The sequence below is a fragment of the Thamnophis elegans genome, chromosome 5 (genome assembly GCF_009769535.1).
Source record: "Thamnophis elegans isolate rThaEle1 chromosome 5, rThaEle1.pri, whole genome shotgun sequence".
Classification (NCBI taxonomy): Eukaryota; Metazoa; Chordata; class Lepidosauria; order Squamata; family Colubridae; genus Thamnophis; species Thamnophis elegans.
In genome coordinates this window covers 91,498,935-91,643,113 of record NC_045545.1, presented here as the reverse complement: position 1 = coordinate 91,643,113, position 144,179 = coordinate 91,498,935, and the positions used below count along the sequence as shown (strand labels likewise).

General features: G+C 45.0%; 1 protein-coding gene across 1 annotated transcript; it reads right to left on the bottom strand.

Moving 5' to 3' along the window:
- Nucleotides 1-56,024: 56,024 nt before the first annotated feature.
- SLCO4A1 (solute carrier organic anion transporter family member 4A1) lies at nt 56,025-90,750 on the bottom strand. Its single transcript, XM_032219025.1, has 11 exons — nt 89,937-90,750; nt 85,492-85,582; nt 80,030-80,151; nt 75,685-75,796; nt 70,464-70,618; nt 69,172-69,367; nt 65,889-66,054; nt 63,515-63,687; nt 60,845-60,909; nt 58,271-58,419; nt 56,025-56,177 (listed from the first exon to the last, which is right to left on the bottom strand). Exons 1-11 carry the CDS (start codon nt 90,748-90,750, stop codon nt 56,025-56,027), a joined length of 2,196 nt encoding a protein of 731 aa, XP_032074916.1.
- Nucleotides 90,751-144,179: the final 53,429 nt, after the last annotated feature.

The following is a 144,179-nucleotide window of genomic DNA, read 5'->3' as shown; positions in this document are numbered from 1 at the left end:
GAATAGATGGGAGCGAGGGCAATCAGAGGTGGTATTTACTGGTTTTCTGAACTACTCAAATATTTCTGCCACCTATTCTCCAGAACTGGTCAGAACCTGGGTACTGATCTGGGAACTTGAGAGACCGCCTGCTGCCAATTACCTCCCACAGACCCATTAGATCTCACAGGGTTGGCCTCCTCCGGGTGCCATCTACTAGCCAATGCCACCTGGCTATTACCCGGGGGAGGGCCTTCTCTGTGGCAGCTCCGGCCCTCTGGAATGAACTCCCCGCAGGGGTTCGGACCCTCACCTCTCTCCAGGCCTTCCGAAAAGCCGTCAAAACCTGGCTTTGCCGGCAGGCCTGGGGGTGATGAGTTCCCTCCCCTCTCGATATGTATGGCTGTGCGACTGTTGTCTACTTTTATTATTTGTATTTTTTCTTTTTATGTTCCCCTTTTTTCCCCCCTTGAATTGTTCGCCGCCCGCGAATGCTGGCTGGGGAATTCTGGGAGTTGAAGTCCAGACATCTTCAAGTGGCCAAGGTTGAGAAACACTGTCCTAGATGCCTGAAATCTAAGATACAGGAAGTGGGTGGAAATTTGTGACTCATCAAAATAACCACTTCATTAACTCATGGCACAACATAGGAGAACAAAGCCTTCCCGACAAGATTCCGCAGTCCACATGCATTTAAAAGACAAAGGCCACTCTTTTGAAAACAGCAAAATCCACATTTTGGGCAGAGAGGACCGCTGGTTTTGAAGAGGCCATCTATGTCAAAATTGAACAGCCCTCTCTCAACAGAGGTGGAGGGATACAACATCATCTGTCTCCAGGCTACAACACAGTCCTTTCAGCAGTTCCAAGAAGGCTCCACACCCATTTGCACCACTCCGGTGACCCTGAGGACACAAGTAAACCTCCAAGTGCTTCAACGACCCTCTAAAAGGATGCAAATGACCAGCTATCAGCAAGGAGTATAAATCCTTCCATGCAGAGACAGGTTTCACATAATTTTACCACCGATTCGCCGTGCACTGAAAATGTAAGCTTGCTTTGCTCGTGTGTGTGCCTTCCATGCATGCACCTAGCCTTCTATGCATGCACTGTGCTCTCGCGCGCATGCGTGCAGCTTAAAAAATGTGGCTAAATAGGATGCATAGTGCCACGGCAGGTAGGTGGCCACCCGCAGGTCGCCACTAACAGTTCACCCAAACTGATTCGAACCGGCTGAATACTACCACTGCTTTCATTCCCCCACCATCCAGTTGGAGGTGAAGAAGCTTCTTGGATGAGAAGAAAAAGGTCTTCAAAGAAAAACTAGAATGTCCAGTTCCCTCTTGAAAAAACACCATTGGGAAAACCAGGACCTGGATAACTGAGAATCTCCATAGACAAATGACTTCTGCTTCACATGTCTTCATCTCTCTCTCTTTCTCTTGCCATTGACTTTGAGGAAATCAACTCTGTTTCCAGACAAGGGATTCTTGGTTTAGAAGGTTGGTTCGATGACCACTGTCTTCTTCTTGCCTTCTTTTTATATCCCTCAAACTATAAAAACAAAATAGCAGTATTGAATGGAAATCCCCTTTGCTAAGTCTTCATGTCCCCCTCTTCTTTGCAGTTGGGGTACACACGACCGTTTGTGCTTCATTACACTGTCAGTCACTTGGATTTCATCCTCCTTTCTAATTCCGATTTGATTTATTTATGTTACTTAGGTAGGCAAGAAAGGCAGTCCCCTCTTCATAAATGCTGGGTTATGTCATATTGTGTGGAAACTCTATCTTATCAGGAATTGTAATTGCAAAAATTGTGTTATGTTTTACTCTGATGATTATTTTTCTTTTAGTCTCTGGTAATTATCTGTCTGTCTGTCTGTCTGTCTCTCTCTCTCTCTCTCTGTCTCTCTCTCTCTTACCTTTTAACCTCCACTAGATTCTCTCCTCTTCACTGTTAGAGGACTACAAATCATTTTATTTCCGTTGCCAGTTGAATTCCACACATTGATTTAAGGTTGATCCAAAGCGAACACGCAATCCACCGAGTCCCTAAATCAGTTTGAAGGGTTCAGGATTGATGTGCTGAAGTGATTCAGTGTTTCAATTATAGATTCAATGCATGGGGGTAAATTGACTGAATGCCCATCAAATCTTCCGATGGAAGGCTCTCACAGCCCTCAGAAGGGGAGATAACACAATAAAGGGACATTTTCTTTTGATGGCAGAGGAGGACCAAAAGGATAACTGAAAATAAAATAAAAGGTTTGATATTGAAAGAAGAGAGAAAGCCAGTTTGGTCTAATGGTTAAGGAACGAGTTTTTTTAAAAAAAAGGAGTCTCTTAGGTACGAAAGCCAGCTGGGTGACTTTGGATCAATCACTAGGAGAATGTGAGTTCTAGACTCGCCCTAGGCATGAAAGCCAGCTGGGTGACTTTGGGTTAATCCCAGGAGACTGTGAGTTCTAGACTTGTTTTAGGCACAAAAGCCAGCTGGTGACTTTGCACCAATCACCAGGAGACTGTGAGTTCTAGACTTGCCCTAGGCATAAAAGCCAGCTGGGTGACTTTGGGTTAATCACCAGGAGACTGTGAGTTCTAGACTCGCCTTAGGTACGAAATCCAGCTGGGTGTCTTTGGGTCATTAGCAGGCATGAAATGCTCTAATCTTCACTACTGGTTCGGAACTGGGAGTGCGCCTGTGCATGCGCAGAGCATCCTGATGATGTTTGGGTGGGTGGGCGGAGCCTCCCGCCGCCACCACTACTGGTTCGCGAATCAGCAGAATACCACCTCTGGTCATTAGCCAGGAGATTGGGAGTTCTAGTTCTGCCTAAGCCATGAAAGCCATGTTCTAGATGACCTTGGGCTGGTCACTTTTTCTCAGCTCAATCCACCTCCTAGGCAGTGGTGAAATTCAAATTATTTTACTACTGGTTCTGTGGGCGCGGCTTGGTGGATGTGGCAGGGGAAGGATACAACCAATTTTGTTGTATTTATTTTGTACAATGACAATAAAGATTATTATTATTATTTTACTGCAAAATCCCCATTTCCTCCCAGTCAGCTGGGACTCGGGAGGCAGAGAATAGATGGGGGTGGGGCCAGCCAGTGGTGGTTTTTGCCGGTTCTCCGAACTACTCAAAATTTCCGCTACTGGTTCTCCAGAACCTGTCAGAACCTTCTGGATTTCACCCCTGTTCCTAGGGTTGTATTGGGAAAAATAGAAGGAGGAAGGTATGTTGGATTTGTACATTTGCCACCTTGAGTTATTTATAAAAATAATAAAAGTGGGGAATAAATAAATAAAATAAAGAGCAGAACAGACATCGTAGGAAGAGAACCATGACGGTCTATGGTAGCCAACCCCCCTCCTTAAATAAAAATTAAAAACTACAAGGACGCTGATACCATGAACAGTGATACTTTTCCATAAAATTAGCTAGTTGGAAAAGGTGCCATCCAGTTCCTGAATGTTTGCCAGAAGTTTTCCAATAATGAGACCTACAATATTCTCTAGCAGATGTTAACACTGTACCTTTTACTTACTTAATTAGTGTGATTTATTTTGAATGTTAGAAATAAATGTTCTCCACTTGACTTTTTAGCTTTTGTGTATCTGGAGCTTATGGAACAAGCCTGGGACATCTGGAGCTTATAGAACAAGCTTTCTCAAAATGTTACCTTGACTCAGAATCTTAGGAAAATATCACCCGGAAATTGTAATCTGATTTATTAACATTGCTGGGATTTGTTTGAGAGCTAAGGGAAAAGCTTACTGTATGTAAATGAAATTCTGAAATGCGCTACAATCTGATACACTTTATCCAGCAATGGCTTTCACATTTTGTTACCACAGCTTCACAGGAGCATGTGCCCCTTCGGTCCATGTGCCCGGCCTTCTGCGCATGTGTTCTGACCCAAGGCTTCCCCCAAAAGCACGAGGCAGACGCCTGGTCCCGACAAAACCCCTTTTATTAAACAAATGTGAATTCCTCTCATTCACATTCAGCCAAGGCCTGGCAAACAGTCTTTCAAAGGTGGATTTATGACCACAGATCTTATCTATCTGGGAAAGCTGCCATGTCAATATTTTCCAAATGAGGTGCTGTGCAAGGAAAGGCTGGGCACAGAGTCTCTGAGATTCACAGACAGATCTTCACACTCCTGGAATGAATCTAATGAACAAACGAACGAATTGTTTCCTGCAAAAGCCCACTCCCCTTTCACTCCTCTTTTATTTCCTATATGAGGGGCCAATTACCTTCCATCTGTGACTTTACTCCCAAGTCTATCCTGATTTCTGAATTGTTCTTTTCTTCTCGCAGCTCTGCGCATGCGCACACTGCGAACAGGCTCTAACTGTTCCTCTGCCTCACTGCTGTCTAGCTCCACAGGCACCTGATCACTGCCAGACGGCCTCGGCCCTGTCTCTGCCTCCGACACAGAGTCCTTGTCCGAGCCTTCCCCAGCCTCCAGGACTGGCCCATGCTCCTCCCCAACCTCCTCACTGCCTGACTCTGCTGCCAGCTCTGCTGGCTGCTGGTGGGTCATAACAGCATGCGCTTTGCTCACACATGCACATGTGCCCGGCCTCAAAAATGTGCCTAAATAGGTGAACCAGTCCGAACCAGCTGAATACCACCTCTGACTTTATTCCTGTGAATGAAGCTTTTATTTCCTATCCAGGAGAATATTGAAGCATTCTGCAGCCTTAAAGTATTGTGCATCTTACGACCACAACTGAGCACAAAATTTGCGTTGTTAAGCAAGACAGTTGTTGAGTGAGTTTTGCCCCATTTTACCACTTTTCTTGCCACAGTTGTTGAGGGAATCACTGCAGTTCTTTAAGTTAGAAACACGGTTGTTAAGTGAATCCGACTTGCCCATTGACTTTGCTTGTGAAAAGGTTGCAAAAAGAGAAAAAAAAGAATCGTATGACTGTGGGACACTGCAACAATTTGTCAATATCAATCAATTGGAAAGTGTCTGAATTTTGATCAGGTGATCATGGACATGCCACGATGGTCATAAGTATAAAAAATGATCCTGTCAGGTTCCGAAGGGTTAAGGAAACAGCCAAACACAGATAGGGTTTGAAAATGCAGTTTATCTCCTCCATCATGAACTGAACAACAAAGCACTAAGACAATGAATAAAATTGTCAGAGCTGACATCTGGTGTTCCCCACCACTTTTTTATTTTATTTGGTAATTAGGCTGAACCCCAACCCTGCGCTCACACATACCCATCATGACCCAGAGTGAAAACAAGCCGGCAATCAGTCATGGATTGTTCTCAGTCAGTTTTCAGTCATGGATTGTTCTCAGTCAGTTCTCAATCATGGATTGTTCTCAGTCAGTTCTCAGTCATGATGGATTGTTTTCAGTCAGTTCTCAGTCATGGGTTGTTCTCAGTCAGTTTTCAGTCGTGGATTGTTGTATTGTATTGTATTTTATTATTTGTATGCCGCCCTTCTCTGGGAGGACTCAGGGCGGCGAACAATTCAAGGGGGAAAAAGGGGAACATAAAAAGACAAAATACAAATAATAAAAGTAAACCACATTCGCACAACCATACATGTCGAGAGGGGAGGGAACTCATCACCCCCAGGCCTGCCAGCAAAGCCAGGTTTTGACGGCTTTTCGGAAGGCCTGGAGAGAGGTGAAGGTCCGAATCCCTCTGAGAAGTTCATTCCAGAGGGCCGGAGCTGCCACAGAGAAGGCCCTCCCCCGGGTAATAGCCAGGTGGCATTGGCTGGTAGATGGCACCCGGAGGAGGCCATCCCTGTGAGATCTAATGGGTCTGTGGGAGGTAATTGGCAGCAGGCGGTCTCTCAAGTACCCAGATCCAATACCATGAAGGGCTTTATAAGTTACGACTAGCACCTTTAAGCGTATCCGGAGACTGATCGGTAACCGTCAGTTCTCAGTCAGGATTGTTCTCAGTCAGTTTTCAGTTGTGGATTGTTCTCAGTCAGTTCTCAGTCAGGATTGTTCTCAGTCAGTTCTCAGTCGTGGATTGTTCTCAGTCAGTTTTCAGTCGTGGATTGTTCTCAGTCAGTTTTCAGTCGTGGATTGTTCTCAGTCAGTTTTCAGTCGTGGATTGTTCTCAGTCAGTTCTCAGTCAGGATTGTTCTCAGTCACTTTTCAGTCGTGGATTGTTCTCAGTCAGTTCTCAGTCAGGATTGTTCTCAGTCAGTTCTCAGTCATGGGTTGTTCTCAGTCAGTTCCCAGTTGTGGATTGTTCTCAGTCAGTTTTCAGTCGTGGATTGTTCTCAGTCAGTTCTCAGTCATGGGTTGTTCTCAGTCAGTTTTCAGTCGTGGATTCTCAGTCGTGGATTGTTCTCAGTCAGTTCTCAGTCATTGATTGTTCTCAGTCAGTTCTCTGTCATGGATTGTTCTCAGTCAGTTCTCAGTTGTGGATTGTTCTCAGTCAGTTCTCAGTCATGGGTTGTTCTCAGTCAGTTTTCAGTCATGGATTCTCAGTCATGGATTGTTCTCAGTCAGTTCTCGGTCATGGATTGTTCTCAGTCAGTTCTCTGTCATGGATTGTTCTCAGTCAGTTCTCAGTCATGGATTGTTCTTAGTCAGTTCTCAGTCATGGATTGTTCTCAGTCAGTTCTCAGTCGTGGATTGTTCTCAGTCAGTTCCCAGTTGTGGATTGTTCTCAGTCAGTTTTCAGTCGTGGATTGTTCTCAGTCAGTTCTCAGTCAGTTCTCAGTCGTGGATTGTTCTCAGTCAGTTTTCAGTCGTGAATTGTTCTCAGTCAGTTCCCAGTCAGGATTGTTCTCAGTCAGTTCTCAGTCAGGATTGTTCTCAGTCAGTTCCCAGTCAGGATTGTTCTCAGTCAGTTCTCAGTCGTGGATTGTTCTCAGTCAGTTCTCAGTCAGGATTGTTCTCAGTCAGTTCCCAGTCATTTATTTATTTTATCTATTTATTTTATTTATTTGTATGCCGCCCTTTTCCCTGAGGGGACTCAGGGCGGCTCACAAGTTAGGGGAAGGGGAGGACAAAACAAGTTATGAACATAAAACAATACATTGTTAAAAGAGAACACAACAATCATACCATTTGGGTGGGGTTAGGGTCTTTAGCCCCAGGCCTGCTGGGACAGCCAGATTTTAAGGGCAGTGCGGAAGGTCTGGAGGGTGGTGAGGGTACGAATCTCCACGGGGAGTTCGTTCCAGAGGGTTGGAGCAGCCACCGAGAAGGCTCTCCTCCGGGTAGTTGCCAGATGACATTGGCTCGTTGATGGAATTCGGAGGAGGCCTAATCTATGCGATCGGATCGGTCTAGTGGAGGTAATTGGCAGTAGGCGGTCTCTCAAGTACCCAGACCCAATACCATGAAGGGCTTTGTAGGTGACAAGTAGCACCTTGAAGCGCACCCGGAGAGCAACAGGTAGCCAGTGCAGCTCGCTGAGGATAGGTGTTACGTGGGTGAAGCGAGGTGCACCCACGATCACTTGCGTGGCCGCATTCTGGACCAGCTGAAGTCGCCGGATACTCTTCAAGGGCAGCCCCATGTAGAGCACATTGCAGTACTCCAGCCTAGAGGTCACAAGGGCATGAGGATTGTTCTCAGTGAGTTCTCAGTCAGGATTGTTCTCAGTCAGTTCCCAGTCAGGATTGTTCTCAGTCAGTTCTCAGTCGTGGATTGTTCTCAGTCAGTTCTCAGTCATGGATTGTTCTCAGTCAGTTCTCGGTCATGGATTGTTCTCAGTCAGTTCTCTGTCATGGATTGTTCTCAGTCAGTTCTCAGTCATGGATTGTTCTTAGTCAGTTCTCAGTCATGGATTGTTCTCAGTCAGTTCTCAGTCGTGGATTGTTCTCAGTCAGTTTTCAGTCGTGGATTGTTCTCACTCAGTTCTCAGTCAGGATTTTTCTCAGTCAGTTCCCAGTCAGGATTGTTCTCAGTCAGTTCTCAGTCAGGATTGTTCTCAGTCAGTTCCCAGTCAGGATTGTTCTCAGTCAGTTCTCAGTCAGGATTGTTCTCAGTCAGTTCCCAGTCAGGATTGTTCTCAGTCAGTTCTCAGTCGTGGATTGTTCTCAGTCAGTTCTCAGTCAGGATTGTTCTCAGTCAGTTCCCAGTCAGGATTGTTCTCAGTCAGTTCTCAGTCAGGATTGTTCTCAGTCAGTTCCCAGTCAGGATTGTTCTCAGTCAGTTCTCAGTCATGGATTGTTCTCAGTCAGTTCTCAGTCAGGATTGTTCTCAGTCAGTTCCCAGTCAGGATTGTTCTCAGTCAGTTCTCAGTCAGGATTGTTCTCAGTCAGTTCTCAGTCAGGATTGTTCTCAGTCAGTTCTCAGTCAGGATTGTTCTCAGTCAGTTCTCAGTCATGGATTGTTCTCAGTCAGTTCTCAGTCAGGATTGTTCTCAGTCAGTTCTCAGTCGTGGATTGTTCTCAGTCAGTTCTCAGTCAGGATTGTTCTCAGTCAGTTCCCAGTCGTGGATTGTTCTCAGTCAGTTCTCAGTCGTGGATTGTTCTCAGTCAGTTCTCAGTCGTGAATTGTTCTCAGTCAATTCTCAGTCATGGGTTGTTCTCAGTCAGTTCTCAGTCATGGGTTGTTCTCAGTCAGTTCTCAGTCATGGGTTGTTCTCAGTCAGTTCTCAGTCATGGATTGTTCTCAGTCAGTTCTCAGTCATGGATTGTTCTCAGTCAGTTCCCAGTCATGGATTGTTCTCAGTCAGTTCTCAGTCGTGGATTGTTCTCAATCAGTTCTCAGTCAGGATTGTTCTCAGTCAGTTCCCAGTTGTGAATTGTTTTCAGTCAATTCTCAGTCATGGGTTGTTCTCAGTCAGTTCTCAGTCATGGGTTGTTCTCAGTCAGTTCTCAGTCATGGATTGTTCTCAGATGCTACACTGCAGGTGCTGCTGTGCCCGCTTCACCAGTGTCTCACTGTTGAGTGACCAAGCCAGCCTATTCACTAGTTACACACCCAGGAATTTCATCCTGCCAACCACCTCCACAGGCGAACCATTAATAAGGAGAGGTGTGTGGCTCTACCTGCCTTTTCTGAAATTGACTAAACGAATGGTTGTAAGTCAAAGAAGAGGGAGTCAAGCTATCCTCCAAAGCACCTGAGGGCAGGACAAGAAGCAATGGGTGGAAACTAATCAAGGACAGAAGGAACTTAGAAGTAAGGAGAAACAGTTAGAACAATTTATCAGTGGAAAAACTCCAGAAGTTGTGAATTCTAAAACACTGGGAGTTTTAAAGAAGAGATTGGACAACCATTTGTCTGAAATGGTATAGGGCAATAATGGTGAACCTTTTCCGCACTGAGTGCCCAAACCAGAAAATGCATGGTCGTTGGAGTGCCAGAAACCCGAAGACCAGCTGGCCTGGGTTTTTTGTGATGTTTTGGGGGGGCGTTTTCCGGCCATTTTGGGACCATTTTCTGGCTGGTTTGGGGCGGTTTGTAGGCCGTTTTTCAGGCAAAAACAAATGTTTTTCGGGCCAAAAAACCCCAAGTATTTTGGGCCAAAGAAAACATCCATAAAACATCCAAAAAACAGCCTGAAAATCACCCCCAAAAGAGCCTGAAAATGGCCTGGAAAATGGCCTGGAAAGGCCCTGAAAATGGCCCGCTTTTCCGCCATTTTTCTGGCTGTTTCCAGGTCGTTTTCCAATGCTCTGGCACCCGCAAAGATGAGCGGAAACCAGAAGAGCAGGTGGGCATGGTGTATGTGCCCCAAGAGAGGGCTCTGCATGCCACCTCTGGCACGAGTGCCATAGGTTCGCCATCACGGGCACAGGATTTCCTGTCTGAGCAGGGGGTTGGACTAGAAGACCTCCAAGGTCCCTTCCAACACTGTTCTATCCTATTTCTATTTGTATTCTAAATCAAGGATTACCTGCAACTCCTGGCAGAGACTTAATTTTCCTTGGAAGACTGCCCATAAACCGGAAGCAAATCCTCGATGTGCTTCTTAAGCTTGTGATACCTTCAGCTGATCTATAGCTACACAAGCGAATTGTTAATGCACCCCCAATTTGTTCTCACCTCCATAGCAGTAGTATAGATCTACCAGTCTTGAGTTGGAAACCAAGCCAACAAAGTGCCTTACTTTCTGATGAACGCCCCATATACGCCCCATAAACCACCAGTGTTGTAATTGCATTCTTGACTACGCATCATTTCTCCTTGTGATTTCTTCTCATTTCCCTATCGTCTTTGCGCTAAGGGACCGGTGCAGAATTCAAGTGATTGCAGGGTAGTGATTTACAGCATTGATTTATGCGCTTAATCACACATGCCCTCGTAAAACCGATACGGCTTTTTCAGCAAGTGCTGTACGAAGAGAAACGGGGTGTGTTACACATGAGTCTTGCGGTGGGTAGTTTAATCGTTCCTGAAAACCTGTAGCCATTCATGGAAAGGCAGGTTTTACAGGGCTGAACAGATGCTTGGTTCGACAATCCTTTGAATCAAGCCCACTTGCGGTGTTGCAAAGCAACTTAAAGGAAGAAAGTGAACTAAGGGTTGGACTGGATGACTTCTGGGGTCCCCTCCCACTCTGTTATTCTGTTCTGTTATTCTTTCTATGATCATCTGTATCCATCCTATCAAGCTCGAAGAAAATCCAGAACGCTATAGGACAGTGGTGGCAAACCTATGCCATGTGTGCCGGAAGTGGCATGCAGAGTCATCTCTCTGGGCTTGAACCGTTGCCGGTGGTTGTTCTGGATTCTGGTGCATGGCTGCATGCCAGCTAGCTGGTTTTCGCACTTGTGGGAATGCCAGAAACCCGAGGAGAAGCGTCCCAGTGTCGATGCGTGCACCGTCCTCCTGGACTTCCAGTTTGCAGCATGCGTGCTGGCCAGCTGGTTTCCACATGCACGTGCATGCCAGAAACTGGAAGGCCAAGTGGCCATTGCACATGCACGCGCCTGAAACTGGAAGCAGAGCTTCATGGCACACGCATGCGTGCCAGGTATCTCCTCTTCCGGTTTGCGGTGCTTCCTTTTTGGAACTTGGTGCTGAAAAAATTCACCAACACTGGTATAGGATCACATGCCATGGGCCGGGAGTTGGACTAGAAGACCTTCAAGGTCCCTTCCAACCAGGGGTGGGTTCCTGCCAGTTCTAACCTCTTCTGTAGAAGAGGTTCCACAAATCTACAGTGCCGTTTAGAACCGATTCCAGCTCCCTCCCCTCGTCCGTCTGCCCATCTTCAAAATGAAGAGCGAGAGGAGGAATTCTGGGAGTTGAAGTCCACAAGTCTTAAAGCTGTCAAGTTTGAACACCCCTGGGTTTTTTTTTCCTAAAGGGTTAGGGGTGCAAGGGTCTTGTAACTTGACAGCTTTAAGACTTGCGTGCTTCAAATGCCAGAGTTTCTGAGCCAACATTTTGGTTGCTAAGCAAGAGTGTTGTTAAGTGAGTTTCACCACATTTTACAAGTTGGCCATGCCCACCCAGTCACATGACTGCCAAGCCACTCCCACTCAGTCACATGTCTGGCAAGCCACTCCCACACAGTCACATGGCTGGCAAGCCACTCCCAACCAGTCACATTGCTGGCAAGCCACTCCCAACCAGTCACATTGCTGGCAAGCTACTCCCACAAAGCAGGCCACACCTACAAAAGAGGTTCTGAAAATTTTTGAAACCCACCACTGCTTCCAACTTTCATATACTATGTCCTAAATCCATGATGGCATGTGGAGCCATTTGTTAGGGCACGCGAGGCATTGCCCTGTCAGCTCCAGCGCGCATGCGTAAGCTGGCCAGCTGAATTTAGCCTTCATTTTCGGCCATTTTACGCCTTCCAGAGGCTCTGGGCATCTGGTGGGGAGGCTGTTTTCACCCTCCCCAGGCTCCTAGAAAGCCTCTGGAGCCTGGGGAGGGCGAAAAATGGGTCCATCACTTGCCAAAAGCGCGGGGGAAGATGGGGCTCGCGCACGCATACGTGCGTGGTGGCTCGCGCACATAGAATTATGAGTGTGGGCTTACCTGCACACGTCCCCCTGCACTCCCCCCGCTTTTGGCACGCCATGGCAAAAAGCTTGATGTGCTTAGTATTCTGATGATACTTCCAGCAATTAAGGGGACCATTTTGCCCACTACACCCATTGCAAATTTTCAGATATCTCCTCTGGTACGTCTAGCAAGCTATTGTAAGTGGTTGGAGTCAGGTGACAAATACCTTGATTTTTGTAACATAACAGGTTTCCTCAAAGGTGCTTTTTCAGGAGGCAACTGAGACTTTCTTGTTTTTTTTCTTTTGAAGTCATTTCGCTTCTCATCCAAGGAGCTTCTTCAGCTCTGACAGGATGGCAGGGATCTTTCGATTTCTCACTATCCTGCTAGAGCTGAAGAGGCTTCTTGGATGAGATGTGAAATATCTTCAAAAGAAAAAGGAAGATAGTCCAGTTGCCTCCTGAAAAAGCCCCTTTGGGACAATGCGCTCTACGTGGGGCAGCCCTTGAAGAGTATTCGGAGACTTCAACTCGTCCAGAACGCAGCCGCGCGAGCGATTGTGGGTGCACCTTGGTACACCCACGTTACACCTATCCTCCGCGAGCTGCACTGGTTACCGATCAGTCTCCGGATACGCTTCAAAGTACTAGTCGTAACTTATAAAGCCCTTCATGGTATTGGATCTGGGTACTTGAGAGACCGCCTGCTGCCAATTACCTCCCAAAGACCCATTAGATCACACAGGGTTGGCCTCCTCCGGGTTCCGTCTACCAGCCAATGCCACCTGGCTACTACCTGGGGGAGGGCCTTCTCTGTGGCAGCTCCGGCCCTCTGGAACGAACTCCCCGCAGGGATTTGGACCCTCACCTCACTCCAGGCCTTCCGAAAAGCCGTCAAAACCTGGCTTTGCCGGCAGGCCTGGGGTTGATGAGTTCCCCTCCCCTCTCGACTTGTATGGTTGTGTGATTCTTGGTTATTTTAATTACTTGGATTCTGTTCTATGTTCCCCTTTTCCCCTTTTGAGTTGTTCGCCACCCTGAGTCCCTCCCGGAGAAGGGCGGCATACAAATAATAAAATTCAATTCAATTCAATCATGACCAGGATGACTAGGAATCTCTACTGACCAGAGGTGGGTTTCTGCCAGTTCGGCCCCCGCATTGAGCAAACTTGTAGTGACAATGGTGGGAGCTGATGAGAAGTGAAATTTTGCACTGTTTTACACTTTTTCTTGCCACAGTTATAATGTGAATCTCTGCAGCTGTTACGTTGCAGACGTCATGGTTGTTAAGTGAATCTGGCTTCTCCATTGCTTGTTGGAGTCTTTCATGAAAGTTCACAACTATAGACCTTTATCCGGCTTGGAGAGCTGCCAGGCCGATATCTTCCAAACTCCATGCTGTAGCAGCAATTACTTAGCAAGAAGTCAGGAACAGATCTTCATTCTAATGAGTTGAACTAATTGTCTCCTGCAAACTCCACTCACCTTTCACTCCTCTTTATTCCCTATGGGAGGGGCCATTCACCGTCCACCTGTGGCCTTACTCTCGAGTTGGCCCTTGTTCCTTAGCTGTTCCCTTCTCCTGGCAGCTCTGTTTATGCACACATTGGGAACAGGCTCCAGCTGTTCTTCTGCCCCACTGATCTCCGACTTTGAAGGCAGCTGATAACTGTCGGACGGCCCTGGCTCCCTCTCTGCCTCTGATGCAGAGCCCTCATCAGAGCCTTCCCCAGACTCCAAGACTGGCCCATGTTCCTCCCAAGCTCCTCACTATCTTGAGTCTGCCGCCAGATCTGCTGGCGGGCCACAACACTTGGACTGAAAAAAAACTTTGATTTGATCTGGAATTATTCTTTTTATGTTCCTCTCATGCTGGGAGGGTCTTCCGTTGTTGAAAAATCAAAGAATATTGAGAAAAGTTAAGAAACCCGCTTCCAAGATTATTGGCAAATTTGCATGACTCAAACTGTGAAAATACTAATTTAAGTTGTTAGATTGCGAAGTGCGTCTCCTCTGATTCACTGTAAGGAACTGCTTTGCTGAACTAATCTAAAAACTCTTGCTAAACAGTTGGAGATTTTGAAATGTTTTGTTTGTCCTGCTAGGAACCTCAACATGTTTTTTTTCTTGAACATTAATAAGGCGATGCAATTTCTGCGAATAAACTCCCAAGCCTTCTTAAATTTGGGGAATTCCTTCACCAGTTTTCAGACTGAAGGCTACATTTGGCTCTTGAGTAGCATGTTGACAATTAAGCTTCAGGCACAGGAAGGCAAAACAAAAAATATTTTCCTTTAATTATTGTATTTGGATTTAGATGTATTTAGATTGAGAAGGATGCCCACGTACAGACAAAACTGGGCACCTTACCCAATTAAAGTCATGAAGAATGAAAAACAGAACAAAAAGATTAGGAATGTCTAGGGTAGCAGCACACAATAGCCATAAATGAAACAAAACAACACATCCATTTACATATTTGCAATTGTAATTCAGTTTTAATTATATTAATATGAACACAGTTAATACGATTATCCCAGAAGGATTTAATACTTTTCTTCTCTCATATTAAAAAAACCGTCAACATTATGAATTGAAACTCAACATTAAAAAAACTAAAATCATGACTCTACAGTTATAGAGACTAACTTGATTTTGCATTTAATAACGGCAGCAAGACTGTTGGTGGCGCAATACTGGAAGAAGGAAGACTTGCCTACTATTCAAGAATGGACATTAAAGGTAACAAACCTAGCATAGATGGCTAAAATATCAGCATATCTCAAGGATCACTCAAATGACAGATATAAACTGGAGTGGAGAAGATGGATTGACTATACTCAAAATAAATATGGGACTAAGAAATTCCAGATAGTTTATGACTGAAAAAACAAGGAATGATATAATCTTTTTAGAGTTAGCCTAGCAAAGAGGAGTTAAAGCTCAAATGAAAGACGATACTAACTTTCTTTAAGTTTATTTTAGAATATGTTTGTTAAAGATTTATACCCTGTATTGGTTCTGGGAAGTTCGGGGGGGGAGGTTGGGGGGGGTTCAGGTGGGGAGGGCAGAGGTGGAGGTAAACATTTGTAAAAGTTTTTTTTCTAAATTTTTTAATAAAAAACATAACAGAATCATAAACAAACAAACAAACAAACAAATAAAACTAAAATCATGACATCTGTCCCTCTTCAATTCTTGGCAAATAGATGGGGAAGAAATGGAGGTAGTAACAGATTTTATTTTCCTCGGCTACAAGATCACTGCAGATGGAGACTGGAACCAAGAAATTAAAAGATGCTTGCTTCTGGAGAGGAAAGTTATGGGAAATCTAGACAGCATGCCAAAAAGCAAAGACATCACCCTGCCAACAAAAGTGTGTGTAGTCAAGGCTATGGTTTTCCCAGTTGCAATGTATGGCTGTGAAAGTTGGACCATAAGGAAGGCTGATTACTAAAGAACTGAGTCCTTTGAACTCTGGTGCTGGAGAAGACTCCTGCGAGTCCCTTGGAGTGCAAGGTGATCAAACCAGTCAGTCCTAGAGGAGATCAACCCTGACTGCTCTTTAGAAGGCCAGATCCTGAAAAGGAAACTCAAATGCTTTGGCCACCTAATGAGAAGGAAGGACTCACTGGAGAAGAGCCTCATGCTGGGAACGATGGAGGGCAAAAGAAGGGGAAGGCAGAGAATGTGGTGGCTGGATGGAGTCACCAAAGCAGTTGGCATGAGCTTAAACGGACTCTATAGGATGGTAGAGGACAGGAAATCCTGGAGGAACATTGTCCAAGGGGTTGCGATTGGTTAGACATGAGAAGACCAGATAGATAGTGTTACCAGTTAAGAATAAACTTAACTAAGTTTACTTAATTCCTTGTAACCTCTTGGAGATGTTGATATGGTTTTCATGGGATAATACAGAAGTGATTTCCCATTGTCGTCTTCTGGGATTTTTGTTGTTGTACTTCCAGGCTATGCAACAGACTTCCCAAATAATCAGCTATCCAAATACTACAACATACAATAGAACAATAAAGTTGGAAAGGACATTGGAAGTCTTCTAGTCCAACAGCTCTAACTCAAGCAGGAAACCTTATACCCTTTGAGACAAGTGGCTTGGCCAGTCTCTTCTTTTAAAAAAATTACAACAGTGATGGAGCATCCACAACCTCTGAAGGCAAGCTGTTCCACTTAATTGTCCTCACATGCATGCACGGAAGCATTTTTTAAAAATATTGTGCATGTGCGTGTAGTGCGCATTAAGTATGCCTCCACATGGCGCGTCTGCACAGCATGTCCCTGAGTAAACTGGCAGGAGGAGCAGCAGCAGCCGGAACCCATCACTGAGCTTCAACCTTAAACTGTCCACCATGGACCTCAACCCTTTCCTAAGAGGTCTGCAAGGGGGCGTGCATAAGCGCACCAGTGTGCCTAACATCCCTGTCCTAATGTCCCCATTTATTTGTACCCATTTCCTGTGTTCATGCTGTGTTTATACTTATGCCTGTTATTGCATACATGTTTGACAATGAATATATAAACACCGTCTTTTTCAGAGTATAAGGCGCGCCTTTTTCCCTCAAAAAGAGGCTGAAAATCTGGGTGCGTCTTATACACTGAATACAGAATTTTTGGCCTCCCCAAACTCCACCCCCTTTTCAAAAATGGCCGTGCATAGCCTTTAGGAGGCTTCCAGAGTTCTCCTGGGGGCTGGGGAGGGCAGAAACGAGTGAAAAATGGGCCATTTTTTGCTCAATGTTGCCCCCCAATCCCCAGGACCACTCTATAAGCTTCCTAATGCACTTTTTTGATAAAAAAAACCCAGGCCCGTTTTCATGAAAAACAGACCTTTTTTTGCTTGTTTTTGCCCGCCCCCACAGGAATACTCTTCAAGCTTCGTAAGGGGTATTCATGCCCTTTTTGAAAAATGGGCCCGTTTTCATGAAAAACGGGCTGTTTTGGGGAGGTTTGCAGAGTGCAAAAGCTTTTTTTTTTAATTTGCCTCTTCAAAACCTTGGTGCGTCTAATACACCAGTGCATCTTATGCTCTGAAAAATATGGTGAATAAAAATGGAGCACAGGAGGGTCACATGCGGCCTTCGCAAACTCCGTTTTAGCTGGGAGAGGCACCCCAGGCCAGTCCTTCCCTGTTTCCAGGGAAGTCCCCCAGGTCAGATCTAAGCATCACACGGGCTGGTATCCGGACCTCGGGCATTGAGTTTGACACCCCTGATCTAATTCCTAATCAGGGCCAACCTTGTTTAGCTTTATAGATCTGCCCAGGTTGGCACAAGGGCACATACTTTGTAAAGTTACAACGGTGGCCCAGACTGATAAATATAATGCATTGCCCTTCTTGAAATTAAAGATGCCGCTTTCCAGGTGATGTGCCAACATGGATGAGCCAGGTTTGAACTAAGTTTACGACAAAGGCACTTAGATATGCGGGGCTGCATTTTATCATCTGCAGCAGCCAGTACATTTCCAATGGTGCTATTTCATATTCCTCTCTCAAAATGTCACTTTGGCTTCGTTTGTGAGGAGCGCAGATGTGACTGAAGATTGCCTGTAGCACCACTCAGTGGCCAGCTGCTGATGTCTCCCTTTCTCATTTAAGCCCATTTCAAAAACTTAGCCGTAATGAAATTGGAAAGGGACATTCTTGAGAGCACCCATAATTCCAGAGCATTAAAAACAATCTGAATCCATCCATCCATCCTCCTAAATTGCATCTTTTTAATGGTTTAATTCTGAATATGTTCTGGATGGACCTGAGTTGTGGGGTTCTAGGCACACTTTCCAGTTGAAAGGACAGGAAAAAAACAGAAATTGCAATCGGAACATCTATCTTTTGAATATTCTGATAGTGAAATGCAGGGGCCTCCAAACTTGACAACTTGAAGACTTCTGGACTTCAGCTCCTAGAATTCCTCAGCCAATCATGCTGAGGAATTCTTGGGAATTCTGGGGGTTGAAGTCCACAAGTCTTAAAGTCTCCATGTTTGGAAACCCTTAGTGCAGTAGAATGTATTCTGTTCGCATATTTTTATTTCCGTTTTCATAACATACAATCACATGTATACTATACATAGCCAGTATCATATAGTATTAAATAATGATTACATCAGTTCTTCTTGTCCTCAACACCCCAAAAAGATTAACACCCCTTATTAGCTCTTCTACTCTCCATACACCTCTTTCTTCTACCTCTCTCTTACTTCCTATCTTCCCTCCATCTTCCTTTCCTACTCCACTTCCCCTTCCTTTCTCCTTCTCCTTTCTCTACATTCCACTCCTCCTTATCCTCATCCTCCTCATCTTCCCCCCTTACCCTCTCTCCTATCCCTCTCTTCCCATCTTTCTTCTCCCTTCTGCTTCCCAGTCTTCCTCTCATTAGTGTATTTCCGCTTCCATACTATTCTACTTCCCCTTCCTTTCTCCTTCTCCTCTCTCCCCTTACCACTCCTCCTTATACACCTCATCTTCCCCCTTCACCCTCTCTCCTATCCCTCTCTTCCTATCTTCTTCTCCCCTCTACTTCCGACTCTTCTACATCCTGTCTTCCCTCCATCATTTTCTACTCTACTTCCCCTTCCTTTCTCCTTCTCCTCTCCACCCTTACCACTCCTCCTTATACACCTCATCTTCCCCCTTCACCCTCTCTCCTATCCCTCTCTTCCTATCTTTCTTCTCTCCTCTACTTCCCACTCTTCCTCTAATTCACTTGGTGTGTTTCAGCATCTGAGCAAAACCCCATTTGTGTTGATGGTATTTATAATTCCATTTCAATATACATAAAAAAAGAAAAAATAGCAGTATACATGTACAGTCATCCAACATCCTCCTCCAACTTGGTAAACTCCACTCCCTCCCACCCTCCCCCCAACCCCCCCACCCTGACTTCCCAGAACCAATACAAGGTATAAATCTTTAACAAAAACAGTTTAAGATATCCTTAAGAGAAAACGTAGAAAGTTAATAACATCTCTGAATTGATCTTAGCTCCTCCTTGCTAGGCTAACTATAAACAATTTGTACCGTTTCTGATCTTAGTCATAAACTATCTGAAATTTCCTAGACCCAGATTTATTTTGAATATAGTCAATCCATTTTTCCCAGTCTCGTTTACATCTCTCATTTGAATTATCCTTGAGATATGCAACTATTTTAGCCATCTCTGCTAAGTTTGTGATATTCAATATCCATTCCTAGATAGTAAACAAATCTTCCTTCTTCCAGTATTATGCCACCAACAATCTAGCTGCAGTTATCAAATGCAAAGTCAGGTTGATCTCTACTGCTGTACAGTCAGTGATTATACATAACAGAGAATAGGTGGGTTTGTTTGTTTTTTTTTGAGAGAGAGAGCATTTTACATAATCCATCATATTTTTGTCCAGAATACCTTGACCTTTTTATAAATCTACCATGTAATTAATATTAATATTTTTCCCCAACCCGTAGCAAGGCATTCCCCAGAACATAACTTTTAAAGTTCTCAACCACCTCTTTATTATACAGCAAACAAGCAGCCATATACCAGATCAAACCCTTCAATACTGAGCACTCCATTTCCTGCTAAATTAATCCATTCGCTTAATATTCCATATTAGAGATTTAGTTACCATCATTAGCCCCCTGAAACTTTTTAATAGCCATCTGAATCTCTTGATATTTAATCTTTGGCCTGGCTCCTCCCACTGTTTCTGATGTAACACCTGTATGCTCCTGAACGGTGGCTTGTGTACGTAGCTTTCTTAATTCCTGTTCCATTTGTCTGGTAACCATGCGGTCATGTCTTTGTTCTTTAGCTTCTTGTACCTCTGAAAGAACAAGTTGATCCCCCCTTGTTAAAACCTGAGTGGCTTGCTTTCCATCATACCCTTCTTGTTCTCTTTGTCTAGATCTAGAGGAAGAGGGTTGTCTGCCGTTAGTGTAGAAATCTTGAGCTTTCCATACTGTATTGAGGCGATGTCTTTTTCCAAGATAGCTGAAAGCGATGCCAGTTGGTACGTCCAGTGGTGGGTTTCAAAAATTGTTCGAACCTACTCTGTGGGTGTGGCCTCCTTTGTGGGAGTGGCTTGCTGCCCATGTGACCGGATGGGAGTGGCTTGCCGCCCATGTGACCGGATATGAAGATGCCGACGACACTTGTCAGAACCACCTTAAATTGCCTCACACCCAGCACTGGCATACATAAGAATATGAGGTAAAGTTGTTTTTTAAAAGGCATCTTTGGTTTGCGTTAAAACAACTTCAACACACGCAATGTTCTGATTGCCCCACAAACGCAGTAGTCATCCTTACTTTTCACAGAGGCCCTGAGTTTTATAAATATGAGCATGATAGTGTAGAATAATCACATCCAAGGACCAGGGGTGGGTTTCAAAAATTTTTGGAGCCTCTTCTGTAGGTGTGGCCTGCTTTCCGGGTCCACTGGTGGAACCTCTTCTAACCGGTTCAGTAGATTTGACGAACCGGTTCTACCGAATAGGTGCGAACTGGTAGGAACCCACCTCTGGGTGCGTCCCATCTAAACTGTATCTGGCGATTTTTGAGCTCTTCCACTAGAAAGGCATAGTCTTTCCTAGATCTCAGCATTTTAGGTGGTATCTCCTTCAAGACAGTCACCTCCCGACCCCGGATTTGAAGCTTATTTTTGTAGGATTCCTGTAATATCGTATTTCTCACATCTCTAGTGGCGAAGTAGACCACTATATCTCTCGGTAATTGTTTTTGTTTTGCCAGCGAGGAATTAACGCGATAAACCTTTTCGATTTGCCAGTCAAGATTCCCTCCTGACCTTCCCGCCATCAGGTCGAAGGCTTCAGAGAGAGTCTGTTTCAGGTTCTCTTGTGTATGTATTCTGGAGTCCAAAGAGGAAGGGGCTTTTCCCAGAGGGCAAAGAGGCAGCAGAGCATGGAATGTCTGGTAGGCAGAAAAGAGGGCTAAGATGGCCCCTTCCTAGCAGTTCACTGAGCATACTTATAATTATGGAGATAGTTGCTTTACTCTGGTAAGATTCTGTCTGTAGAATTTATTTTTACTGACAAAGAAATAAAGGGAGACTACTATAGATCTATTTCAAGCTATTTATCTCTCATCAGCTAGCCATACCTTTCTGGTATTCGAACCTGGGCTACTTGCATATTAGGTAAATGTATTACCTCTAAGCCACAGGCTCTCCTTGCTTTGTCAGCTATACCAGGGGAGAGATTGAGCCAAAGCAGTATGTCCCTCTTGTTGTCCCCAATTTGGGTCTGAGTGGTGCTGAAGCCAATGATGGATGCCAGACATGAGGTGCAGGTTTTCTGATAGCTTTTTATTGGAGTACTCTCAAGGAAAAAGGTTCCTGGTCAAAAGGCCAAGAACCAAGAACAAAGGATGAAGAAAGCTTTATACATTTTCACCAAAGGAGAAGGCGGGATAAGGTGAAATAATAAGAAATATCCTCTAATAAACATTTTAGCAATAATTTTACAATTTTTTCTATTGGTCTGTAGCTGTCTGTTCTGACTCCCCTCGTTCCACACCAAAGCACACTCCGAGTCAGAGATAAATTACGGCATATAATTAACAGACAAACAGCTCCTTGGCAGCGACCCGGCATGGGTTTGGGCAGCAAGAAACACAGTTAAGGCTTGGCAGCAATCCAGCCTGCCAAGCTCACAGTAATGTCCTCCGACATTCAAGCCTGCGTTGACTTCTACAAAGAGGGGCCTGTGCACAAGTAGCTTTTTATAGTCTGGAGAGGAGCCTAATGACCACCAGCTGAGTGCAATCACCTCCTGTAATTGCGTAATTGTTCCTGATGCCTAGTAGCTCTTCGATGGTGTGCATACAGGAACAACTCACTACTGGCTTCCGGCTCACTCTCCCTTGCCTCCTCCCCACTGGTCCAAGGCTCAGGTGCCTCCTGGTGGCCAACCAGCCTCTCTGCGCCCTGCTCGGAGTCTGAACCCTCTCCAGGGTCTTCCACATCCTCCAGAGCCGACTCAGAGGGCCCCTCGCTGTCGGAGTCTGGCGGCAGCTCCAACGGCACCTGCTGGGCCACAACAGCTGTCCATATTCCTAAGCCTTGGCTAATGAATGCGCCAGGAGTTATCTAATAGATGTTTCATTTGCTGCAGGCCATCTCTATTCCTAACTTTTAGCTGAGGTCTGCAAGTTGTTTAATTCTTGTTACTTTTATCAACTTTCTAGCTACCCATAATTGCTGCAAGTTTTGCACATGCATATTTCCTGTTGATAAGCATTATTTGTTCTTGCCAGACAGAGCCCCCCATTACAGTCCTCCTGATTTACTTTCAAGTGTGTGCCATGACCTTACTTTAGCAGCCAGCCCCTCACTCCCATCTCTGTTATTATCTCCATTTTATAAGGGGAATGCTCTGAATAGGATGAAGGTAAATATCATGGCATCTTTAAAAGAAAAAAACCAGGAATTTTAGTTACAAGCATCCATTCCTCAACATGATTGCTCAACCACTTTGAACTCCCTCTTTCCTCCCCCACCCCATGATTTTAATAGGCAGTTGCCACTTCCAAACTTCTGCACAAAAGGCAAAAAAGTTCCAGTGTTGCTGCTATTAAAAGTTTTGGGATAAAGAGAAGTGGAGGGGAAACCCCTCACCCAGAAAACAAAATGGTTCTTAGAAATATTTTCTGAAACAGGAAAACAAGTCCTGGCCAAATTCGTTTGCAGAGGGCATCTTGCATTATCCAGAGATAAGCTTTGATGGTGGGATCAAGGATTTTCACAGACATTTTCCATGAAAGGCTACACAAAATGTTTAGGGTCATAGGAGTGGAAGGAAAAGAAAACAAGTAGAATGAGAAGAAATGTTCCCAATTAAGCAACCAGAAGCAAGAATATCGATCAGATATTTTCTTTCCAATGACATCTTGATGTCAACTCGCAAAGCATCCCTAGCCTGCTCTCGAGTTGCCATAGGCAAGGGGGATGGGAAGCTGATGAAATAGCATGGCAACCACAAACAGAAGCACATTCCAGACATACCTTTCTCAAGGCTGTATCCCGGGGTTACCCATAGTGGCCAGAGGAGAGTGATCTCTACAACCCATGAATATGATCTTTCCACCACCAACTCCCATCCTGTCAGAACTAATTTCTCCATAGCCCCCACCATCCTGCCAGAACTGATGAAACTGCTTGGATGAGAAGCAAAGCAGCTGCTGCTGCTACTACTACTACTACTACTACTACTACTACTACTACTACTACTACTACTCTTCTTCTTCTTCTTCTTCTTCTTCTTCTTCTTCTTCTCCTCCTCCTCCTCCTCCTCCTCCTCCTCCTCCTCCTCCTCCCCTCCTCCTCCTCTTCTTCTCCTCCTCCTCCTCTTCCTCCTCCTCCTCCTCTTTTTCTCCTCCCCTCCTGCTCCCCTCCTCCTCCTCTCCTCCTCCTCTTCCTCTTCCTCCTTCTCTTCCTCTTCCTCTTCCTCTTCCACTTCCGCTTCTGCTTCTCCTCCTCCTTGGAAAAAAAGTCCACTTGCCTTTTGAAAAAAACACCTTTGGGTAACTGTTGCATTACTTGTCCAAAATATATTTATGCATATTTAAACTTTAGCTTCATTGTCAGACCTGTGTTTCAGTGTGTTTTTACTTCACCTGATAGTGAATCCTAGGCCCTTCTTACAGTCCAAGTTATTTTCAATCAGTTTTTAACCAGTATAACCCCTTGACTAGAAGAGCATGCTCAGTTTGGGATCTCCCTGCTCTTGCCGGTGAGAAATAACAAGGTTTTCCGCTTCTTGATATTGTTGACAAATGGATTTGTACGAAAGGAGCATGAGAAAGATGAAAACACATCAAAGAGAAGCTGGATTTTCCTTTGATGGAGCTGAAGTTCATGCTAGTAGCTGAATTGCTATCTTTACAGTCAGTAATGGTATTCTATTCTCTTCACTACCAGTTTGGTAGCGGGAGCATGCACACATCTGGGCACATCTGGGCATGTGCAGAATGTCCAGCGCATGCGCAGAAGATCCGTGATGACGTCAGGGTGGGTAGGCGGAGCCTCGCGCCACCGTCACTATCAGTTTGCCCGAATCGGTCCGAACCGTCTGCATACTACCTCTGATTACAGTACTCTACAACAGTGTTTCTCAACCTTGGCAACTTGAAGATGTCTGGACTTCAACTCCCAGAATTTCCCAGCCAGCGAATGCATTCGCTGGCTGGGGAATTCTGGGAGTTGAAGTCCGGACATCTTCAAGTTGCCAAGGTTGCCAAGGTTGAGAAACACTGCTCTACAAGACTTGAATATATAAGAAAAAGGCAGAGGGTTTTTATTTCAGCTCTCTAAAGATGTTTCAGGAAAATGAAATGTGTTTCAACAGTGGAAACTGTGCTTTTGAGTTAGAAGTGCACAGAACTGAGATTATTGCATCTTAAGTCTGGTTAACTGTCCATGAGATTATATTTGTGCCACCTATATCATGTTGCTTCATAAAATAGATTTTGCCAGTTGGCTGTTTCATCCTTTGCTGTAAATAAGAATAAGATTAAGATTAAGATTTAGTTTATTTGTATGCCGCCCTTCTCCGGGAGGGACTCAGGGCGGCGAACAACTCAAAGGGGGAAAAAGGGAACATAAAACACAATACACGTGATTAAAATAAACAAGAATCATACAACCATACAAGTCGAGAGGGGAGGGGAACTCATCACCCCCAGGCCTGCCGGCAAAGCCAGGTTTTGATGGCTTTCCGGAAGGCCTGGAGAGAGGTGAGGGTCCGAATCTTCACGGGGAGTTCATTCCAAAGGGCCGGAGCTGCCACAGAGAAGGCCCTCCCCCGGGTAGTAGCCAGGTGGCATTGGCTGGTGGACGGAACCCGGAAGAGGCCGACCCTATGTGATCTAACGGGTCTTTGGGAGGTAATTGGCAGCAGGAGGTCTCTCAAGTACCCAGGTCCAATACCATGAAGGGCTTTATAAGTTACGACTAGTACTTTGAAGCGTATCCGGAGACCGATCGGTAGCCAGTGCAGCTCGCAGAGGATAGGTGTACCGAGGTGCACCCACAATCGCTCGTGTGGCTGCATTCTGGACGAGTTGGAGTCTCCGAATAAAACTACCACATGATTGAAACTAATTCTTGCAAAGACTAATGGCTTTATCTGAATTCAAGAATAGCATTCTTTTACAAGTTAATGAAGAACGCAACTTGTCTCTTTTTCTTTCTGCTACTACTTTGCAGAAAGCCACTCCTCTTCAGAGGAACATGATATGTATGTTTCTTCGGGACTCACAACTTGCTGTTTCATATTGGAGAGGAAGTCATATGGAGCGATGCCCTTATTAAAATCATATCCGGGGGGAAAATAAAGAAGATAATAATATATGTATATATTCAAAAGTAAGATTCAAAGAGGGAAAAACATAATCAGGATAGATTGGAGAAGGAAAGGGAACAAGAAATGATATTTAACAATATTTGGGTCTGCGGAAATACCACCCCAAGAAAATAAAAAGTAAGAGCTGGAAGAGACAACAATAGAAAAAGAAAGGAAGAGAGGAGGAGAGGAGAGGAGAGAAAGAGGAGGGAAGGAAGATAGATGTGAGGACAGGAATGTTAGGTAAGCTCCCCGTTGGGAGAGCGAGTGCATTCAGAGAAGCGTTGTGAGAGTGGTGTTGGAGAACACACAAACCAGCATACAGAGACACTGCAGTTTAAATAGGTTTTTACTTTTGTGGAAATAGAGGTATCAGAGTCCATCAAATGGTCCAAGTTATACACGGTTAAGACAGTCAGTCATCAACATCTTTCAGTTAAGGGATAATCCAAATAAAATAGTCCATAATCATACAAACAGTCCGATACACAAAGGTTGCTAGCAATTGCAAAACTTACAATAGCTCACGCTGATCACTATACGACACTTCTAACAGCCAGCTTCCAAACACTCAGATCAGATCAGCATCTAACAGTCATTGTGGCTCCCTCTTATGGCTGATTGAGGAAACAGCAACCAATCACATTTACAGCATGATTTAAAGAAACAGGTACAGCATTGTTACATGATTTATATATTGCCAACCCAACCGTTAGATTATAATCCTAACAAGGAAGATGGAAGGGAGAAGGAGAGAGGGTATGAAGGGGAAGAGGTATATAAGTCTAAGTGCTATTGCTGTTCGTAATAGATAAATATCAATAAATATTCACAGTGAAAATGGACCCACATCGTTCCTTGTGCATCTCTATTCCTTTTACAAATCCATCCACACATATTTTATCCAGCAGAGAACGTTTCCTCTGTCTAATGACAGCCTCAAGGCAAACTGACAACTGCAGTCAGTTTCTAGGAGCCTGGGGAGAGGGAAAAAATGGCCCAACAGGCAAACCGGAAGTTTGTGAATGGATTTGGGGTTGCATGTTGGGCCGTTTTTCTCTCTCTGGAGACTTGAAAAACAACCCAATCCGCAGTTCTGTTCCCGAACTTCCGGTTTGCGCATTGGGAGGTTTTTCGCCCTCCCCTGAAGCCTCCGGAGGGCGAAAAACAGTCGAAAATCAGTTGGCCAGCACTGGAGTTGACAGGTCAACGCCTCACGGGCCCTCAGAAATGGCTCTGTGTGCCACCTGTGGCACGTGTGCCATAGATTCGCCATCACGGGGGCTAGGCCTTATCTTCCACTGTAGAATTGCATCTCCAACAAGACTGCTTTTTACACTTTCTGTAAAAATCCCAAAGGGAGATTGCTGGAGGTCTGAATTCAGCAGGAGTCCTTGTTAAAAGGAATGTTGCTAACGAACTGCAGAATGTTAAAAAAGAGTACCAAGTAATTAAACAGCAGAGCATTCCACTGACAAAGTAAAATGCTTCTACCTCACCGCCCCCTTTGTAGAAAGTTAGCATCCTTCCCTTTCCTAGAAGAAGGAAATATTTTTTTAAAGGCAGAATATTATATTTCCCCGGATGAGAAATGGAGAAATGTGGTTTTGGAAAGCAGCCCCCACCCTCCTTAATAGCCCACAGCAGATGCCGGCTCTTAAGAGATAGATAGCTCTATTCATAAGCAAATTCCCTGCAGCAAGTCTGAACAAAGGTAGGATTAGCCCTCAACCACAATAGGAATTGCCCAACAAAGCCCTTTATTGCATCAGCCGACCAAACCTCAACCAAACTCAGCTCTGACAAACTCCTAGGATTTGTACATGGCCCTGTGGGAGTCTGACAACAGACAATAGAATACATGTTCTTGCACAGGAACAGGAAGCTCAAGTGCAAAGCCCAAGATAAAGTTTACAAACTAGAGGTGGTATGTTGCCGATTTGCACCGGTTTGGGCAAACCAGTAGTGACGGTGGTACGAGGCTCTGCCCACCCACCCTGACATCATCAAGAACCTTCTGTGCACACTCCCGCTACCGAACTGGTAGTGAAGAAAATAGAATACCATCTCAGATACAACGTGACCCGACAAATGCGCACTCAACAACAGCGCGCCCAACAAAACCGTGGCAATAAAACCGCGACGTCGACAAAAGAGCGCCGACAGAAGCACGATTACGGTTAAGGTAAGGGTTAGGTTTAGGGTTAGGTTTAGTGTTAGGGTTAGGGTTAGGTTTAGGGTTAGGGTTAGGTTTAGGTTTAGGTTTAGGGTTAGGGTTAGGGTTAGTGTTAGGGTTAGGGTTAGTGTTAGTGTTAGTGTTAGGGTTAGCGTTAGCGTTAGGATTAGCGTTAGGGTTAGGGTTAGGGTTAGGGTTAGGGTTAGGGTTAGTGTTAGGGTTAGGGTTAGGGTTAGGGTTAGGGTTAGGGTTAGTGTTAGTGTTAGTGTTAGGGTTAGGGTTAGGGTTAGCGTTAGCGTTAGGATTAGCGTTAGGGTTAGGGTTAGGGTTAGGTTTAGTGTTAGTGTTAGGGTTAGGGTTAGTGTTAGGGTTAGTGTTAGCGTTAGGATTAGCGTTAGGGTTAGGGTTAGGTTTAGTGTTAGTGTTAGTGTTAGTGTTAGTGTTAGTGTTAGTGTTAGTGTTAGGGTTAGGATTAGGTTTAGGGTTAGGGTTAGGGTTAGGGCTAGGTTTAGGGTTAGGTTTAGAGCGCGCTTCTATTGGCGCGCTGTTGTCAGCGCGCTTCTGCACTCATTCGTAGGTGCAATTTCGAACTCGCATTTTTTCCCCAGCGGTTTTGTCTGTGCGCTTTTGTCGAGCGCGCATTTGTCGGTGAACCCAGATACAAACCCCTTCACTCAGACTGCCAACTGCAAGGATGGAGGTGTCCACCATGGGGACATCAGAAAGTCAAGATGGCAGCCATGATGGTACAGAAGAGGCTTTATCCTTTCGATGTGCAACCCCTGTAGTTGACAAGGAGTTCCCACATGCTGCTTTAAATTCTTTTTTTTTTTTTAAAGCAATGCCTGTAACCTGGTTGTTTTCTTTTAAGGCACAGTGGGATAAGATTGGCAGCGACAGGAGCTGCCTTGATAGGTGCTAGCTGGGTCATATCGAAGAGGCTGAATGTTTCTTAAGCACTTTTCTGATTTTCCCATCTACCTGGGAGAAGTGACCGTGTGCTGGTCTGACTGTTCCTCCAGGCGAGCTGCTGCTGATTGTGATTTTGTGAAAGTGATGGATAGACTCCTGGAGTTTTAAATTAGATGTCACCAAGAACGAATAAATGTAAAACCTTCGCTATGCTGCCTACTTAATGCAGTTCAGATATTCCTCGCACACAGTTGCCTCCCGGAGAACACGCTGGGGTCAATGGGTTTTAACAAGATTTTCTCCAGCTCAGGGTTACGGTTAGAGTTTACAGGTGTTCCTCGAGTTACAAGGGTTCATTTAATGACCATTCAAAGTTACCACAGCACTATGAAAATGAGAGAGACTTATGACCATTTTTCACAGCTGCAATTGTTTGTCTTACTAGTGTCAGGGTTTCAAATAGCATCCAAAATTAAATCAGAGTCCAAGGCAAAGTATTCCTCAAAGTTCCAATTTATTAAGAGAGACATGTTGGCACATCTGGGAAAACCCGAATCTGAAAGCTTCCCGGTTTTCCCCACCCAGTTGAAAGTTCAAGATCTTGCCCCCACACCCACAAGTCCATCACGTGGTCCAATCTTCCACTGCCACACTGGCAGCTTCCACCCATCCAGTTCCGGTCAGGTGCAGAGGTGCAGAGACAAAGGATGACCTTGGCTTTCTAGAAAGAATTTTGCTGTGGCTACATTGGATCTCACTCCGTACAATTCCCTCCTTCCATTTTTCCACAATAGAAAATGCATAGTAGAATAATAGAAAGTGTGGCAGACCAAAGACCCAAAGGAAAAAAATGGCTGCAGGACTGACGGATCTTTACAAATAATGAGCTCTCCTTGGCTTATTAATTCTACACCAGAAGCCAACTGCCTGTTGCTGCTTTGATGCCACATACAGATCATGGTATGAAACCCAAAACCACAGCAGGGAATTTTACATAAACATCTAGATAGCACACAGAGTTATGGCAACTAAATCTAATTAACGTCTGTAACGAGGAGAGGAAAACAGATTTCTGGGGTTTGTGCTGGCTTTTGCCCTGCATAGAATCCTGACTTGAGATCTGTTCTCTCCCCCCGCCCCCAATATATGGGACCAGATGCAACATTGCACCGTAAGACACCAGCATAACAAAACATTTCTGAGAAGTATTCCATGGAGATGTATTTATTTATTTTATGCCCTGCCTTTATTATTTTTATGAAGATTTCAAGGCAGCTAACCTATCTGGCACGCTTTCCATTCTCACATTTTTCCCACAACAACAACAACCCTGTAAGGTGGGTTAGGCTGAGAGAGAGGACTTGGCTCAAAGTCACAAGTCACCCAGCCAGCTTTCATGCCTAAGGTGGTACTAGAATTCACAGTCTCCTCGTGATTGGCTCAGTCACCCAGCTGGCTTTAATACAATACAATACAATACAATACAATACAATACAATACAATACAATACAATACAATACAATACAATGCAATACAATACCAGAGTTGGAAGGGACCTTGGAGGTCTTCTAGTCCAACCTCCTGCCTAGGCAGGAAACCCTGTACCATTCCAGACAAATGGCTATCCAACATCTTCTTAAAGACTTCCAGTGTTGGGACATTCACAACTTCTGGAGGCAAGTTCTGTTCCACTGATTAATTGTTCTAACTGTCAGGAAATTTCTCCTCAGTTCTAAGTTGCTTCTCTCCTGGATTAGTTTCCACCCATTGCTTCTTGTTCTACCCTCAGGTGCTTTGGAGAATAGTTTGACTTCCTCTTCTTTGTGGCAACCCCTGAGATATTGGAAGACTGCTATCATGTCTCCCCTGGTCCTTCTTTCTATTAAACTTGAGAGACCGCCTCCTGCCAATTACCTCCTTGCGACCTATTAGATCACACAGATTAGGCCTCCTCCGAGTTCCATCTGCCAGTCAGTGTCGACTGGCAACTACGCGGAGGAGAGCCTTTTCAGTAGTAGCTCCGACCCTTTGGAACGATCTCCCCGTGGAGATTCGTACCCTCACCACCCTCCAGACCTTCCGCACAGCCCTCAAGATCTGGCTATCCTGTCAGGCCTGGGGTTGAAGATTATAATCCGTCCCCTCCCGAATGATGAATGTTGCTTTCACTTTTAATTATGTACTGTTTTTATATGTCATTGTGTGTACTCCCTTCCCTATACGTTGTAAGCCGCCCTGAGTCCCCTCAGGGAAAAGGGCGGCCTATAAATAAATTTATCTAAATCTAAATCTAAACTAGACATACCCAGTTCCTGCAACCGTTCTTCATATGTTTTAGTCTCCAGTCCCTTAATCATGTATGTTGCTCTTCTCTGCACTCTTTCTAGAGTCTCCACATCTTTTCTACATCGTGGTGACCAAAACTGAATGCAGTATTCCAAGTGTGGCCTTACCAAGGCATTATAAAGTGGTATTAACACTTCACGTGATCTTGATTCTATCCCTCTGTTTATGCAGCCTAGAACTGTGTTGGCTTTTCTGGCAGCTGCTGCACACGGATGGCTCCTATTTAAGTGATTGTCATTTAGGACAACAAAATCCCTCTCACAGTTACTACTGTTGAGCAAGGTACCACCTATGCTGTACCTGTGCATTTTGTTTTTGTTGCCTAAATGTAGAACCTTACCCTTTTCACCATTGATTACTCTTTTCACTATTGAATACCTAAGATGGTACTAGAACTCAGTCTCCTGGTGATTGGCCCAAAGTCATCCAACTGGCTTTCATACCTAAGGTGGGACTAGAACTCACAGTCTCCTGGTTTCTAGCCTGGTGCCTTAACCATTAGAACCAAGCTGATTCACTACAAATCACCAAGTGAATTAGAAGTTTCCATTTCAGAGATTTGGCTAAATGAGTGTCAAGTTGAAACTCCAAATCAAAACATGTCATCATGGGTCTATGGAGATTCTCTGACATCCAGATCATGGTTGTCACACAGGTGCTTTTTCAAGAAGCAAGTGGACTTTCCTGTTTTTTTTTTCTTTGAAGATGTTTTGCTTCTCATCCAAGAAGCTTCTTCAGCTCCAGGAAAGCTTCAAGAGTTGAAGATTTTTCTTGGATGAGAAGCAAAATGTCTTAAAAAAAAAAAAAACCAACCAGAATGTCCACTTGCCTCTTGAAAAAAGCACTTTTGGGATGTGGTCACAGGGTTTTGGATTTTGGCATAAGATGGTTTTGCCCATATAGTTTATTTTTCAACCGTCACACAGTGTTGGAAGAAATGCCCTTCTGGGTTCAGTTCCAAGTGGGGAAAAAGACACTGGAAATATGGAGGCTGTTTGGAAAGGTGGTTTAATGATGGCTTGGGCTCCTTCCAGATGTTGATTGAAGAAGAAAAAGAGACTGAGATGGTGAAAGTTCCTGGTTTTATGCCTTCTCTGGCCTTTGATCTTGATCTTGTATTCTGATTGGTTATCAGACTCCCAGGGGGCCATGCAGGGGCAGCTCTTTAGGTTGTGCTTTGAGTCCAAGTTTGGTTGAGCATTGCTTCTTCCCAGGTGCCCTGCGGTAAGTTTCTGTAGAAGGCTAATCCTACCTGTGTTGTGTAGAGTAGAATAGCTCAGGCTTTTTAATGGCCCATTGACAAAGGTGGGGGATATTAAGGGTGAGTCTGTTTCCTGCCTAAAACATGTTTCTCCATTTCGCATCCAGGGAAATATAATATTCAGCCTTTTTCAATGTTTCCCAAGATAATTCATTTTTCTAGAAGAGGGGTGGATTTTAACTTCCTACAACAGGTAGCCTTTTAATTTTAGTTTATTTCTTCTTGACTCTCCAAATCAATGCATCAACTGAACTTGAAAAGATAGTGTCTGTTCAAGAAATTTCCCATTAAGCGAGTGTCATTGTTCCTTTAATATTATTGTTTCTTTTTATAAGAAGAAGCTTAAATGATGAATATCACAGCAGCCTTTTGCTAAGGGCTTCCTTTATATGTTAGCATGCAGCTACATGATGAATTTATTTTTCTTCCTTATCAAGAGCTTTTCCTCCCCTTAATTAGGTTTAGCCCTCAAGCAGCATCGCAGATCAAAGCAAGGGAATGAGCAGGGAGCAAGTTCTCCCAATTTGAACACAGGAGTATCTTCCCCAACAGGATATTAAAGCTACAATTGCAATGGCACTGATTTTGACAAGGGCTTCAGACTTAATCCAGTTTAGTCATTGGATATTCTCAGCAGCCTTCTGCATAATTAGACTTATCTTCAGTTGGCAAGACACTTGTCAGTGCTAAAGTATCTCCCCCCCCCTTTCCTTTTTGACACATCCTGGTGTTTTTATTCAGCACATGTAAAAGTACATGTAATATTTAAACATGATTGGAAGGGGGCCTTTAAAATTACAGTTCTGCCTCCATGTGATCTTAGATTTAACAGAATAACGGAGTTGGAAGGGACCTCGGAGGTCTTTTAGTCCAACCCCCTGCTCAAGCAGGGAGCTGAGGTGGCGCAGTGGTTAAATGCAGCACTGCAGGCTACTTCAGCTGACTGCTAGATCAGCAGTTCAGCGGTTCAAATCTCACCGGCTCAGGGTTGACTCAGCCTTCCATCCTTCCGAGGTGGGTAAAATGAGGACCCGGATTGTTGTTGGGGGCAATATGCTGACTCTGTAAACCACTTAGAGAGGGCTGAAAGCCCTATGAAGCGGTATATAAGTCTACTGCTATTGCTTGCTATTGCTTAAGCAGGAGACCCTCTACCGTTTCAGACAAATGTTGTCCAATCTCTTCTTAAAAACCTCCATTGATGGAACATTCACAACTTCTGGAGGCAAGTTGTTCCACTGATTATATTGTTCTGACTGTCAGGAAATTTCTCCTTAGTTCCAGATTGCTTCTCTCCTTGATTAGTTTCCATCCATTGCTTCTTGTCCTGCCTTCAGATGCTTTGGAGAATAGGTTGACTCCCTCTTCTTTGTGGTAGCCCCTCAGATAGCACTTAGCAATAGCACTTAGACTTATATACCGCTTCACAGTGCTTTACAGCCTTGTCTAAGCAGTTTGCAGAGTCAGCCTATTGCCCCTAACAATCTGGGTCCTCATTTTACCAATCTCAGAAGGGTGGAAGGCTGAGTCAACCTTGAGCCTGGTGAGATTTGAACTGCCATATATTGGAAGACTGCTATCATGTTTCCCCTGGTCCTTCTTTTCATTAAACTAGACAAACCCAGTTCCTGCAACCGTTCTTCATATGTCTTCGCTTCCAGTCTCCTAATGTTCTTGGTTGATTTTATTTTTTACATTTTTTTTATTTTTATTAAACAGACAACACGCACAAAAAATAATCATCTTACATTACATCTTGTAGAAAGTGTGTCAATTGGTTACAATTAGCTTTCGTGCATCTCTTCCACCAGAGGTGGGTTCCTACCAGTTCGCACCTATTCAGTAGAACCAGTTCGTCAAATCTACCGAACCGGTTAGAAAAGGTTCCACCAGTGGACCCAGAAAGCAAGCCACACCTACAGAAGAGGTTCCAAAAATTTTTGAAACCCACCACTGGCAAGGATCTTGTAACTTGACAGCTTTAAGACTTGCATGCTTCAATGCCAGAGTTTCTGAATAACTACTTGGACCAACCTAAGTACTAATTCATAATTTCATATCCGGTCACATGGGTGGCAAGCCACTCCTATCTGGTCACATGGGTGGCAAGCCACTCCCACAAAGGAGGCCACACCCACAGAGTAAGTTCCAACAATTTTTGAAACCCACCACTGTCTTCCACGGTCATTACTTACATTCATATCAAATGTCAAAGTTCTTAATGAGTCTTACTTTCAACATATCATCGTTCTCATTTGACTGAAATTGTTTTAATGTCCTTCTGCCTAGAATAATCCATAGTTAAAAAACACAACCACCTAATGGCATTTCATTAATTATTACAGAGTCATCCAATAGCCTTAATCCTTTATAACATATTCTAAACAAAATTAGTTGACAAAATTTCTAAGCCCCCCCCCAAAAAAATCACTGTTTACAATTTGTGTCCACGTTCCTTTTGTTATGGTAGTACATATAGCAATAGCAATAGCAATAGCAGTTAGACTTATATACCGCTTCAGAGGGCTTTCAGCCCTCTCTAAGCGGTTTACAGAGTCAGCATATTGCCCCCAACAACAATCCGGGTCCTCATTTTACCCACCTCGGAAGGATGGAAGGCTGAGTCAACCTTGAGCTGGTGAGATTTGAACAGCCGAACTGCAGAACTGCAGTCAGCTGAAGTAGCCTGCAGTGCTGCACTCTAACCACTGCGCCACCTCGGCTCTTATATGTATCATTAACTGTATCCCTTATCCTTATCATTCCATTGTTAGTTGTTATAATTAAGAGTGGTTAACAAAAAATCCTTTACTGTTATATCTATTTTCTTCTCATCAAACCAACATATACGTATATACCTTATTGCCCTTATCAATTATTTATTTAACATAACTTGTTTGATTCTCTTGTCCACAAACGAACATAGTAATTTTGTAAGTTTGCCACAAAAGGCGACTGTGGATGACACTTCTTGGCTATGACACAGTGGTCATATTCCAGACACAGCTGCATATCGTGCCTTTCTTCAAACACTCCAAATTGTGCCATCAATAGGATGGCTTAATTGAAGTGTTCCCTCTCAAGCCCTAAGTTAAGCAGTCAATGGCATTCTTTGCTTGCTGTTTCACTTTCCCAGGTTACTAGTCCATATGGTCCTTTGACTCTGTCACAGGGTCTTTTTCTTCCCTGAATGTTTACCCCCTCCAGTCCAGTTGTGAGAAAGGGGAAGGGGAAGGGAGGAAGGAAAGGAAAGAAGGAAAGAAAAGGAAGGGAAAGAAAGGAAAAGAAAGGAAAGGAAAAGAAAGTATGGAAGGAAAGGGAAAGGAAAGAAGGAAAGGAAAGGAAGGAGATGGCGAAGGGAAGAAAGGAAGGAAGGGAAAGGAATGGGAAAGGAAGGAAGGAAGGAAGGAAGGAAGGAAGGAAGGAAGGAATAGCAATAGCAATAGCAATAGCAGTTAGACTTATATACCGCTTCATAGGGCTTTCAGCCCTCTCTAAGCGGTTTACAGAGTCAGCATATCGCCCCCACAGTCTGGGTCCTCATTTCACCCACCTCGGAAGGATGGAAGGCTGAGTCAACCTTTGGGAAAGGCATGAGAAAAAGGAAGGGAAGGATGAAGGAGTGGAAGGGGAAGAAAATATGAGGAAAGGAGGATAATACCATTTTATCAATTTGCTAGTTTTGGGCTAGAAGGGGAAACTAATAGAACTCTGAGAATTCCCCTAGTAAACAACAACAACAACAAAATTAAAAGCGTTTTATGGTTTCACTATTCCTGTGAATAATACCAGAGGAGGTATTCTGCTGGTTCGGACCGATTCTCTTGAACCCGTAGGGAAATCATGGGTGGTCCCGCCCACTCACCCCATCTCTCTACGGCATTAGCCCTTTTTTTTTGCCAAAGTGCATGCGTGAAAAACTGGGCACATGCGCAGAGGTGCACGCTCACATTTGTGAACTGGTAAGTGAATATCTCCCCTGAATAATATATTTCATCAATGTACAAACCATCAAAACCTACCAAAGGATAGAAGGCAATTCAATTGGCAGTTTCTTTCATAAACAGCAACAGTTGGAGACAAAATCAGGAATCCCTCAAAGAGATATTAATGAATTAGTTGTGGCAACAAGAAATTCCTCCTACTGCTTCAAGACTCTGTATTACTCTAAGTAAAGGTAAAGGTTCCCCTCACACATATGTGCTCGTCGTTCCTGACTCTAGGGGGCGGTGCTCATCTCTGTTTCAAAGCCGAAGAGCCAGTGATGTCCGAAGATGTCTCCCTGGTCATGTGGCTGGCATGACTAAACACCGAAGGCGCATGGAACATTGTTACCTTCCCACCAAAGGTGGTCCCTATTTTTCTACCTTCATTTTACATGTTTCGAACTGCTAGGTTGGCAGAAACTGGGACAAGTAACGGGAGCTCACTCCGTTACACGTCGCTAGGGATTCGAACCGCTGAACTGCTGACCTTTCTGATCGACAAGCTCAGCCTCTTAGCCACTGAGCCACTGTGTCCCTTATAAACACATGTAGTTATATATACTGTATATAACTAGAGCCACTTCTGGTTTGCTCACAACAAGTTAGGATTTAAGATGTAGCGTAAACCCAGTTTTGTTCCTATAGCCAATGTTGATCTGGAGTAATAACTAATTTGCCTGCACTTAATTTCAAAAGAAAGAAAGAAAGAAAGAAAGAAAGAAAGAAAGAAAGAAAGAAAGAAGGGAGGGAGGGAGGGAGGGAGGGAGGGAGGGAGGGAAGGAAGGAAGGAAGGTAGGTAGGTAGGTAGGTAGGTAGGTGCTGGCGTTTTCGAACCACTAGGGCTAGGGATTCGAACTACTGAACTGCTGACATTTCTGATCAACAAACTCAGCATCTTAGCCACTGAGCCCTTCATTATTACCCTACCTGAGCATTAAAACCACGATTGTGAAATCTGTGTAGTTTTTGTTGCTTTGATCTTGCCTGCAGCTGGATATGGCCTTTATCTTTTACTGGATGGCCCTCTCTCTGACCCACCTGGTTGACCATTAAATTCCGAAGGATAAGCTGCTGAGGAACGTCTACATTTCAAGACAGGGAAGTCTTAAAAGCTGCATGCAGAGGGGGACTCTTCTCAGCAGAGGCACCGGGGCGCAGAAGCCCGTCTGTCACCTCCAGGAATAAAGAAACCTCGGGAAAATATCAAGAGAAATTTGAAAGAACCTCGAGGACCCTTGAGGACAAAGCTGAAAAATAAAAACGGCTCCTGGTGCCAAACAAGAGAAATCTTCTGAGGAATTGCAATGCGGTTTTGACAACACTTCGTTATAAATGTTGTGCTTGGAATTCACCAGCTTCGTAAGTAAAAGAGAATATTTTTGTATCGTGAAACCTCTCAGGATCTGCCCTGAAGTTTCTTTTAAAAGTTTTCTACAGTTTATCTCCCTGTGCCTCAAACTCAAGGGGATTTTGTTTGTAGGGCACATCACAAATAGACTTAAATGTACCGATGGATGAGAATATTTGTAGCTCAGGGTGAACTGTGGCGTCCTTGATGATCGCTGTGTTTGGTTGTTTTCTTGCAGATGTTTCATTACCCATCCGTATGCCAGTTATTACCTCTCTTCAGAGTCAGACATCAGTGAGGCGGATGAACAGCTGGAGCCTGTTCCCAGTGTGCGCATGCACAGAGTTGCCAGAGGAAGGAAACAGCAATAGAACAGGGGTCGACTTGGGAGTAAAGCCACAGGTGGACGATGAATGGCCCCTCCCAGAGGAAATAAAATAGCAATAGCAATAGCAGTTAGACTTATATATCACTTCATAGGGCTTTCAGCCCTCTCTAAGCGGTTTACAGAGTGAGCATATTGCCCCCAACAACAATCTGGGTCCTCATTTTATCCACCTCGGAAGGATGGAAGGCTGAGTCAACGCTGAGCTGGTGAGATTTGAACAGCCGAACTGCAGAACTGCAGTCAGCTGAAGTAGCCTGCAGTGCTGCATTTAACCACTGCGCCACCTCGGAGCAAAAGGGGAGTGGAGTTTGCTTAATTGGTTGGTGACTCTCCAGATATCGGCCTGTCAGCTCTCCAAGCCAGATAAGGTTTGTGATCCTCCCTTGAAAGACTTTGTTGGATGTGAATGAGAAGAATTCACATTAAATTAATAAAAGGTTTTTTTTCTCAGGAAAAGGAGTTTGCTTCATGCTCCTGGGAAGCCTGGGTCAGAACAGTTGTGTCTTACACAGAGTGTTAATTTGTGTTTTAAAATTGGTAGCACAAAATGGGAACTGGAGGCATAAGGCATATGAAGAATTGTTAGAAATTATGTTTATTTTAAGCATTGCACAGAGCAAACAAAGAGTACAGTCACCATGTGCTTTTCTGCTCAACTATACAACTGTAACAGGAAACAGGAAACTCTACTCAGAACAAAAGAGCATAGAGTATATAGCATAGATCCAGACTTGTAAATATTGATATTTACTGGCTAAATATGACTGTAGAAATATATTCCAACAATGAATTCCAACAAGAATAGTTTCAAGAATTGGGTATGTCTAGTTTAAGGAAAAGAAGTGAAATGTGTGAAATGAGAGCAGTCTTCCAATATTTGAGGGGCTGCCACAAAGAAGAGGGGGGGCAAAACGAATCAAGGAGAGAAGCAACCTAGAACAGTGATAGAGAAACCTTTTCAGCACCGAGTGCCCAAACCGGAATGCGTGTGCATATATGTGAATGTGCGCACGCCGGAGCACCATAAACCTGAAAACTAGCTGGCTGGCGCATACATGCCTGTTTATAGAGCCGAGATGGCGCAGTGGTTAGGGTGCAGTACTGCAGGCCACTTCAGCTGACTGTTATCTGCAGTTCGGCGGTTCTAATCTCACCGGGTCAAGGTTGACTCAGGCTTCCATCCTTCCGAAGTGGGTGAAATGAGGACCCAGACTGTGGGGGCAATATGCTGACTCTGTAAACCGCTTAGAGAGGGTTGAACGCCCTATGAAGCGGTATATAAGTCTAACTGCTATTGCTATATGGCATTTTTTGCCATTTTTGGGGCGTTTTTGGCTGCTTTCAGGTGGTTTAGGGGTCATTTTCAGGTGGGTTTTGGGGTGTTCTTGATCTACAAAATGTCCTGAAAAATACCCCCAAAACAGCCTGAAAAATACCCCAGAAAACAGCCTGAAAATGACCCCAAAAGGCGCAGAAACAACCTGGAAAATGACTCAAAAATGGCCAGGTTTTTGGTTGTTTTCAGGCTGTTTTTCGATGCTCTGGTGCCCGTGAAGACCAGGTGGCCGATATGCACAAAACCAGAAGAGGCCCTGGTGACAATGAATGTGCCCACAGAGAGGCCTCTGTGCCATTTTCTGGCATGCGTGCCATAGGTTCACCGTCACAGATACCAAACGAAGGAGAAATTTCCTGACAGATAGAACAATTAATCAGTGGAACAACTTGCCTCCAGAAGTTGTGGATGCCCCAACACTGGAAGTTTTAAAGAAGCGAATGGACAGCCATTTGCCTGAAATGGTATAGGGGCTTCCTGCTTGAGCAGGAGGACTAGAAGACCTCCAAGGTCCCTTCCAACTCTGCTAGAGAGCCGAGGTGGCGCAGTGGTTAGGGTGCAGTACTGCAGGCCACTTCAGCTGACTGTTATCTGCAGTTCAGCAGTTCTAATCTCACCGGCTCAAGGTTGACTCAGCCTTCCATCCTTCCGAGGTGGGTGAAATGAGGACCCGGATTGTTGGGGGCGATATGCTGACTCTGTAAACTGCTTAGAGAGGGCTGAAAGCCCTATGAAGCGGTATATAAGTCTAACTGCTATTGCTATTGCTATTGCTATTTTGTTATGTTCTGAAACGTTGGATCAATTAAGGCAATTAACACAGTAAAAGGAGAGGCCTTCCATGGGAAATCAAATGTTTATGACATGATTCTAACTGATCCAGAAACCTGATGGGAAGAAAGAATTGAGTTGGGAAAAGGTTGATTATTGTCATGGGCTTGTAAAGTGCCTGAAAATTGATTTATGTTCATGCAAATGAGACTAATATAAAATCAGGGAGTGTGAGATTTAGTGTGCTGGGTAAAACTCAACTAGTTTTTGTGTTGCTTTTTTTTGCTTTTGGGTTTTTTTAAAAAAAAAGAAGAACAGAGCTAGCTCCATTTACCAAAGTGCTGCTAAAATGCTACGTGAATGCCAGCTCAGCCTTTTGGCTAATGTGATTTTTAAAATCTTGGCTGGTTTTCTTCCTAGAACAAGCATTTTCTTTCTCTGCAGGATTATAGCATTTAGCATTTCCGAGTATACGGTGGTTTCTTCTTCTGGCCTTGTGCTTTGAGATTTTGAAGGTGAGACTTTCTGTCAGATATTAGCAACTGTTATAGTGGTATGTTGAAAGAAATGTCCTTCTGGGTTCAGCTCCAAGTGGGGAAGAAGACTCTGGAGACATGGAGGCTGCTTGGAAAGATGGTTTATTGTTGGACAGGGCCACATGGCTTGAGCCCTGTATAGAAAAGGTGATCACATGCTTCAATGTTGATGGAGAAGAAGAGAAGGGCTGAGGAAGGGGCTTGCTAGACTTTTTATACCGTGTTTAGTCCCACCTCTCTGTTTCCTGTTCCTGTGTAAGAAATGTATTCTGACTGGTTGTCAGACTCCCATGGTGCCATGCAGGGGGCTACTCTCTAGGGTGTGATGAGTTCTCAGATGCCTTGTGGTCAGTTGAGTAATATCCCTTCCCCCTACAGCTGCAGTGAGGAGAAGTCTTTATTATGTAAAGTGGGCTAGCTTGGCCATCTTAATGGCCCATTAGCTGGGGGTGGGCAGAAAGCTATAGGCAACGATTCTGTCTTTCAAGACATGTTTCTTTTCACATCCAGAGAAATATTCTGCCTTTTCAATATTTCCTAGGATATTTCATTTTTCTAGGAGAGGGCTGGATGATAACTTCCCACAGGTATATAGTGTTATAAAGAGCTGTCAGACCCTTCGACCAATGAGATTGAATCTCTGTTCCCGCCGGAACAGAGAACCTTGGTGGAAACCACAATAACCGTTGCTAATATCTAACACTTTCCCTTTGTATTGTCTGTGGAGATGCTTTAGAAATCCAGGTCATAGTCGATTTAAAGGTGTTTTTTTTTTTCAAAAGGCAACTGGACATTTCCTACCCCCCCACCCCCCAGTTGAGAAAGAAGATGCTTGGCTTTTCATTCAAGAAACTTCATTGGTTTTGGCAGGATGATGGGAGTTGTGGATGGATTACCATATTTTTCAGAGTATAAGATGCACCCTTTTCCCTCAAAAAAAGAGGCTGAAAATCTGGGTGCGTCTTATACACTGAATACAGCATTTTTTGTCTCCTGAAACCCCACTTCCTTCAGAATGCTCCTGGGGGGCGGAGGAGGGCAGAAATGAGTGAAAAAGGGCCATTTCCCCCTCAATTTTGACCCTCCCCCAAAGCTCCAGGAGCACTGTATAAGCCTCCTACAGGCTATGCATGTAATTTCTTTGGCAAAAAATGGACCCGTTTTTGTGAAAAACGGGCCATTTTTTGCTCGTTTTTTGGGAGGCCACCCCCCCAGAGCACTCTACAAGCCTCCTAAAGGCTATACACACACACACACACACACACACACACACACACACACACACACAGGCCAGTTGATTAGATAAACATAGTTGGAATGGGTCTTGTAGGTCATCTAGTCCAACCCTTCACCCAAGCAGGAGATCCTACACCATTTCTGACAAATGGCAGTCCAGTCTCTTCTTGAAAGCTTCCAGGGATGAAGCTCCCACAACTTCCGAAGGCAACTTCTGTTCCATGGGTTGATTGTTCTCACTGTCAGAAAATTTCTCGTTTCCAGGTTGAATCTCTCCTTTTTTTCAGTGCTGTTGTAACTTTGAAATGGTCACTAAATGGACTGTTGTAAGTTGAGGACTACCTGTATAAGGACCATTGTTAAATATCCTCAGCTAATTCCTAGACATCCCTTGGTGAAATAGCAATAGTAATAGCAGTAGACTTATATACCGCTTCATAGGCCTTTCAGGCCTCTCTAAGCGGTTTACAGAGAGTCAGAATATTGCCCCCAACAATCTGGGTCCTCATTTTACCCACCTCGGAAGGATGGAAGGCTGAGTCAACCCTGAGCCGGTGAGATTTGAACTGCTGACCTGCTGATCTAGCAGTAGCCTGCAGTGCTGCATTTAACCACTGTGCCACCTTGGCTCTAAGGGAGCAAAGCTCTCTCTGGAGAAAATTTTAAAACCAGATGGATTGAGGGTTGTGGCCTATTGGCCATCGGCCTCTACAGCAGCTGAATCGGAGGTGGAGGAGATGTGGGAGTCAGGGCCAGCATCAAGGCAACCTGGGAGCTCCGAGGAGGAAGAGGGAATGGAGCTGGCAGAGACAGAGAGACAGAAACAGAGAGAGAGAGAGGGAGAGGGAGAGAGAGAGAGCCTGGGCCGTCCGTCAGCCCTCAGATGGAGAGTCAACAGCCCCCAGGTCTGGAGGTGGCTGATAAGGAAGAGGAGGAAAAGCTGGGCCCAGTGCCTGACATACGGATGTGCAGACGGCAGAGGAGAGGAGAGCAGTGGAAATCTATGGGCTGGTCCTTGGGACGGAAGAGCCACCGCTGCTAGTGAAGCTCCACCCTAGCTCTGGGGATAAAAGGCAGGGGGCGGAGATGAATAGATGTGGCAGACAACTATTCATCTTCCAGTCGGACAGAGTTGTTAGCCTGCTGTGAGAGAGACTCACAGTCTTTTGCCGGCGCTGCTGGCGCTCCTTATAAAGGGAATATTGATTTAACTACAGAGGGTTTGTCATGTTTGGGGAGCTGGCTCAGAACGCTGAATATCTGGAGGCGAACAAAGAGACGGCTTTTGCAGTCAATTGATCTAATTAGACCAACAATTGCAACTGTCATTCTACAAGTCTATTCAATTAAAGTCATCATTCAGCAGAAGACCACCAGTTGCTCCAATGCTCCACTTGCTGTAGAAGCCAACATGGTGCAACAAATAGGTGCAACACTCTATAAAAAAGATGTGGAGACTCTAGAAAGAGTGCAGAGAAGAACAACCAAGATGACTAGGGGACTGGAGGCTAAAACATAAGAAGAACAGTTGCAGGAACTGGTTATGTCTAGTCTAGTGAAGAGAAGGACCAGGGGAGACAGAATAGCAGTCTTCCAATATTTGAGGGGCTGTTACAGAGAGGAAGGGGTCAAGCTATTTTCCAAAGCACCTGAAGGCAGAACAAGAAGCAATGGATGGAAATTGAACAAGGAGAGAAGCAACCTGGAAATAAGGAGACATTCTCTGGCAGTGAGAACAATCAACCAATGGAACAGAAGTTGCCTTTGGAAGTTGTGAGAGCTTCATCCCTGGAGGCTTTCAAGAACAGACTGGACTGCCCTTTGTCAGAAATGGTGTAGGGTCTGCTTGGGTGGGGGGTTGGACTAGATCAGAGGTGGGTTCCTACCAGTTCGCACCTATTCGGTAGAACCGGTTCGTCAAATCTACCGAACCGGTTAGAAGAGGTTCCACCGGTGGACCCGGAAAGCAGGCCACACCTACAGAAGAGATTCCAAAATTTTTGAAACCCACCCCTGGTCCTTGGATATGATTATTCTACACTATCATGCTCATATTTATAAAACTCAGTGCCTCTGTGAAAGGTAAGGATGACTACTGCGTTTGTGGTGCAATCAGAACATTGCGTGCGTTGAAGTTGTTTTAACGTAAACCAAAGATGCCTGGCAAAAAACAAGTTTACATCATATTCTTATGAATGCCAGTGCTGTGTGTGAGGTAATTTGAGGTGGTTCTGACAAGTGTTGTCGGCATCTTCATATCCGGTCACATGGGCGGCAAGCCACTCCCATCCGGTCACATGGGCGGCAAGGCACTCCCACAAAGGAGGCCACACCCACAGAGTAGGTTCGAACAATTTTTGAAACCCACCACTGGACTAGATGACCTACAAGGTCCCTTCCAACTCTGTTAATCGGTAGCTGAACATTCTGAGTGGCTAGCATCAGTTCTTGGCCAGACATCTTGGTTTTCACTGTTTTAAAAAAAAAAATCAAGTTCCCTGTAAATTGTGCTCATCGTCCATATTTATGTCGGTATGAAATGGACGTTGTTTTCCCAGGTTTTTTTTTTAATTGAGTTTAATCAATGACCGTGAACTTCAGAGGGAAAACTTATCAAGGAGAGAACCCACCTAGAACTAAAAAGAAATTTTCCTACAAGGAGAACAATTCATTGGTGGAATGGCTTACTTTCAGAAGTTGTGAATATTCCATCTCTGGAGGTTTTTAAGAAGAGACTGGACAGCCATTAGTCTGATATGCCTATTGGTATTCGGATACGCTTCAAGGCGCTAGTCGTCACTTATAAAGCCCTTCATGGTATTGGACTTGGGTACTTGAGAGACCGCCTGCTGCCAATTGCCTCCAATAGACCGATCAGATCCCACAGATTAGGCCTCCTCCGAATTCCATCCGCCAGCCAGTGTCGACTGGCGACCACCCGGAGGAGAGCCTTCTCTGTGGCTGCTCCGACCCTCTGGAACGAACTCCCCGTGGAGATTCGAACCCTCACCACCCTCCAGGCTTTCCGCAAAGCCCTTAAAACCTGGCTGTTCCGACAGGCCTGGGGCTAAAGAGCTTTTGCCCCCCTCCTCGAATGGTATGGTTGTTGTGTGTTTTTAAATTGTGTATGTTATGTTCGTCTTTTTATCCCCTGTCTGTACCCCCTTCCCTGACCGAATTGTGAGCCACCCTGAGTCCCCTTCGGGGAAAAGGGCGGCATATAAATGAAATAAATCCTAATCCTAAATCCTAATATGGGTCTTCTACTTGAACAGAGGGTTGGTCTAGAAGACCTCCAAGGTCCCTTCCAACTTCTGTTAATTTGTTATTCTGATCTTGGTCTGATCTCAAACAGCTAAGCAGGATTAAACCTGATAAGAGACACCATATTGGACTGTAAGCTACACTAACAAGATGCATGAATCTATCAATGCAGGAAGTATAAAGTGATCTCTTTGAGAAACCTATATATGGGTCAAGACGCAACAGTGAGAACTGGACATGGAACCACTGATTGGTTCAAAATTGGGAAAGGAATCCGGCAAAGCTGTATACTGTTGCCCTGCCTATTTAGCTTATATGCAGAGCATATCATGAGAAAGGCAGGGCTAGATGAATCAAAAGTTGGAATTAAGATTGCCGGGAGAAATATCAATAACCTCAAATATGCAGATGATATCACTCGAATGGCAGAAAGTGAAGAGGAACTAAAGAGCCTCTTGAGGCCGGTGAAGAAGGAGAGTGCAAAAGCTGGCTTGAAAATCAACATTAAGAAAAGTAAGATCACGGCATCCAGCCCTCTCAATTCCTGGCAAATAGATGGGAAAGAAATGGAGGCAGTGACAGATTTTACTTTCCTGGGCTCCAAGATCACCGCAGATGGGGACTGCAGCCAAGAAATTAAAAGACGCTTCCTCCTGGGGAGGAAAGCTACGGCAAATCTAGACAGCATACTAAAAAGCAGAGACATCACCCTGCCAACAAAAGTGCGTGTAGTCAAGGCTGTGGTTTTACCAGTTGCAATGCATGGCTGTGAAAGTTGGACCATAAGGAAGGCTGAGCGCCAAAGAATGGAGGCCTTTGAACTCTGGTGCTGGAGAAGACTCCTGCACTGAGTCCCTTGGACTGCAAGCCGATCAAACCGGTCAGTCCTATAGGAGATCAACCCTGACTGCTCTTTAGAAGGCCAGATCCTGAAGAGGAAACTCAAATACTTTGGCCACCTAATGAGAAGGAAGGACTCACTGGAGAAGAGCCTCATGCTGGGAAAGATTGAGGGCAAAAGAAGAAGGGGACGGCAGAGAATGAGGTGGCTGGACGGAATCACGGAAGTAGTAGGCGTTAAATGGACTCCAGAGGATGGTAGAGGACAGGAAGGCCTGGAGGAACATTGTCCGTGGGGTTGCAATGGGTTGGACATGACTTTGCAACTAACAACAATAAAGTGGTATGAAATCTTTAATCTGATTTATATGACCAGACTTTTGATCCCAATAAGTGAAAGGTGTTAGGATTATGAAAATCTTCAAAAGGATGTATTTGCTTTGACGAAAGTCCTACAAAAACCCTGTTTTGTTTGCTTTTGTAACTTGAGCCAAGCAAGCAAACTCTTCAACCTCCATCCATAGCTCTTAATACCTAACCAGGAAAAAAAAAATTCCTGGCTTTCCACAGCCATTAAGAAGGATTCTGGTGAATGGAAGATGGCGAAAACCTGACCATGACTGCCATCTAGTGGGCATATGGAATCACTGCTCAAAGATCATATCATCTTTCTGAAAATAGGATTTCCGTTTCCTGCTTCAACAGCCAGAAATGATAAACCTGATGGGGATGTGAACATGTGTGATTTCTTTTTTTTTTAAAAAAACATTTCCCTGTTATCCTCTGTAGAAAGTTAGCACCCACCCTTCTCCTAGAAGAATGAAATATTCTATTAAAAAGGCAAGAATATTAGCAATTCAAACCCTCACCACCCTCCAGGCCTTCCGCAAAGCCCTTAAAACCTGGCTGTTCCGACAGGCCTGGGGCTAAAGAGCTTTTGCCCCCCCCTCCTCGAATGGTATGGTTGTTGTGTGTTTTAAATTGTGTATTCTTATGTTCGTCTTTTATCCCCTGTCTGTACCCCCTTCCCTGACTGAATTGTGAGCCGCCCTGAGTCCCCTTCGGGGAAAAGGGCGGCATATAAATGTAAGAAATCCAATCCAAATCCAATCCAATAGCACTTATATACCGCTTCATAGTGCTTTTTACAGGCCTTTCTAAGCTGTTTACAGTCTCAGTCTATTTTCCCTTAACAATCTGGGTCCTCATTTTACCCACCTCGGAAGGATAGAAGCAGTGGTGGGTTCCGGACCCCATCGCAAACAGTACACTGCGCACAGGGCCGGGCATCCTAGTCAGGCACATGTGCTGCGCATGCATGCACACGCCACCACCCTGTGACACCCAGCTGCTCAGCAGAGGTCACGCAGGAGCCACACGCTGTACACACGTGTGCAGTTGGCCCGGTTACTTCAAAAACAGTTATGGAACACGGGCGGGTGGGTGGGCCAAATGAGCCACGCTACCGGTACGGTGGCCGCTGCTCCTGGCTACTACCGGTAAAGCCGTACCGGGCCGTACCTCCCAGAACCCACCACTGGATGGAAGGCTGAGTCAACCTTGAGCCTGGTGAGATTCGAACTGCCGAACTGCAGCTAGCAGTCAGCTGAAGTAGCCTACAGTACTGCACTCTAACCACTGCGCCACCTCGGCTCTTATTTTATACCTCCCTGGATGAGAAAAAGAGAAACATGCTCTTGGAAAGCAGCTCCCACCTTTGTTAATAGCACCAGAAAGACTGGGCCATCCCATCTACAAGACAAAAGGCTGTGCCAGCTTATCTACAACACAAAAGTCCTTCAACCTCAGGACATAATAGGATTAGCCCTCTTATCTCCATTTCACTACATGGCACCTGGGAAGATTACATCACCCAGCAAGATTCAACCAAGCCTGGGACTCAAGACAGCCTATGAAGTTACCCCTGCATGGCCCCATGGGAGTCTGACAACCAATCAGAATACATTTCTTTCACAGGAATAGGAAGCAAGTTCAAAGCCCAAGAGAGGGTATAAATATATCTCACTCTCCACTCCATGTGGTCAGCTACACAGGACCTCAAACCATGTGGCCCTGTCCACCATTAAACCAACTTTTCAAACAGCCTCCACGTTTTCAGTGTCTTTCTCCCCACTTGGAACTGAACCCAGATGGACATGTCTTCCAACATCTCTATGTTAGGCCTGCAGCCATATTCCTTTTGGATCTTTGGCCTGCCACACTTTCTATTATTCTACTACTACATGCCTTTTCTATTGTGGGAAAGTGGGAGAGGGGTTGTACAGAGTTAGATGCTGTGTAGCCAAAATAAAATTCCTTTCTAGAAAACCAAGGTCATTCTTTTGTCTCTGCACCTCTGCGCCTGACCGGAACTGGATGGGTGGAACTGCCAGCGTGGCAGTGGAAGATTGGACCATGTGATGGACTTGTGGGTGTGGGGCAAGATCGTGAACTTTCAACTGGGTGGGGAAAACTGAGAAACTTTCAGATTGGGTTTTCCCAGATGTGTCTCTTAATAAATTGAAACTTTGAGAATACTTTGCCTTGGACTCTGATTTAATTTTGGATGCTATTTGGAACCATAAACTCTAAATTGGCTTTTTGGCTTTAACATGGAATTTCCGGTGTGTTTTGGCACATCTGAAAAGATTTCAAACATCACCTTCAAGTTAAGCTCCAGCTATTCCAGCTCCTAGCAGCCTCCTGGAGACATCCAGAAAGTTTTATTGGCAACACTGTGGAAGGAATGCACCACTGTTTTCAGTTTTGCAATTGGGCAATAATTGAATTCCTGTCTTTGTTCAGCATTATTCAGGTTTGATTCGGTTGGATTTTTGAAGTCAGCCAAGCTTGACTAGGAATGATAAGCAGGAGATATAGGTACTTATGGGGTCCTGATAGCTCAGCGGTTAAAGATGCTGAGCTGGTCAGCCAGAAAAACTGACAGCCAGGTAACCCAAGAGTCGCAAGATGGAGTCTTTTGATTTCCAGCAAATATGTCCATTGTGGACAATGAATTTGCTTAACAACTCTGGTGTTTGGTTTACAATCGTGGCATTTGCTTAACCACCACAAAAAAAGGTGATACAATCGGGTGCGATCACATAACGACCGGCTTAGTCTGCAACCTTAATTTCGGGTTCAATTTTAGTCGTACGTTGAGGACTAACTTCAGGTAGACAAAAGTAAGGGAACAATATTTTCATCTCTTTTTAATGAAATGCCGATCGCCACAGAGCTGTAATGTTGAATGAGGACTGGTAAGAATAGGATTGTATTTGTATTGTATTTTATTATTTGTATGCCGCCCTTCTCCGGGAGGACTCAGGGCGGCGAACAATTCAAGGGGGAAAAAAGGGGAACATGAAAGACAAAATACAAATAATAAAAGTAGACAACAGTCGCACCACCATACAAGTCGAGAGGGGAGGGAACTCATCACCCCCAGGCCTGCTGGCAAAGCCAGGTTTTGACGGCTTTTCGGAAGGCCTGGAGAGAGGTGAGGGTCCGAATCCCTGCGGGGAGTTCATTCCAGAGGGCCGGAGCTGCCACAGAGAAGGCCCTCCCCCGGGTAATAGCCAGGTGGCATTGGCTGGTAGATGGCACCCGGAGGAGGCCAACCCTGTGAGATCTAATGAGTCTGTGGGAGGTAATTGGCAGCAGGCGGTCTCTCAAGTACCCAGATCCAAGGATCAAAAGGTTTTCTTGTCTCTCTTTTTCAGACCAATTTATCCTTACAACCGAGTTGCTGTGGTGGAGATAAAAATTAATGAAGACTTTGAAGTTGAGGAAAGAAGGGAAATAAATCTAACAAGCACTTCTGGTGTTCAGCAGAAGATTGGGGGAGGGGGGATAGGGGAAGAGAAGCTACAATATAAATTAGATTCTTTCCCAGCCAATTCCAGCTCCAGACGTACAAGGATTTGAAAAATATCTTCGATTAAAGCAGAGTGATTGAAAAAAGTGATTGTCAGCTTATGTGGAGAATGACAATGAATAAGGTTAGATGGTAAGGTTACTTCGTGGTATATCTAACAAAGTTAGACAGCCACAATCAGAGGTTTCAGTTGGCACAGCTGCATAAGTTTTATTTTTACACTGACTGTAAAAGGTTCCCAGCACACGTATGTACTAATCGTTTCTGACTCTAAGGGGCGGTGCTCATCTCTGTTTCAAAGCCGAAGAGGCAGCGCTGTCCAAAGACATCTCCGTAGTCATGTGGCCGGCATGACTAAAAACTGAAGGCACATGGAATGCTGTTACCTTCCCACCAAAGGTGGGAATCCTTTGAATACCCTTTGAAGACAAGCAAAGTGTTGTGGCCCACCAGCGACCAGTGGATCTGGCAGCAGATTCGGACAGTGAGGAGGTTGGAGAGGAACATGGGCCAGTCCTGGAGCCTGGGGAAGGCTCGGACAAGTGCTGTGCGTCGGAGGCAGAGATGGGGCCAGGGCCATCCGACAGTTATCAGCTGCTTTTGGAGTCAGATATCAGTGGGGCAGAAGAACAGCTGGAGCCTGTTCCCGATGTGCGCATGCACAGAGCTGCCAGGAGAAGGGAACAGCTAAGGAACAAGGGCCGACTCAGAAGTAAAGCCACAGGTGGACGGTGAATGGCCCCTCCCATAGGGAATAAAAAGGAGTGAAAGGGGAGTGGAGCTTGCAGGAGACAATTAGTTCAATTCATTAGGGGGAAGATCTGTTCCTGACTTCTTGCCAAGTAATTGCTGCCACAGCATGGAGTTTGGAAGATATCAGCCTGGCAGCTCTCCAAGCCTGATAAAGGTCCGTAGTTGTGAAATCTCTTGTAAGACTGTTGACCGGGATTTTGCTGGAGAGGAATTCCCTTTAAACTAAATAAAAGGATATTTATTGGGACGAGGAGTCAGCTTCGTGCTTTTGGGAAGCCTAGGTCAGAACGCAAAGAATAAAAATAATGTTCCATGATATGTCTGAAAATAGCAACTTTGAGTAAGACTTTCCCATCCGTTAGCTAGTTAATTTTATTCATCGCTTTGCATACTGATGGAAGAAATTCTGGGAAACTGCTTTGCAAGTCAAATGTAAACCACAGATGTGTCTTTTTGTTTGTTCGTATAATGCCTTTATTATTATTATAAATAACTTAAGGCAGCAAACACAGTAATACTTTCCTTCCTCTTCCTCCTATTTTCCCTACAAGAACAACAACTCTGTGAGGCTGGGAGAGAATGACTCGCCCAAAGTCCCCCAGTTGCTTTTCATGACTCAGCCTTCCATCCTTCCGAGGTGGGTAAAATGAGGACCCGAATTGTTGTTGGGGGCAATATGCTGACTCTGTAAACTGCTTAGAGAGGGCTGAAAGCCCTATGAAGCGGTATATAAGTCTAACTACTATTGCTAAGGCAGGACTAGAACTCACAGCCTCCTGCTCTCTAGCATGGTGACTTCACCACACAGAGCAGATCTAAAATGATATGTAGCCTGAGCCTTCAAATCTGGCAACTTTTAAGACTTGGGGACTTCAACTGGCAGAATTCTTCAATGTGCTGGCTGGGGAATTCTGGGAGTTGAAGTCCACAAGTCTTAAAGTTGCCAAGTTTGAAAACCCCTGATCTACGTTATCCAAATCTGAATAAACTACACAGTGTGAGGTAAAACTGTCTTTTCTTTGTGTAACAACATTCCATTACCTACCGTATTTTTCGGAGTATAAGATGCACTGGAGTATAAGACGCACCAAGGTTTCGAAGAGGCAATTAAAAAAAAAGGCGAAAGATTTATACTCTGGTTTCTCTTCAGATCGTATAAATCTTTTTTAAAAAAAAGTTTTTGCACTCTGCAAACCTCCCAAAAACGGCCCGTTTTTCGTGAAAAGGCATGAATAGCCTTTAGGAGGCTTGTAGAGTGCTCCTGTGGGCTGCCCCCCCCCCCAAATGAGCAAAAAACAGCCCTGTTTTTTTTAAAAATGGCATGTACAGTCTTTAAGAGGCTTATAGAGTGCTCCTGGGGGCTGCAGGGAGGGCAAAATTGAGCAAAAAAAGGCTGCTTGCCAGAACTTAATTTGCAGTCTTTCGGCTGGGAGCTCACGGCCTTACAATTATTGCAAGGAACTGATAAGGTTTACTCTCTGAAGGATTCTTGCCTGGACTTTCGGTGGGTGAATGCAATTAATTCACAAGAGGTAAATAAAGAGTGGTTTTCTACATGGGGCTTCCCCTGAAGAGTGTTCGAAGACTACAGTTGGTCCAGAATGCAGCCGCGCGAGCGATAATGGGTGTACCTAGATACACCCATGTTACACCTATCCTCCGCGAGCTGCACTGGCTCCCCATTGGTCTCCGGACCCGCTTCAAGGTGCTAGTCGTTACTTTTAAATCCCTACATGGTATTGGACCTGGCTACCTGAGAGACCGCCTCCTGCCATTCACCTCCCAACGACCAATAAGATCGCACAGGTTGGGCCTCCTCTGGGTGCCGTCAACCAGACAATGCTGGCTGGCGGCCCCCCGAGGGAGGGCCTTCTCTGTAGCTGCACCGGCCCTGTGGAACGATCTACCCATAGAGATCCGGACCCTTACCTCTCTCCCGACCTTCCGTAAAGCGATTAAGACCTGGCTGTTCCGGCAGGCCTGGGGCTGTTGATTAATATCCAGCCCCACTTGACTGAATGAATGATGTATTAATTTTAAATATTGTATTTTTAAATTTTTTAAATGCTTTTATTTTGTTGTGAGCCGCCCAGAGTCCCAATGGGAGTGGGCGGCATACAAATTTTATTAAACTCAAACTTTACTGGCGAGGAGTCCATTTCTTTTTTCTACTAAGGCTGGGTCAAAACAGACTACCTATTTTCGCTCTAATTCTCGCTCTCTGGCTTTTTAACAGGAGATGTCAAACATTCTTAAATATTGAATTTGGACTCATCCAATCGATAGATTCTGTTTCCATATACAAATAAAAAGCACGAGAGTTTTGTTCCCCCTCCAAATGGAAATAGAAGCAACGCTCTTCCTTGCAGATGGAAAAAATTATCTCACCAAGGAAAAGGCTTGGTGTGTATTTTTATTATCAGCATGTTATTTTTTCTTTAAAAAAAAACAAGTGATATATTGGCAGGAATCAATGCCTCATTTTCACGATCTCCCCTGTAGCGACACCAATGAACTTTAGTTCCCCCCCCTCCTTTGTGCCAAATATGTAGCTTGGGAAGCTTAAGAATTCAATTTAAAAATTACAAAGAAAAAAAACCCCAATTACGTATGTATGTATATATGTGTGTGTGTGTGTGTGTGTATGTGTGTGTGTGTGTGTGTGTGTGTGTGTGTGTGTGTGTGTGTATATCAGCACAAATAAAAAAAACACAAATATAACAAAGGCAACAGTAAAAATGTTGGGTTTCTGTCGTGATGGACTCTTGTGACGAGCCGATTGACAGATGATGGAAGCAGTTAGCTTCCTCCCATAATTGGGGCTTACCAGGGGTTGTAAAAATCTAATAGATACCTTTCACCCTGGCTTCGCTGAAAAACGGATAAGAGCCTGTGGCCTAATGGCTAAGAAGTCTGCCTAGTATGTCATATAGCCCAGGTTCAAATCCCAGTAAGGGTATGGCTAGCTGATGAGAGCTAAATAGCTTGAAATAGATCTATACTAGTCTCCCTTTATTTATTTATCAGCACAAATAAAAAATAAAAAAATAAAAAAACACAAATATAACAAAGGCAACAGTAAAAATGTTGGGTTTCTGTCGTGATGGACTCTTGTGACGAGCCGATTGACAGATGATGGAAGCAGTTAGCTTCCTCCCATAATTGGGGCTTACCAGGGGTTGTAAAAATCTAATATATATATATATATATATATATATATGAATTCAAACATTTGGCCTCACTATGCATTTTGAACAAGTGCAAACCAACCATTTGAGAAAATGTTTGCTGACCGATTTTGTGTATTTTGTTATATTAAGTTTGGCAAGTTGATTTTAGAACAGGGGTCACCAACCTTTCGGACCTCAGGGACCACTAAATTCATAATTTTAAATCCTGCGGACCGCTAATGATCGGCTGGGAGGGCGTAGCTAGGTGGTCATGTGACTGGGTGGGGGTGGCCAACTCAATGTCGCTCACGTCGAGGGCAGCCTTGCCAGCCTCTACTCACCCTTCCCCTCTCAGTCACTCCTCGCCTCCCTGCCTGGGCTCCTCAGGGCCCCAACAGGAAGCAGTTACTGGAGCTAGGCAGCCACCATGAGAAAGATTTGGCAAAACAGCTCAGTTCAAATTGGATCTGACCGAGGAGGCGGCTTAGCAGAAGCAACTCACTGAGGACTACAAGCATAGGCTTTCAATGCAGAGGGAAGACCTGCAAAAGTGCAAGGCCAGGTACCTGGAGGCTCAGTGGGCTGAGATGGTCAGCCAGTTCCAGGCCATGATGCCGTCCCACTGGAAAAAGGCCCTCCGGCTCTTAGCCACCAGCGGCGCTTCCATCCAGCCTTCGCCCAAATCCCCACACCAAGAGGGAGAAGCAGATCCCAAGTTGGAATTTGTGACCCCCTCCGACCTGCACAAAAAGACCCTGAAGGGGGAGACTCTCTGCAGCAGCACAAGCGTTCATTGCACCTATCTGGCCCAGGGGCCGTAGTTTGAGGACCCCTAATTTAGTGCAATATAAAAAAATGCAAATAATTTTTCTGTGGACCAGCAAAATTTTCTTGTGGATGACCAGTGGTCCATGGACCATCAGTTGGTGACCACTGCTTTAGAAGTTTTTGGACGTAACCAGGAATAAATCATATTGTTCTCTTTTTATCACCATTGAAATCTCCTCCTCCTCCTCCTCCTCCTCCTCCTCCTCCATCATCTTCGAGTCTAGGAGTGTCAAACTCAAGGGGTGGGTTCCTGCCAGTTCTAAGCTCTTCTATAAAAGAGGTTCCACAAATCTACAGTGCCGTTTAGAACCGGTTCCAGCTCCCTCCCCCCGTCCATCCGCACATCATCAAGATGAAGAGCGAGAGGAGGAATTCTGGGAGTTGAAGTCCACAAGTCTTAAAGCTGTCAAGTTTGAACACCCCTAAGGTTTTTTTCTAAAGGATTGGGGGTGCAAAGGTCTTGTAACTTGACAGCTTTAAGACTTGCGTGCTTCAAATGCCAGAGTTTCTGAGCCAACATTTTGGTTGCTAAGCAAGAGCGTTGTTAAGTGAGTTTCACCACATTTTACAAGTTGGCCACGCCCACCCGGTCACATGGCTGGCAAGCCACTCCCACAAAGCAGGCCACACCTACAGAAGAGTTTCTAAAAAAAAATTGAAAGCCACCACTGGCTTAGATCTGGGCCACGGGGCCACCCTGGAAACAGTGAAGGACCAGCCTGCAATGCCTCTACCAGTGAATACAGAGGTCAGGAGGGCTGCGGACAGTTTGAAGGCACGGGGCAATATGGATTGAGTGTTTATTGGAGAAGGTGACTTTTGAGGGATGTTTCTAATTTACAATATTATGTGGTGTAATTCCTGTTTATGTCAGATCCGGAATTACAACAGACGTTGCCAATTTGATATCTACCTAAATAAAAGAAATTTGTTTTCGAAGATGGACTTTTCTGATGCACATTTCTTCTTTGAATGGGTTTCATCACTTGAAAACCTGGCGGACCTTCCCCAAAAATACCAGACCAAATAACATAAATAACAATAAATAAATAACAAATAACAGACCCCCCCAAAAAAATTACCTAAGAAAGATTTCACATTTTTAATCAACAAACGATGGGTTGGCTAGACGATATTTATACCATTTTTATACCAAAGAAGCTTTTACACCAGCTTGAATGTGTGGTCCAGTGCACGGTTGGCTTCTCTTGTGCTTTGTAAAGGAATGGTATAAAGTTATGTTTAGCCCTTCTTTAAATAAATTAATACTGTAAGAAGTGGAGAGAAAAAAAATGGCACAAATCTTGAGGTCAGATCTCGTGTCTAAATACAAGATCAAAGCTCTCCATAAATGAGCAAGTTAAAAACAAAACAAAACCCCAACTTCTTGCATCCTGCAACTGTTGTCGCTTTCCATTTTCTTTTTAATATTCCAAGACCATCTCGGAATTGCAGTCCAGATCCGGGAGAAAAATGAAGCTCATCTCTTCAAGATCCTTAGCTCCCCCTTTTCACGGCGGATAGGCGAGGATTCAAGTTTTGCCATGTGCTTTTACTGCTTGTGGGAAAAAAAAACACAAACGCACAAAAACTAATAATAGATCTTCACGAAATTGTTTTTCCCTGCAAAAAGGAGGAAAAGAAGGCAAATCTGCAAGAAGAAGAAGAGACGATTCAGACATTCGTTCGCCAGTTTCTGGGCAATTATGAGAAAGTGGTTTTGGGATAGCCCAAAGGCTATACGTCGCCCTCCGAAGGCCGATGTGAAGATTTGCTCTCCTGGAGATCACAGGTTCCATTTTCAGAGACAGCCGAGCTGCTGTGGAGAGATTCAGGGGAAGGGGCTTTGTAGAGCATGCAGGCTAGTAGGAAGAAACACGAGCCCATCACCTGTAAGACATCCAAATTTGGGGTTTTAATCTTTCAGCAAGAACACCGCTCCTACGTACCCCCAGTTTCTTAGAATACAAAAAACCAAAAAAGATAATCGGAGCAGGAATTGATTGGCTCCTTGGATGAACCAAACAACTCTAAAAACATTGCTGCCAATTACCTCCCAAAGACCCATCAGATCCCACAGACTAGGCCTCCTCCGAATTCCATCTACCGGCCAATGTTGATTGGCGACCACCCGGAGGAGGGCCTTCTCTGGGTCCTTGGTGCTCTCTGAGCTTGCTTGTTTTCTTGCAGACATTTCATTACCCAACTAGGTAACATCATCAGCACTAGTGCCAGCTAGCTACATGATTGATAGATAGATAGATAGATAGATAGATAGATAGATAGATGATAGATAGATGATAGATAGATAGATAGATAGATAGATAGATAGATAGATAGATAGATAGATAGATAGATGATAGATAGATAGATAGATAGATAGATAGATAGATAGATAGATAGAAGATAACTAGATAGAAAGAAGATAGATAGATAGATGGATAGAAAGAAAAGAGATTGGTAGAAAGAAGATAGATAGATAGAAAGAAAGAAATGGATAGATAGATCATTTAGAGATACAAGATAGATAGGGAGATAGAAAGAAAGAAAGAAAGAAAGAAAGAAAGAAAGAAAGAAAGAAGAGAGATTGGTAGAAAGAAGATAGATAGATCATTTAGAGATAGATAAATAGATAGAAAGATGGATGGATGGATAGATAGATAGATAGAAGATAAATAGAAGATAGATAGATCATTTAGAGATATATAGATAGATAGATAGTTAAAGATAGATAGATAGATAGATAGATAGATAGATAGATAGATAGATAGAAGATAGATAGAGAGTAGATAGATAGTTAGGTAGGTAGGTAGGTAGGTAGATAGTAGATAGATAGATAGATAGATAGATAGATAGATAGATAGATAGATAGATAGATAGATAGATAGATAGATAGATAGAAGACAGACAGACAGACATGTGCCAGCTGCCATGACTCCGAATTTTGATCACGTGAGTTGTGGGGGATGCTGCAACGGTCATAAGTGAAAAATGCTCATAAGCTGTTTCTTTTCAGTGCTGTTGTAACTTGAATGGTCACTAAGTGAATGGTTGTAAGTTGAGGACTACCTGTAGAAGAGTTTTGTATAAAGGTCTCCTTAAATGAGCCACCATAATCTACATGACAGCTCAGCTTAAGGGACATTTTATTTAACATTAATTAAGCTGTGGAGATAGGAGCAGAATTAGGATCTTTGGTGGTTAGAATGCAGTATTGCAGGCTAACTCTGCCCACTGCAGAGTAAAATGATAACCCAGATTGTTGGAGGTAATATGCTTACTCTGTAAACCTCTTAGAGAGGGCTATAAAGCACTATGAAGCAGTATATAAGTCTAAATTCTATTCTATTCTCTTGCCATGCTGGTGCAGTCGTTAGAATGCAGTGGTGAGTTCCTACCAGTTTGGCCCGGTTTGGCTGAACCAGTAGTGGTTTGGCAGCCTGGGTTGCTGGAACCGGCAGCAACCCAGGCCTGCCACCCCCTCGAACCGGTTCTCCGGGCAGCGCCTATGGCACCACCATCTTATTTTGGCTTCTGCGCATGCGCAGAGCAATTTTTATTGCACTACGCATGCGTCCGTGGCACACCCACAAGCGAACCGGCAGTAGCGACTGCCGGAACCTACCCCTGTTAGAATGCCGTATTGCAGACGAACTCTGCCCACTGCCAGCAGTTCGATTCTGACCAGCTCAAGGTTGACTCAGCCTTCCATCCTTCCGAAGTCGGAAAAATGAGGACCCAGATTGTTGAGGGAATTATGCTGACTCTGTAAATCAGTCCAGAGGGTGTTGAAGCAGGGGTGCTCAACATGTGGGCTGCAGCCTACTATCGGGCTATGGTCTACTCACAACCAGCCGCATGAGTGGCGGGCTCCTCTCTCCCCCCAGCCAGGCTGCCAAGCCACAAAGGTTAGGGACTCCTGTTGTAAAGCACTATGAAGCGGTATAAAAGTCTACTATTGTGGTGCTGTTATCCGGAATTACCTTGAATATCAGACCAGCGATCAGGGTGTACCGACTCATGGAAGAGTTCTGATAGACATAACAAGATCCTTGTTCACCACATTGACTCTGCCACAGAAGACACGACTTGTCAATCATCGACCCAAAAGCAATGGGGCCCGGGATGCTCCCTGTGAAAAGACAGGAAAGAGAGGTGTCATTATATCTCCAGCATTTCATCTTACAACAACTTACTTCTGGAACAAGCTGGGGTGTCCATCATATTTCATCTTGTCTTTCTTGGAATCGGATTTATTTTGAAAGTCTCCACTGGCTAACTTCATAATTGGGGTGGGGGTGGGTGGGAAACATGACTCCGAAAGAACAGGCGGTAACACAATATTCACTCAGAATGGTTCGTGACCTCTTTAAAAAAATACCAGTTCCAAGATCAACCTTATATATCAGTGACGGGAAAACCTTTTTTGCCTTGGGTTCCAAAAACATGCACGCATGCCATCGCACACACTTGCGTGCCCATAATTTAACACACACACACACACCGGTGCCATCCCCCTGCGCATGCACATGTTACACACACACACACACCACTGCCCCGCACATGTGTGCAAAACTTTCTTGGAACCTGGGCAGGGCGAAAATGGCCTCCCCCACCTCCTGGGAGGCTCTCCGGAGGCCGGAAATGGTCTGTTTTCCGACTTCCGGTGGGCCCAGTAAGTCTGTTTTTCACCATCCCCAGGCTCCAGAGGCTTTCTAGGAGCTTGGGGTAGGTGAAAACAGCCTCCCCCGACCCCCCCCCCCCCAGAGGCCCTCCGGAGGCCAGAAACGGCCTGTTTTCCAACTTCCGGTTTGCACATTGGACTGTTTTTCATCCACCAGTGGTTTCAGGGAAGCCTCCTGAAGCCTCCGGAGGGCAAAAAACGGCCCAAAATCAAGGTCAAAATCAGTTGGCCAGGGTGTGCATTTGGACTGGAGCTGACTGGGTAACACCTTGCATGCCTTCGGAAATGGCTCCACGTGCCACAGGTTTGCCACCACGGTTATATATGTTCCCAGTGGTAGCATAATAGCAAAAGCTTCATCCTTCACAAATGGAATGTTTCTAGCTCAGCCTCTATACAGCCAGCCCTCGACTTACGGCCACAGCTGACCCCCAAATTTCCACTGCAAAGTTAGGTAATCTTAAGTGAGTTTTGCCCCATTTTTACGACCTTTTGGACACAGTTCTGAAGCGAATCACTGCAGGTGTTGTGTGAATAATGCAGGTGTTAAGTGAACTTGGCTGCCCCTGCAGACTTTGCTACTCAGAAGCAGGCGGGGAAGGTCACATGTCCCCGGACAGTGCATAAATACATGCCAGTTGCCAAGCATTCACATTTTGATCACCTGACCATAAGGATTTCTGCAATGGCCGAAAGTGTGAAAAATTGTCATAAGTCAATTGTGACTTCAAATGGTCACTAGACAAATGGTGGTAAGTCAAGGACTACCTGGACTGTATTCCGACATGCCAAAATTTCAGCAGTTTAAACAAAGGGTCCCCAACTCCTGGTGTGTGGACTGGCACCGATCAGAGGCATGCCAGCAACTAGGCCATGCAAAAAAAGCAAACCACCATCCATGGGAGGCAAGCCGCACACTAAACCACATCCCCACCGGTCCACGGAAACACTTTTCTCTATGGAACCCGTTGCCTGTTGCCCAAAAGGTTGGGAGCCACTGGTTTATGCCATCCATCTGGTAAAGCCCCAAGGTTCGTTTTTCTTGCCATCTACATGTATACATCCGAACAAGGCTACTGTGTCCTAGAATGTATTTGTCAGGGTTCCGACGGATGCCTTTAATGAAATCATGAGCCTTGAGCCATGGCTTCCCCCCTTGCCTATGGCAACTTGAGAGCAGGGCAGGGCAGGGATGCTTTGCGAGTTGACAGTGTGGGGATATATGCATTATTGTATGTATGTATCTATCTATCTATCTATCTATCTATCTATCTATCTATCTATCTATCTATCTATCTATCTATCTATCAGTGGTGGGATTCAAATAATTTAACAACCGGTTCTCTGCCCTAATGATTTCTTCCAACAACCAGTTTACCAAATTGCTCAGAAAGTTAACAACAGGTTCTCCCGAACTGGTGCGAACTGGCTGAATCCCACCACTGGTGTGTGTGTGTGTGTGTGTGTGTGTGTGTGTGTGTGTGTGTGTGTGTGTGTGTGTGTGTAGTGTATATTTGGAGGTGGGGACCCTTTGAGAACTGTGTGCAACAAAATTTCATTTTAATGTATGCCGATTAGTGTACGTTCAAAATGACAATAAAGTTGTTACTCTATTCTATTCTATTCTATTCTGTTCTGTTCTTTACTCTCTCCTCTCCTCTCCCCTTCCCTTCCCTTCCCACCCCATCCCATTCCTTATTCTATTTCCATTCCATTCCATTATTTCTTCATTGTTCTCCTCTCTTCCCTTCCCTTCTCCTCTCCTCTCCTCCCCTCCTTTCCTGTTCTCTCTTCTCTTCACTCCCCTTCTCTTCCAGTATCCGAATTAAGACAAAACATGGAGAAGGCTACAGATTTTGCCTGGATACTATACCTAGCGTTCTCACAACAATCCATTGGATTCCTAGTGCGAAGGACCGCTGCCTGTCGGAAACACACCTAGGACACATAAAACAAACATTTAAAAACAAAGGCAAGCAGGATCAGCGCCACAGAGTGATTTGAATGCAACCGTTCTGTATTTCCCCCCATTGCCATTAAGCGTCAGAATGAAGTTAACCACACAGGGATGAGTAAAACGAGCTGGACAAAGGCTAGGCATCTCTTGGGAGGTGGGGCAAGCAGAAGTGACAAAGGTGTGTTGTAATGCAAATGCCATCCCATAGGTACAGGAAGTCCTCCACTTAAAGCAGTTCATTTAGTGACCGTTCGAAGTTACAAAGGCACAGAAAAAAGTGACCCATGGCCATTTTTCACAGTTACGACCATTGAAGCATTCCCATGATTCAGGAGTGAAATGCTACCAGTTTGGGCCGGTTCACCTGAACGGGTAGTTAAATACTTTAAAAAGTTTTTTAAAAAGTTCTGATGATCGCATGTTGCACAGCCAAAAACAGGAGGTGGGCGGGGCCAAAAATGGGTGGGGTCCATTTTTGCAAAGAGGGAAAGAGAGAGAGAGAGACAGAGAGAGAAAGAATGAAGGGAGAAAGAAAGAGAAAGAAAGAAAAAGAGAGGGAGGGAGGGAAAAAAGAAAAAGGAGAGGAAGAAAGGAGTACAAACCTGGCACTAGACACAGCTTCAGAGGATAATCCAGGGCTGGAAAGCACCTGGAGGTCATCTAGTCCAACCTTGCTCCAGCAGGACATTGTTAAAGTGAGTTTCTGTCTTTTGATCCCCCAGTTACATAGCAATAGCAATAGCAGTTAGACTTATATACCGCTTCATAGGGCTTTCAGCCCTCTCTAAGCAGTTTACAGAGTCAGCATATCGCCCCCAACAATAATCCGGCTCCTCATTTTACCCACCTCGGAAGGATGGAAGGCTGAGTCAACCCTGAGCCGGTGAGATTTGAACAGCCGAACTGTAGAACTACAGTCAGCTGAAGTAGCCTGCAGTACTGCATTTAACCACTGCGCCACCTTGGCTCTGACTAGTCACATGACCCCACCAAGCCACGCCTACCAAACCACATCAACAGAACTAATAGTACAATTTTTTAGATTTCACCACTGCCAGGATCACATGATCAAAATCCAGACCCTTGGCAACTGACATTTACGATGGTTGCAGAGGGGGTATTCAGACGGTTCGGACTGGTTCACCTGAACCAGTATTGGAAATTGCGGGTGGGCCCCACATGCCTCGGCTCCATGCTGTCCTATTTAGGCACATTTTTTTAGCCGGGCGCATGCGCAGAAGGCACGTGTGTAAGCAAAGCACATGTGCTGAAGGCTGGGAGCATGCGCGGCGAACCGTGGGTAACAAAATGTGGAACCCACCGATGGATGGTTGCTACGTCCCAGGATTATGTGATCCCCTTTGCGCTCTTCTGACAAGCAAAGTCAACGGGGGAAGGCAGACTCACTTTAACAACCTTGTCACTAACTTAACAACTGCAGTGATTCCCTTAACAACTGTGGCAAGTAAAGTTGCAAAATGGGGCAAAACTCACTTAACAATTGTCTCACTTAGCAATGGACACTTTGGACTCAACCATGGTTGTAAGTCAAGGACCACCTGTACTTGTGCACACTGATAGGTCTCCACATTATAGGTTAAATATGTCCTTAAACACAATGGTGTATCCACAGGCATGGGATGGCTTCACCCCATATGATTCATTAGAATGATAAGAGTTACGTAGGTGGTTAGATGGACTGATTCATTTGTCACTCGGGATGTTGTAGGAACTTAGGCAATTCTTTTAAGCAGGTTGTTTTAACCAGACTATCCCACTTACTATATCTGTGGTCACCATATATAACACACACAAGGTAAAGGTTCCCCTCACACATATGTGCTAGTCGTTCCCAACTCTAGGAAGCGGTGCTCATCTTTTTTTCAAAGCCGAAGAGCCAGCGCTGTCCAAAGACGTCTCCGTGGTCATGTGGCCGGCATGACTAAACACCGAAGGCTCACGGAACGCTGTTCCCTTCCCACCAAAGGTGATTCCTATTTTCCTACTTGCATTTTCAGATGCTTTCAAACTGCTAGGTTGGCAGAAGCTGGGACAAGTAATGGGAATTTACTCCGTTACGTGGCACTAGGGATTCGGACCGCCGAACTGCCATGCTCACATCAAGTTAGGATTTAAGATGTAGCATAAACCCAGTTTTGTTCCTATAGCCAATGTTGATCTGGAGTAATAACTAATTTGCCTGCAGACTTAATTTCAAAAGAAAGAAAGAAAGAAAGAAAGAAAGAAAGAAAGAAAGAAAGAAAGAAAGAAAGAAAGAAAGAAAGAAAGAAAGAAAAAGAAGGAGGTACTGGAGTTTTTATCAGGGGACTCCAAACTTGACCACTTTCAGACTTGTCAACTTCAACTCCCAGAATTCCTCACCGAGCCAGGCAGGCTGGGGAGTTCTGGGAGTTCAAGTCCACAAGTCTGAAAGTAGCCAAGTTGGCGGGCTGAGGAATTCTGGGAATTGAAGTCCCCAAGTCTTAAAGTGACCAAGTTTGGAGACTCCTGGTTCAGATAGCTTTAAAAAAAACATTCTTTTTGGCTCAGCTTTGAGCAAATAAGTCTTATTTCCATGTAGCTTACCGCAATGTAGCTGTCAACGCAGGAATGCTACTTAGGAATGTGAAGAGAATGATAACAAACATGAAAACCAAGAGAAGAGTCCTCCTTTCACATGAAGATGTACACTTCCCTGCCGCAGCCAGGCCGGAGACTGGAGTGTTGGGTTGAGCAATGCAGCTGCATTCATGATAAACCTTGGGGAACAAAGACGGTACTTTAGAACAGGGGTCTCCAACCTTGGCAACTTTAAGCCTTGTGGACTTCCACTCTCAGAATTCTGGAAGTTGAAGTTCACAAGTCTTCAAGTTTGGAAGAGCCGCTACACAGTGTAACACGGGGGTGTCTTGTTTCTTTTCTCTGGCCAATATTGCTCAGGGGAAACAAACCACAGCTGAGTGTTACGGCTCATGTTTTGCTTGCAAATCTTCCTAAATTCAGCCCACAGCATCTGGTTATGCATGTGTACAGCATCTGGCCTGGACATGTACATGACTGAGGGAACTGTTACATCTAGTCTAATGAAGAAAAAGACTAGGATGATCAACCAACCAAACATTCATTTATCCATCCATCCATCCATCCATCCATCCATCCATCCATCCATCCATCCAATCAATCAGAATAGAGCTAAAAGGGACCTTGGAGGTCTTCTAGTCCAGCTGCCTGCTCATGCAGGAGACCTTATATTTTCATTTCATTTGTCATTTTATTGAGATTTATAGGCCGCCCTTCTCCCTGAGGGGACTCAGGGCGGCTTACAATCACAAGGGGAGGGGGTGCAACCAAGAGACAAACAATAGTGAACAAAATAAAATGGTAAACCACAACATGCATTCAACAGTCAGCACTCGGGCGGGAAATTGGAAACCTATCCCCAGGCCTGCTGGGAGAGCCAGGTCTTGAGGGCTGTGCGGAAGGTCTGGATGGTGGTGAGGGTACGAATCTCAACGGGGAGCTCGTTCCACAGGGTCGGAGCTGCAACAGAAAAGGCTCTCCTCCGCGTAGTCGCCAGTCGGCACTGACTGGCGGATGGAATTCGGAGGAGGCCCAGCCTGTGCAATCTAATCGGTCGGAGGGAGGTGATCGGCAGAAGGCGGTCTCTCAAATATCCAGATCCACTACCATGGAGTGCTTTAAAGGTGGTCATCAATACCCTGAAGCGCACCCGGAGACCGACAGGTAGCCAGTGCAGCTCGCGGAGGATGGGTGTAATGTGGGCGAACCGCGGTGCGCCCACTATCACTCGCGCGGCTGCATTCTGGACTAACTGCAGTCGCCGGATGCTCTTCAAGGGCAACCCCATGTAGAGCCCATTGCAGTATTCCAGCCTAGAGATCACAAGGGCTCGAGTGACTGTTGCGAGAGCCTCCCGGTTCAGGTAGGGCCGTAACTGGCGGACCAGGCGAACCTGGGCAAATGCCCCCCTGGTCACAGCTGACAGCTGATGGTCGAAAGTCAGCTGTGAATCCAGGAGGACTCCTAAGTTACGGACCCTGTCTGAGGGGTATAAAATTTGACCCCCCAGCCTGAGTGTTGGAATGTCAGCCAAATTATTGGGAGGGAAGCACAACAGCCACTCAGTCTTGTCCGCATTTCAGACAAATGGCTGTCCAGTCTCTTCTTGAAAGCCTCCAGTGATGAAACTCCCACAACCTCTGAAGGCAACTTCTGTTCCGTTGGTTGATTGTCCTCATTGTTAGAAAGCTTTTCCTTAATTCCAGGATGCTTATGACATGACAGCAGTGTCCCAGTACTTAAGAGGCTGCCACAAAGAAGAGGGGTAGGTGGGTTAACCTATTCTCCAAATAGGCTGAAGGCAGGACAAGAAGCAATGGATGGAAACTACTCAAGGAGAGAAGCAACCTAGGAGAAATTTCCTGACAGTTAACCAATTGAACAACTTTCCTCCAGAAGTTGGGAATAGCAATAGCAGTTAGACTTATATACCGCTTCATAGGGCTTTCAGCCCTCTCTAAGCGGTTTACAGAGCCAGCATATCGCCCCCACAGTCTGGGTCCTCATTTCACCCACCTCGGAAGGATGGAAGGCTGAGTCAACCTTGAGCCGGTGAGATTAGAACCGCTGAACTGCAGATAACAGTCAGCTGAAGTGGCCTGCAGTACTGCACCCTAACCACTGCGCCACCTTAAATGCTTCAACCCTGGAAGTTTTTAAGAGATTGGACAACCATTTGTCTGAAATGGTATAGGGCTTCCTGCCTGAGCAGGGGGTTGGACTAGAAGACTTCCCAGGTCCTTTCCAACTTCAATTCTAATTCTAATTCTATTTTATTGCATTCCATTCCACGTGGACTCAACCTCAATCCTTTGGTGACACATCAACAAGACACGAGAAGGACTTGGAGAATGGCTGGAGACTGACATCCTGCACCCACCTTTTCCCCGCTATCGTGGTTTATTGATGCTTTCTTGCAACCAGCATGACAGGGCGAGTAATAGGTGATGCCATCGTTCCCACACACAGGATTGTAGGTCTCACGCAGGCAATGGCAGTCCATGTTGCAGGGGTCAGACAGGTTGAGGTGACCTTGCAGGAGGATGCTAAAACAAAACAGCAAATTGGTCATCAACAGATCATCTTTTCTTTCTAGCATCACAAGTTGAGACACTTGAAAAAAAACATGCAAGGCAAGAAGGAGATTTACCCAGCTGAGGGTTACTGATATATGTCAATAGTCATTAGATGCTAGTTTGAGACCAACAAGAAGTGGAATTCTTAAGCTGTAGTCCCGCAGTGGTTGGAATGCAGTATTGCAGGCTGACTCTGCCCACTGCCAGCAGTTCGATCTTGACCAACTCAATGTTGACTCAGCTTTCCATCTTTCTGAGGTCGGTAAAATGAAGACCCACATTGTGGGGGCAATAGGCTGACTTTGTAAACCACTTAGAGGGGGCTGTAAAGCACTGTGAAGCGGTATATAAGTCTAAGTTGCTATGTCAGCCATGAGTGTACAGCATCCTTGGGCACCTACTGTATCAATGTCTCCTACCTCTACTGTAATATCTGTTTTGACCCCCCCACCCCACCCCATTCATTTACTTTAGTGGTCAGAATTGAGCATAACGCAGTATCTGTATACTTCCAAAAGAGGTTCAGGAGTAGTAACCTCTCTGGAAGACTGTAAAAAAAACCCAAATATTATAGTATTTGTGGATTATTTATTAAAAATCTAATGCCTGTTATACGGTTGATCTTCTCTGCCTGCCACTCTTCCATAGAACAGGAGATGGATGGATGAATAAATGGAAATATAAAGAGGATGATAGGGAGTAGTTGATGGACAGATATACTATATGCAGTAGATGATAAAGGATAGGTAGAGAGTTAAATAGGCAACATAGATAGATGGACATTGATATTGTGGATAGTGTGTATGTATGTATATATGTATGTTTAGACAGCTGAATGGATAGATAGATATATAGTGTAGGTAACATTTACCATATTTTTCGGAGTATAAGACGCACCCTTTTCCCTCCTAAAAGAGCATGGAAATGTTGATGCGTCTTATAAACCGAATGCAGCCGTTTTTGGCCTCCCGAAGTCCCACCCCTGCATCCCATTTTTGAAAAAACGGGGGCATTTTTGCCTTCCCCCAGCCCTGCTGAAGCCTGCAGAGGGCTGCTGGGGGCTGAGGGAAGGCAAAAGCTTTTTTTTCTTACTTACCTCTTCAAAATCTTGGTGCGTCTTATAGTCCGAAAAATACGGTATATCCAACACAGCTAGCTGGATATAATTACAGCAAATAAGACAGATGATAGAAAAACCGATAAGATGACTGATAGATAGACACAGAGAGACAAACAGACAACATAGATAGATGGGCATAGATACTATAGATAGGGCAGGGAAGGATGGACGGACAGATGGATAATATGGATGGATGAATGGATATTATGGATGGATTCTGTGGGTGGATGGACAGAAAGATACAGATAACACAGCTGGATAGATATAATTTTAGTAGATGGATGGTGATGGATGGATGGATGGATGGATGGATGGATGGATGGATAGATAGATAGATAGATAGATAGATAGGTGATAGATAGATAGATAAATAGATAGATAGATAAATAGATAGATGATAGATAGATAGATAGATAGATAGATAGATAGATAGATAGATAGATAGATACGATAGATAGATAGATAGATAGATAGATAGATAGATAGATAGATGATAGATAGATAGATGATAGATAGGGATAGATAGATAGATAAATAGATAGATAGATAAATAGATAGATGATAGATAGATAGATTGATAGATACGATAGATAGATAGATGATAGATAGATGATAGATGATAGATAGATGATAGATAGATAGGGATAGATAGATAGATATAGATAGATAGATAGATAGATAGATAGATAGATAGATGATAGATAGATAGATGATAGATAGATAGATAGATAGATGATGTTTAGATGATAGATAGATAGGGATAGATAGATAGATAAATAGATAGATAGATAAATAGATAGATGATAGATAGATTGATAGATACGATAGATAGATGATAGATAGGGATAGATAGATAGAGATAGATAGATAGATAGATGATAGATAGATAGATGATAGATAGATAGATAGATAGATGATAGATAGATAGATGATAGATAGATGATAGATAGATAGGGATAGATAGAGATAGATAGATAGATAGACAGACAGACAGAGACAGACAGACAGACAGACAGACAGATACCATATTTCCCAGAAAATAAGATAGGGTCTTATTTTCTATTGACCCCTGAAATAGGCACTTGGCCTTATTTTTGAAGAGGTCTTATTATCTTTGAGGTGCAGGAGTCCCCTTAACCTCGGCCCGCGACCTGCTGATCCAGAGAGGGCTGGAAGTTCTGTCTCTGTTTCTGGCACCCTCTTGCCAGCACTAGCGTTTGCTGGGCCTGCTGCTCTTTTTGCAGCCGCCACTAAGAGAAGGGGCACGATAGCTAGGATTTGTGGTAGTGGCTCCGCAAGGCTGTTCCATGTGGACAGCAGGTGCATGTGTGACATGTGGGGCACGGTCCCTCCCCCCCTCAGGAAATGGCAGGGACTGGCTATGCATGTGGTTAAATCTTTTCAGGGAGGGCTTATTTTCGGGAAGGGCTTATTTTCGGGGGAGGGCTTATTTTCGGGGAGGGCTTATTTTCAGGGGAGGGCTTATTTTAGTGCATATGTTCAAAAGCCCAATTGGTCTTATTATCCGGGGATGGCTTATTTTCAGGGAAACAGGGTAGGTAGCAGTGGTGGTTTGCAGGCGGTACACCCAGGTACGCGTATACTGGTGCTTGCCGGAAGTGGCAGCCACCGTACCGGAATGGTGCTTTGGAGGGCCCGTTCACCCATGTTCCTTACCTGTATTTGAAGGAAACGGGCCATGTGTGCATGCACACGCAGCGTACGGCACCTGTGCGGTGCTCTGCCAAGCAGCTGGAGCATCGCAGGTAGTGGGTGAGCAGGCATGCACAGTGCGGGTGCCGGTGGTGTACCGCCGGCTCCCATTGCAATGTACCGGTTGCACCGGTTGCACCGGGAGCTGAAACCCACCACTGGAGGTAGGTAGATTTATAATGTGATATTTTCCCTTTTGCAGCTTTTTTGGGGAGTCGCCTCCTTTGCAAATAAATTGTTCTTCCCCTGCTTACCTTCCATCGTGCATCTGGGTGACTCCAGCCATGGGCATGTTGGGGCAATCAATGAAAAAGATAAAAATTGCCAGCAGGCTCGACATGGTGCACATAAAACAAAACTTGATGATCCCTGAGCAGCGCAGCTTAAACTTGTTGACGATGAAGCCTCCGAGGAAAGTGCCCCCGCCTCCGGCTGGAACCACAAGGTAGCCTTCCAAAGAAGAGGAAACAGATCCGTCATTTTCAAATCTAATTCTTTGTTATTTAAATCACATTCAATTTCATTTACAAGCTTAGTATTACCGTATTTTTTGGAGTATAAGAAGCACTGGAGTATAAGACGCACCTTAGTTTTGGGGGAGGAAAATGTGGGGGGGGGATTTCTGCCTACCAGGTATTCATCTGGGTAGCATCATTAGTCTGGTCAGCCTCAAAAACATAAGTGTGCTGGTTTTGAGCGTGCATGCTTTGTATCCTCCGGACTATGAGTTCCAAGTGGGGCCACACGGATTAACAATCACTTACAATCATTACAAACAATCATTATTGAAGGCAAACGAGAAGTTTATTTGGACCAAAAAGGAGTACACTTCCCTGTTCTGGCCCCCTCTCCATCCGGTAATGAACGCAGACACAGGCTTCGCTGTTTGCCACTCTTTATTCACAACAGTTATAATCCTATTGGCTGAAAGCCCACACACAACTCACTGGCAAGAAGTTGGCAGCAATCCAGACTCCAACAGACACGGGAACACAAGGCAGACCAGACAAGGAGTTCTCCAGATTAGTACGAACGGTTGTGTCCTGCAAAAGGACTCCTCCCAAAGTCTCTTCTTATATACTCTCTTGGGAGGGGCCAAGCCACCACCTGGGCTTGATTATCTCTTATGAGTCTGTCAGTAACTACTGCCTGTTTTCCGCCCTCCGTTGCCTGGCATCAGGGACAAACTCCCTTTGATCTTTCCCACTGCTCCATGCCTCAGGCGCCTCCTGGTGGCCAACCAGCCTCTCTGGTCCCTGCTCTGAGTCAGAACCCTGCCCAGGGTCCTCCACATCTTCCATAGTCGACTCATAGGGTTCCTCGCTATCGGAGTCCATCGGCAGCTCTAACAGCTCCTGCTGGGCCACAACACTTCCCTATCTAAACTCTATCTGAGATCATCAACCAGCATGATTGATGCTATTTCTATTCTGGAAACTTGGAGCAGTGATAATAGCAAATTATCTGAAGGAGCTGAGCTGAGCTGAGCTCAGCTAATGGGGATTAAACAGCCCTAACGCTTCATTCGGCGACTTTTTTTTCTTACCAAACAAAGTTGCTGCTTCAGAGGCACTTAAGCTGAATTGGGATTCAAGGAATTTGGGGCCAAAAGTTGACATCCCAGCAATCAAGGTAGCTTCTGTAGCTCCAGCTAAGCAGAGGAAGATGAAAGTTGGGTTCTTCAATAGCAGCCAAAGTGACCTTTAGGATCCAAAAAACCCAAAAAGGAAAAAAAATATTTAGTGTAGATACTATGTTCCAAGCCAGGTGTGCAAGCATTAATAAGGTGATTTCCATTTATTTTAGTTGATTCCTTTTTTTTTTTTAGCAAAGCTTTCCTGAGGATTATAAAACAAACGAAAGTGCGTGTAGTCAAGGCTCTGGTTTTCCCAGTTGCAATGGATGGCTGTGAAAGTTGGACCATAAGGAAGGCTGAGTGCCAAAGAATGGAGGCCTTTGAACTCTGGTGCTGGAGAAGACTCCTGCGAGTCCCTTGGACTGCAAGGCGATTAAACTGGTCAAATCCTAGAGGAGATCAACCCTGACTGCTCTTTAGAAGGCCAGATCCTGAAGAGGAAACTCAAAGACTTTGGCCACCTAATGAGAAGGAAGGACTCACTGCAGAAGAGCCTCATGCTGGGAACGATTGAGGGCAAAAGAAGAAGGGGACGACAAGGAGAGAAGCAACTTAGAAATGAGGAGAAATTTCCTGACAGAACAATTAATCAGTGGAACAGAAATTGTCTTCAGAAGTTGTGAATGCCCCAACACTGGAAGTCTTTAAGAACATGTTGGATAGCCATTTGTCTGGAATGGTATAGGGTTTCCTGCCTAGGCAGGGGGTTGGACTAGAAGACCTCCAAGGTCCCTTCCAACTCTGCTATTGTATTGTATTGTATTGTATTGACAGAGAATGAGGTGGCTGGATGGAGTCACCAAAGTAGTCGGCGTGAGCTTAAATGGACTCCAGAGGATGGTAGATGACAGGAAGGTCTGGAGGAATGTTGTCCATGGGGTCACGATGGGTGGGACACAACTTCGCAACTAACAACAACAACAAATAATCCTATATTCTTCATGGCATATTTTCCAAATTTCTTATAATTAAAGAAAAATAATTGTTATCTTTTAAAAATCTGTCCCTCCATTCTGGTTAGTTGGACATCAATAGCTAGAACAGGGATATCCAACATTGGCCACTTGAAGACCTGTGGACTTCAACTCCCAGAATTCCACAGCCATGCTGGCTGAGGAATTCTGGGAGTTGAAGTCCAGAAGTCTTAAAGTAGCCAAGGTTGGACAACCCTTTTCTAGAAGAACATTAGAACAAAGAATGAAATAGAAACCAGGCAACGTAGGACAGATTTTCACGACTTTCTCCAGGAAGACGGAAGTCCCAAATTATTTATGATGGAAAACAATGATTGGAGGCAGGAAGGAATTCTGAAAAAGATGGAGAGCAAAAGAAATTCCAGCAGATCTCACATCTGGGAATTATTTGCGCATCTTCTAGGAAATGGTTCTAGTTGCAATGCTTTGTCCTAACTACCGAAAAGTCCCAGGGAGTTGCAAACTTCAAAGCCTAAATAATGGGTGTATTTGCTTGACATAGTGACTCAGAAAACAACTATATTTTAATTTGTGTGTTGTGCAAATCTACTCATCAGGCCTGCAGCCATCTTTTCTTTTGGATCTTTGGCCTGCCACACTTTCTATTATTCTACTATGCATTTTCTATTGCGGGAAAATGGGAGGGGGGATTGTACAGAGTTAGATGCTATGTAGCCATAACAAAATTCTTTCTAGAAAGCCAAGGTCATTCTTTGTCTTTGCACCTCTGCACCTGACTGGAACTGGATGGGTGAAGCTGTCAGCATGGCAGTGGGAGATTGGACCATGTGATGGACTTATGGGTGTGGGGGCAAGATCTTGAACTTTCAACTGGGTGGGGGAAACTGGGAAGCTTTCAGATTGGAGTTTTCCCAGATGTGGCAACATGGCTCCCTTAATAAATTGGAACTTTGAGGAATGTTTTGCCTTGGACTCTGATTTAATTTGAGATGCTATTTGGAACCCTGACATTAAATCTTTTTACGAGAGTGTAGTATTGTGCTGCCTCCTCCTCCTCCATCATCAAAAATCATTAGCTCCAAGAAAAATCCCCAAATCCAAGAAAAATGCCCCTCCAAAAATCATCTCTGGATGAGGTGGGCTGTAAATAAATAAATAAAAAGTCTTTATTATTGAAGTGTTCAGGGAGAAAAAAACACAGTCCTGGGAATAGAGAAATGTCTCTTACATAAAATTGCTTCCTGGAAGACAAAATCAATAACTTGTGCGCCAACTCCCTTGGGACATGCTGTAGCAGCTGCTCAGCAATGTTTTCTCACACAAGTGCTTTCCCAGAAGTGAGAATGACCTAGGAACCCAACCCAACAGTTGGTAAGATGTCTGTTATTTCTAGACAGTTAAATCTGGTGAAGAAGAAGAAGAAGAAGAAAAAAAAACCTGATCTAAAATGCAATTTGTGGTTCTTTCTTCTGCTTTACTGAAGGGGTTTTTCCCCATGTTCACTAGCAGGAAATTAGAAAGAGAAGAAAATTAACCAGACAATGTATGCCACACAATAACTCTTTCTGTATGAATAGTTAAAGGTATCAGGAAATGGAGAATTTTAACTGGGTTGTTTTTTGGTGCTCTCTAAGCTTGGTTTTAGAGCCGAGGTGGCACAGTGGTTAGAGTGCAGCACTGCAGGCTACTTCAGCTGACTGCAGTTCTGCAGTTCGGCTGTTCAAATCTCACCGGCTCAAGGTTGACTCAGCCTTCCATCCTTCCGAGGTGGGTAGAATGAGGACCTGGATTGTTGGGGGCAATATGCTGACTCTGTAAACCGCTTAGAGAGGGCTGAAAGCCCTATGAAGCGGTATATAAGTCTAACTGCTATTGCTATTGCTATTTTCTTCCTCTTGCAGATGTTTTATTACCCAAACTAGGTAACATTTTCAGTGCTGGAATGTGGACTATTAGTAGGAAATGTGGCTGAGTTCATGCCAACTAAACCTATTTTGTGACTTCTATACTGTGTTGGAAACAAGCCACTATCTTAGCCTCTTGTGTGGACCAGGCCATATTAAACCACAATGAGGGATATTTCTTTATGCACATCATGTTAAAGGAATAAAACAATATATAGCCATGAAGGCAAACCTATGGCACGCATTCCACAGTTGGCATACAGGGCTCTCTCTGTGGGCATGCCAGTCGTCACCCCAGCCCAGCTCCACCACGCATGCACATGTGCCTACCACTGGCCAGCTGGTCTTCTCTGGCACGCATGCATGGGGGCGGGGGGCGTGTGGAAGGCATGTACGTTCATGCGTGGGGGGGAGGGTGTTACAAGCATTGCATTTTGGGGCCTCGCATGGCACCCCCACACCCCGTTTCGGCTTCTACATTGGTGCAGGAGGCCTTCCAGGCCCAAAATGGGGCGCAGCAGGGCGCATGCGCATTGCATTATGGGTTCAGAAACATAGGTGCTTTTGGCACATGACAACAAAAAGGTTAGCCCCCATTGATTGATTGATTGATTGATACATACATACATACATACATACATTTAAGATTAAACATGATGTGTAAACCCAACTGCATAGTTAGTATTGGAATAAGGAAATAATTTATGAGTGGTTTTGCAGATGGCTTCCTAATGCAAAGATCTCAGTTTCATCCTTTCATTCAGTAAAAGTTGGATTAATATTTGGAGGAAAAAGAGGTCAAAGTCACAACACAACATAACATTTAACATCAAAGCTAATTGCCAATTAGGTCTTGGGCAGCGTTTCAAGGGAGATAAAAGGTGGGTGCTTCTCAGCATTACCCTAAAAGACTGTGGCAGACTTCTGTCAGACTCTTTACAAACTATTTGTGACTCATTACGAGCTGTGAATGAACATAATTCAGAGCCATTGAAATAAAAAGAGGGTTTTGGGGGACTACGCATGAGCTTTTTACTGTCTCAGGAAGCCTAGGTCAGAACATAAAGTCTATGCTTCTGAGTTTAGCTCAGTTCAGATTTCTGGGCTATCCTATTTTGCCCCCCCTCCAAAAAAATACTGATGATTCTCTGTCTTTAGCAGCAGCCGCTCACAAGTTGTGTACAATGAAGATATAGCACAGAATTATTTCAGTCTGTTTTGAAGGCAGCACAAGGGCCTCGGGAATGAAGGATGCATTTGTTTGAATCCTCTTTAGAAGACAATTCAATGCTGTCTTCGGTTTGGTAACAGACTCATCCGAGGAATAAAACAACAAATTAAACTAGACTAAAGGGACGTCATGACTCAGCATGTTGAAGGAACCCAACCACTGGTGATGCTTAGATGTTCAATAAACAAATAAATACATAAGTAAATACAATAGACTAGAATAACAGAGATGGCAGGGATCTTGGAGGTCTTCTAGTCCAAACCCCTGCCTAGATCGCAAACCTACACTCACTTCAGACAAATGGTTATCCAACCTCTTCTTAAAAACTTCCAGTGTTGGAGCATCAACAACTTCTGGAGGCAAGTTGTTCCACTGATTAATTGTTCTGTCAGGAAAGTTCTTCTTAGTTCTAGGTTGCTTCTCTCCTTGATTAGTTTCCACCCATTGCTTCTTGTCCTGCCCTCAGGTGCCTTGGATAACAGCATGACTCCCTCTTCTTTGTGGCAACCCCTGAGATATTGGAACACTGCTATCATGTCTCCCCTAGTCCTTCTTTCTATTAAATTAGACATACCCAGTTCCTGCAACCGTTCTTCATATGTTTTAGCCTCCAGTCCCTAATCCTCTTGGTTGCTCTTCTCTGCACTCTTTCTAGAGTCTCCACATCTTTTCTACATCGTGGTGACCAAAACTGAATGCCATATTCCAAGTGTGGCCTTACCTAGGCCTTATAAAGTGGTATTAACTCTTCACGTGATCTTGATTCTATCCCTCTGTTTATGCAGCCTAGAACTGTGTTGGCTTTTTTGGCAGCTGCTGTACACGGCTGGCTCCTATTTAAATGGTTGTCCACTAGGACTCCAAGATCCCTCTCACAGTTACTACTATTGAGCAAGCTACCACATATATACTGTACCTGTGCAGTGTATGTATGTGTCAGCTTGTCACCCTACCAAGGGTGGGTTGCTGCTGGCATTACTGCCGGTTCGGCGTGCAAAAAATACCCCAAAGTCACATTCAGTACAAATGTTTATAAATGATTAAAAACGGGAAGTTCTTACTGTGGCAGGTCTTTGACTGTCTTTCCAAAATCAGGATCCGAGGCTGTTTTATGGCTGCCATCTTTTGATTGGTGGGTTTCCGAAACTCGCATGACTATGTAACGCTGGGATCCTAAGAGAGCAAATGTTTCAATAAGATCTTTGATTTGTGACTTATCAGCTGGATCATCTGAGCATATCAATGCTCACCATCAACAACCAATCTCCTGAGGTTTCTGCTATGCCTTCTCTTCAAATAAAGTTGTCAATTCTTTAACAATGATTATTTATTTCTTTTATTTGGATTTCTTAGCTAAACTTCAACTTTAACCATTTAAAGTTAAACCTCCTATACTACCACCTCTTACAATACTAGACAACACAGTATCAACCGTAGAGACCTTCAAATTTCTAGATTTTATCGTATCTCAAGACTTAAAATGGACACCTGACATCAAAAACATCATCAAAAAAGCACAACAAAGAATGTTCTTTCTGTGCCAACTCAGGAAGCTCAAACTGTCCAAAGAGCTGCTGATTCAGTTCTACAGAGGAATTATTGAGTCTGTCATCTGCGCCTCTATAACTGTCTGGCTTGGCTCTGCAACCCAACAAGACAGACACAGACTTCAGAGGATAATTAGAACTGCAGGAAAAACAGTTACTGCTAACCTGCCTTCCATTAAGGACCTGTACACTGGGGAGTAAAAATGGGGGCTGTGAAAATATTTACAGACCCCTCGCATCCTTGTTTCAACTATTTATTTATTTATTTATTTATTTATTTATTTATTTATTTATTTATTTATTTATTTATTTATTTATTTATTTATTTATTTATTTATTTATTTATTTATTTATTTATTTATTTATTTATTTAATCGATTTATAGGCCGCCCAATCCTGGAGGACCCTCAAAACGATGCTATAGAGCATTGCACACCAGAACAAGCAGACACAAGGACATTTTTCCCTGAATGCCATCCCTCTGGTAAACAACTAATCCCCATAACACTGTCAAATTATCTACTAAGGCTATTTGTATTATTCTTCTTCTCTTCTTTCCTAGTACCTATCTGAGCCAAGGTGGCGCAGTGGTTAAATGCAGCACTGCAGGCTACTGCTAGATCAGCAGGTCAGCGGTTCAAATCTCACCGGCTCAGGGTTGACTCAGCCTTCCATCCTTCCGAGGTGGGTAAAATGAGGACCCAGATTGTTGGGGGCAATATGCTGACTCTCTGTAAACCGCTTAGAGAGGCCTGAAAGGCCTATGAAGCGGTATATAAGTCTACTGCTATTGCTATTGCTATTGCTATCTTTCCACTTATGACTATAACCACTGTTGCTTGTAGCTTTAAATTTTATATTGTTTCATTTGTTTCCTAGTATAATTCGATTGCTTATTAATAATCTAGGATGATCACTGTTGTATCTTATGATTCTTGATGAACATATTCTATTTTATTTTTCTTTATGCACTAAAGATGAATTCCTTGTGTGTCCAATCACACTTGGCCAATAAAGAATTCTATTCTATTCTATTCTATTCCATTCCATTCCATTAAAGGTAATCCTTTTGAAAGAGCTAGATGAGTATTTGGAGTTTAGCTAGGCATGATTTACCAACAGCCAAACACCCCAAGTATTTTGTGTAGTTTGTCATAGCAGTTTAGGAGTTAAGCTACTGTGCTTTGCAAAATTTGATTTATAGCTTAGTATGCTCAGTAAATAAAACTTACCACTGGGGATTTATTCAGCAAATTATGCTTATAATTAGAACCATTTATTGCAACCCGTATACTCCGACAAAGTCTATGTTGCATTCTGATGCACAAAGGACTTAGCCAAGTGGGCTATATACCATCAGTTTCTACTCAGGGTACTATTTGATAGGCTGATCATTTGTAAGGGTACTATACTCCTGCAAACTTCTGCCAACATTGTCCCTTTAAGGTAGTCCATCTATAAATGTTTACACTTTTTCCAATCTTATCATCTTGAGAGCTTTCAACAGAAGACCTCAGAGACAAACTTACAATCCTTGGCAAGCAAAAGTTACAGCCTTCTTCAGCAGTCCCATTTGAATGTCCACCAGAGGTGGTATTCAGCAGGTTCTGACCAGTTCTGGAGAACCAGTAGTGGAAATTTTGGGTAGTTCGGAGAACCGGTAAATACCACCTCTGGCTGGCTCCGCCCCCATCTATTCTCTGCCTCCCGAGTCCCAGATGATCGGGAGGGAATGTGGATTTTGCAGTATCCTTCCCCTTCCATGCCCACCAAGCCATGCCACAGAACCGGTAATAAACTTTTTTGAATCCCACCACTGATGTCTACTCAATTTTGGACAAAAATGTTAATTAATTTTATGCTTGCAATATAGCAATAGCAATAGCACTTATATACTGTTTCACGGTGCTTTACAGCCCTCTCTAAGATGTTTACAGAGTTAGCCTATTGCCCCCCAAAATCTGGGTTACCCACCGCAGAAGGATGGAAGGTTGAGTCAACCTTGAGCCTGGTGGGATTCGAACGGCCAAATTTCAGGCAACTGGCAGTCAGCAGAAGTACCCTGCCATTCTGCACTCTAACCACTGCGCCACCGTAGCTATATACCATATTGTTCGGAGTATAAGATGCACCTTCCCACCCATAAAAGAGAGTGGAAATGTTGATGTGACTTATATACCAAATACAGCTATTTTTGCCTCCCAAATCCTGGTCCCCGCACCCCATTTTTGTGAAAAACAGGTAAAAAAATTGGTCATTTTCACAAAAATGGGGGTGTTTTTCCCTTCCCCCACCCCCAGAAGCACTCTGGAGGCTTCAGCAGGGCTGGGGGGAGGGAAAATGGCCCCATTTTGGTGAAAAATGGGGGCATTTATGCCTTCCCCAAGTCCTGCTGAAGCCTGCGGAGTGTTTCTGGGGGGCCGGGGAGGAGAAAACCTTTTTTTCTTACCTCTTTGAAATCTTGGCACTTCTTATACACTGGTGCATCTTACAGTCCAAAAAACATGGTAGATAGTGTATGTAGACTATATAGATAATCCATAATCTATGACCACTCCAAAAAACAGAATAGAATGGAATGCATTGGAATGGAACAACATAGAATAACAGAGTTGGAAGGGACCTTGGAGTAGCACCCACCCTTCAGAGGTTATGATGGTGCTGAAAAAAGTGTCATAAATGACCAATGCTCAGGCTTACGACTGTCTCGGTGTCCCCACGGACACCTGATCAAGAGCTTCGCAACCAACATGCATTTACAATGATTGCAACATCCATATGATTGCCATTTGTGACCTTCCTAGCTGGTTTCTAACAGGCAAAGACCATGGAGAAAGCTGGATTTGCTTGATGATCCCATCATTCCCTTAACCACAGCAAAAAGGGTGTGAAATCAAGGAGAAATTAAAATTAGCAAGCACATTATTTGGTGATGGGAGTTCCAGTCTTAATTTTGGTTGTAAGTTGAGGACCATCTGTATTTACATCCTTAAAATACAATGGATAGAATTTCTTCTTCTTCCTCCTCCTCCTCTTTTCCCTTTCCTTCTCCTTCTTCCTCCTCCTCCTCTTCTTCCTCTTTCTCCTCTTCTACTTCCTCTTCCTCCTCCTCCTTCTCTTCTTCTTCTTCTTCTTCTCCTCCTCCTTTTCCCTTTCCTTCTTCTTCCTCCTCCTCTTCCTCCTCCTCTTCTTCTCTCTTCCTCTTCCTCCTTCTCCTTTTCTACTTCCTCTTCCTCCTTTCTTCTTCTTCTTCTTCTTCTTCTTCTTCTTCTTCTTCTTCTTCTCCTCCTCCTCCTCCTCCTCCTCCTCCTCCTCCTCCTCCTCCTCCTCCTTCTCCTTCTCCTCCTCTTTCTTCTCCTTCTCCTTCTCCTTGGAAAAACTTGCCTCCAGAAGTTGTGAATGCTCCAACACTGGAAGTTTTTAGGAAGATGTTGAATAACTATTTATCTGAAATGGTGTAGGGTTTCCTGCCTAGGCAGGGGCTTGGACTACAAGACCTCCAAGGTCCCTTCCAACTCTTGTTATTCTATTCTATTCTACTCTATTCTATTTTAATATTCTATTCTATTTCCATTCTTCTTCTTTTCTTCTTCTTCTCCTCCTCCTCCATCATCATATTTTAACCTTTCTAAATAACAGTATGTCCATAAAGTTTAACTCAATTGCATAAATAGTATTGCATTAAAATCTGCATTGAATAGCACAACGCATCAAGATTCAAAACACCGCATTTTTTTTTTTTAAAAGGACAGCTATTAAACCACCTTGTACCCTTGATGGGAAGGAGAAGCAGCTATTTGGCAGGTTTCCAAACCTGAAAAGAATCTGAAAGAATTTGGTTGGGATTCAGTTCACATACCTGGGAGTCGGTGAGGGTACCCCAAAATGGGTACCGAAATCAAGAGGGAACCGGCGCCAGCACCTAGGAATCCAATCCACCATGCTCCAACCCACAGGGAATTGTCGGGTGTAATATCGATTCTGGGAATAAAGCCAGGAAAAAAGCCATAAACTTCCAGAAATCTAATCAAATCGGTCTCTCTAACTTGGAGATAAAGCGAATGCAAACAAGTGTGAAATGTAGCCGTTTCTTTCTTCAAAGATATATTAGTTCCTTAATTGCTTGGGAGAAATGTTTCAAGTGAGACATTGTTTTCGTAAGGGTTACAAACTGGGCACCACCGGAAAAAATAAATCAAAGTCGTTGTACTTTGCTTTAGACAGAGCTAAAGGATAATGACAATAACAACAATAAAGCGCGCACACATACACGCATGCAAACCAAATGAGAGTGAGTCTCGGACTAGCTTTTCCCACGCGGCTAAAGACTTGTTGGGACTGCATTTGACAACCGGAGATAGCAATAACAACTGTGTTCATGATAATCACAGTTCCAAGGATAAGAAAAAGAAAGAAAACTAACTGTGTAAAGTTTCCAGATGGACTTCCAGATCTAGGGCTCCCTTTTTACAACCATTTACTCCCTTAATTGAGCACAGAGTCAGGGTGACTGGATGGAGCTGAGCATTAGCTGGCTGGATGCCCTTCCCGATGCCTATGTGGAGTTCACAGCAAATATTTTCTTTCTTTGTGCTCGAGGAGAGAAATATCTGCTGCCACCTAGGATTGAACTCTCAATCTTCCGAGTGGGAGGCGAGCGTCTTCACCACTAGGCCGCCATGCCATTCAGATGGACATCTAGGACTAAACTAAGCATTTTAAAGATCCCCTTGCTGGATCTTAAGCTACTCATGAAGTGGCAGAACAGAGGAGATCTTTAAATGTCATATCAACCTTGGGGCTGTCCTGACCGAAGCCATTTTGTCTGCTTCAGTGTTGCCACACTGGAGCTGAGGGTCGGGGAGGGGGGATTTGAGAGAGAAGGATTTTTGTAGCCAAAACAAAATCTTTTCTCTTAGGAACCAAGGACATTCTCACACCTGGTTGGAAGAAGGTGGAGGGATGCTACCTGGCTGTCGGACTGCACGATGATTGGACCACGTTACTTTTAATCAGGTGAAAACCATGGGAGTTTCAGAGTTGGTTCTCACCAAGTATGTGCCAATAAGATATCTCCAATGCAATTAATATTTGAGGAACTCAATTGCCTCGGAGTCTTGCTTGCAATAGATTTATTACTTGGAACCCTGCCATGTAATCAGATAAACGACTCAAGTGGCTATATGGTAGGAAAGTTAGAATGACAAAGTACAAAAAGAAAGGAAAATGAAAGATGCCACCTAGTAAAAAATGTCTAAGGCTAATTGGAGGACTTTAAGCTTACAGGCAATCCTCAAATTATGACCATTTGTTTAGTGATTGTTTGAAGTGATACCCGCACTGAAAAAAGTGACTTATAACCAGTCCTTGCACGTGTGATCATTGCAGTGGCCCTGTGGTCACTTGAGTGGTGGGTTGCTCCCGGTTCGTCCTGGTTTGGCTGAACTGGTAGTAGTGGTGGCAGGAGGCCCCACCCACCAACCCGGACGCTTTGGTGCATGCGCAGAAGTGTTGCGCGTGCCCGGGAACGTGCCCAATATAGTAAAAATATTTGCAACCCACCACTGGGTCACATGATCAAAATTTGGGGGGGCTTGGCAAGAGGCATGGATTTATGACAGATGAAGTATCCTGGGGTCACCAGCGACCTGCAGTCACTAGAGGCAGGGGAGGCGTGGCCTCACCAGTCATGAGGAAAAGGAATTTTAAAGAATTTTTAAAAAAATAATTAAAGCCAAGGTAGTTGCTACCAGATTCACAGTGACTTGGAACAGTGCTTTGTGTTAACCATAGGAAGAGGCCAGAGAAATAGGGGCCTCCTGTGCATAAGGAATTTTTCGCCTTTTAAGAGATAACCAAGGGTTAAAAGGCGAAGAATTCCTTATGCAAATGAGGCACGTATTCTCTCGCCTCCTGTAGAGGGCATTTTTAGAGGCTTTTTAGAGTTCTCTGGGAGCAACTAGCTCAGTCTGACAGAGCTCTGGCCTTTCATGAGGGGAGGGCAGGGCAGGGAGAAGCAGAGTTGAAATCGTCTCTGAAACAGCTGGAAAAGGTTCATGTGTGGGGAGGGGGGGAGGAATTCAAAAAGTTTGATTGGAAGGCAGCAGGGGAAGGTGGGGTATGGCAGAGGAGCTGCTTTCAAGCCTTTGGAAAATATATCCAATCCAACTTCTGTGTTTGTGTTTGAGAGTGAGTGAATGAGAGAGGGATTGAAGTTCTCTGTGTGTGTGTCTGTTTGAGAGAGGGGGGGAGGGAGGGAGAGAGGGAGGAGGGAGGAGGGAGAAGAAAAAAAAAAGGGAAAACTTATTTTGCAAGGGGGAAAAATGCTGTCGCTTTAAATCGGAACTGAGCATGCCTGGCTGTGGAATTCTGGGAGTTGAAGTCCACAAGTCTAAAAAGTGCCTCACCAGGCCTAAAGCTGACCGCACGTCACTGGGGGGGGGGGGGGGTCACCTAATTGCCATTTGTGATTTTCCTAGCCAGCCTCTGACAAGCGAAGTCAGTGGGAAGCAAATTCAGGTAACGGACCTGTCATTCACTTAACATCTGTAGTGATTTGTTTAATAAATGCAGCAAAAGGGACAATGAAATTTGGTGTGACTCATTTTACCAACTGCCTGGCTTAGCAATGGAAGTTCTGGTTCTGAATTGCAGTTGCAAGTTGAGGATAAGTGTAATGAATGAATGAATGAACGTCATTCTGGATAGCACTGCGTAATTGCCAGGGGAGCTCTAAGCGGTGAATCAGCTGAAGAATTGAATTGGGTGGTTTAGCTTTCTTGTAACACTTTGCTGACTCACATCACTATAGGATACCTTTGATTGTATTCTAAATTAAACCTTGGCCAAGAGTTATTACCATAGTTACCATGACAGTTTGAATGGTGCTCTTTTCCTTTCAACAGAAACTATCTACCCGGTGATGAAAACTTAATAACGAGGCTAAGAATTTCTCCTGGCAACAGTAATACACATAGGAACCAAACCAGAAGTAAACATGCTTCAAAAAATAAAGGAATGAGGCAGTGGTGAAATCTAATTCCCCCCCGACATCACCGGTTCTGTGGGTGTGGCTTGTAGGGGGTCTCATGTGACTGGGTGGGCGTGGCCAACTTTTTTTTCACTTTCAGCTATTTTTTTAGCTTTTTAAAGCATTTTTTCCTCTGCTGGTTCGTTGTTCATTTAGATTGTTTTTCCCTAGATTGGTGTTTACCTTGACAACTGAATTCCAGGTGAGTGGACTTCAACTCCCAGAATTCCCTAGCCAACCCTGCTGGATAGGGAACTCTGGGAGTTGAAGTCCACTCATCTTCAAAAGTTAGTGTTGAGAAACATTGACTTGAATAGGGGTGTCAAACTCGATTTCATTAAGGGCTGCCACAGGGTTGTGTTTGACCTCAGGGGGCTGGGGTGGGTGTGGCTGGGCAGGCATGGCCAGCTCAATTTCACTTGTGTGGGGGCGCCTGTGGTGGCCCGAGTGCTCTACAAGCGAAAATGGACTCCCAAGCTCCATTTTTGCCTATGATGGCCTCCTGCAATCCTTCTGCGAAAACAGAGCTCAGGAGCCGGTTGGCAGAGGCAGTACAGGCTGGCAGTATAGGCAGTACCTTTGCTGTATCCAGGGTGGCCCTGTGGGCCAGATCCAGAGGTGGGTTCCTACCAGTTCGCACCTATTTGGTAGAACCGGTTCGTCAAATCTACCAAACCGGTTAGAAGAGGTTCCACCAGTGGACCCGGAAAGCAGGCCACACCTACAGAAGAGGTTCCAAAATTTTTTGAAACCCACCACTGGTCCTTGGATATGATTATTCTACACTATCATGCTCATATTTATAAAACTCAGTGCCTCTGTGAAAGGGAAGGAGGACTACTGCGTTTGTGGTGCAATCAGAACATTGCGTGTGTTGAAGTTGTTTTAACGCAAACCAAAGATGCCTTTTAAAAAACAAGTTGACATCATATTCTTATGCATGCCAGTGCTGTGTGTGAGGTAATTTAAGGTGGTTCTGACAAGTGTCGTCGGCATCTTCATATCCGCTCACATGGGTGGCAAGCCACTCCCATCCGGTCACATGGGCAGCAAGCCACTCCCACAAAGGAGGCCACACCCACAGAGTAGGTTCGAACAATTTTTGAAACCCACCACTGGCCAGATCTAAGCACCCCGTGGGCCAGATCCGGCCCCCAGGCCTTGAGTTTGACACCCCTGGCCTAGAAGATGCTTGAACTTGCCTAATGTCTGGACATCCAGATTTACACTGAAATAGATTCATTGGCATCCTTCAGTCTTGAAAGACTATGGTATCGTGCTCTGGAAAGGCTTCCTAAATCAGCATCTGGTGTGGCTAAAAAGTCCAATTTGGGAGTGGCAATCCCTTCCACACTGAGGGCAGACACTTCCTGTCCCCTGCCCAGTCCCCAGTTTTTGCTGGGTCCGGGACTGCCTCTGCCTCAGCCAGCCAAATGAGTGTCTCTTCGAATTGGAGCTGTTGCTGCCCATTCCCAAGGCCTTTAGATCCCTCTTGCAGATATCCTTATATCACAACTGTGGTTTCCCTTTGGGATGCTTTCCCTGCACTAATTCTCCATGCAGGAGATCTTTCAGGATCCATTCTCACAACATGCCCAAGCCAGCATAGACGTTGCTGTTTCAATAGAGTAGACCTGCTAGAAATTCCAGCACATTCCAACACTACATTCCAAATATTTGGAATATTGTCATGCCAGGTGATGCCAAGAATACGTGCTTTCTCTCCTGCCATGCGTAAAGGGTCCAGGACTCCCGGCAGGACAGGAGTGTGCTCTGAAATATCTCACTTGAAATACCTGCTTGAAAACGCTGACATTTATTGAAGCTGTTGTGTCCTCCCGACGCAGCCAGCAGCCGTGGCCAGAGCAGGAAGAAGAGCTGATTGGCTCTGGCGCGGCTGCTGGCCGGCAGGAGAATTGCGCTTCCGATTGGTTCCCCGCCTGACAGTTGTCAAGTTGTCAGGCGGGCGTTGTTCTTGTTCTTTGCTTGTTCTGTCAATAACTTCTGTTCCAATAAACCTGTTGAAAGAACCCTCTCCTCAGTGCTTGAATTCTTAAAAGAAACTTTGTCTTACTTTTTTGTAATTTTCCCTCCCTTGGCTTTGTTCAGCCGCCCTGAGTCCCTTCGGGGAATAGGGCGGCCTACAAATTGAATAAAATCCAAATCCAAATCCAAGCTGCATCCCTGTTGAGAGTGACTTTGGCTCTACCTGATGGAAGTATATTGAGACAGGGGCAGAAGGGAATTTTCAGGGCTGATGGAAGGAAAGAGAAAGGGGACCAGGAACTTACTGTCTCCCAATTTCAGTGTAAATATTGAGAAAGATGCCTCCAACCAAGTAGCCAGCTGCGGGGCCCAATATGGCAGCGGTGTAGAAAACAGCTGAAAAGAGACAAGACACAACTTTGATATTGGGCAAAGGTCAACATGGAAAATTTGGGTGTTTGCTCAGGCTCAAACTGGGGCAAAGAAGGCCACTGCAGGAGCCTATAACCTTCTCCAAGTTTCCTTCAGTCATTAAGTTGAAAGGTCCGAGGTGGCGCAGTGGTTAGAGTGCAGTACTGCAGGCTACTTCAGCTGACTGCTGGTTTCGCAGTTCGGCTGTTCAAATCTCACCGGCTCAGGGTTGACTCAGCCTTCCATCCTTCCGAGGTGGGTAAAATGAGGACCCACATTGTTGGGGGCAATATGCTGATTCTGTAAACTGCTTAGAGAGGGCTGAAAGCTCTATGAAGCGGTATATGAGTCTAACTGCTATTGCTATTTGGGGGTCTCCAAACTTGGCAACTTTAAGACTTGTGGACTTCAACTCCCAGAATTCCCCAGTGATCATGGCTGACTGGGGATTTCTGGGAGTTGAAGTCCACAAGTCTTAAAAGTTGCCAGGTTTGGAGACCTTTGCTCTAATCCAACCCCCTGGACAATGTAAGGATTGGACTGCATGACCCAGTTGAGTTTGAGTTGAGTTTATTGGTCTTGTATGCCGCCCACTCCCAAAGGACTCTGGGCGGCTTACAATAAACAAGGGAAGGGGGACCCAGAAGATACATTCCCCATAGGTGGCCGTCAACTGGAGAACCTCTACCGTGGTTTCTTCTCTTGTTCAATGCGGACTGTTTCGCCGATTAACCATCTTCTTCTGAACTGCTTGTTCATTTCAACTGACTGGTTTTGAGTGTGCCCTTGGTTTCAGCAAATACACCTGCTCCCATTGACCTGTGACGGCCTTTTGAACTGCTGCACCAATAGAAGAGAATATCTTAAAACCCTGCCATGAAACCCTTTAAAGTCCTTTATCGCATGGGTTGGTTACTTAAAAGACCATCTCACCCCACAAGGATTGGTCTGTACCACTCATGCTGACAGAGGAGGCATGTTGTGGGTCCTGTTACTGACCGGCTCCAGGAGGAAGGTCTTCTCTGTCATGACTCCAGCCCAGGGGTGGGATTCAGCCAGTTAGGGCGAACCGGATGCTAATTTTACATCTGGTTTGCAAGGACTGGCTGCCCCGGGCATCTCTCCCCTCCCAGGAGTCTCCATGTAGCCCATTTTGGATGCCAGGTAAGTGCAGGGCTCATGCAGAGGTTCTGGGAGGGTAAAATACGGGCTTCCCAGAAATCCGAAAATGGGCCTGTTTCTGGCTTCTGGAGCCCAGTGTCAGGCCTGCAGTCATATTCCTTTTGGGATCTTTGGCTTGCCACACGCTCTATTATTTTACTATGCTGTTTCATTAGTGGGGTAATTGTGCGGAGGAATAGTAAGGAGTAGAATTGTAGAATGTGTTGTTGTCAAAATAAAACATTCCTTTCTAGAAGCCCAAGGTCATTCTTTGTCTCTGCACCTCTGCACCTGACCGGAATTAGATGGGTGGAAATGCCAGCGTGGCAGTGGAAGATTGGACCATGTGATGGACTTGTGGGTGTGGGGGCAAGATCTTGAACTTTCAACTGGGTGGGGATAACCGGGGAGCTTTCAGATTCGGGTTTTCCCAGATATGCCAACATGGCTCTCTTAATAAATTGGAACTTTGAGCAATACTTTGCCTTGGACTCTGATTTAATTTTGGATGATATTTGGAATGCTGACACCCAGGGGAGGCCGTTTTTGCCATCCCGGAAGCTCAAAGAAAGCCTCCAGAGCCTGGGGAGGGAGAAAACTCCCCCCCTGCCATGGTGGAGGAGGCCAAGTAGGTCACACACACCATGGCCACGCCCACCCAGCAAGCAGGGAGGCAACCGGTTGCTAAACTTTTTGAATCCCACTCCTACTCCTGCCATCTGGAACATCTTGTGGTTTATCCCAATCTTCCAATCCTTCTGTAAGGACCTAAAACCCTGGCTCTGCCAGTTGGTTTGAAGTCCCAATGGGGGAATCTGTGTAATGGAGGTGGTTGATTAAGTAATAACAGATCCCACTTCCTTCCTATTCAGCCCCCCCCAATCTTACCCAAGTGTCATTAGCTTTATTTTAACCTTTTTGGGTTTAACTAAGCCACCCAGTTACCCTATGGCAGTGATTGTTAGGAATATAATCTAACCGGTTGGGTTGGCAATATATAAATCATGTAACAATGTTGTACCTATTTCTTTAAAGCATACTGTAAAATGTGATTGGTTGCTGTTTTCCTCAATCGGCCATAAGAGGGAGCCAGAACAACTGTTAGCTCTCTGTTCGTTAGATGCTGGGCTGATCTGATCTGAGTGCTGTGAGCTATTGTAAGTTTTGCAACTGTTAGCAAACTTTGAGTACTGAGCTGATTATATGATACTGGACTATGTTATTTGGATTATCCTTTAACTGAAAGACGTTGATGACTGACTGTCTTATCTGTGTATGACTTGGACTGTTTGATGGACTCTGATACCTCTATTTCCATGAAAGTAAATGCCTATTTAAACTGCAGTGTCTCTGTATGCTGGTTTGTGTGTTCTCCAACACAACTCTCACAACGCTTCTCTGAATGTACTCACTCTCCCAACGGGGAGCTTACCTAACAGTGAGGACAAACCTTTTTTCCCTCGGGTGCTGAAAGCCTGCTTGCACATGCAATAGCACATGTTCTGACACCCATAATGCAATGCCTCCCTGCAGGCCCTGCCCCCTGCGCATGCACACACAACCCTTGTTTTGGTGCTAACAGGCCTCCAAGCCTCCTGGGACTAAAAATGGGCCACGGAGTGGGGGCGCCGCCCCCCCACCTCCGTGCATGCACCCATGTCTGCCAGAAGGGACCTGAAAATTGTTTGGCCGGGAAGAGGCGCATGTGCATGCGCAGTGGAGCTGGCCTGGGTGACGGATCATGTGGCTGCAGAGATGGCTCCGTGTGCCACCTGTGGCCCGCGTGCCATAGGTTCGCCCCCATGGCCCTGTGATAAGATGGGCGGCCAATACAGTGTATAAACAAACAAATAAAAATAAATTTGTAACTCAGGGTTGAACTGTGGCTCCTTGCTGCTCTCTGAGCTTAGTGGTTTTCTTGCAGGCATTTCATTCCCTTACAAGCAAGGAAATGAAGTTTTGAAATGTGTAAATTACCATTCTGCCATTGTATCCTTACATCTGGCAAGAATTGCAGCGGAGCCCTGCAGCTGGTGGGCTCAAGAAGAGGAGCATTTTTGGCTGTGAAGCCCATCTTCAGGAACAGCCAGCCCCTCAAGGTCAGATCCGCTCCCACCTTTTAATCCCACCAGTAATCAAGGACTATCTGCACAAGGTTGACTTAGCCTTCCATCCTTCCGAGGTTAGTAAAATAAGGAGCCAGATTGTTAGGTGCAATAGGCTGACTCTGTAAAGCGCTTAGAGAGGGCTGTAAAGTGGTATATAAGTCTAGGTGTCATTGCTATTTCATTCAATGTCTTTAAGCTGCCTGGAGTCGTGTTTAGGGAGATGGGCAGCATGCAGATTTGATAGATGATAGATAGATAGATAGATAGATAGATAGATAGATAGATAGATAGATAGATAGATGGATGGATGGATGGATGGATGGATGGATGGATGGATGGATGGATGGATGGATGGATGGATGGATGGATGGATGGATAGATGAGAGATAGATAGACAGACAGATGGGATGGGATGGATGAATGAATGGATGCGATGGATGGATAGATGGATGATAGATAGATAGATAGATAGATAGATAGATAGATAGATGGTAGATAGATAGATAGATAAATAGATAGATAGATAGATAGATAGATAGATAGATAGATAGATAGATAGATGAGACAGACAGACAGACGGGAGGGATAGATGGATGGATGGATGGATGGATGGATAGATGATAGATAGATAGATAGATAGATAGATAGATAGATAGATAGATAGATAGATAGATAGGCAGATAGGCAGATAGACAGACGGATGGGATGGATGGATGGACAGACACACAATCAATAAAATAGATAGATGACAGATAGCAATAGCAATTATATACCACTTTACAGTGCTTTACAGCCCTCTCTAAACAGTTTACAGAATCAGCCTATTGCCCTTAACAATTGGGGTCCTCATTTGACCCACCTCGGTAGGATGGAAGGCTGAGTCAACCTTGAGCCTCGTGAGATTTGAACTGCCAAATTGCAGGCAGTTGGTAGTCACAAGAAGTAGCCTGCAGTACTGCACTCTAACCACTGCGCCACCATGGCTCATAGATAGATAGTTAGATAGATAAATAATAAATAAAATGGTATCCTCCTATCCATTCCATCATTCTGTAGACTGCAGAACTTACCAATATACACAGGAGAATAGTTGGACTTGACATTTTCATCCAGATAGGTCACCCCAAGGGTGTAGAGTGGCGTTGCTCCAATCCCATGTAGAAACTGTCCGAGCATGAAGACAAACTGATAATTAGAGAGGGTGGAGACACTTTCTGAACACAACGCGCTTTGATTGGAGGAGCACGTGCCAACCTCCTCTGAAAAAGGGACTTCGTATTGGCTGGTGGTGAAGTGAGGCAGGGCAAAAATGAGGGAGCCAATCCCCATGATCAAAACTCCCCAGCCCAGCCACCGCGGTTTATGCCCGTTGCCCCCAAAGTAACTGACGAACGTCAAACACACGCAGGCTGCAATGTCGTAGGAGCTGGCAATCAACCCACTTTGGTAGCTCTGGAGGTCGAAGCGCCGCTCGATCGACGTAATGACGGTGTTGACAAAGCCGTTGACGGTCATGCCTTGCAGGAAGGAAGCCACACACAGGAAGAAGAGGACTCCTTTGGGGGTGTTGAAAAACTGTAAACAACTTGGGGTGAAGCCGCCCCACCCGCACACCAGGACTTCCCGCTCGGTGGCGACATATTTGATGCCGCTGCTGAACCCGTTTTCGTTGGGGGATGTCGCCTCACAGAGAGGCTTCATGCAGGAATCCGAAGGACTGTTTGTGTTGGAGTAGAACGCCCCATTGCTCAAAGGAGTGGGGCAGGATTCCTGAGGACTGGGGCTGTCAAAAGGAGGGCTGTTCTCCGAGGAATTGGGTGCATTGGAGAAAATAAGCTTGTGGGTACAGTGGTAGCCATTTTCCCCCACCATCTTGTGAGACATTTCCATCCAGTTGAGGTTCTCAGATGTCTGTCTGTCTGTCTGTCTGTCTGTCTCGTTTGTCCTTCCTCAAGCGGGTTTGGATCCTTCTGGTGGTGGGCTGAAATCTTGGTCTTCAGAAGGAAGGATTTTGTAGGAAATAGGTAAATTAATAGACGGGCCAAGGAGACATCGTGGAACACTTCATTCTGGGGGGGAAAAAAGAACAGAAGAGAAATCAGCAGAAAGTCCTAGAATATCAGTCTTCCAGTTCTTGTGGGACCATCACACAGAAGAGGGGATTAACGTATTTTCCAAAGCACCAGAGGGCAGGACAAGAAGTAATGGGTGGAAGCCAGTGGTGGGATTTGAATTCCTTTACTACCGTTTCTGTGGACGTGGCTTGGTGGACATGGCAGGGGAAGGATACTGCAAAATCTCCATTCCCTCCCTATCAGCTGGGACTCGGGAGGCAGAGAATAGATGGGGGCAGGGCCAGTCAGAGGTGGTATTTTCCGGTTCTCCGAACTACTCAAACTTTCTGCCTTCAGTTGTCCAGAACTGGTCAGAACCTTCTGAATGCCACCTCTGGTGGAAGCCTGTCAGGGAGAGATGCAACCCAGAATTGAGGAGAAATTTCCTGACAGTGCAAACAATTAATCAGTGGAATAGCTTGCCTCCAGAAGTTGTGGGTGCTCCATCACTGGAGGTTTTCAAGAATAGACTGAGCAACCATTTGAATGGAATGGTATACAGTCTTTCACCTTGAACAGGGGATTGAACCATCCTTTGCTACCAAATATATAAATCATGCATCAATGTTGTAGCTGTTTCTTTAAAGCATACTGTAAAATATGATTGGTTGCTGTTTTCCCCACTCGTTCATAAGAGGGAGCCAGAATGACTATTAGTTCTCTCTCTGTTCGTTAGATGCTGGGCTGATCTGATCTGATCTGAGTGTTTTGGAAGCTGGCTGTTGGAAAGTGCCGTGAGCTATTGTAAGTTTTGCAACTGCTAGCAAACTTGGAGTACTGAGCTGATTATATGATACTAGACTATGTTATTTGGATTATCCCTTAACTGAAAGATGTTGATGACTGACTGTCTTATCCGTGTATGACTTGGACTGTTTGATGGACTCTGATACCTCTATTTCTACGAAAGTAAAAGCCTATTTAAACTGCAATGTCTCTGTATGCTGGTTTGTGTGTTCTCCAACACAACTCTCACAATGCTTCTCTGAACGTATTCGTTCTCCCAACGGGGAGCTTACCTAACACTCTCCAAGGGGCCTTCCAGCCCTATGATTCTATGTTCTAAGTAACACTCCTGTTTATTATATAGAAATCTCAACATGTTCTCTGATGGCCCAGTTCTGCTTGAACACATGACCTACTTTGGATCCTGACTATGTCTGAGCTCTTTGTGGATGGCCTGAGAAAGCAAGTCATCGTGTCCCTTTCCATCATCCAAAACGTGGTCAACATGAAGAGTCAAGGGTATCTGTATGGCTGTTCGATTGACTGTTTGGTCATCTGCTATCATGGCCAACACCCTCATGTCAGAAGCGCCATATCAAGACCACTAAGTTCATTTGGACAGCAACCATTTTCTGGGGTCTCTCAACCTCTACAAAGGAGGCAGAGAAGTTGTCAATTCCTAGCTCTTGGTTTTGGTCTCCAAGAGGGTGAAAAAGATTCAAAATACAGAATAGAATCCAAAATAAGAGAGTTGGAAAGGACCACGGAGGTCTTCTAGTCCAACTCCCTGCTCAAGCAGGAGAACTTATACCACTCCATATAAATAGCTATCCAATCTCTTCTTAAAAACCTCCAGGGACGGAGTATCCACAATTTCCGGAGGCAAGTTGTTTCATTCATTAATTGTTCTTTTTTCATGTTTTATTTTTTTGTTTATATTACTTTTCATTTCCATCAAACAGTGCGTGATCTGGATACAGTTATTTGAACAGTCATAACCCACATATTTATTATATTTGTCACAATAATGTTAATAATATAACTATATATTAATATAATTGCAATAATACATAACATCTTCATCATCAAATTCTTTCCATGTTAACATTTCCTTTTTTTTATATCTCCTCCTTTCTAACTTCTGTTTCTATTGTCTAACCATTGATAGAATACATCCCACATCAAAAAATATTCAGTTTCTTCTTTATCCTTAATAAGTGTTAATCTGTCCATTTCTGCGCATTCTAATATTTTCTTAATTACACTCTCATGTGATGGAATCTCATCATTTTTCCATTGTTGTGCAAATACAATTCTGGCTGTGATTAATATATATGGCGTAGTGGTTAAATGCAGCACTGCAGGCTACTTCAGCTGACTGCAGTTCTGCAGTTCGGCTGTTCAAATCTCACTGGCTCAGGGTTGACTCAGCCCTCCATCCTTCCGAGGTGGGTAAAATAAGGACCCGGATTGTTGTTGGGGGCAATATGCTGACTCTGTAAACCGCTTAGAGAGGGCTGAAAACCCTATGAAACGGTATATAAGTCTAACTGCTATTGCTATTGCTATTATCATATTTTTCCGGTAGGATGCCCAACAAAAATATCTCTGGTTTCAAGTCTATATGCTGCTTTTCCAACCAAGGATGTATTTTCATCCAATATTTTTTAGCTTTTGGACAAATCCACCACATATGATAGTATGAACCCAATGGTTGATTACACTTCCAACATTTGGCAGATCTATCTTTATACATTTTGGTCAATCTTGCAGGTGTTAAATGCCATCTATAAAACGTTTTGTATCAATTTTCTTTATATGCAGTTGACATAGTTAATTTAATGTTTCTATCCCACAGGTTCTGCCATTTATCTAATTCTATTGCCTATTCAAAGTTTTTAGCTCAGGCAGACACTGTCTCCTATACCTGCTCACTTTCAAGTTTAATACTTAGTATATAACAATATAATTTCCTTATCAGTTTATCATCTGTTCCAGTTAATAGCTGGTCTAATTCTGTTACCGTATATACTCGAGTATAAGCCGAGTTTTTCAGCCCACTTTTTGGGCTGAAAAAAGCCGGCTCGGCTTATACTCGAGTCTACAACTGGATCCGGCAGTGCTGTTGCCTGTTGGAGGAGGAGGGGATTCCTTCCTGCGAGACCCCGTCCAGAAAAATGCGGGGAGCGGCAGCGGAGCCCCGGGGCTGCTTCTGCTCCATCTGCTGGACTGTTTCCTCGCCTGCCCGCCCGCCCGCTCATTCATTCCGTTTCCTAGCCTGCCTGGCCACTTATTCGTTTCGTTTCCCTCCCCTGCCTGCCCCCTCGTTCATTCCATTTCCTAGCCTGCCAGGGGAAGGATACTATGAAATCCCCCAAATCCTCCCCACTCCAGGGATAGGATACTATGAAAGCCCCAGGATCTCTTGTCTTGCTGGGCAGTCTGCGCCAGCCATTCCCTCTCCTCTGTTAACTCCCTTCCATTCCACGTCCGAGTCAAAGGACGGCCGGTGGCTGCTGGACCTCCTGATGGGCCAGAGGTCTGTCTGTCTGTCTGGATGTTTGTCTGGATGTGTCTGTGTATGCGCGTGTAGTCCGCTGACTTCCACGCAGGTGAGCCGCTGCAAGCCTCCCAAACGTGACAGGCTCCCAGCTTGGGTGGAAGAGTTTGACGCCCTTCCCGGCTTTGCTCTCCTTCGGGGTTAGAATCGGAACCCGAGGATGCCGGGTTCCAGTCGCCCCGGCGTCCGAACCGAGAGTTGCCCGGCGAAGTTCCTCGGTGGGAACTCCGGCCGCTGCCCACCCGTGGGGAGAGAGGGAAGAGCCCCGAGCGAGCCGCCTCGGTTTGGCAACCAAACCTATCCAGCCTTTTACCTCCCGTCCCCCCGCCCGCCCGCTCGCAGCCCCCTCCCCGGGCTGGCGCCAACTCCTCCCCGTGCCCGGCCTCCAGCTGAGGCAAGTCGGTGTCTCTTTAAGCTAGAGAGAGGAGGGGAGGGAAGGCAGGGACCAGCCGGCTGACAATGGGCCGGAGCGGCTGAGTTGGAGCAAATTCCGCGGCGGAGGCGGCGTCCCAGCTCCAGCGGCTCCGAGGCGAGCGGCTTGGCCCTTCCGCTGGGCGCTCGGAGATGAAGGCGCGCTGGCGCTGAGTTGAGCGGCGAGCTTGCCGAGCGCGCGGCTCCGGGAAGCCCCCCTTCTCCTCCCTGCTGGAAGCCGAGCGAGCCCCGCCGCCCACGGACTCCTGCGGCCGCCCCAGGGCTCCGGGAGGCAGGACCCGGAGGCAGCCCAGCCCTGCCGCCGCCCCGCGCCCTCCACCCGCTGCACGAGAGGGGACCCCGCTTTCCCCTTGCCGGATGCGTCCCTGGCGGAGCTGAGCCATGCGGCGGAGGCTCCCGCTCTGGTTCCGGAGCTTGCTGTGCCTCTGGCCGGTCCTGGTGGGACCCGCGGCAGGTAAGAGGCACCGTCGAGCGCCTCGTACAATGATTTATGTATGAGGTTTAAGTGACTGAGACACACTCCTGGCTACGCAGCAATGTTATTTCTGACTTAGTATACTATGAAATCCCCCAAATCCTCCCCACTCCAGGGGAAGGATACTATGAAATCCCCCAAATCCTCCCCACTCCAGGGGAAGGATACTATGAAATCTACATTTCCTCCCCACTCCAGGGGAAGGATACTATGAAATCCACATTTCCTCCCCACTCCAGGGGAAGGATACTATGAAATCCCCCAAATCCTCCCCACTCCAGGGATAGGATACTATGAAAGCCACATTCCCGCCCCACTCCAGGGGTAGGATACTGCAAAATCCCCAATTCCTCCCCACTCCAGGGGAAGGATACTATGAAATCCCCAATTCCTCCCCACTCCAGGGGAGGAAATAAATATTCAAAAACATTATTGGTATCTATTTTTATTTTTGAAATTTACCGGTAGCTGCTGCATTTCCCATCCTAGGCTTATACTCGAGTCAATAACTTTTCCAGGTTTTTGTGGTAAAATTAGGTGCCTCGGCTTATATTCGGGTCGGCCTATACTCGAGTATATACGGTAACTCTTTTTTAAAAAAACCATACATATTAATATCTTTCTTAGAACAAGATTGTATCTGCATTTGTGACCACCACGTGATATCTATCCCTTGACTGCGAAGTTCCTGTTTAGTTTTTAGTTCCCCTTTTAGTTCCCCAATCATTAATTGTTCTCACTGTCAGGAAATTTCTCCTCAATTCTAGGTTGGATCTCTCTTTGATAAACTCCCACCTGTTACTTCTTCTCCTGCTCTCAGGTGTTTTGAAGAAGAGGTCAACCCTCTCTTCTCTGTGACAGCCCCTCAAATATTGGAAGACTGCTATCATCTCACCCCTGGTCAGGACCTGGAGCGAAAAGAAATCATTAGGGAATGTTTAGAGAGGTGAAGAATTGAGGCCTTTGAACTATGTTACTGGAGAAGACTCCTGCGAGTCCCTTGGACTGCAAGGTGGTCCCTTGGAGATAGTGACATATTTTATTTTCCTGGGCTCCAAGATCACCGCAGATGGGGACTGCAGCCAAGAAATTAAGAGATGCTTGCTCCTGGGGAGGAAAGCTATGGCAAATCTAGACTGCATATTAAAAAGCAGAGACATCACCCTGCTAACAAAAATGTGTATCATCAAGGCTATGGTTTTCCCAGTTGCAATGGATGGCTGTGAAGGTTGGACCATAAGGAAGGCTGGACACCAAAGAATTGAGGCCTTTGAACTATGGTTCTGGAGAAGACTCCCGAGAGTCCCTTGGACTGCAAGGTGATCAAACCAGTCAGTCCTAGAGGAGATTAACCCTGACTCCTCTTTAGAAGGCCAGATCCTGAAGATGAAACTCAAATACTTTGGCCACCTAATGAGAAGGAAGGACTCACTGGAGAAGAGCCTCATGCTGGGAACGACAGAGGGCAAAAGAAGAAGGGGACAACAGAGAATGAGGCGGCTGGATGGAGTCACCAAAGCAGAAGATGTGAGCTTAAATGAATTCCAGAGGATGATAGAGGGAAGGAAGGCCTGGAGGAACATTGTCCCTGGGGTCGTGATGGGTCGGACATGACTTCACAACTAACAACCAAACTATCCTAAATCTACTCTGGAAAGTCTTTCAGCATTTGGTGAAAGATGCAGGCTTAATCAGCACCAAAGAGCCCTAGGGACTTTGAAGCTAAAATTAAGTCCACTCACATACTAACCCACTTTATGACCTAATGAAAGGTTTTTGTTTGAACAGGGCTTTTGATCAGTAACAATTGATCTGCTGAAAGGAAATGACCATTTTTGCCTTGGTCCATTAGGATATTGAGAGGACAATCTTGATGGAACTTCACAATCTGTGTTGAATCAGAAGCTCTCCTGTAAAGCCCTAGTAAAACCACACCTAGAATAATGCATCCAGTTTTGCTCACTACACTACAAAAAAGATGTTGAGACTCTAGTCTACAAAGAGTGCAGAGAAGAGCAGCCAAGATGATTAGGAGACTGGGGACTAAAACATATGAAGAACGGTTACAGGAACTGGGCATGGCTAGTCTAGAGAAAAGGACTGGGGGGGGGGATGATAGCAGTGTTCCAATATTTGAGGGGCTGCCACAAAGAAGAGGGGATCAACCTATTCTCCAAAGCACCTGAAGGCAGAAGAAGACGTACTAGATGGAAGTTTATCAAAGAAATTGTTTTCAATAGGTAAATAAATACTTTTTAAAAAAATAAAATCAAAAAGTCATTTGAAAACTGAATGATGTATCAGAAAGCTAAATGTGTATTAGCCTGGAATGAATTGCTCTGAGTAATTAGTGCAAGCTTATGAAACATGCAAAACTCTTAGAATTATGAACGATAAAGAATCTACAGAAACATCATTATCTGCAAGACTATCATAGAAATGGCAGAGTTCCGTGAAAAATGATCCCTTGAGGGTGGATTCCTATTCAATATTTGCGTAGCTTATTTCCTGGAAAGCCCAACAAATCTTTCATTTATACCTTGAATAAAATGAATCCAGTTTTGCTCACCACATTACAAAAAAGATGTTGAGACTTTGGAAAAAGTGCAGAGAAGAGCAACTAAGGTGATTAAAGGCCTGGAGACAAACACATATGAAGAATGGCTCTGTAAGGTTTCCTAAAAATGCCCTAATTGATTCGTGAGTATCGAGCCAAGTTTCAATACAAAACTAGTAATTTATTAGGAGCATCACAGGCAAGATCTTTTCGCAGTCAGATCTAAGCTTTTTTTGATTTATAGTTGCACTTTACACCTGTCCCTCCCCTCCCCTCAGGCTGTGTCATAAATTACATTCCCCTATGAGATGCACCCCTCCCAAGCCTGCTGCAGTAATCTGAGATCCAACTTCAGCCGACAGTATGTGGAATGCACTCCCCCCCTTCTCTTACTATGACAACGTTGGGAGTTGACATTTTGCAGGAATTGGATTTGGCTAGTCTAGAGAAAAGAAGGACTAGGGGGGACATGATAGCAGTGTTCCAGTATTTGAGGGGCTGCCACAAAGAGGAGGGGGGGTCAATTTATTTTCCAAAGCATTAGAAGGCAAGACAAGAAACAATGGAGGGAAACTAATCAAGGAGAGAAGCAACCTGGAATTAAGGAGAAACTTCCTAACAGTGAGGACGATTAATTCGTGGAACAGCTCGCCACCAGAAGTTGTAGGTGACTCATCATTGGAGGTTTTTAAGTAGAGGCTGGACAGTCACTTCTCTGAAATGGTCTCCTGCTTAAGGAGTGACTCAGAAGTGGTATTCAGCCAGTTCTGACAGGTTCTGGAGAACCGATAGCAGAAATTTTGAGTAGTCTGGAGAAGCAGCAAATAGGCTGGCCGCGCCCCCGCTGCCTCCCAGCTGATCTTCTTTTGTTGCCCTGAACAGGAGAATGGAGCTGGAAAGCAGGTTAGTGTGGTGGTGGTGGGGGAATGGGGATTTTGCAGTATCCTTCCCCTGCCATGCCCACAAAGCCACGCCCACAAAACCAGTAGTAAAAAAAAATTGAATCCCACCACTGGGATTCACTGGGACTAGAAGACCTCCAAGGTCCCTTCCAGCTCTATTCTGTTTGATTGATTGATCGTAAATCTACTCTTGTGAGATGTGAAATCACTCAAAAATTTATTACTAACATTCGACCATGTTTAATTTGCCACTGCGGAGGCTTCATACCCACTTCTCTAAGTCCTCATTATGCTCGGTGAAGTAGGATGTCAAAAGGAAGATTACAACAACTCAAGGAATAGCTAAGAGAGTTTAAATTGGGTGAATCCAATTTACACTTTTATCTTTGAGCTTAGGGTAATATGCTCAATCGTTCCACTGTTCACAGGATAACATTTGGGGACAAGGAGACCATTGAGAGAAATCTTATTAAAACTGGTAACAATGAGGCAGCATGAAAGAGAAGTTGAAACAGAGAGAAGAAAAGCAGAGCCATTATGCTCTCAGTGCCAAGGTTTTCCTTCCTTCAGAAGTCGGAGATAATATTCATGTTTGGCTAAACTGGAATATCAAAATCCCCTCTGTTAATCCAGCTGCATAAATCGCTGCGACCTTATTCAGTTTAAACAAATGAGATATTAATAAGGGAGAATATTTGTAGCTCAGATTGACATGAGGGGTCCTTGGTACTCTCTGAGTTTGCTTTTTTCTTGCAGCTGTTTCGTTACCCAAACTAGGTAACATCATCAAGGCAGAGGTAGGTTGCTCTCGGTTCGGCCTGGTTCAGCCGAACTGGTAGTGGTGATTTGGCCTGTGTCACAGAACCGCCAGTGGCCCAGGCTGGCCACGCCCTCCCCCGAACCGATTCCTTAGTTTCTTCTGCCATCACTGGCATGTTTCTGCGCATGCGCAGAACAATTTTCAGTCAACTGAGCAAAGTGCGGTCAAAGTGAACTGCCACCAATTGGTACAGGAGCCCACCCCTGCATCAGGGCTAGAAGAGAAAGGTGTTTGTGAAGAGGAGGAGGAGGAAGAGAAGGACAACAACAACTGTGGGGTGCTTGATGCTCCCTGAGCTTGGTTGTTTTCTTGTAGATGCTTCATTAACCAAACTAGGTAACTGTCAAGGATTCAAATAGCATCCAATATAAAATCAGAGTCCGAGGCAAGAGATTCCTCAAAGTTCCAATTTATTAAGAGAGCCATGTCGGCACATCTGGGAAAACCCAAATCTTAAAGCTTCCCGATTTTCCCCACCCAGTTGAAAGTTCAAGATCCTGCCTCAACACCCACAAGTTCATCACATGGTCCAATCTTCCACTGCCATGAAGACAGATTCCTCCCATCCAGTTCCGGCCAGGTGCAGAGACAAAGATGACCTTGAATTTCTAAGAAGAATGTTATTATGGCTACATATCATCCCACTCAGTTATGAAATTCAATACCAGTTTTACTACCAGTTCTGTGGACATGGCTGGGTTGGCGAGATGTGGCTTGGTGGGTGTGGCTTGGTGGGCGTGACAGGGGAAGGATACTGCAAAATCTCCATTCCCACCCCACTCTGGGGCCAGACAGAGGTGGCATTTGGCGGTTCTCCAAACTACTCAAAATTTCCGTTACCGGTTCCCCAGAACCTGTCAGAACCTGCTGGATTTCACCCCTGACCCCACTACATATAATCCCCCCTCCCATTTTCCCACAGTAGAAAGTGTGGCAGGCCTGAAGTTCAAAAGGAAATGACAGTAACATCATTATCAGTAGTACTGATGATGTTACCTAGTTGGGTAATGAAACTTCTGCAAGAAAACAACCAAGCTCAGCAAGCACCAAGGAATCCTCCAGTCCTCCTCCTCCTCCTCCCCCCCTCGAAATCCCTCTCACAAGTATACTAGTCTTATTGAAAAACTTTTTTCAGTGTCATGGTAACTTTGAACAGCCACTCAACCGTTTTAAATTGAGGACTATCTGTATTATCCCTCCATTAATGCCCCTAACCCCTTAAAAGCAATAAGAATGGGATTTGCAGCTTATCTCTTGTTAAGAATGGTGTTAAGGTATTTCTAACAACCACAAAGCAATTTATTTTAAATAATAGCGCCATCGTAGCACTCTTAAGCTACCAATCCTGAAATTAAAAAAGAAAAGAAAGAAAGGATAAAAGCAGGCCTAAAAGGAGATTAAAGTATTTCAGCAGCCACTAAAAAGCGTTAAGTGAAACTGATCTAACAGTTCTTATCGCCAATCATGATCTATTTGTTGATGCCCTAGATAAGTACGTAGAACCTCAAATGAGATGTAGAACTTCAGATGCTTCCCTCTTCATGCTTCACTACAGCATTTTGGCAGCCACTACAATAATAGCAAAGGATTCAGAATCCATTTCTGGCTTGATTCCACAGGAATCCAATCAGGTTCTAAATGGAGTTTTACATCGGCACCATCAACACAACAGTCAGTTGTGGTTTTAAGGAAAAAGCAAAGCAGGTTGAAAAAGGGAGGGCATTGCATTTTACCGAAGCAAAAAACTCACTTGGGTGATTCCTCCCCCCCCCCCCCCCTGCTCTTCTCTTTCACTTTGCTTCGAGAAAGCTTTTTACACATTTGGAAATCACAGATAAAGCCCTGGAGTTATTTGAATCCATCTTTGGGGCAATCCTGCCAAAGTAAATTGAAGGTTGAAGAGTCAGCAGCCGTACTCAAGTCTCACCCTTTAATAAATAATATTGTACACAGAAACACTTAATGGGCTTTTAGTGACATCAGGACTGCATGGATGATACTTCATAGATTTGTTTGTGGGTAAGAGAATCTGGGATGAGTGTCTGTAATCTTAAACTCACTAAATGTGTTTAACTTGTGATATTTCCTTCCTTCCTTTGTTTCTGTCACTCCTTCCTCCTTTCCTTTCTCCTCCTACCTCCCCCTTTCATTCTTTCTTTCTCTTTCTCATTCTTTCTTTTTCTCCTTCCTTCCTTCTTCCTGTCTTCTCCTCCTCCTTCTTCCTCCTCCTCCATTTCTTTCCCTCTCTTTCATTCCTCCCTCCCTTCCTCTCTCTCTTTCTTTCTTTTTCTCCTTCCTTCTCTTTTTCTTTTTAATTCCTTCTTTCCTTCCTTCTCCTCCTCCCACTCCCTTTCACTTTCTTTCTTTCTTTTTCTTTTCTTTTTCTTTCTTTTTCTTCTTTTTCTTTTTCTCCTTCTTTCCTTTTCTTCCTCCTCCCTCTCCCTCCCTTCCCTTCTTTCTTTCCTTTCTCTCTCTCTCTCCTTCCTTCCTTCCTTCCTTCCCATTCATTCATTCATTCATTCATTCATTTTCCCCTCCATTTCATTTCACTTTTGGAATTAACTGGTTATCTTCCAAGTCCAATGTTTGATGCTCAAATCCCTCATACATTTTTTCTTCTAAAGCTATGCTAAGATTTCCCCCCCCCCCAAAAAAAAAGAAAAAGAAAGAAAGATTATCTTACTAAGTACAAGAATGGGAAACATTTTTTGCTACATATATCAGCATCAGGCTGAAAGTTTTGCACAAAATTTGTAAAGTGAAACATTTGCACAACGTCTTGACCTTGGTTAGTGACAGCCTAGGTTCTTTATAATGTTGCCGTTTTCTTTCGCATGCATGGCTTTACATGTTGTGTGAACTGACCCCATTTGGTTATTTTATGTTTGAATGCAGAGGGTAGATCCAGAAAACAGATTATTTCATCTCTTCTTTGTCTCAGGTCCCTAACCTTAAAAAAATGGGGAATCATAAGCAATTTTTCAGCCCGGGTCGGACAAACTGGTTGTAGCGGTGGTGGGAGGCTCCACCCACCTACCCAGAGACTTCTGCGCATGCGCAGGAGCACGCCGAACTGGTAGTAAACAAATTAGCAACCCATCACTGCACTGTATGCATCAGATGAATCAATTCTGGCTGAAGGAGATGATCTTGAAAGTAAGTTGGCATCAAGCTATTAGTTTATATTTCAGTGTGTTGTGCAAACATGGACAATTCGGTAAATTCAGAAAATCATTATATCCTTTAACTATAGGACTGCATTTTGTGTGAACAGGACTCCTGCCTTGGACACCGGAAAATCAAAACCAGTCAGATTAGATCACACAATGGGGTGAAACAATATCCTCACCAGAGGTGGTATTCAGCAGGTTCTGACCAGTTCTGGAGCACCGGAAGCAGAAACTTTGAGTAGTTCGGAGAACTGGTAAATACCACCTCTGGCTGGCCCCACCCCCATCTATTCTCTGCCTCCTGAGTCCCATCTGATCACGAGGGAATGGGGATTTTATAGTATCCTTCCCCTGGAGTGGGGAGGGAATAGTGATTTTACAGTATCCTTCCCCTGGAATGGGGAGGGAATGGAGATTTTGCAGTATCTTTCCCCTTGAGTGAAGAGGGAATGGAGATTTTACAGTATCCTTCCCCTGGAGTGGCGAGGGAATGGAGATTTTACAGTATCCTTCCCCTGGAGTGGCGAGGGAATGGAGATTTTACAGTATCCTTCCCCTGGAGTGGGGAGGGAATGGAGATTTTACAGTATCCTTCCCCTGGAGTGGGGAGGGAATGGAGATTTTACAGTATCCTTCCCCTGCCATGTCCACCAAGCCACGCCCATAGAACCGGTAGTAAACATTTTTGAATCCCCACCACTGATCCTCACCTTATTGTATGACAGCATTCCAAGCGTGACCCGTCAAAAGCGCGAACGTCATAAGCGCGCCGACAACACCGCGGCGCTAAAACCGCGATGTCAAAAGCGCACCGACAACAGCGCACCGACAACAGCGCGCCGACAGAAGCGCGATTTCATTTAAGGTAAGATTTACAGTTAGGTTTAGGGTTAGGGTTAGGGTTAGGGTTAGGGTTAGGTTTAGGGTTAGGGTTAGGTTTAGGGTTACGTTACAGCGCGCTTCTGTCGGCGCGCTTTTGTCGGCGCGCTTTAGGGCTAATTAGTCGCTCATTCGTTGCACGGTTTTGTCACCGCGCTTTAGACACCGCGGTTTAGTCTGGCGCGCTTTTGTTGTGCGCGCATTTGTGGTGGAACCCATTCCAAGAACTAATTTGAACTAATATTAAAGACTCCAAGTCCAGGAAGATTTGAGAGTTGACCACACCACGAAAATATTTAGGAAAAAAGAGGCAACAACTCCAAGAAGCCTCTGGAAAGGAGCTTTTGAGCTCAGAAATAATTTCCTGGTCCAAGAACAAAGAAATGAAAACATGGTCAAATGGAGGAGCCATTTCTTTCCAAGATAAAGGGCGAAAAAAGGAAGATTGTGTTACCATTGTAAGTCCAAATGTCTTGGCACTAAGAGCGGCTAATTTCCTGCCAGGAAAGAGACGGGCCATTAACAAATCAGCTGTCCAAGTTGGCAAGGGCAGCTGTCCCCAAGGGCAGGCTGGGGAATATGTTTCCTGGGAAATTGCAAATCCTTCAAAAGAGCTTTGGAGGCCATGAAATTGAGAACATTCTGCTGATCTGGCTGAAGGGCCCTCAATTGATGCCTCCTCTACATATGGGGACGTGGTGGCTCAGTGGCTAAGACACTGAGCTTGTCGATCAGAAAGGTCGGCAGTTCGGCAGTTTGAATCCCTAGTGCGGTGTAACGGAGTGAGCTCCTGTTACTTGTCCCAGCTTCTGCCAACCTAGCAGTTCGAAAGCACGTAAAAATGCAAGTAGAAAAATAGGAACCACCTTTGGTGGGAAAGTAAGAGCGTTCCGTGCACCTTCGACGTTTAGTCATGAGGATTCTGCAATGCTCATAAGTGTGAAAATAGACACAAGTCACTTTTTTTCAGTGGTGTTGTAATTTCTTCTTTTTTTTTAATCATTAAAATATTTTTATTTTCCATTTTTCATTTTCATACAGTCACATATATACTGTGCATAACCGGGGCCATACAACATTAAACAATAATCACAGCAATTCCTCTTGTCAACAATACCCCCAGAAATATAAATAAAATAAAACTCAAACTCAAATAGAAACCCAATATACCTCTTCCACTCTCCATACACCTCTTCCTTCCACCCCCCTCCAACTTACTATCTTAGTGGTGTTGTAATTTCAAATGACCAGTAAATGAATGGTTGTAAATCAAGAACTACCTGTATACATTGCGGTGTATTACAGTCAGAGTAATAGAGTCAGAGGGACACAGTGGCTCGTGGCTAAGATGCTGAGCTTGTCGATCAGAAAGGTTGGCAGTTCGGCGGTTCGAATCCCTAGCATCACGTAATGAAGTGAGCTCCTGTTACTTGTCCCAGCTTCTGCCAACGTAGCTGTTCAAAAGCATGTAAAAATGCAAGTAGAAAAATAGGAACCACCTTTGGTGGGAAGGTAGCAGCGTTCCGTGCGTCTTCAGCATTTAGTCATGCCAGCCACATGACCACAGAGACCTCTTCGGACAGCGCTAGGTCTTCGGCTTTGAAACAGAGATGAACAGCGCCCCCTAGAGTTGGGAATGATTAGCACGTATGTGCGAGGGAAACCTTTACCTTTACCTACATATTTGTGATGACCAGAGGCAAGGCACGAAGGCAACACAATCAGCTGATAGTTCAAACTCCCTTTTATTGCTCCAACTTTTGCTCAGACACACACATACCTCCAGCAGCCTGTGGCTGTGAGTAGTAACGCTGTTAGCACAACGGTTTCAAGGCAAGAATTCCAGCAAGGCAAGAGAACAAGGCAATGAATCCCGCAAGCGAAGGAACAAGGCAATGATAAGGCAAGAAGTGCAGTGAACTCCAGACATCGACAACAGCACACAAAATTCCACAAATTCAGTGTTTGTTCCCAACAAGCACCCCTCTCCACAGTGTCTCTTTAAGTCTCAGTCGCCAGGTGTTCCTTGTGACAATGGGGTGGGGTGTGCTCCTCCCGAGTTGTCGTGCCTTCCTGCGCTGTTCCTGCCTTCTCTCCACTCTCCGTGCTGGGGGATCAGGAGTGGATGGTCCTTGTTCTTCACCTGAGCTCCATTGTTCCTCATCTCCACTGCCTGTCCTCTCTTCCCCCCTCTCTTGGTCGTTCTGCCCATTCTTTCCCGCTGGCAAACAGTCCCAAGCCCAAGGGACCTGGGGTTGCCTCATCCTGTCCTTCCCATGTTTCTCCAAAGCCAATGAGGCTGCCCCCTCAACCTGTTGGCCCCAGCTCTGGCTCATCCTCCTGTGCAGACTCAGGCTCCGTGACATTATTGTTGTTTCACCTCTTAGTCATCATCTCTGCTTACTTAGACCTACCAAGGGAAGATAGGCTTGTGATCCAGCGGGGTCACAAAGCAGAAGGTATGGACAGAGCTCAGTGGGGTAGGGTAGGTGTTCTGGCCCAGCAGGAGCTGTTGGAGCTGCCAATGGACTCCAATAGTGAGGGACCCTATGAGTTGGCTCTGGAAGATGTGGAGGACCCTGGGCAGGGTTCAGACTCTGAGCAGGGACCAGAGAGGCTGGTTGGCCACCATGAGGTGCCTGAGGCATGGAGCAGTGGTGAAGATCAAAGGGAGTTTGTCCCTGACACCTGGCAGAGGAGGGCAGAGAAACGAAGGCAGCAATTACGGAGACAGACTCATAGGAGATAATCAGGCCCAGGTGGTTGTGGTTTGGCTCCTCCCAAGAGGGTATATAAGAAGAGACTTTGGGAGGAGATCTTTTGCAGGACACAACCATTTATACCAAGCTGGATAAACTCTTGTGTGTATTGTATCTCTTATCTGTGGGCGTCTGGGTTGCTGCCAACGTCTTGTCTGTAAGTAATTACTGTGAATAAAGTGTGGCTAACAGTAAGCTTGTGTCAGTGTTACTCACCGGACCGGGGGGGGGAGGTGTCAGAACAGGTACGGTAGGGCTGCAGGCAGTTATGGTGTTGGACCTGAATCAAGGAGACCCAGCCATGGAAAACTACAATTGTCACCTTCAAAGCCTTATGTGGCCTGGGATCAAGTTATTTCAAGGGTGGGGTTTTCCCCCTCTTTTCCCCAGTTTGTTTTAGTTATCAAAATATAAAACATAAAATACAAAAATACAAAGGGAAAAAAAGAAAATAATGGGAAAATATGAGACGAAAGGGGGGAGAAAAGTAGGATAGAAGGAGAAAAAATGATGCCTTCCAACTCCTTTTGGTTCAGTAGAATTAGGTAATTGCAGCCTCAGCTTGATTCAGACAAACATGACCCCACACGGCCCAATGGGAGTCTGACTACAGCCAATAGAATACATGCCCTTGCCACAGGAACAGGAAGCTCAAAGGGCAAGGCCCAAGAGAAGATATAAATAACCCTCACTCTCCACTCTATGTGCTCAGCTGCCCAGGGCCTCAAACTCATGTGGTCCTCTTCAATAAACCATCTTTCCAATCAGCCTCCATGCTTCCATGCCTTTCTCTCCACTTTAAAAAAAAACGAATTAAATAAAATTTAAAAAAATTAAAATTGTGCCTGCTCAGGCAAAGGAACTGCCAATCTCCACTTCCTGTGTTCTACCTTTTTCGAGGTGCTTCTTCGTGGGCCAATACAAGAATGCACCAGATTTATCTTAAAACTGGGGCATGTCTGCAGCCTCTTGTGTGTTCTTGAGGACTTCTTGTATCTGAGCCTCACATCTGTGGTGTTGGCAACAGTGGAAAGTTTCTGGAAATTCTGCAAATGTTTGTGATTAGTCATCAAGTTGCCCATCAGCGGATGCAGAACATGGTGAAAGAGGTGATGAAAAGATTCTGTAAATACCCACATTAACTTCATGCCAGATTTGGGGGCGGGGTGGGAGAAGGCAGATGGAGGCCAGGTCATATCCTTCTCCTTTGGGGTTGCATCTCCTCTGGAGTATTTATCCAGAGATCCACGGCACAGTGTTGTGCATCACAACGATGTGGGATTGTGGTGAGAAAAAGCTGCACCTCGGTTCACCCATGTAACACCTATCCTCCGCGAGCTGCACTGGCTGCCTGTTGATCTCCGGGTTCGATTCAAGGTGCTACTTATCACCTACAAAGCCCTTCATGGTACTGGACCTGGGTACTTGAGAGACCGTCTACTGCCAATTACCTCCACTAGACCGATACGATCGCATAGATTAGGCCTCCTCCGAATTCCATCATCTAGCCAGTGTAGACTGGCAACTACCCGGAGGAGAGCCTTCTCGGTGGCTGCTCCGACCCTCTGGAACGAACTCCCCGTGGAGATTCGGACCCTCACCACCCTCCGGTCCTTCCGCGCTGCCCTAAAGATCTGGCTGTCCCGGCTGGCCTGGGATTAAGACTCTAACCCCACTCGAATTGTGTGGCTGTTGTGTTTTTTAATATGTTGTATTGTCTGTATGTTGGAAACTGTTTGTCCTCCCCCCCACTTTTTTTAACTGTGAGCTGCCCTGAGTCCCCCCAGGGAAAAGGGCGGCATACAAATAAAGGGAAAATGAAATGAAAAAAAAATGAAAAAGTGTCTTTCTCCCTGACCACATCACAGAGGTTATTGTCTAAAGACAACTACGATAAGCCAGCAACAATTTGGAACAAAAGGCTCAGGACTAATGTGGGGTGTGGTGGGGGGGGGGAAATGAATTGTTTGGTCACAACCACACAAAATACTTTTGGAATAAAAAGTGTGAAGGCAAAGAAGAACAGAACATCTTGCTAAGTGTGATAAGCATGGAAAGGATTGCATTATGTTTTGGGGTTGTGTGACTGCCCAAAAAATGATGGGCAGATTTGAATGTGTCAACTCTTATAGAGTAGGTGGAGATAACAGAATAACAGAGTTGGAAGAGATCTTGGAGGTCTTCTAGTCCAACCCCCTGCTTAAGCAGGAGACCCTTTACAATTCCAGACAAGAGGCAGTCCAGTCTCTTCTTGAAAACCTCCAGCGGTGAAGCAACCACAACTCCTGAAGGCAAGTCATGCTGCTGGTTAATTGTTCGCACTCTTAGGAAATTTCCCCTTAGTTCTAGGTTGCTTCTCTCCTTGATTAGTTTCCATCCATTGCTTCTTGTCCTCTGCCTTCAGGTGCTTCAGAGAATAGGTTGTCCCCCTCTTCTTTGTGGCAGCCCCTCAAATATTGGACCACTGCTATCATGTCACGCCTAGTCATTCTTTCTAAAAGACTAAGACAAACCCAATCAGTGGTGGGTTTGATGTTTTGTTACCACTGATTTGCACCCCTTCCATGAATGCGCCCGGTCTTCCGCGCATGAACCTGGTCTCAAAAATGTGCCTGAATAGGACAGCATAGAGCCAGGGCATGTGGGCAGGCCCACTCATGATTTCCGCTATCGGTTCAGGCGAACTGCTCTGAATATCACCCCTGAACCCAAACCCTACAATATATATTAGCCTCCAGCCCCCCTAATCATCTTTCTTGCTCTTGAGATGTTTTAGGACTAAAAAGTCCAGAATCTTGCAAAAGGTGATAGGGTCTTCCAGCCTTCATTTATTAGTGAGTTTGTTAAGGTTGGGTTTCTTTTTGAAGATTTGGCATTTCTCCTTTCATCCTTTCCATACCTTGGGCTAAGCTGCTGATTCTTAGCAAAGACATGAATAATTTTTGATATCCCTCGGCTGCTGACATCTACAATCTTCCTAGAAATTGGGAAGAAGACAAGAGATTGCCTTCTTCCAAATCTCTCACCCAAAGAGTTTAATGAAGGGCAGCTAGTCCTCGACTTACAACCACAACGGAGCCCCCACATTTCTGTTGCTAAGTGAGGCAGATGTTAAGTGAACTTTGCCCCATTTTTCTTGCCACAGTTGTTAAGTGAAGCACTGCAGTTGTTAATAACACAGTTGTTAAGTGGCTTCCCCATTGACAGTTTGTTAAGTTAATAACATGGTTAAGTGAATCTGGCTTTCCCACATCAGAAGATCGCAAAAGGGGATCATGTGACACCCCCCCCCCCACCCGGGACATTGCAGCCATCATAAAATACATGTCAGTTGCCAAGGGTTCCAAATTTTGATCATGTGACCATGTGACACAGGTCATAAATCAATGGTCATTGCAACTTCTGTCACCCAACAAATGGTTGTAAGTTAAGGATTGCCTGTATCTTCAAACCGCCTCAAATTGAGAAAGAATAGTCTATTTCAACCTCAGGGTCACTCCAGGTCAGAGGTTGGCAACCTTAAACACTCAAAAAGCCACAAAAGTCCTAACCGGAAGCCCCCCGCCCCCCGTATTCAATTCTGGAGCCGACCGGAAGTCCAGTTCTCCCACCAGAGTCTCCTCCTAGCGTGGCGTCATTTTTCCTCTACCTGTCCTAACCGAAAGGCCTATCAATTGTGGAGCCGACTGGCAACAGGGAGCCACAGCAGAGGGATGAAAGAGCCACATGTGGTTCCAGAGCCGCATGTTGCTCCAGAGCCGCATGTGGCTCCAGAGCCACAGGTTGCCAACCCCTGCTCTAGGTGAATCAAAAGTAAATCTCAAACCAAATTTGAAGTTTCTTTGTGCCGTTGATAACTTGCGGGAAGAAGAAGAGAGCAGATACGTTTTAGGGAAACCAAGTTTTTTTTACATTTCTCAACCTACCCATTCCAACTTTCCAAGATAAGGTGGAAGATAATTGGAGGCCTCTGAATGTAGGCATAAAGATAAAGTTTAAGCCACAGAGGCTGTCATTGAAAAGTAAGGTGAAATAATTGCCTTAGCTTGCCTAAGCAAACATGTTGGCTTGTACGGATATCGTTCCATGCATGCTAGTTTCGCCTTCAAACTTTAGCTTCTGAGAGATCGGTGTTTTTTTTGTTTCACTGAATATTCTGATGCTTTTTTTAAATTAAAAAAATCGGTGTTTTTTTTTTACTGCTTTCCGCAAGCTGGCAAGTGTTGAAAGGTGCCAACTCCAAATTTCCTAGTCATGCATCTTACCCATGTGATTGTTCCACTCGGTCTTACTCATGCTACAAATTCATCACCTCTGAGTTACTATTTTATCAAACCCACAAACTCATCTCCTTCAAGGACCTGGGCTTTTTCGGTCTGAATGAGAAAATTCTGCTTGAGTCATCTCCGATTCCACGCTAACCATGATCCACAAACACAAGGGACCATAAAGAGTTGATATGGGTGGTGCGGGGGGTGGGGGGAATCCCAGCCACCAGAATAGACTTGAGTCACAAGTTTTGACCTAGAATAGGAGAAGTCAATAAACTCCATCAGATGGAGGGCTACATGTTTTTTTAACACAGAGACTTAATTGCATCATAAATACTGTATTTTTCGGAGTATAAGACGCACCTTCCCCCCTAAGAGTGTGGAAATGTTGGTGCATCTTGTACACCAAATACAGCCATTTTGAGCCTCTTGAAGCCCCAGGCGCCCTCATCTCATTTTTGCAAAAAATCAGTGAAAAACAGGCTGTTTTTGCCTTCTCCCAGCCCCCAGAAGCACACTGCAGGCTTCACCAGGGCTGGGGGAAGGCAAAATGCCCCCGTTTATGTGAAAAACAGGCAAAAAATGGGTTAAACTAGCCAAACTAGAACTCACAGTCTCCTGGTGATTGGCTCAAAATCACCCAGTTGGCTTTCATCCCTAAGGCAGAACTAGAACTCCCAACCTCCTGGTGATTGGCTCAAAATCACCCAGCTGGCTTTCATCCCTAAGGCAGAACTAGAACTCCCAAGCTCCTGGTGATTGGCTCAAAATCACCCAGCTGGTTTTCATCCCTAAGGCAGAACTAGAACTCACAGTCTCCTGGTGATTGGTCAAAATCACCCAGCTGGCTTTCATGCTTAAAGAGGGACTAGAACCCCCAAGCTCCTGGTGATTGGCTCAAAATCACCCATCTGGCTTTCATCCCTAAGGCAGAACTAGAACTCACAATCTCCTGCAGATTGGCTCAAAATCACCTAGCTGGCTTTCATCCCTAAGGCAGAACTATGATAGTACTCCCTGTCTCATTTCTAGGTCAGCACCTTAATCACTACACACACACTGATTCTCTAAGATCAGTTGCCTCTTTAGCTGTCACATTCACACAAGGTCACCTTAGGTATGGTAGACTTTGAACGATTCTCTGCTCCTGTGGGTTGGGTTCCGTTTGACTGCCCTCCACAAAACCAGAGAAGGGTTAACTTAGTCCTCAGGGCCAGAATGTTGCGTGAAGCCAGCCAACAAGTGGTGCCCTAAAACCCCTCGAGGGCTGCAATCCCCTCAATGCCACTTTGTTCTGTGGCCCAACCAGGGATTAACCCCCCCTCTCCTTGATCTCCCCCTCTAGGATTCCCTCCGCTTCGTGCCTGCTGCCAAACCAGCTGCTCAGAAGCCCCGGTGGTGGCGTCAGCGGAGGGGTGGGGGTGTAGAGCTGCGGCGGGCTCCCTCGTTGTCAAGCAGCGTGGGAAGAAAACCCGTCTCCCCAGAGCGTCAGCAGTGAGAGAATGACTTCGGTGGAAGAGGGTGGGTCTTTCTCTCTCCCCTCCTCTTTCTTTTCTTCCCTCTTCTTTCCCTTCCTTCCCTCTCTCTCTCTTCCTCCTTCCCTCTCCTCTTTCTACCTCTTTCTTTCCTTCCTTCCCTCTCTCCCTTCCCCTCTCCTTCCCTCTTCCTCCCTCCTTCCTTCTCTCTCTCTTTCCCTCTTCCTCCCTCCTTCCTTCTCTCTCCCCTTCCCTCCTGCTCTTTCCCTCCTTCCCTCCCTCTTTCTCCCCTCCTTCTCTCCTTCCTTCCCTCCCCTCTTTCTTTCCTTCCCTCTTCTTCCCTTTCCTTCCCTCTCTCTCCCCCTTCCCTCCCCTTCCTCCCTCTTTCTTTCCTTCCCTCTCTCTCCCCTCTCCTTCCCTCCCTCCCCTCTTCCCCTCTTCCTCTCTTCCTTCTCTCTCTCCTTCCCTCTTACTCTCTTTCCCTCCTTCCTCCCCTCCCCTCTCTCTCCCCCTTTCTTTCCTTCCCTCTTCTTCCTGCCTTCCTTCTCTTGCTTTCCCTTTCCCTCTCTCTCCTCCCCTCCCTCTTTCTCTCCCCCTCTTTCTTTCCTTCCTTCCCTCCTCCCTCCCCCTCTCTCCCCCTTATCCTCCCCTCTTCCTCCTTTCCTCTCTCTCTCTCTCTCTCTCTCTTTCTCTCCCTCCCTCCCTTCCCGCCCTCTCATCTTGGAAAGATGACCGACGGTAACCCCGGGTAGTAGACGCGCACTCGCCCCTCCTCCCAAGCGCGACGGTTGTCCCTGCACGCCAACTGATTGTGTCACCCACATCCTGCAGGCGCACCTCCGCTTCTCGGCTCCAAGAAGACAGCTGCGCCCGCCGCTCGCGAAGCCAGAAGGGTAATCTACGGAGCAGAGAGGCTGCCTTGGCACAATCCCGTGGGCCGGCTTCATTCATTGTTTGACTTCACACGAGATGCGGGGAAAAAACTAAACTAAGCTAAACTAAGCTAAGCTAAACTAAATTAAGATAAACTAAACTAAACTAAACTAAACTCAGATCTGGCTTCCCTTCCAGAATTTTAAGCCGCCCTCCCTTCGCCGCCCAAACCTGACCCAACCTGAGCGGGTTTTTTTTTTTTTTTTTGGGGGGGGGGAGAAATCTCCAGCCCAGAGGTTTACACCTGACCGAGTTAAGCGAGTCGCGTGAAGGCAGCACAAGAACATCTTATTTTCTAGTAAGGCGGGAATGGGGAAGAAAATAATAATATATTTATATATTAAAAAGTAAAATACAAAGCGGGGGGAGGACCTAATCAGGATAGATTTGAGAAGGAAAGGGGGCAAGAAATGATATTTAACTATTTTGGGGTTTCCGGAAATACCACTCCAAGGAAATAAAATTAAAGAGCTGGAAGAGACACCAACAAGAATAGAAAAAAGAAAGAGAGGAGGAGAGGAGAGGAAGAGGAGGGAAGTAAGATAGAGGTAAGGAAAGGAAGACGGAAGGGAGAAGGAGGGAGGGCAGGAAGGAGAAGAGGAAGAGAGGAGTAGGGGAAAGGTAAGGGAAGAAGGAAGGGAAAGGAGAGAGGAAGGAAGTAGAGAAGGAGGGAGAAAAGAAAGGGAAAAGAAGATGGTGTCAAAACAGGCGAGGGATGGTAAACAAAGTAACCCAAACCGTATGTTATGGGTTATGTAATGACAAATGAAATGACAAATGTATAAGAACGACGAATGTAAAAAAGAATAACAACTATGTGAATGTATACCTATAATTGTATATAAAGAACAAAAAAAATTAAAAAAAACCTTTTTTTTAAAAAAAAGATCTTTTCTCTCGGGCAGAAAACATGTTTTTTTCCTCCCTTGGGGAAAGGGGGGGGATGATTCCTCCTTGGTTTTAGAGAAAGGGTCTCACTTGCGCAGATCTGATATATGTATGTGTATGTGTATGTGTATGTGTATGTGTATATGTATGTATGTATATATATATATATGTATGTATGTATGTATGTATATGTATATGTATATGTATATGTGTGTGTGTGTGTGTGTGTGTGTGTGTGTGTGTGTGTATATATATATATATATATATATATATATATATATATATATATATATATATATATATATATATATATATATATGTTATATTTATGCTGATAAATAAATAAAGGGAGACTAGTATAGATCTATTTCAAGCTATTTAGCTCTCATCAGCTAGCCACACCCTTGGGTGTATATATATATATACACACACACACACACATACATACATACACATACACACATACAAATCACCCTCGACAACTCATACGACTTGGTCATATATAACTGCTTTCTGGACCAGATCACACGTGGTTGCTCCCTGTGTCGGCCAACCTGCGTTCCCTTAAACCCCGCTTTGGGGGGGGGGGGCGAGAAAGAAGTTCTCCCCTCTCTTTTCTCTCCTGGACCAACACCCCGAAATTGCAGAAAGTTTCCCCGAGAATTTCCAGAAAAGCACCGGCCGAACCTTTCCCTCGGGCGCCGCTGGACCGCGCGAAACGGCATAAAGGACACAGACGGTGTGTGACCCTAGGTAATGAAACGTCTGGAAGGAAACCACCCATCTCAGAGAGCACCAAGGACCCCCCCCCCCAGCTCCCCTTCCTCTCCTCCTCCTCCTCCTCCTCCTCCTCCTCCTCCTCCTCCTCCTCCTCCTCGCAAACCCCACTTCCCTCTAGCATTGATGCTGTTACCTAGTTTGGGTAATGAAACGTCTGCAAGGAAACCACCAAGCTCAGAGAGCACCAAGGACCCCCTCCCCGTCCTCCTCCTCCTCCCCCCCCCCGCCCCAAATCCCACTCCCTTCTAGCACTGATGCTGTTACCTAGTCAATCAACTCTGTTAATCTGCCATTTGTTACCTAATTGGGTAATGAAACGTCTGCAAGAAAACCACCAAGTTTAGAGAGCACCAAGGAATCCCCCAGTCCTCCTCCTCCTCCCCCCGCCCCAAATCCCACTCCCTTCTAGCACTGGTAATGTTACCTAGTGTGGGCAACCAAACGTTTGCAAGAAAACAACCAAGCTCAGAGAGCACCAAGGAATCCCCCAGCCCCCCCCTTCCTCTCCTCCTCCTCTTCCCCGGAAACCCCACTTCCTCCTAGCATTGAATGAAACGTCTGCACCCAGCTCCACGCTCCACCAAGCTCCGAGAGCACCAAAGGACCTCTCGCCATCTCAACCCTGAGCTACGAATATTCTCCTTTGAGCGAAGAGCAGAAAGGAGGCGTCGAGCATGAACAGTCAAATCAATTAAACACCCCCCCCCCCCGATGAATAGGAGACACCGCCCCCCCCCCCACTCCCCGTTAATTTTCCCTAACGCGCCTGTATTCAGGCAGGTTTTTTCCCCCCCCAGCAAAATACAACCAGACCCGAGGAAAATCTGGTTGGTTGCCGTGCGGGAGAGACGTGTGTCACACAAAGGAAGCCACTTGCACGCGCGCGCCCACACAAACAAACACACACACACACACACAGAGACACACACGCCCGTCTCGTTGCCAAGGGGTTTTCGCGCCCTTCTGCATCTCTCTCTCTCTCTCTCTCTCTCTCTCTCTCCTCTCTCTCTCTCTCTCCCTCCCTCCCTCTCCCTCTCTCTCTCTCTCTCTCTCACACACACACACACAAACACAATCACCCGCCTCGTCCCCATTCATCTCCGCACACAACCGCTTTACAACCGCTCCCCCCGCTTGAAACGCTGAATCATCTGCAGCGTGTTTGGTCTGCAGCGTGCAAAAAAAAGGGGGGAGGGAGGGGGCGACTTACTGGCTCTTAACAGCACAACTACCCGCATCTCCTCCTCGGCTTTAGCTCGGTGCAAGCAAAGCTGTCAGAAAAAAAAAACCAGCTGTTCCCATCCAAATAAAATAAAATAAAACCAGATGTTCCGAAGAAGAAAACGACGAAACGGAATCTAAACCGGCCCGAGGTGCTTTTGACCCATCTGGATTGCGCCCCCCCCCCTTTGAATCCGTAACGGGGATGACGACAATGGAGGGATCCAGAGAGGCATCTCTCTCCGCCCCCGGCCGCCCAACCCAGCTCGGATTCCCCTTCCATTCTTACCTAGGCTCCCCGTTCCCACGGGTGACTGCGTTCCACGTGTCACACGGACGCCGTTCCCGGGCTTGGGTGGATTCGCATGGCGCGCCTCCCAATCCTTAAGGAACCGAGCGGCGAGGCGCGTCGGTCAGCATAAGGCTGCGCGGAAAACATCGTAGTACACTCATGCCAGGTAGCGATCTCTTTCCGACGTTTCTTTTGAACCACTCGATTTTTTTTCCTTCCTTCCTTCCTTCCTTCCTTCCTTCCTTCCTTCCTCCTTCCCTTCCTCCCTTCCTCCCTTCTTTCCTTATTTCCTTCCTTCCTTCCTTTTTTCCTTCCTTCCTTCCTTCCTTCTTTCCTTCCTAGGCTAACTAACCTGCCTTCCGCGTCTTACAACTCGCTTCCACCTCGCTGCATCTTCGCTTCACCTGTACCTGTTTTTATTTTGCAATGACCCGGAGAGAGCCTCTCCCTTCTTCGGCTCTTCCTTCCCCCTCCCCTCCTCTCCCCTCCCTCTCATTCAATCCCCAGGTTAAAAAACCGCCTCCTTCGCCCGGACTAAGGTTTGGCCGGACCAACCCAAGCGCCTCTGACGTGCTGGTCTTATCTCGGCTTAAGCCAATGGCGAGAAAAGCGGGGAAACAAGCCGAAATGACAGCCCAGGAGATTGACGGGCAGGGAGGAAAAGGGTTAAGAGAAACAAAGCTGGGAGGCGTGTCAAAACGGGGCGGGGCGGGGTAGGGTGAGGGGGTGGGGAGGAAGACAATGACAGAACAAAAAGAAATAGGGGAACAATAGCAAGAATAAGAGGAAAACCTAAAGGAGGCATAGAGGTTTGGGGGAAATATCCCCCTCCCCAGGTAAAGTTTTTAACAGGTTGGCAGAGTTGGAAGGGACCTTAGAGGTCATCTACTCTAACCCCACCACCACACACACACACACACACACACACACACACACAAGCAGGAGACTGACAGGTGGCAGTCCAGTCTCTTCTTGAAAGCTTCCAGTGATGGAGCATATAAGATTTTTTTAAAAAAGTTCTTTTTTTATTTTTAGTCTCATGCACACATTTACAAGTATACATTCTCATAGTTATTATCACATGTTAACACTTTTAAACATTCCTTTTTCCACATAAAAAATTAAAATATATGATTGGGATTGCTTTGCTTACCATCCCATACATCTATCCTACTTTCCTTTCCTTTTTTCCCTCCCTCCCTTCTCTACTTTCTTCTTTCCTCCTCTCCTTTTCCTTTCCTTCTTCCCCTTCCTCGCAGCTACTCCTCTCAACCTCTTCCCTTTCATACCCTCCTCCTCCTATCCCTCCCCTTCTTCCTCTCCTTTCCTCTTTCTTCTTTCCCTCTCCTTCTCTTCTCTTCTACAACTTTTGAAGGCAACTTCTGTTCCATTGGTTGATTGTTCTCGCTGTCAGAAAATTCCTCCTTATTTCTAGGTTGAATCTCTCCTTGGTCAGTTTCCACCCATTATTCCTTATCTGGCCTTCAGGTGCTTTGGAAAACTGCTTGACCCCCTCCTCTCTGTGGCAGCCCCTCAAATATTGGAACGCTGCTATCATGTCTCCCCTGGTCTTTCTCTTCACTAGTCTAGCCATGCCCAGTTCCTGTAGCTTTTCTTCATTCATTGGCATTTTATTTATATATGATTATAGCAATAGCACTTAAGACTTATATCCTGCTTCACAGTGCTTTACAGCCCCCTCTAAGCGGTTTACAGAGTCATCCTATTGCCCCCTACAATGTGGGTCCTTATTTTACCAATGTCGGAAGGATGGGAGGCTGAGCCAACCTTGAGCCGGTGTGAATCAAACTGCCAAATTTGCAGGCATTGGCAGTCAGCAGAAGCAGCCTGCAATACTGCATTCTAACCACTGCACCACCACATTTCATTATCTCACCTTTATTATTTTTTAAAAATAATTCAAGGCAGCGAAACATACCTAATGCTCCTTCCTCCTCTTATTTTCCCCACGACAACAATCCTGGGAAGTGGCTTGGCTTGAGAGAGACTGGCCCAAAATCACCCGGCTGCCTTTCTTGCCTAAGGTGGAACTAGAACTCACCATCTCCTGGTGATTGGCCCAAAGTCACTCAGCTGGTTTTCATGCCTAAAGCAGGACTAGAATTTACAGTCTCCTGGTGATTGGCCCAAAGTACCCAGCTGGCTTTCATGCCTAAGGCGGGACTAGAAGTTACAGTCTCCTGGTGATTGGGCCAAAGTACCCAGCTGGCTTTCATGCCTAAGGCGGGACTAGAACTTACAGTCTCCTGCTGATTGGCCCAAAGTCACCCAGCTGGCTTTCATACATAAGGCGGGACCAGAACTCACAGTCTCCTGCTGATTGGCCCAAAGGCACCCAGCTGGCTTTCATGCTTAAGGTAGGACTAGAACTTACAGTCTCCTGCTGATTGGCCCAAAGTACCCAGCTGGCTTTCATGCCTAAGGCGGGACTAGAAGTTACAGTCTCCTGCTGATTGGCCCAAAGTCACCCAGCTGGCTTTCATGCCTAAGTCAGGATTAGAACTCACAACCTTCTGGTTTCTAGCCTGGTGCCCTAACCACTAGACTGCACTGGCTCTTTGACACATCAAGCCAGCAACTCTTGAAAACATCCTGACACATAGCCCATACTTGGAGTCTGAATTGTGGACAGAAGAAACTGAAGGAGAGAAGGCAATGTAGAAGATGTAACTAGCAGACAAGTCGTACTTAACGTGCAGTCCTCAACAGCGTTACATCCACATGGTGGGAAGTAAGAAGTGTGGGGTACCCCAAGGTTCTGTCTTAGGCCCAGTACTCTTTAATATCTTCCTAAACCAGTGTTTCTCAACCTTGGCAACTTGAAGATGTCCGGACTTCAACTCCCAGAATTCCCCAGCCAGCGAATGCATTCGCTGGCTGGGGAATTCTGGGAGTTGAAGTCCGGACATCTTCAAGTTGCCAAGGTTGAGAAACACTGTCCTAAACGATCTAGATGAGGGAATAAAAGGGGAACTCATCAAATTTGCAGGAGACCCTAAGCTGGCAGAAATAGCCAAATACCTCCAGAAGATAAGCTGAAAATCTAAAAGGCTCTTGATGGACTTGAACCAGGAGTGAAATCCTCCCGGTTCGGCTGAACTGGTAGGGACGATTGTCATTGGTTCTGCAAACCAGTAGTTTTAAAAAAAAGTTTCCAAGGATCGTGCAGCTCAGCTGTGAGCCGCGTGATTGCCCAAAGCTTTTTCCCCACTTTTTAAAGCATTTTTTCCCCTGCCGGTTCGGTCATACAGGCAGGAACAAAATGCTTTAAAAAGTGAAAAAGAACGCTTCCGATGATCGTGTGACTCACAGCTAGGCCACACAATTGTTAGACGCTCCCCCCCCCTACTTTTTAAAGCATTTTTTTCCTGCCTATTCGCCCACCAAGCCATGCCCACAGAACCGGTAGTAAAAAAACCTTTGAATCACACCACTGCTGTAAAACACTGTTAAGCGGTATGTACAGTGGTGGGATTCAGCCGGCTCGCACCTATTCGGGAGAACCGGTTGTTAACTTTCTAAGCAGTTGGGAGAACCAGTTGTTGGAAGAAATCTCATATTTTTTTCCCACTTTACGGGTTAATCCTGTAAGGAAGGCAGGAATGAAACATTCTGGTGTTGTTTCTAGCCTAATCTTTATTGCCCTGCTTACAGAAATTGCATCTCTGATTAACCCTTATTACATTGTAACAACTAAGGTGAAGCACCCATCCACGTGAATGACATTGAGTTGGCCATGCCCACACAGTCACAGGACCACAAAGCCACACCTACCAAGTTGGTTATTAGGGCAGTGTGGGAAGTTATCACCCAGCCCTCTCCCAGAAAAATGAAATATCCTAGAAAATATTGAAAAGGCAGAATATTTTTCTGGATATGAAAAGAAAGAAACATGTTTTAAAAGACAGAATAGTTGCCTGTAGCTTCCTGCCCATCCCCACTGTTAATGGGCCATTAAGAAGGCCAAGCTAGTCCATTTTACATAATAAAGACTTCTCCATTGCAGCTCCAGGGGGAAGGGATTAAGGAACTTTACTCAACAGACCACATGGCATCTGAGAACTCAACCAAATCTGGATTCAAAAGACAGCCTAGAGAGTAGCCCCTGCATGGCCCCATGGGAGTCTGACAACCAATCAGAATATATTTCTTACACAGGAACAGGAAACAGAGAGGTGGGACTGAGCAGGTTATAAAAAGCCTAGCAAGCCCCTCCCTCGGCCCTTCTCTTCTTCTCCACCAACATTGAAGCATGTGATCACCTTTTCTGTTCAGGGCTCAAGCCATGTGGTCCTGTCCACCATTAAACCACCTTTCCAAGCAGCCTCCATGTCTCCCGTGGCACGACAAAACCGCGCTCGACTAAAGCGCGCCCGATTAAACCGCGTCGCTGACGTCATCAACAGGGCGACAACAGCGAGCGCGGAGAAAGAAGGGCGCTTTAAATAGCACTTTGAAAGCAAGCCGATTCAACTTAAGGTAAGGGTTAGGTTTAGGGTTAGGGTTAGGCTTAGGGTTAGGTTTAGGGTTAGGTTTAGGGTTACGTTTAGGGTTAGGTTTAGGGTTAGGTTTAAGATTAGGTTTAGGATTAGGTTTAGGGGGGTTAGGTTTAGGTTTAGGGGTTAATTTTAGGTTTAGCGTTTACAGCGTGCTTCTGTCTCCGCACTGTTGTCGCCCTGTGATGATGTCAGCTACGTGGTTTCGTCGAGCGCGCTTTAGTCGAACGCGGTTTTGTGGTGGAACCCATGTCTCCAGTGTCTTTTTCCCCACTTGGAGTTGAACCCAGAAGGACATTTCTTTCATCAGCAGATAACCGGTTGTTAAATTATTTGAATCCCACCACTGGGTATGTAAGTCTATGTGCTATAGTTATCCACTTTCCTTCTGGTGGATTTCTCTTCTTCTGTATCCTAAGCAGATCCTTTAGGACAAGCTAATCTGGTTGCAGACCATTTCGTGCAGGGACTGTGTGGATACAACTCTCTTAACCTGAGCACTGAATCCACTCCTCTCTTTTTTGCACTTGCACAATCGTTCAAGAAGCAGCTAATCCTTATCAGCTGGATTGTGCAATGCAATCCATTCAACCCTAATCAAACAGATTTTAAAACTTCACACGCTTGGCCTGCTGTGCACGTTCAACTATCTAATCTATCACCAACCTGGCTAGGCCCAACACACAAGCACAGCTGCTGGGGATGTGTGTGTGAGGGGGGGGGAAACCCCTATCTATCCAACAATCATTGTTTTGGCCTTTTGCAAAATAGTCAAACATAAAACGTAGGAGAATCTAATCATCAATTTTGGGACTTGGTGTCTATGTTGACCCTGAAAAGCTATGCTCAATTTATTCTGGTGTATTGTGGGTGATAAGAGAAAAATCTGGGAAATTAGAAGGAGAAGAGACTCAAGGTTTAAATACCAGATAAAGGTTAACTAAAAACAGAATTCCAACACAGCACTTATTTTGAGTTCCAATACAATCACAGCTGTTCTCACTTCTGGATGACTTCAAGTGAGACTAATTAAAAAGTAGCACATCAGGGAGACATCCACAAAATCTAACATGGTGCCATTGATGAAAGAAATGTCCTTCTGGGTTCAGCTCCAAGTGGGGAAAAAGACACTGGAGACATGGAGGCTGCTTGGAAAGATGGTTTTAATGGTGGACAGGGCCACATGGCTTGAGCCCTGAACAGAAAAGGTGATCGCATGCTTCAATGTTGGTGGAGAAAAGAGAAGGAAGGACTGAGATGCTGAGTCCCTGGTTTTATGCCCTCTCTGGCCTTTGATCTTGATCTTGTATTCTGATTGGTTGTCAGACTCCCATGGGGCCATGCAGGGGCAACTCTCTAGGCTGCGTTTTGAATCCAGGTTTGGTTGAGTTCTCAGATGCCATGTGGTGAGTTGGGGCCAATATTATCATGCTTTAATCCCATCCCCCTGGAGCTGAAGTGGAGAAGTCTTTATTATGTAAAGTGGACTAGCTTGGCCTTCTTAAGGGCCCATTGACAAAGTGGGGATGGGCAGGAAGCTACAGGCAGCTATTCTGTCTTTTAAAACATGTTTCTTTCTTTTCACATCCAGAGAAATATTCTGCCTTTTCAATATTTCCTAGGATATTTCATTTTTCTGGGAGAGGGCTGGGTGATCCCCTTACATCACTCATATTTAGTCTATGTCAGAGGTGGGTTTCTACCGGTTTGGACCAGTTTGGACGAACCGGTAGTGGTATGGCGGCCTGTGTCGCAGGGATTCCCCCCCCCCCCCCAAACTGGTTCCCTGGTCACCGCCATCACCACTGCCATCTTGTTTTTGAGTTCTGCTCAGTAAAGTCAGCCAGAACCCACCCCTGATCTAAATATTTCATCTCCCTTTACATCTACCTCTCACTGTCAACTCTCTAGAGCCCCATCAATACCTCTTTCATCAATTCTATTATTCTGCTATTCTGTTGGTTCCAAATACAAGTCAAAGGCATTTAGGGATCATGAGAATGGTGGTGTTCACTGTATCCTTAAATGCTTAAGTTTCATTATGAACTAACAAGACCTCTCTTCTTTCTAAAATCTCTCTTTCTAAAAACCCATGGTGACCCCATGGGCAGCCTTCCTCCAGGCCTTCCTGTCCTCTACCATCCTCTGGAGTCCATTTAAGTTCACTCCTACTGCTTCAGTGACTCCATCAAGCCACCTCGTTCTCTGCCATCCCCTTCTTCTTCTGCCCTCCATCATTCCCAGCATAAGGCTCTTCTCCAATGAGTCCTTCCTTCTCATTAGGTGGCCAAAGCATTTGAGTTTCCTCTTCAGGATCTGGCCTTCTAAAGAGCAGTCAAGGTTGATCTCCTCTAGGACTGAGTGGTTCAATCGCCTTGCAGCCCAAGGGACTCGCAGAAGTCTTCTCCAGCACCAGAGTTCAAAGGCCTCCATTCATTGGTGCTCAGCCTTGCTTACGATCCAACCTTCACAGTCATCCATTGCAACTGGGAAACCCATAGCGTTGACTATACACAGTTTTGTTGGCAGGATGATATTTATGTTTTTTAGTATGCTGTCTAGATTTGCCATAGCTTTCTTCCCCAGGAGGAAGCGTCTTTTAATTTCTTGGCTGCAGTCCCCATCTGTGGGGATCTTAGAGCCCAGGAAAGTAAAATCTGTCACTGCCTCCATTTCTTTCCCATCTATTTGGAATGGAGAGAGCCAGATGCTTGTTTGTTTAGATAGTTCAAAAGTGGAATTTCATGCAGGTGTCTGTTAGATATGCCAAAAAGACAGAAGCGATCCAGCTGTGAGCAGATTTAGCTCAGTCCAAGGACTTCTGCAGGTGTCTTACTCTATCCTAAGCAGAAGTAAGAAGATGAAATAACGGTTATATCCTCAAACCAAAGCCACGGACAGGACAAATAAAAATTTGAGCTTCGAAGGAGTGTCTCTGTATTCGTCAACAACAACCCACGAAGAAGGATCAAGCATCTTGTTTCTTTCCCAGCCTCCAATTCTTGGCTTGTCCTAAGGTTGAAAAAGGGACCAGGGAGATTACTACTTGTTATACCATTTGATGTATCCGTTTACTTATTTCCCACATTCGAAGCTGGTTCTAATCAAAGGGTTTCTAAAGGCCAGAGTTGAAAAACAAGGAAGTTGGAACCAATGCAGGGATTAGTTTTTCTTCTGCATTTCTTCAACTGTTATCGCCCTTCACTCTGGGCCCATCGATACTGTTCTGCTTGCATGCTTCGATTCAAAGATGCCCCGCTTGCTTTTTGCGAAGAATATGTCCTCCAAATAAAATCTCCATCTGTCTTTTATCTATCTATCTATCTATCTATCTATCTATCTATCTATCTATCTATCTATCTATCTATCTATCTATCTATCTGAGATAGATAGATAGATAGATAGATAGATAGAGAGAGAGAGAGAGAGAGAGAGATAGAGAGATAGAGAGATAGAGATAGAGATAGAGATAGATCAGTTGTTCCCAAACTTGGCAACTTTAAGACTTGTGGACTTCAACTTCCAGAGTTCTCCAGCCAGAAGAGCTAGCTGGAGAATTCTGGGAGTTGAAGTCCACAAGTCTTAAAGTTGCCAAGTTTGGGAACCACTGATATAATATAGATATAGATATAGATATAGATGATATAGATATAGATATAGATATAGATGATATAGATGATATAGATATAGATATAGATATAGATATAGATATAGATATAGATATAGATATAGATATAGATATAGATATAGATATAGATATAGATATAGATATAGATTAGATATAGATATAGATATAGATATAGATATAGATATAGATATAGATATAGATATAGATAGATAGATTGATTTCTAATCTGTATATAGAACTAACCGATAACCCTGTGTTGCCCGAGTATTTATTTATAGGGGGGAAATGTCCAGACCAAACATAATTTCTAATGTTGGTTTTCCCCCCTTACCGGTGGAAGGATTTGCCTCCAGAACTTGTGGATGCTCCAACTCTGGAGGTTTTCAAGAAGAGATTGGACAACACTTTGTCTGAAATGGTTTAAGGCTTCCTGCTTGAGGGGGGAGCCCCCTTGAAGAGTACTGTGAAGCTGTTACCATGCAACTGCACTGCACTGCACAGTAGAAGCCATTTTACGGCAATACAGTGAAAGCCATTTTAAGGCACAACAGGCTGTATCTTAACAGAACACATACCCTGAGGGATTTAGGGTTGTTTTATCCCCATGATATTTTTTCCCAGCTATTAAGTCACCTGTGTACCAACTTTGGTTGAAATTGCTCGAGGCTTTCCAGAGTTATGCTGGATATCTCTCTTTCTCTCGCTCTCTCTCTCTCACTCTCTCTTTCTCTCTCTCTCTCTCTCTCACTCTCTCTCTCCCTCTCTCTCTCTCTCTCTCTCTCTCTCTCTCTCACACACACACACACACCTTTTTATATGTACAGATAGATTGATGATTTTAAACAAGGATGATTAAAAACAAATGTAAGTAAAGTAAGAAAAAGCAAAGAAAAAGAATTCAAAGAGAAAGCTAAAAGGGCAAGAAAGGGAATACCAGAATAACAGAGCTGGAAGGGACCTTGGAGGTCTCCTAGTCTAGCCCCCTGCTCAAGCAGGAGACCTTACACCATTTCAGACAAATGGTTGTCCAATCGCTTCTTAAAAACCTCCAGTGTTAGAGTACCAGTAATATGTCTGGAAAAAAGTAAACAAAAAATAGACAAGAAAGAAATTCAAAGAAGTACAGTAGCTTCTGATCTTCTTTACTGTAAATTATATTTACAGTTATGAATTTAACTGTTACTCTATTCTTGGAACATAACTCCGGTCAGCAATAAACATAGATACTTTTCTCGCTTCAAATAAATCAAATTAGCCATCTCAGCAAGTTTCTCTGCTGCCCATTTCTCTAGTGTGGATAGTGCTGAATCTTCACATCTGCACAGGTAGTCCTCAACATACAACAGTTCATTTAGTGACCATTCAAAATTGCAATGGCACTAAAAAAGGGGGGGGGACTTGGGACCATTTTTCACACTTTTGCAGCATCCGCATGGTCAGGCGATCAAAATTGGGATGCTTGGCCAGTGACTCACATTTATGACGGTTGTAGGGTTGCGGGGTCATGTGATCCCCCTTTTACTAATTTGGTAAGGCCACACTTGGAATACGGCATTCAGTTTTGGTTGTCACGATGTAGAAAAGATGTGGAGACTCTAGAAAGAGTGCAGAGAAGAGCAACAAAGAGGATTGGGGGTCTGTAGGCTAAAACGTATGAAGAACGGTTGCAGGAACTGGGTAGGTCTAGTTTAGCAATAGCAATAGCAATAGTTTAATGAAAAGAAGGACTAGGGGAGACATGATAGCAGTCTTCCAGTATTTCAGGGGTTGCCACAAAGAAGAGGGAGTCAAGCTATTTTCCAAAGCACCTGAGGGCAGAACAAGAAGCAATGGGTGGAAACTAATCAAGGAGAGAAGCAACTTAGAACTGAGGAGAAATTTCCTGACAGTGAGAACAATCAATCAGTGTAACAGCTTGTCTCCCGAAGTTGTGAATGCTCCAACACTGGAAGTCTTTAAGGAGATGTTGGATAGCCATTTGTCTGAAATAGTATAGGGTTTCCTGCCTAGGTAGGGGGTTGGACTAGAAGACCTCCAAGGTCCCTTCCAACTCTGCTATTGTATTGTATTGTAACTTAAGCACTGCAGTGACTCATTTAACAACCATGGCAAGAAAAGCCATGAAATGGGGCTTTAACGTTGGCCTCACTTAGCAACAGAATTTCCAGGCTCAGTTGTGGTTGCAAGTTGAGGACTACCTGTGTTTGCAAACAAGAGAACCATTTAAAACTGTGTCCCTCCACCAGCAGTTCTTCTCATGATTTTAACAGAATAACGGAGATGGAAGGGACCTTGGAGGTCTTCTAGTCCAGGGGTCATCCACTTTTTGGACCTCATTCATAATTTTATATCCCGTGGACCACTAATATGATCTGCCTCATGACCAGCAGGGTGGGCGTGGCAAGGTGGTCATGTGACTGGGTGGGTGTGGCCAACTTGATGTCACTCACGCCGAGGGACGCCTCGCCAGTCTCTACTCGCCACTCCTCTCCTGCCCGCCGGGGCTCCTTAGGACCCCAACAGGAAGCAGTTGTTGGAGCTAAGCAGCCTCCAGGAGAAAGAGTTGGCAAAACAGCTCAGTTCAAATTGGATCTGGCTGAGAAGGAGGCTCAGCAGAAGCACCTCACTGAGGACTAGGAGCATAGGCTTTCCAAGCAGAGGGAAGACCTGCGGGAGTGTAAGGCCAGGTGCCGGCGCCTGGAGGCTCAGCAGGCTGAGATGGTCGGCCAGTTCCAGGCCACGATGCAGTCCCACTGGAACGAGGCCCTCTGGCTCTTCGCCACCAGCGTCACTTCCCTCCAGCCTTCGCCCAAAGCCCCCCACCAGGAGGCTGAAGCACACCCCAAGTCGGAATTTCTGCCCCCTCCGACCCGCACAAAAAGGCTCTCTGCAGCAACACAAATATTTATTGTATGTATCCGGCCGGAGGCCGTAGTTTGAAGACCCCCCTGATTGAGTGCAATATAAAAAATGCAAATAATTTTTCTGCGTAGACCACCAACATTTTCTCACTGACTGCCAGCTGGTGACCGCTGTTCTAGTCCAATCCCCTGCTGAAGCAGGAGACCCTATAACATTTTATTTTAATTCTCCATTTGCTTTGGGGTATCTTTAAGCCTTCTGTTCCAACAACTCCTTCTCAGACAACTTAATCCTGCAGTTATGCTTGTGTGTTTACGTGTGTTTTGAAGATAATTGCCTTGGAGGATTACACGCCTAAATATTTCTATAATTTGACCTCGTTTTCCTCAGTTAACATGCCTGTGAGAAATCGCCAGTGATTCAGCGTTGATTTTACTAGGGTGATTCGGCTTGGTACCACCCTCGCTTAAGTCAGTTCTACACTCTTAGGGGAATTAATTTTAATTATGTGAACGTTTTAAAAACCCAGTCCCTTGGGAACAAACACAGAAACTCCCGAAAGCCGAAAGAAGACTATTCAAAGGACATTTTAAAGGTAGTCCTTGACTTACAACAATTCATTCAGTGACTGTCCAAAGTAACAACGGCGCTGAAAAAGTTATGACCTTTGAAGCATCCCCATCATTATGTGATCAAAATTCAGATGTTTGGCAACTGGTTCACATTTATGACAGCCGGCAGCTGAGGAGGGGGGGGGCACAACTGAGTCCTCAACTTACAACAGTTCTTTTAATGACCATTCGAAGTTGGGCACTGAAAAAGTGACCTGATCCTTTTCCATACTTACGTACTTGGCCATCCCATAGTCACATGATCAAACATCAAGCGCTTGACAACTGATTCATGTTTATGACGGGGTCATGTGATCTCTTTGCAACCGAATGACAAGCAAAGTCAATGGGGAAGAGCAGAGCAGAGAAGAGAAGGAGAAGAGAGAAGAAGGAAAGAAGAGAAGAGAGTGGAGTGGAGGATAAGAAAAGGGAAGGGAAGAGGAGAGGAGAGAAGGAGAAGCAGAAGAGAATAAAAGAAAAGAAAAGAGGGAAAGAAAGAAGTGGAGTGGTGGATAAGAGAAGGGAAGGGGAAAGGAGAGGAGAGGAAAGAATGGAGTGGAGTGGAGGAGAAGAGAAGGGAAGAGAAGGGAAGGGAAGGGAAGATGAGAGAATGGAGTGGAGTGGAAGTGAAGAGAAAGAAAGAGAAGAGAAGAGAGAAAGAAGTGGAGTGTAGGATAAGAGAAGGGAAGATGAGAGGAGAGGAAAGAATGGAGTGGAGTGGAAGAGAAGGGAAGAGAAGGGAAGGGAAGAGCTCTACATGGGGCTGCCCTTGAAGAGTGTTCGAAGACTTCAGCTGGTCCAGAACGCAGCCGCGTGAGTGATTGTGGGTGCACCCAGGTACACCCACGTCACACCTATCCTCCGCGAGCTGCACTGGCTACCCATTAGTCTCCGGACCTGCTTCAAGGTGCTGGTCGTTACCTATAAAGCCCTACATGGCATCGGACCTGGGTACCTGAGAGACCGCCTCCTGCCGATCACCTCCCATAGACCGATTAGATCTCACAGGTTAGATCTTCTCCGGATTCCATCTGCCAGCCAATGTCGGCTGGTGATTCCCCGGGGGAGAGCCTTCTCTGTCGCAGCTCCAGCCCTTTGGAACGACCTCCCCGTGGAGATCCGGACCCTTACTACCCTCCCGGCCTTCCGCAAAGCCGTTAAGTCCTGGCTGCTCCAGCAGGCCCGGGGGTTCTCGAAATATCCAGCCCCACGGAAACTGTGGCTGTTGTGTATTTTAAAGGGTTGTTTTGTGTATTTATCCCCTTCCCTTGTTTATTGTAAGCCGCCCGGAGTCCTTCGGGAGTGGGCAGCATACAAGACCAATAAAAATAAATAAATAAATAAATAAATAAAAGAGGAGAGGAGAGAATGGAGTGGAATGGAGTGGAAGGGAAGAGAAAGAAAGAGAAGAGAGAAAGAAGTGGAATGTAGGATAAGAGAAGGGAAGAGGAGAGGAGAGGAAAGAATGGAGTGGAGTGGAGTGGAGGAGAAGAGAAGAGAAGGAAAGGGGAGGGAACGGAATGGAGTGGAGTGGAAGGGAAGAGAAAGAGAAAGAAAGAGAAGAGAAGAGAAAGAGAAGAGAAGGGAGGCAAGGAGTCAGATCTAAACCATCTGGTGGTGATGATCTCTAACCCACATTCTTCTACTTTATCTAGTAGTAGGTTATGATCTATGGTTTTCCCAAGCTTAGGAAAAAAAATCTTCAACGCCTTTGGATGTGTTCCCCACTTGGAATTCTTGTAATACCTGGAGCAAACTCAAAGTAAAGTGAAGTTGAAATGCTTTGCATGATTTATTGTTTTTCATTGCTTCCTTTTCTAGAGTCTTTCTACGGTAACAAAGACCTTCTATGGCCTTCCTGGCCATTGTCTCCTGCCTGAAGCTCTTCAGAGTCAGGCCTGGGAGCCATCTTTTGCATTGGGCCTTCAGGCCTGCCACGTTTAATGCTGTGGGAAAATGGGAGGGGGGGATCAAATGGAGTGGGATAGATCTAGTCAAAATAACATTCCTTTCTCGGAGAGTCAAGGACCTCTTGCCCTGCACCAGGAGTGGCGTGACTGGGAGGCATCTCCAGTTGGGACGGTGCCTGATTGGACCATGTGATGGACATGTGGGTGCTGGGCAGGGACTTGAACTTTCATTTGGGTGGGGAGAACCTGGAAGCTTTCAGATTCGGGTTTTCCCAGATGTGCCAATAGGACGTCTCTAATAAAATGGAACTTTTGAGGAACCTCAAGCCTTGGAGTCTTCTTTCGTTGGGTGGGGGGGTGTCACTTGGAACCCTGACATCCAGGCAGCTTCACTGCCTTTCATGTAGTTCACTGCTATCCTGAACTATAGTACTGCTATGATTTGGGTTAACCAATTCCCTATTAACAAACTTCCACTTTGCAATGGAAAAAGCGGATGCATAAACAGAGGAAGCATTGCCTTTCCATAGAAAAGGCATAAGGATCATTCTTCTGTTGAATGTTTGTCATGCAAAGAAGGTAAATGGGTCCATAATGCATGCACACATCCATGCAAATAAGATGTGCAAAAGGTATGTTTCCTAATGAAGAAACACGTCTCTCAAACACTTTATAGTATGTGTGGCAAAGGGAATTAAGTATGAGTCAAATGCCAGAACCATCCCTTTCTCTCTTTTTTCCTTTTAGAGGTTTGCAGGGTGTTAGGGGTCTGTCTGTTTATCTATCTATCTATCTATCTATCTATCTATCTATCTATCTATCTATCTATCTATCTATCTATCTATCTATCTATCTAATCTTCTCTTCCCCTCATCTCTTTATCTATCTTCTCTTCTCCTCCCTTCCCCTCCCTTCCTCTCCTCTCATCTTATCTCTCCCCCCTCTCTCATCTGTTTCATCTCTGTATCTATATATTCTATCTATCATCTATCATCTATCATCTAACATCTATCATCTATCATCTATCATCTTTCTTTCTTTTTTTCTTTCTTTCTTTTTTCTTTCTTTCTTTCTTTCCTTCCTTCTATCTATCTATTCCTATCTCTTCCCCTCATCTCTTTATCTATCTTCTCTTTTCTTCTCTTTTCTTCTCTCCTTTCCTCCCTTCCCCTCCCCTCCCTTCCTCTCCTCTCATCTTATCTCTCCCCCTCTCCCATCTCTTTCATCTCTGTATCTATATATTCTATCTATCATCATCTATCATCTATCATCTATCATCTATCATCTATCATCTATCTACCATCTACCATCTACCATCTACCATCTACCATCTACCATCTACCATCTTTCTTTCTTTCTTTCTTTCTTTCTTTCTTTCTTTCTTTCCTTCCTTCCTTCCTTCCTTCCTTCCTTCCTTCCTTCCTTCCTTCCTTCCTTCCTTCCTTCCTTCCTTCTATCTATCTATTCTTATCTCTTCCACTCATCTTTATCTATCTTCTCTTTTCTTCTCTTTTCTTCTCTCCTTTCCTCCCTTCCCCTCCACTCCCTTCCTCTCCTCTCATCTTATCTCTCTCCCCTTTCTCATCTCTTTCATCTCTGTATCATCTATATATTCCATTTATCATCTATCTATATCTATCTATCTATCTATCTATCTATCTATCTATCTATCATCTATCTATCTATCTATCTATCATCTATCTATCTATCTATCTATCTATCTATCTATCTATCTATCTATCTATCTATCTATCTATCCTTCTCTTCCCCTCATCTCTTTATCTATCTTCTCTTCTCCTCTCCTCCCTTCCCCTCCCTTCCTCTCCTCTCCTCTCTCTCCCCTCTCTCATCTCTTTCATCTCTGTATCATCTATATTTTCTATTTATCATCTATCATCTTTCTATCTATCTGTCGGGTTTCCAAGTGATGGGACCCATTCAAAAGAAATATCCAAAGTCCATCTTCCAAGACAAATTTCGTTTTGCTTAGGTAAACATCAAATTGGCAAAGCTGTTGTAATTCTGGATCTGACACAAACTGGAATTACATCACATAATATTGAAAATTAGAAACATTCCACAAAAATCACATTCTCCAATAAAAGCAAGAATCATCATCGCCCTGTGTATTCAATTCCACCTCCAGCTCTCATCAAGGCCAGCCTCTGTTCCCACGGGAAAGAAGGTCACATAGCCAAAACAATCCTCACTATCTAATTGTCCCCTCCCCTCTTAAGAATGTGGTGAGCCCGAAAAAAAAAAAACCTTACATTGTAAAGTGAAAGAAAAGGAGTTAATGAGTAAAATAGAGAGCTAAATAAAATGGCTACACAAATGTCAATTTTGGGTTTCACACTATCATCTATCTATCTATCTATCTATCTATCTATCTATCTATCTATCTATCTATCATCTATCTATCTATCTATCTATCTATCTATCTATTTATCTATCTATCTATCATCTATCTATCTATCTATCTATCTATCTATCTATCTATCTATCTATCTATCAGGGGTGGGTTTCAGGCGGTTCGCGGCGGTCCCCACGAACCCGTTGGTCAGCAAACCCGGAAGTAAATAACTTCCGGGAACGCCGAAGGGTCCACCCTCCCGCCCGCGTTTCTTACCCGGTTTTGACAAGTTCTGTGCTTCCACGCATGCGCAGGACGCATACAGCGCTTGCGCGATCCTCCAGGAGCAGCTGGAGCATCGCACAGACGCTAGTACGCATGCGTGCACTGCGCGCGTGCATGAGGACGCCGCCGGCCCCGTTCCAACCGAACCGGTTGGAACAGGGCGAGAAACCCACCCTTGCTATCTATCTATCTATCTATCTATCTATCTATCTATCTATCTATCTATCTATCTATCTATCTATCTATTATCTACATACTCTCTCTCTCTCTCTCTCTCTCTCTTTCTCTCTGATGATGTGATGGCTCAGCAGTTAAAGTTGCTGAGCTTGTCAGCTGGAAAGCTGACAGCCTGGGTTCAAGATCCGAGCACTGCAGGACAGCTTGAGCTCCTGTCCTCATCTCAGCTCCTGCCCACCTAGCAGTTTTGAAACCATGCAAATGCAAGTAGGTACCACTTTGGTGCAAAGCAACAGTGTCCCATGTGCCTCGGCGTATAAGTCATGCTGGCCACATGACCACGAAAGCATCTTCAGAAAACACTGGCTCCCTCGACTAAGAAACTGAGATAAGCACCACTCCCTAGAATCAGACATGACTAGAAAGGGGAAACTTTTATTCCCTGTCCCTCCCTCCCTTCCACTCTCCCCCCTTCTCATGTTTTGTCTGCTATGCTTTGCACATTGAATTTCCTACTCTGCTGGTTCGAACAACTAGTCCAGCTTAACCAAATATCTGAATCACAAGGCTGAAAGAGACCTTGAAGGCCTTCTAGTCCAACCCTCTGCCCAAGGAGGGGGTGTTATACCATCACGGACAAATGGTTCTCCAATCTTTTATTAATGTTGATGGTGCTTTGTTCTCCAAGATTGCCATTTTAGCTTCTGAATGTTTCGTCACCAGGTTAGATAACACTTGGAATCCTACATTCAGTTTTGGTTGCCACGATGTAAAAAAGATGTTGAGACTCTAGAAAGAGTGCAGAGAAGAACAACAAAGTTGTTTAGGGACTACTGGAGGCTACAACATATCAAAAAGAGTTGCAGGAACTGGGTATGTCTTGTTTAATGAAAAGAAGGACTAGGGGAGACATGATAGCAGTCTTACAATATCTCAGGGGTTGCCACAAAGAAGAGGGAGTCAAACTATTCTCCAAGGAACCTGAAGGCAGGACAAGAAACAATGGGTGGAAACTAATCGAGGAGAGAAGCAAATTAGAACTAAGGAGAAATTTCCTGACAGAATAATGAATCAGTGGAACAACTTGCCTCTAGACGTTGTGAATGCTCCAACACTGGAGGTTTTTAAGAAGAGATTGAACAACCATGTGTCTGAAGTGGTGTAGGGTTTCCTGCCTAAGCAGGGGGTTGGACTAGAAGACCTCCAAGGTCCCTTCCAACTCCATTATTTTATTATATTAGCGGGACTTCATTTGAAGCTTAGTCAAAGGTGACAAAACATTCGGAAACAAGCTCAGAGAACAAAGCACCATCAATAGTGGTTGGTTTCAAAATTTTTTAGAGCCTCCTCTGTAGGTGTGGCCTGCTTTGTGGGAGTGGCTTATTGGCCATGTGACTGGGTGGGAGTGGCTTGCTGGCTATGTGACTGGGTGGGAGTGGCTTGCTGGCCATGTGATGGGGTGGGCATGGCCAACTTGTAAAATGTGGTGAAACTCACTTAACAACGCTCTTGCTTATCAACCAAAATTTTGGCTCAGAAACTCTGGCATTTGAAGCACGCAAGTCTTAAAGCTGTCAAGTTGCAAGACCCTTGCACCCCCAACCCTTTAGAAAAAAATCCCCAGGGGTGTCCAAACTTGACAGCTTTAAGACTTGTGGACTTCAATTCCCAGAATTCCTCCTCTCGCTCTTCATCGTGATGATGTGTGGACGGGCAGGGAGAGGGAGCTGGAACTGGTTCTAAACGGCACTGTAGATTTGTGGAACCTCTTCTATAGAAGAGGTTAGAACTGGCAGGAACCCACCCCTGACCATCAATATCTACTAATATTTTCCACTATTTCTTTTCTTGATCTGTTCTAATCTGCCCAGTTACAGAAAAAGGGTTTATTTGTAACCCTTGGCTGTAAATCCCAGGCACTTTTGTGCTGAGATCTGAGCTTCTGAGCCTTGGAGACCAGCAAAAAATTGTGTTAATTGCCTTAAGCAGCAGTTCACCCAACACACACACTGTGGGAAAAGTTCTATAGTAAAGAGCCACTTGTTATAGGAAGGTCTCACCACTCCACCAAGTGGTGAGAAAGAAGCAGAGGAGAAAAACAAAGAAAGGACAGCCAGGAAATTAATTCAATAAGGAAGTTAAACCTATTGCATTAATATGACAGTAAGTAAGTCTTAATTAGGGATGCGGTGGCTCAGTGGCTAAGACACTGAGCTTGTCGATCACAAAGGTCAGCAGTTCAAATCCCTACCACCGAGTAACCGTGTGAGCTCCAGTTACTTTTCCCAGCCTCTGCCAACCTAGCAGTTCGAAAGCACATAAAAATGCAAGTACAAAAATAGGAACCACCTTTGGTGGTAATGAAGGAAATGTCCTTCTGGGTTCGGCTCCAAGTGGGGAAAAAGACACTGGAGACATGGAGGCTGCTTGGAAAGATGGTTTATTGGTGGACAGGACCACATGGCTTGAGTCCTGAACAGAAAAGGTGATCACATGCTTCAGTGTTGGTGGAGAAGAAGAGAAGGGCTGAGGGAGGGGTTTGCTAGGCTTTTTATAATCTGTTCAGTCCCACCTCTCTGTTTCCTGTTCCTGTGTAAGAAATGTATTCTGATTGGTTGTCAGACTCCCATGGGGCCATGCAGGAACAACTCTCTAGGCTGTGTTTTGAATCCAGGTTTGGTTGAGTTCTCAGATGCCATGTGGTCAGTTGGGGCCAATATCATCATGCTTTCCTGTAGCTGAAGTGGAGACGTCTTTATTATGTAAAGTGGACTAGCTTGGCCTTCTTAATGGCCCATTGACAAAGTGGGGATGGGCAGGAAGCTACAGGCAGCTATTCTGTCTTTTAAAACATGTTTCTTTCTTTTCACATCCAGAGAAATATTCTGCCTTTTCAAGTTTTCCTAGGATATTTCATTTTTCTGGGATAGGGCTGGGTGACAACTTCCTACAGTGGGAAGGTAACATTTCATGCCCCTTCGGCATTTAGTCATGCTGGCCTCATGACCACGGAGACGTCTTTGGACAGTGCTGGCTCTTTGGCTTTGAAATGGAGATGAACTCCACCCCCCTAGAGTCAGAAACGACTAGCACATATGTGCGAGAGGAACCTTTACCTTTAAGTCTTAAGAACGTCCCCATTTCATCAATGGCAACTTCTTCCAAAAGTCCATATCAAAGAAATCCCAGAAGTAAATTTTCTAACAGCCCATGGGAAAAAAATGCAAGAGAATTTCCCATTACAGTCCAGTACAGGTAGTCCTCAACTTGCAACCAAAATTGAGCCCAAAATGTATGTTGTGAAGTGAGAAATTTCTTCAGTGAATTTGTCCCATTTTACAATTTTCCTGGCCACATTTGTTAAGTGAATCATAGCAGTTGTTAAATTAGTAACACAATTGTGAAGCGAATCTGGTTTTGCCAGATTTCGCCAGGTCGCAAAAGAGGATCCCGTGATACTGGGACCCTGCAATGGTCATAAATGTGAGTCAGGGGTCAAGCACCCGAATGTAAATTACTTGACCATGAAGATGCTGCATTGGTCATAAGTCTGAAAAATGGTCATTAAGTGTACCTTTGTCAGTGTCATTGTAACTTTGGAGGGTCACTAAGCGAACCATTGTAAGTTGAGGACTCTCTGTAATAACCTCATTTACTCACCATTGCAAGTAGTTCTCATCTTACAATTAATTTAATGACCATTTGGAGTTAAAATAGAGCTGAAAAAAGTGACTTATGGCCGTTTTTCACACTTACGACCCTTGCAGCATCCCCATGGTCATGTGATCAAAAATTCAGATGTTTGGCAACTGGCATGTACTTATGCCGGTTGTGTTTTTCCTGTGTCATGTGATCGCCTTTCCCGACTTTTTGACAGGCAGTCAATGGGGAAGCCTGATTAACATAACAACCGTGTTACTAATTTAAGAATTGCAGTGATTCACTTAACAACTGTGTAAGAAGGGTCATAAAGTGGGGCAAAACTCACTTAACAACTGTCTTGGTTAGCAACAGATATTTGGGGTTTGTTGCGGACAAGAACCACCTGTAGTCCTTCACATCAAGTCCCCCTTTGGGGCGTCATCACTCACACTAACCTTATGGGTATAACCTGGAAGACTCTAGGAAGTCCTCCACTTATCACCATAATTGAGCCCAAAATTTATGTTGCTAAGCGAAACATTTATTAAGTGAGCTGTGCTTTATGTCCCCTCCCCCCGCAACTGCCACCTACTGGATAAAAGTATAATTGCATCTGATCCTTGCACTCAGGGCTTAGTCAAATGTCCCCTTATTTTAGGGGTGGGCTTCAAAAATTTCAGCAACGGGTTCTCCGCCCAGTTGCTGGGTGGGTGTGGCCATGGTGAGCATGGGCCAGGGTTCCAGCACTCACTACTGCTGGTTCGCTCATGGCCGCACCACGTGCACGGGCTTGATGCGTGCCGTGCTCGCATGCGCAATGCAATATTTTTTTTTTTGCAGAAGTAAAAAACAAGATGGTGGTGCCTACAGCACAGCTGGGAGGACCAGTTTGGGGGCATGGCAGGCCTGGGTCGCTGCCAGTTCCAGTGACCCAGGCAGCCAAACCACTACTGGTTTGGCCGAACCAATCCAAACCAGTAGGAACCCACCATTGGCATGGCCTAGTTGGCCTCCTGAACCATGGTGGGGGGGATTTTTCCTTTCCCCAGGCTCCGAAGGGTTTCCTCGAGTCTCTGGGAGGGCAAAAACCGCTTCCCCAGGGCTCTGGATGCTCTCCGGAGTCCGGAAACGGGCACATTTCTGTCCTCCCGGAACTTCCGGGAGACTCGTTTTCCCTCCTCCCTGAGCCTCCGCGTGAACCCTGCACTTACCTCACATCCAAAATGGGCCACATAGAGACTCCTAGGAGGGGTGGGAGGGGCAGGGGCAGCCAGGGGTGGGATTTGGAGGTTCTCCAAACCAGCCATCATGTTAGCTATGGGGGTCTCCCGAACCTGGGCGAATCTGTAGCAGCCCAGCCCTGCCTTGTTTCATGTGAGTTCTTTTCAATAAACAAACAAACAAACAAACAAACAAATAAAGTATGTAAGTAAGTAAGTAAGTAAGTAAATAAATCAGTAAATCAATGAATCGATCAATCGATCAATAAGTAAATAAGTAAGTAAGTAAGCAAGTAAATAAATCAGCAAATAAATAAATAGGTAAATAAATAAATAAGTAACTAAGTAACTAAGTAAATCAGTAAATCAATCAATCAATAAGTAAATAAATAAGTAAATAAGTAAGTAAATAAATAAGTAAGTAGGTAAATAAATCAGCAAATAAGTAAATAAATAAATAGGTAAATAAATAAGTAAGTAAATAAGTAAGTAAATAAGTAAATAAATCAATCAATAAGTAAATAAATAAATAAGTAAGTAAATCAGTAAATCAATTAATCAATCAATAAGTAAATAAATAAATAAATCAGTAAATAAATAAGTAAGTAAGTAGGTAAATAAGTAAATAAGTAAGTAAGTAAATAAGTAAGTAAGTAAGTAAATAAGTAAGTAAATAAGTAAGTAATTAAATAAGTAAGTAAATAAATAAGTAAGTTACTAAATAAATAAATAACCAACCAACCAAACAAATCCAAAGTAGGCTGAGGTAGGTGACATCTGTATGAAATAACAATCATTTATTTATTGAGCATTGAAGTCTTTGGTGCTGGAGAAGATTGCCAAGAAAACCAACGGAGAGCTAGGAAAACAAACAATTGGATCATCGCATCATTTTTAACCCAGAATTCTCATTTGAGGCAACAACGATCAGGCTTAAAAAGTTCCACTTCAAATTCACGAGGCATAGACCTTGCTGTCTAGAAAAGTAGGTGAAGCTGAAAAAGGTGGAAGGAAAAAGAAGGAGAGGATGACCATCAGTGAGAGGGTGGGGGGAATGGACTCAGTTACAGTGGTGATGGGTTCATTGTTAGAAGACCTGACTGACTGGCTGGGTGTCAGCATTCCAAATATCATGTAGAATTAAATCAGAGTCCAAGGCAAAACGATCCTTAAAGTTCCAATTTAATAAAGCAGACATCTTAGCACATCTGTGTTAATCCCAATTCTGTAAATTACATCAGAATCCCACCCAGTTAAAAGTTCATGATCTTGTCCCCACACCCACAATCCATCACATGGTCCAATCTTCTTCCATGCTGGTGTCTCCACCCAGCTGCTTCCTGTCTGGTGTAAAAGTGTGGAGACAAAAGATGACCTTGGCTTCTAGTAGAGAATAACAACAATACATTCCACAATCCTACTCCTTCTATTCCCCCCCCCCATCAACTATACTAAAGAAACAGCATAATGAAATAAGAGAAAGTGTGGCAGGCCAAAATTCTAAAAGGAATATAATTGCAGGCCTGACACTGGGGAATTCTGGGAATTGAAGTCCACAGGACTTAAAGTTGTCAAGGTTTGATACCCCTGTTTTATAACATTCAGCTGTCAGGCAGGAATGAACCCTAAACATTTTAAGGGAAAGAACTGTGCTCGCTAATTATCTGGTGCAAAATATTTTTATTAGAAATTTGATTAGAGTTTATTGCGGGATTAAATGCAAATGCAAACAAAAATTAAGGAAACGAAAGAGAGAAAAAGAAAAGTGAAGAAAGAAGTACGAAAAAAGGCATCACTTCTAATATTTTTCAATGCAGTAGAATACAAAAACTCTGTAGAGATTCGCAGTCATCCAGGTCATGGCTGTCCCAAAAGTGCTTTTTCAGGAGGCAACCAGACTTCCTTGGTTTTTTCTTTTGAAGATGTTTTGCTTCTCATCCAAGAAGCTTTTTTTTTTTGGCTCTGAAAGGACAGAATCCTTCCTTCCCCCACTGTTCTGTCAGAGCTGAAGAAGCTTCTTGGATGAGAAGCAGAACATCTTCAAAAGAAAAAAACAAGAAACTCCAGTTGCTTCCAGAAAAGGCACTTTTTGGGACAGTAGTATACAGAAAATGTGTCAGAGAACTCATGACTGGCAAAGACATGGTAACAAGGTCAGCCAATGAATAGGCATAGCAACAGATCAGCCAATGGGAGCTGAAACAGATTGGAACCTGGGCGTAGTTTAGCCCTGCAGTTCTGTGTGCTGTGCTGAGAATTGATACTGAAACTGGTCTTGTCTGCATTAAGCTCTGAACTGAAACCATCTCTCCTCTGCCTGTGTTTTGCCTGTAACTACTACCACATTGGAGAATCCACTATTAGTATTGTACATTTTACTCATGTGTTATTGTGTATATAAAAAAGTTAATGAATCCTGCTGAATCAGTTATGTTTGTGTGTGTGTTTTCTGGATGTGATTTCTGCAACAAACTCTGACAAAATGTTATAGCCTCGTCCTTTTGCTTTGCATTTCTAAATCTTTCAAACAATTTCTATAAAGTCAAAACCATGCTGTCAAAACTTAAAACTAAAGTTTCTTTTTTTCTCCCAGTTTCGTGTACAAAATCCAGAAGTGGTTACTGACTGGAAACAAGGCTAGCTAAATCTGATGGAGAAGAAATATCTTTTAGAAGCATGGTTGAAGGAGGTCAGTTCCAACATTGGTAACCTTATTTAGAAGATACCTCACGGAAGCAAGGGCTGAATTAAATGGAATCTTGTGGTCTTATAGGATTATAAATATTTTTATTGGCCTTTGCTCTTGTGCCTTTGCAAAAACAGCTTGCACTGCAAATATTGATCTATAGATAAGGCTCAACCTTAAGTAGTGCAAAATGTAGTTGCTACATTTTCAGCAGGAAATGTCATCAGTCAGGTCTGAGAATTCTTGGAGAATAACCTTTTTGGGAATAATAAAAAAAGACATTGAGGAAGACTGGTGCCTGCTTTCTTTCAAATCTTTCAAATCCATTTTTAACATTGTGGATTTGCATTGTATTCAAGGAATCCCATGTCAGGGAATTATGTAGCAGGTGTCCCAATGAAGTTGTCATAGACATTGACACGAATTTGTAATTTTATATAAATAAATTTATTTACAGTTATACAGTGGGACCTCAGGTGCTGACTGTAATCCAGCAGCTAGTCAGCACCTGATTTGGTCGTGACCAGAAGCAAGACGCACTGTGCATGCACACACACAAAAAATATGGCACAGAAGGGGAAATCGCAGTGGCAGAGAAAATTACCACAGCTGTGTTTATTCAGCACCCAAGGATGTGTTCTGTAGGTGTGGCCAGCTTTGTGGGAGTGGCTTGCTGGCCATGTGACTGGGTGGGAATGGCTTATCAGCCATGTGACTAGGTGGGAGTGGCTTGCCAGCCATGTGACTTAGTGGGAGTGGCTTGCCAGCCATGTGACTGGGTGGGCCACCTTGTAAAATGTGGTGAAACTCACTTAACAACGCTTTTGCTTAGCAACCAAAATGTTGGCTCAGAAACTCTGGCATTTGAAGCACGCAAGTCTTAAAGCTGTCAAGTTACAAGACCATTGCACCCCTAACCATTTAGAAAAAAACCCCAAGGGGTGTTCAAAGTTGACAGCTTTAAGACTTGTGGACTTCAACTCCCAGAATTCCTCCTCTCACTCTTCATCTTGATGATGTGCCGATGGGCGGGGGGAGGGAGCTGGAACCGGTTCTAAACGGCACTGTAGATTTGTGGAACCTGTTCTATAGAAGAGGTTAGAACTGGCAGGAACCCACCCCTGGTTCTGACTCATAGTAAAATCCCACTTTTCCAGATACTAAATTTAAATATCTTAACAAAACTCTTTGAGTGGTGAATGGATCTTGGAGTTTTGTATGAGCAGGCAACCATAGACTGAGTTGACACCATATGCTTATCCAAGCCACTTTCAGCAGCTGCAAGATGAGCTGTGTTCATCTTGGTCCGTGTGAATTTAACCCATTTTGCTCATTTAGAGCGTTGTGCAAATCTTCACAGTGCTTTATGTTCTGACCAAGGCTTCCCAAGAGCATAAAACAACTCCTTGTCCTAACAAAAACCCCTTTTATTAATTTACTGTGAATTCTGCTTATTCACATCCAGTAAAATCTTTCAAGGGATGATTTACAGTCACAGACCTTCTCTGGCTTGGAGAGCTGCCAGGCCGATATCTGCAAAACTTGGCAAGGAGTCTCGGAGAGTCACCAACCAATTAAGTGAACTAATTGCCTCCTGCAAACTCCACTCCCCTTTCTCTCCTCTTTTATTTCCTCTGGGAGGGGCCATTCATTGTCCACCTGTGGGTTTACTCCCAAGTCGATGCTTGTTCTTTAACTGTTCCCTGCATCTGGCAACTCTGTGCATGCGCACACTGGGAACAGGCTCCAGCTGTTCATCTGCCTCACTGCTGTCTGTCTCCAAAGGCAGCTGATAACTGTCAGACGGCCCTGGCCCCCTCTCTGCCTCTGACACAGAGCCCCCATCAGAGCCTTCCCCAGACTCCAGGACAGGCCCATGTTCCTCCCCAACCTCCTCACTGTCCGAATCTGGCGGGCCACAATACTTTAATTCAATCCAGTAGTTGAAGTAGGTGGCTTGCGCAGCATCTTACATTCACCAATGAGAGGATTACTAATCCAAGGTGGCGCAGTGGTTAAATGCAGCACTGCAGGCTACTGCTAGATCAGCAGGTCAGCGGTTCAAATCTCACCGGCTCAGGGTTGACTCAGCCTTCCATCCTTCCGAGGTGGGTAAAATGAGGACCCAGATTGTTGGGGGCAATATGCTGACTCTCTGTAAACCGCTTAGAGAGGCCTGAAAGGCCTATGAAGCGGTATATAAGTCTACTGCTATTGCTATTGCTATTGCTATTTTTTTATCCTGCTGTCCGGTGCCAATAAAATCATCCAACGGCTCTGTAACAATGACAGTAGCAATAGCAACAACGTTCAAGGGAAGTCTGGCAAATCTAACACTGTAGCTTCAGTGTTGCTATCCCTGGTGCTGATTCCAAAGACAAGACTATCCCATCTGGCAATTGTAGAACTGTCCAGGGTCCTGAACTTGCTATTTTTGAGATCTGTATTGCAGATATTCCCCGACTTACAACCGTTCATTTAGTGACTGTTCAAAGCTACAAAACGATGAAAAAATGTGACATGACAGTTTTTCAGTTACAAGCTTTGCAGCATCTCCATGATCATGTGATCAAAATTCACATTGGGTACATATTTATGACCTCCGCCTCCTCTTCTTTAGGGGTCAGTGGAGGATTGACTGCGGCTGCCCGGTCCCAGCTGCCTTTCCCCAAACCCGGACAGCGCTACTCCTGCCTCTCCGTGTCCAATCTGCAGCCAGCAAAGCGCCACTTCAGCAGCCCTATCTCCAGCCAGGCTGCAAAGCACGGGGAGCAGAGAGCAGCCACGCCCACAGAAGCAGAGACCAGCCACCACTGCCGCTACCCCACTGTTGCTGTTGGTGGTGATAGTAATAGTACACATGGACCAATGGTGGGTTTCAAAAATTGTTCGAACCTACTCTGTGGGTGTGGCCTCCTTTGTGGGAGTGGCTTGCCACCCATGTGACCGGATGGGAGTGGCTTGCCGCCCATGTGACCGGATATGAAGATGCCGATGACACTTGTCAGAACCACCTTAAATTACCTCTCACACAGCACTGGCATGCATAAGAATATGATGTAAACTTGTTTTTTAAAAGGCATCTTTGGTTTGCGTTAAAACAACTTCAACACACGCAATGTTCTGATTGTACCACGAACGCAGGAGTCATCCTTCCCTTTCACAGAGGCACTGAGTTTTATAAATATGAGCATGATAGTGTAGAATAATCATATCCAAGGACCAGTGGTGGGTTTCAAAAAATTTTGGAACCTCTTCTGTAGGTGTGGCCTGCTTTCCGGGTCCACTGGTGGAACCTCTTCTAAACGGTTCGGTAGATTTGACAAACCGATTCTACCGAATAGGTGCGAACTGGTAGGAACCCACCTCTGACATGGACACATCTTTGCTGTATGCTCCACCGTGCCCAGTCTCATGGGAGGCGAAATGGGAGGTGCCCTGCCGGAAGAGCCTCTGGGTAGAAGGCGAGTGAAGGGCACAGTGGCAGGAGAGGCTGGCCATCCCTGAAGCCAGCTCTCAAGGAAGGAGGCAGAGATGAGGCCTCGGGCTCGCTTCCCTGCCTCCTTCCTCCAAGAGCTGCAGGCGGCAGGCTGCCGCCCATTGCAGGTGCCCAGGGCAGCCTCGATCCCCGCCTCCAGGCCCGCACAACCGCCCCGCCAGCGCACCAACCTGGGGATGCTCCCACTTCTGCTGGGCAGCTGCTCTTTTGTGCCCCATTGCCAGCTGCAGTTGGGCTTTTGTTAACCCCGCTTTCTCCTGGCACCCGTTCCTGGCTGGGAGACACTGCAGGACAGCTCCGTCACCTTGGCCAGGCGCTTGGTCAGTCAGCAGCCCAGGTACTGCCACCACGCGGCCTTTACAGATGGAATTTAACCAGCTTCTTTTAAACTTTCCATTTCAATGAGGATTTTTCTAAAACTTCTTAAATTCTCATCGAAATGGGAAGTTGAAAAGAAGACGGTTGATTTTTGTGTATAAATCGGCGGCCAGCTGGGAAAGCATCCCCAGGAGTTGAGCAGGGTGAGTGTGGCTTCGGAGGCTGAAAGGGAAGCTGTGCTCCCCCCCGCCCACCAGGTGCCCCCTGCCCTTCTTGCTGGACTTTTGGAACTTCCCACCCACCTGTTCCCCCTCCTTGGCCACCCAAGGTGGGCAGAATATGCCTTAGGGC

Bases quoted from the DNA above. Each gene is read 5' to 3' on its own strand.
- SLCO4A1 (XM_032219025.1), bottom strand. From the start codon at position 90,750: ATGTCTCACAAGATGGTGGGGGAAAATGGCTACCACTGTACCCACAAG. The intron at 70,619-75,684 runs GTAAGAACTTCC...TGGATCCTAAAG, and splicing joins ACAGTCAAAGACCTGCCACA to GTCACTTTGGCTGCTATTGA. The intron at 69,368-70,463 runs GTAAGAAAAAAA...CTTCTTTGGAAG, and splicing joins TGAAGCAGCAACTTTGTTTG to GCTACCTTGTGGTTCCAGCC.